The 141,954-nt window shown below is 39.7% G+C and overlaps 10 protein-coding genes across 13 annotated transcripts; 6 read left to right on the top strand and 4 right to left on the bottom strand.

Annotated features, from left to right (window-relative positions):
* The first annotated feature begins 14,666 nt into the window (after positions 1-14,666).
* Positions 14,667-17,283, top strand: LOC134625543 (uncharacterized). 2 transcript variants are annotated; one of them, XM_063470783.1, is made up of 4 exons: positions 14,667-14,816; positions 15,131-15,239; positions 15,523-15,631; positions 16,633-17,283. In XM_063470783.1, the coding sequence occupies exons 3-4, from the start codon at positions 15,528-15,530 to the stop codon at positions 17,060-17,062; spliced, it is 534 nt and encodes a 177-aa protein (XP_063326853.1). In that variant the 5' UTR covers positions 14,667-14,816; positions 15,131-15,239; positions 15,523-15,527; the 3' UTR covers positions 17,063-17,283. The 2 variants fall into 2 exon arrangements, with proteins under 2 accessions (XP_063326853.1, XP_063326854.1); XM_063470784.1 differs by having other exon boundaries at positions 15,047-15,239.
* Positions 17,284-17,970: 687 nt separating this feature from the next.
* On the top strand, positions 17,971-19,208 carry apnl (actinoporin-like protein). Its single transcript, XM_063470782.1, has 3 exons — positions 17,971-18,020; positions 18,489-18,619; positions 18,728-19,208. The coding sequence occupies exons 2-3, from the start codon at positions 18,516-18,518 to the stop codon at positions 19,182-19,184; spliced, it is 561 nt and encodes a 186-aa protein (XP_063326852.1). The 5' UTR covers positions 17,971-18,020; positions 18,489-18,515; the 3' UTR covers positions 19,185-19,208.
* Positions 19,209-27,812: 8,604 nt separating this feature from the next.
* On the bottom strand, positions 27,813-32,309 carry ramp2 (receptor (G protein-coupled) activity modifying protein 2). 2 transcript variants are annotated; one of them, XM_063470780.1, is made up of 6 exons: positions 32,142-32,309; positions 31,513-31,575; positions 31,391-31,423; positions 29,565-29,582; positions 29,268-29,397; positions 27,813-29,179 (listed from the first exon to the last, which is right to left on the bottom strand). In XM_063470780.1, exons 1-6 carry the CDS (start codon positions 32,200-32,202, stop codon positions 28,930-28,932), a joined length of 555 nt encoding a protein of 184 aa, XP_063326850.1. In that variant the 5' UTR covers positions 32,203-32,309; the 3' UTR covers positions 27,813-28,929. The 2 variants fall into 2 exon arrangements, with proteins under 2 accessions (XP_063326850.1, XP_063326851.1); XM_063470781.1 differs by lacking the exons at positions 31,391-31,423; positions 31,513-31,575; positions 32,142-32,309 and adding an exon at positions 29,814-30,633.
* Positions 32,310-34,946: 2,637 nt separating this feature from the next.
* On the top strand, positions 34,947-47,085 carry ezh1 (enhancer of zeste 1 polycomb repressive complex 2 subunit). Of its 2 annotated transcripts, none has more exons than XM_063472230.1 (20): positions 34,947-35,171; positions 36,324-36,499; positions 36,774-36,899; positions 37,578-37,700; positions 38,038-38,155; positions 38,653-38,883; positions 39,466-39,568; positions 39,863-40,026; positions 40,211-40,302; positions 40,415-40,577; positions 41,581-41,765; positions 43,168-43,259; positions 43,387-43,415; positions 43,520-43,645; positions 44,747-44,925; positions 45,013-45,108; positions 45,203-45,284; positions 45,375-45,455; positions 45,554-45,638; positions 45,726-47,085. In XM_063472230.1, the coding sequence occupies exons 2-20, from the start codon at positions 36,326-36,328 to the stop codon at positions 45,784-45,786; spliced, it is 2,310 nt and encodes a 769-aa protein (XP_063328300.1). In that variant the 5' UTR covers positions 34,947-35,171; positions 36,324-36,325; the 3' UTR covers positions 45,787-47,085. The 2 variants fall into 2 exon arrangements, with proteins under 2 accessions (XP_063328300.1, XP_063328299.1); XM_063472229.1 differs by having other exon boundaries at positions 34,947-35,421.
* An 88-nt stretch (positions 47,086-47,173) lies between these two features.
* On the bottom strand, positions 47,174-67,282 carry cntnap1 (contactin associated protein 1). The gene is made up of 24 exons (XM_063472228.1): positions 66,333-67,282; positions 62,184-62,285; positions 61,473-61,666; positions 61,040-61,193; positions 60,559-60,762; positions 60,138-60,322; positions 59,892-60,041; positions 59,456-59,717; positions 58,724-58,873; positions 58,452-58,626; positions 57,988-58,094; positions 57,751-57,873; positions 57,174-57,377; positions 56,908-57,064; positions 56,708-56,835; positions 56,430-56,603; positions 56,108-56,326; positions 55,762-56,001; positions 55,430-55,669; positions 55,141-55,268; positions 54,612-54,705; positions 54,266-54,496; positions 54,127-54,171; positions 47,174-50,553 (listed from the first exon to the last, which is right to left on the bottom strand). The coding sequence occupies exons 1-24, from the start codon at positions 66,391-66,393 to the stop codon at positions 50,354-50,356; spliced, it is 3,927 nt and encodes a 1,308-aa protein (XP_063328298.1). The 5' UTR covers positions 66,394-67,282; the 3' UTR covers positions 47,174-50,353.
* A 10,115-nt stretch (positions 67,283-77,397) lies between these two features.
* Positions 77,398-114,354, top strand: plekhh3 (pleckstrin homology, MyTH4 and FERM domain containing H3). Its single transcript, XM_063472227.1, has 13 exons — positions 77,398-78,005; positions 84,339-84,394; positions 96,689-96,783; positions 100,712-100,894; positions 102,323-102,480; positions 104,981-105,104; positions 105,835-106,132; positions 108,129-108,336; positions 108,547-108,674; positions 109,301-109,421; positions 109,872-110,360; positions 110,484-110,675; positions 112,203-114,354. The coding sequence occupies exons 1-13, from the start codon at positions 77,871-77,873 to the stop codon at positions 112,371-112,373; spliced, it is 2,358 nt and encodes a 785-aa protein (XP_063328297.1). The 5' UTR covers positions 77,398-77,870; the 3' UTR covers positions 112,374-114,354.
* Positions 114,355-114,609: 255 nt separating this feature from the next.
* tubg1 (tubulin, gamma 1) lies at positions 114,610-122,598 on the bottom strand. The gene is made up of 11 exons (XM_063472226.2): positions 122,374-122,598; positions 121,913-122,025; positions 121,474-121,641; positions 121,289-121,357; positions 119,989-120,068; positions 119,773-119,899; positions 117,747-117,833; positions 117,032-117,181; positions 116,791-116,943; positions 116,539-116,700; positions 114,610-116,002 (listed from the first exon to the last, which is right to left on the bottom strand). Exons 1-11 carry the CDS (start codon positions 122,420-122,422, stop codon positions 115,805-115,807), a joined length of 1,356 nt encoding a protein of 451 aa, XP_063328296.1. The 5' UTR covers positions 122,423-122,598; the 3' UTR covers positions 114,610-115,804.
* A 1,178-nt stretch (positions 122,599-123,776) lies between these two features.
* On the top strand, positions 123,777-131,692 carry retreg3 (reticulophagy regulator family member 3). The gene is made up of 10 exons (XM_063472225.1): positions 123,777-123,891; positions 124,121-124,397; positions 125,832-125,938; positions 126,310-126,340; positions 126,444-126,570; positions 127,434-127,518; positions 127,995-128,132; positions 128,472-128,551; positions 129,204-129,336; positions 129,424-131,692. The coding sequence occupies exons 2-10, from the start codon at positions 124,150-124,152 to the stop codon at positions 129,969-129,971; spliced, it is 1,497 nt and encodes a 498-aa protein (XP_063328295.1). The 5' UTR covers positions 123,777-123,891; positions 124,121-124,149; the 3' UTR covers positions 129,972-131,692.
* Positions 131,693-133,236: 1,544 nt separating this feature from the next.
* psmc3ip (PSMC3 interacting protein) lies at positions 133,237-136,260 on the top strand. The gene is made up of 8 exons (XM_063472224.1): positions 133,237-133,343; positions 133,711-133,811; positions 133,907-133,996; positions 134,074-134,185; positions 134,388-134,533; positions 135,143-135,196; positions 135,355-135,414; positions 135,497-136,260. Exons 1-8 carry the CDS (start codon positions 133,325-133,327, stop codon positions 135,551-135,553), a joined length of 639 nt encoding a protein of 212 aa, XP_063328294.1. The 5' UTR covers positions 133,237-133,324; the 3' UTR covers positions 135,554-136,260.
* Positions 135,985-141,604, bottom strand: mlx (MAX dimerization protein MLX). The gene is made up of 8 exons (XM_063472223.1): positions 141,534-141,604; positions 140,562-140,601; positions 140,332-140,421; positions 139,334-139,443; positions 139,152-139,254; positions 138,598-138,697; positions 138,064-138,265; positions 135,985-137,967 (listed from the first exon to the last, which is right to left on the bottom strand). Exons 1-8 carry the CDS (start codon positions 141,570-141,572, stop codon positions 137,911-137,913), a joined length of 741 nt encoding a protein of 246 aa, XP_063328293.1. The 5' UTR covers positions 141,573-141,604; the 3' UTR covers positions 135,985-137,910.
* Between the last annotated feature and the right edge of the window lie 350 nt (positions 141,605-141,954).

The raw sequence follows: 141,954 nt of genomic DNA, 5'->3' as shown, positions 1-141,954 counted from the left end.
CACAGCCATGACAGGTCAGACAATATAAGAATTTAAAAGTTTGTATAGCATAGGTACAGCAAGTTTGAAGTTTTATATCAAAGTGTCCTTTAAAATTAATCTTTCTGTTATGGTTCCACTATGGAACTCACTTCCTTCTTTTGCATGAATATTGCAACAAAACTGCTTTGAGTGTGTCTTTCTTCATGGTAGGATGAGCACAGAAAGCATGTATAGCCAGGGCCACACTGTAAAAGGAAAGGAAAAAATCCATAAAAACAGTAATATATCAGCAGCTGGGTTATAAGAAAATGGCATAAAGTAATGGGAATTTATCATCACAAAAAGTGAAGACTACCAATGTAGTTTTTATGTTAAATAAAAGGTATTTACATATGTAACACAAATGAAATTACAAATGTTAAAACACTGTTCTAATATCAGTACTCGGGGTTAAAATTGCTTTTAAGTTCTTGTTCTTTTATTCTGTATTTAATGTAATAAAACCCACAGAAAAATCTAAATACAGTATAATGTCATAGTTATTACATTACACTGTTATTTACAGGTCTTATTAAGTACATATTGACTGATCAGATATGATTCCACATAAAACAATGGCATATTTAATGGACATGAACACTAAAAGAGTTGCACTTAATGAATTATTAGCTTTACTTTGTATAATAATGTCATAATAGTGCTGCAATTACACATGACTATATTTAATGTAGCTGTATTTGTCCTTAAAAACAATTGCTTTTAAATCACTATATATATATATATATATATATATAGAGAGAGAGAGAGAGAGAGAGAGAGAGAGAGAGAGAGAGAGAGAGAGAGAGATGAACAGTGCAGTTGGAATAATGGAAACTGCACATTTAAAGATTTAAACATCTAAAGACTCATTGCACATTGTTCTCGCTTTCCCTTGACAACATGTTGGTGTGAGTTTTATTATGAAGCCTGGTGTTTCACTTTCTCAGGCTCTCACCTCTGTGATGAAACTGATATTTTAAGGTCTGCCATCTGCACAGGTGCCAAAACAGCCTGGGAGTTCTACTGGATGTCTATGGATCAAGCTCCTATTCCCGAGGTCCCTTCTGCTAGGAGGATGGCCCGTCATAGACATTCTTTCTCTCTCTCTCTCTCTCTCTCTTTCCCTCTCACACACACAAACACTTAATGATTTTTCTGAAGTGAACAAAACAATTAAGTAAAGCCTCCAGCATCAAAGTCCTTCAGTTAAAGCTCAGAAGCCTGTAGGGAGGTTTAGTGGAGACTAAAAACAATCAAAGAAATCAAAAGGTAAGTGAGTAAAAAGGCACTCCATGTTTATTCTCTAGCCTCAAGCACCACTGTAGAGGTTACCTCTGAGGGATCTCATCATGTTCTTTGAACACCTTTGTTCTACAACACAAGCACAAGCTGTGAATAAAGGATAAAGATCTGTGCAACTTCTAGCCATATCTATCTTGCACTTAATTTATCTGCCTTGCACCAAAAGTTTTGTAGGCCACATTTGGATTTTGATGTCCCTTTTTTCTCTTTTTCCAAGCTATTAGTTCATAGTAAAATCTTAACTTAGTTGTAAGAATTACAATTACAAAAATATTTTTGTTAATAAGAGAAATATTTTTAAAAATATAAACTAATTCTAGTGCTTTGTAAGAACTTATGTTGGCACATTGCAATGTTTTTCTAATCCCAGCGTAACAGTCATCTCAATGCTCAGCAACAACATTTGGTTTGAATTTGCTTGTCAATATCTATCACTCACTAATAACTGCAGCAGCCTCTCTCTATTTGGTAAGCAGTATGCTTAGATTTTGTTGCAGCAATACTAAATGAAAGACATCTGATCGTATAGGTAACAGCAGAATCTGAAGATATTGGCAGTTAATGAGATGGAACTACAAATAAGAAGTTCCTCATCATCTGGGAGCCCAGCCAGTTTACTTCTGGTCCTAATTCAAATAGCTTGTTTTATGGCTGTTTCTCAGGCACAAGCATTTTCCCGCTATGCAGCTTTTTCACTTCGCTCACCATGATGCAATGGTGTTATCCCGACTATTTCAAGAAGAAATGCACACAAGACAAAATAAACTCAGCCATTGCCTGAGCACCCTGTTGATGGAAGGTTTAAAATACTACAACAACACACATCTAATTCGACCACATACCAAGCTATTTATGACATTTCGGGACTATAATTTTTGATATCCCAGCCATCTGTCTGCTTGCAAATTTGACACTGCGGTGTGCCTGGCAATTGCATGTTCTTGGTGGCTAAGATTAAGCACTTGTTTTTTTTATTTAAATTGGTATTATTTTAAAACTTGTTACAGTAGTTAAAATGTGTAAGAGATTTACATTTGCCATTTGTGAAACAACAGAAAATGTCTGTTTAAAATCATGGTAGAAGTAATTGTGTAGGGGGAAAGGGTAATTTAAAGTAAAAATAAATGAATAAATATTTAAAGTTGATTTAACTGACTAACTATATGTATATGTATATATATATATATATATATATATATATATATATATATATATATATATATATATATATATATATATATATATATATATATATATATATATATATATATATATATATATATGTATATGTGTATATGTATATATATATATATATATATATATATATATATATATACAAACACACACACACATAGCAAAAGACAACCAGTGATAAATTATCACAAAAGAGAACACTGCACAGAAAACATCAGATTTTGTACAGAAAAACAATATTCTCAATAATATTCTCAATTGCAGTAGAAGAAAACAGCAATACAATAAAGGCAGGTTACAGCTGGCCCACCAAACATAATAATGAAATATCCAATTTGAGCTCAGATTTGAGGGAAATCTGCTTATTAATTTTTTGGCTTATGCTTTTATATGTGATAATCTTTTCTGGACATCATACAGAATTCACAAAAGTCTAGTCATTTCAAAACAAACAAAAACACATGGCTAATAAACCTCCAACATGCAATTATTTTTTGTTTTTGTTGTTGCTGTCTTTTCTCATAATGCAAGTCTGGTTTGCTACTTGCCAGCAGTTCTTGGACTGAACTATTATATTTTTAGTCTCTAGGAAAAAAATCTGTTAAAATTTCTGTATTCTCTGACCATATGGAAATTTATTTCTGTTACCATTATAAACTGGGGCAATATAGTAAAATACAATTGGAGCTAGAGAACCACATGATTATTGTTAACTGGGAACACTGATGAATGAGTTGCTCTGACTCAATAACTGGTTCTGATGTATTTAATACCACGTGTCATTTATTTTAGTTTTTAAAACAGAAATAAATGACCTTTCCTTCTGCAATGCACCTAAGCATAGACCCTGTGGGTCTATGTCATATTTATACCAAAAGAAATTGTTTTCATCTCTTCTTAATTGCAAATCTAAAAGCTTAATCCTGTCCATCGTTGGATGGGTCACAGGTCAAACTGGAAATAACAACTTTTCCTGTGTGCACAGCACGTGCCTTGGACTGCTGCTGACCCCATTTTAGAGCAAAACAAGACCTGCCGATCTCTGTATATGCAGCATGTTTGCAGTATTTGTGACATTTTGGGAAGCAAGCCAAAGCAGGAAGAGTTAGACTGAATGCTAAAATTGCTAACTTATAATAAAGGATTGCTTACAGCCAGAACATGCAGATGTGTGGACATACCTGACAACAAAGCCCCTCTTCTGACAGTCTGAGCTTCAATGTGGTGACAGTGTTTTTAAACAGAACTGTGTGCAACTGTACACAGAGATTACAAGTTCTTAAATCTTAATTTGGATTGGCTCTGGTCATCCTTATCCTGATGTGTACATGCTCTGTAAGAAGAGTTCAGGGTGTCTATACCAATGACACCCTTTAACTTTATGGTTTATTCCACCAGTTTGTGTCCCTATACTAATGTCCAATAATGTGCTGATGTTGATATACGGATTAGTTATCATTTAATGTTAATAAATGACAAACTGATTAATCATCAAAATAATGTTTACTGTACCACTGAGAACACTACACAGGGGGCATCTAGGCAAACCCCAAGCCAGCCAAAAGATACAATCTCTCCAGGATGTCAAGCGTCTGTTCTGTCTGCAGGTCCCAGAAACGACATCTGAGATCTCTGTCCAGAAGACTGCAGTCCTAGGAGTAAATATATAGAGAGAGATGTTATAGTATTAAAATGACACATCTGATTCAAATATTAAAATTTGGCCAAAAACAATACTAATTTTGTACCTTAAACAATTACAACTATTAAAAAATCCTTCATTTAGATAGGGAGTCTATGCTTCAGTCTCTCAGTGACAAATGACCTTGGCTCAGAAACAGTGTAGTAGAGATAGACCCACTCGCTTTATCAAAGCCACAAAAGGGAAAGGGTTAAGAGAAATAACCATGGAAACACTGAGAAAAAGCCATCCATTGCTTTTTGCCCTTTTAAATTGTCAAGTAATGATTTAGGATAAGGTAGGGTACTGGACACATTCTCTTACAGCTAGGTCCTATCACCTCAGGAAGAGGCAAAATAAGACAGCTGGGAATTGGGAGATGAACGCAGAGGAGGGGTTGTGGGCAGAGTGTGGGAATACAAGGGGAAAAAAAATAAATCCATATCTGTGCCTGGATGCATCTGTCCAGCCTGTCACTCTGAATTCATCGTCAGTCAAAAGCAAAATGTCACACCTTTCATCTGTTCACCCCGAGCTGTGGACTTTTAATTGCTTGGGTAGAACATAGTGAGATCGAAGTGAGGCAGCAGCGGGGATGAGAGCGAGGTTTACCAGGAGCAGGAGGGCCAGGTGAGGGGCTATGGCAGCTAGCAACAAGACAAGAAAGCAATAAAACTGATAAATGATGCCAAGACACACAGATACTGAGACCCACCACCACCACCCGCTCTTCTCTCACAGCAGCCCTTCTCACAAGCACACCTCTTCAGTACCAGCTGCACCTATAACACCAACTACCCACCCTAACACCCACCATCCCTCCGTCTCCTCTAGAGAACTGGACAGCTCTTATTGAGCACTCGTCTGTTTACAGATCAACGCTTCCCATCGGGTTTTGGATCAATAGGATTATATTTCTTATAAAGCAGGATGGAACAGAGGAAGGTGGGGGTGGCAGGAAGGACGGCACAGGGTTGTGGGCATATGAGTGAAAGGGAAAGGCTCAAGCTGTCAGAGATACTGCATGAGCACAGCTTGTAGATGCAGTGGCAGAGCCACAATTTGGGGAAATAGTAGGGTTTAGGGGCGAATGGAGGTGGGTAGGGAGGGGGGTTACTGAAGAAAAGCCAATACCTACAGATGGGATAGCGGATGGGGAGCTTATTGATCTCCTGTCTGTCTTTTCTTCAGAAGATCAGTGGCAAACAGAGGCCCTGGTGTTTATCATTTAGTCAATGCATGGATGAGGACACTCTGCCTGAGGATATGGAAATGGATGGCAAACTTTACAATACGGCATGCATTTGTGATGCAGATGTTTTCCCAAAATGTCTTTGAAAGATAATATGAGTGCACAGGGTGAAGGTCAAGGTGGTTTACTTCTTTTCAGAAACAGCAACAGCATTTAGTATTCATGTTTATTAAGTAGAAGAATGTAGCAGAATGCTCAGTAAGGAAAACACATTTGTTTTCATTTTTGTCTTTTGATATGCTTTTTTTTGGGGGGGGGGGGGTTGCTGGGCTTCTCTGAGTGGTTTGTGATTGTAATGAGTATCTCTTTGTGTTGTTCATGGTGTATGTTTCTGTGTGTATGTCTATCAGTATTGAAATCTATTCATGGGTGAGTGTAAGTACATAAAGCATGCTCTCAAGCTAAAACTAAATCAAGCCGAATGTTTAATTTCCAAGAAGACAATTGATACATGGGTCAAATGTAGAGATTTGAATGCCAAAATGAGATGGAAAGAGGTTTTTTGAACAATGAATGATGAATATGGTGAATATATTTACATATTTTGAGTGATCAAATGCTGGAGTTTCAAACGTTTAAGATTACTCAAGTGCTATTTTGGTAAATGCATTAAATTTTGCACGGAGCTTTCGGATGGAAAGTGAGATACAGAGAAACGAAGCTCTTAATTACTGGCAGCTCCCCAGAACCAGTTTAGTTCTTGCCTGGGTTTTAGTCATTTTGATGTATATTGTCTAAACCTGCTTCTGAGCTGTGTTTTCACTTCCTTGTCCCCAAAAGGTGACACAAATGTATTCCTATTCCACACAGTGCTATTGATTTTTCTTAGGTGGGGGAATTAATCCGTGCTGAGCGCAAATCATCTTTGAAGCTGGCATTTATTCCCACTCTCACCTCCTGTGCAACACCCTGGATGTGTTTTATCGCGTGGTAATTTGCGCGGGTTGATGCACTGGCATGCTCTGTCAACTTAAAGCCCTGATCTTCAGTCTTGCCCTCTTGAAAACACACACCAGCCTACATAAACATGCGTACTTACTCTCATGCATGCACAAACACTAACACACATACAGATTAATGTCAAGGTCTTTCCTATTTAGAATTCTAAAACATTATACATGCAGATTAAAACCACATTTCCTCATGCAACTACTCTGCTGTGGGATGTTCTGTGGGCCTGTCCCTTTTATTTCCTCCCCTCTCTCAAAGTGGCACCAAATGTAATCCTCCTTAATGGATGTGTAATATTTACACTTATACCATAATCGCTTAAACATTCATTTACAGGGCCATATTTGGTTGTTCGTGGCCCTGACAGCCTATTCATCAAAAAGTAAATGTGCAGAACCTCGCGCCCCCTGCAGCAATCAATCAATATGCTCTTCTCCCGGCTACCATCAGTGCAGATACGTCTCAGGCCAAAATTAATCACTGTGAAGTTTGCATAATCCCCCTCCAGTTCCCCTCAAGCCATTACCTCACGTTTGAGAACCTTTACCTTTGAAGACCATTTTGATGACTGAAGGGATTAATCAGAATCTCCCATTCTCAAAACGGATGAAATTGTAAGAGTTTATGCAGTGAATGACATGATATATAAAAAGGGGGCATTTATATTCAGCGATTGAATCTGTAGCTTAACTGATTGTCTGAAGTTTCATTCTGAGAAAGTATGCATGTTTTACATCACAAAGGTCTCAGCTTCCTCTTTTGAATTATGGAAATTGGGAAATGACTGAAAAGTATTCTGATTTTTATAAATGTCTCTTCTTCAGATTGCCTGCTGGTACAAAATATTTGCACAGAAAAACAAGGACAAATAATTTGATGTTTCTGTTTCCTTGTTTTGAATGTCATGAGAATCTTACAAAAGATTGCTTTTTTTTACCTTCTTTTTTAATTTTTAGGCAACCTCTACAACAAAAATGTTTGATCTCGAAATGAGAGTTAAACTATCACCATGTTGTCAACACAATAAATATATGACCTTACAACATTTAATTCTGCTCCTACATGAAACAAAGCACTAAATATAAATCTTTTGTTGACGACTGTTTAAAAATCTGACTGCTTCAAAATAGTGTACAAGATGAATAACCCGCAGAAAAACTATTTCATGGATTCTGACCCAGTTTAATCACACAGCTTTAGCCTGATTAGCCAGATGACAAATAGGTGGCAGCAGAAATGATATCAGGTTAACACCAACAACAAAATAATTGTATAGTACCATATGACTTTACTTACAAAATGCCAAAAAAGGAAATCTCCTATAACTCTACCTGTATAGTGCAGGGGTCTATATACCAAGGCTGTATCCATTACCCTGTATGTTAATCTCTCTAATTGATGCTATATAATGTAAGATATAATGCTGTATCTTACAAAACATCAAGAAATACAGAGACCTCAGGTTAAACCATCTTTAAATTCCTCTATAACTCTGTGTATTGTCTGTTTGGCAACTCCAAATGCAAAGACATAGAGATGATGAGAAAGTCTGTAAATATACATGTGCAACACAATACAAAAAAGAACAATTACACAGTTATTGATGGTCATATATTCTCATATATGCCTAATTTACACAATATTGATGTTTAAATGGATATCAAAAATCCATGGATACCATGACACCTCGAAAGCGGATACTAAGCATTTATTAATGAACTTGTCAACAGCAGTAATACTTATAGAAATTAATATCTTTTATAACCGCTTCTGGATGAGGGTGTTTACAGCCTTCAAATGATAATCCACTCCCTATAAATGATAACACAGGCGCTAAAAGTAAAGTGTATTTTAACTATTACTGATAAATATCCAGATCACACAATATTACAAAATTTAATGGTGACTGAGTATGTTATGTTTGCCTCAGACCTGAAACAACAGTATGATTTAATGCAGCATTTCCCAAAATAAACACTGCGGTGATTTGCCCTTTTCATTTTGGTCCCATCTGGTGCTGTATGTTTACATAGATTTGTAGAATCAGAGTTTGTCGTCTCATTTGAGCTCTCAAAAAATCTTTAATGTCCTCTCCGGTTTGTGTCTTCAAAAAGATAACTTTATGCAAATTCATGAGAAATAATTACATATCAGTAGAAGATATAAGAAGTATATGTATATGTATTTGAACAGTATATTAATTTCCTCTCTTACATTGCAGACAGTGATGTGGTTTCATATTAGCACACTTAAAGTGATACATAAATATAAGAAATGTGAGGAGCAAAAAAAAGTGACAGCACGTGGGCTGAAAGTGATTCATTAAAGAGGAAAACACTTTTTTATACATGTGGTAGCTTAGGGTGGACACTGTTTTATAAAGTGAGTGGTCCTTAAAGTGGCAATAAGCACTTCATCAAGCAAACAGTTATCATCAGTTATAACAGCAGACATAAAGAGATTAAGACAGAACCAAATTGTTCCCTGAAGAGGGAGAAATGTCACTAATGTTACACATCATTAGAGCTGCAAAGTATAGGCTGTGCTGAATAAGGGGATGGAATGTGAATATGCTCATAACTCATAAGACATTAGTGTTTAACTGAAGCAAAACTGGTCATATTTTGTTACTTTTCAGTTACTACATAAAACATTTAAATCTTCTATATAATGAATGATAACAATAAATCATGGACAATGCTTTGTTTCTCAATGATCAAAGAGCAAGAATGTAAGCACCCTTGCATGTTGCAGTTTTACACCGATACTCAAATCTACAGTCACACAAATCTAAAATTGGTCTGGCACACCTGCCAGTCCCAGCAGCAGAGGAGCAATTTACAATGATTTTTGTTTTCACACATCCTAAGTGGCCAATTCTGCATCCCAGAGCTCAATAATGTTGATATCACATTTGGAAGTGGAAGAGTGATTCTGGGAAGAGGTCAGGACAAAACCAGACATCAAGCAAGGCGTAGCTTTGAGTCTGAAAATGGACATAAAACACACAGTCGTGTTTTAGAAGGAAAATTAGGTGACATATACTTTACTTTACTTATTAGACTCTCCTGACACAGGTGACTGAAGAAGTCTGTCCTTCTGCTAATTTTAAGGGTTTCCTCATTGTTCTAATCAGTCATGAAAATTTCTGGCAATTGCACCTGATCAGAAGACTAATATCACATAATACATTAGGAAGCCTGTGAAAGTTTCACATCTGTACACAGAATATTACATTCACAATTTTTTTTTATTAATGATATATTGATGTTGTCATAGAAACAGTTGTTCAACCACATCCCTGCCCCTGTGCATTCATTTTACTGTATACTAAATTCTCATCTTGTTTTAGACTAGTCCGCACATGCCCACCCGGCTGATTTCCTGACTCGGTTGGCAGACGTCAGACGTTCACCACCTGGGTGATGTTCATTCCTGAGGATTATGTTACAAAATCCTTGAACCTATGTGGCAACCGATTTGTTGTTGATATTGCATCTTGCATATACTGACTATATTGTTGCTGCTGACTGCTTAACACTTCTGACAAAACTACGATTGAGTCAAAACTTAATTTAGCCAAGGACCATTTGCTTGAGCTGAAAAAAAAAAAAAACTAAACAAACAAACAAAAAAACATCAATGGGGAAGTGCCAAGAACTTCAGTTACTTAATTGGCCATTTAAGGTTGGCTACAAAAGCAAATCAACCCTACGGAATTAGCCACTGTGACGTCAATATACCAATATATCATTGTGTTAGGATACTGCATGTTTGTTACCATATATGGATGAAGGGTACTGTGCTAATTTATCACCTAATGCTAACAAGCTTGGTTAGCAACCTGTATTCATAAAGTCATCTCATCATCACTTGCTAAGTAACTGACTAATAAAACACTAGATTTTAATTCACCAAAAGTGGAGTACAAATTTCTTGGTCTATATCACACAGGAAGTTGTAACATTAGTCAGCTAATCCATTAAACATCTTCCAAAAGGCGCCAACAGCACACACGGTGAAGAGCATCAGTGTAATGGCTCAGAGTAGCACAGATGACTACTAGCAGACGCTGATGGACTCCAGCTGCCTGTGTCAGGACACCTGTCAATTAATGAGGCCACACTGCTAACGCACCTCCAAGTTGATGAGTTATAAAATAAAAATTAACATCACACTAAACATAATTATGATCAAGAGGGAAACTATCAAGCATCACTTTTTTTGTAAACCATTTTTTCTACCATGCTGTTAATATGTATTTTAATACGATAAAATTAGGCATTGTAACATGTGCTTCTTCTGGAATTAACTCCCTTTTCAATCCTCAAGTGGCCATTAGAGGATCTGCACTTCTGCTAGTCCGTGGAGCCTTAATTTTTTCAGCCTCAGGGGTTGCCCTTTGCTCAATCCACATAGACTTGTAAATTGAAATTACTAATTTAGAAAAAAAATTTTAAAAAAAATTAAAAACCTAACAGAATTAAAAGTTCTAATGCAAAATAAATCATCTATTTCTGGATGCTGGAGGTATGAGTGTAACTGCTTTGGCTGGCCTATGTGGCAAAGAGCTTTGCTTTCCCTGTGCCTATCCAAGAGTTTTATGTTGTTGCATCATCAGTCAGCAGATATGTGCGTCTAAACAATGTACCTTTACAGCTTATGAGGCAACTTGCTAACAAGCTGATAAGTTAGCACGCCACCCTCTCATGCAGACATAGCAACGTCTTCTTCATCTTCTTTTTAAATGCCAGGCATATCTGGTAAGTCTTGCAGTCAGAATCAGCATCTGAATGGACTGTTGTGCCAAACAAATTTAATTTTCCAAGATGAGCTATATGGTCTCTCTATAGGCTCCTCTTGTTGGTATTTTTATTTTTATTTAATTTTCTTGTCTTTATTTATTTATCCATATCGTTTATTATTTACAAGTCCATGCTTAATATGGCAATAGTAAACAAAAAGGGAATGAAAACAAGTGAAAAGATGCATAAAACAAGCAGCACTTGACATGGTAACTTCCGGCTCTAAAACAAACTTAACAGGACAGTGGCCAAAATCAGAATTAAGAATAAAACCCAATGTGTGATATCGCAGCGGCTACAGCTTTGTTTTCTAGTTATGACCCTAACACGTTGTACACAGATGCAGAGCATTTTGAGAAAACACATATAAACATGGAAATTACAGCAAAACTTGTACACCATTTTCAGTTTGAATGTACCCCAGCTGTCAAAAGACATGAGTCAGTCTTTGTTTGTCATACGGAGGTCTAAAATGATTACATTTACATTGCAGTTGAAATGTTCTTGTCATCTCTGACTCACAAATTGTTGCACTTTTGACCCAAATAAAGGGCTGGGGAACAGGAAATTGTTGCAGCCTGTTGCCTCCTTTGTGCCATGCACTTCACTCAGTTTGCCTCATAAACACTAAATAAGTACAAAATAGAGCAGTTATGCGACAGGAACTGATGCTTTTGAATAGACTTTGTACTTACCTCAGTTTACTTGACGTTTTCCAAATACTGCATTGTACACTAGTACAATAAGGAAGCAAAAGTGGAGCTACTTGGTATAACTAGTGCCACAATACTCAATTATCATTATTGTAATGTATTTACCTTACAATATAAACCACCCTGAGGCAACTGTTGTGATTTGGTTTGATTTGGGGCTATATAAAAAAAAGTTAAATTGAGCTGAATTAGAACTCTAACAGTCCCAGACTTTTCAACAATTCATGATGTCATCTGATGCTTTTTTTGTGTCGTTATTTTTTAATTGTGTATTTTATTTTATTATAATGTATTTTCTTTATTGCCGGGTTCAGCACTTTCGTCAGTGGTTTTCTGTTGGCTTAGCTTGGCACCTATTAAAATCACATAAAAAACTGAAAGTCACTTTTTGTTATGACCCCTGCTTTATTTGATACAAGTCCATAAATATTGTGATATTGTTTGTGTGGCCGACCTATTCCTATTTTACTCTTCCAGCTTCCCACTGTAGTTGTTGCTGATTGTAGAGGTGTAGCTACCGTACTACTAAGGTATGTAATTTCAACAAGGTGTTGATTGTGGCACAACCTTTACCGCTGTACATGATTGTGTTTTATAGCTCAGCTATTTTCAGAGCACTAAAATCTTCACTGGTGACAACATGCTGACATAACATTTCACTTTACATTTTAATCAAGGCTGAATGGTAGAAGAGTAAACAAGCGCAGTGATGGACACATAATGTTCAGGAGGACCTATTAAATGTTGTATTTGTTCAGTGTCTGCTGAGATTTTTGGATAATGATGGCTTCTGCTGTTATCTATCATCCTCCAAAATAAATGATTAATAGGGTCAGTCCACTGACAGTCACTTTTCCAACATAAAACAGCGTGAAGAAGGAACGTAAGGGATGGACAAAAACATGTGTGGCGCAAGGCTGAGAGACTGCAGCCACTATAATCAAATACGGCTTCGTCTTCAGCGTACATTTATCTTTGTCATCATAAGACTTTCAAAGTCTCAACAACTCACGACTACTGATGTTCTGCCTTTTGTCACATCCCCAATTGCCTTTTATTAACCATTCTCCGAAAGATAACTCGGTGTGTTTAAATTTTACAGACCTGCTCTGGATGTGATCTAAAATAGGTCATAATACAGGATAAAAGATCTCTGCCTTTAGCCTCAAAAGTGCAGCTGAAAAGAGACAGTACTTGGGGCTATGTATTTACTTATATGTATTTACTTATTACTGGGATTTTCCTGTACAATCATTTCTAGGATTTACAGAGAATGATGCAAAAAAAAGATAGAGAGCGAGTAAATATCCAGTGAGCAGCAATTCTCTGGGTGAAAATGCCTTGTTGATGAAAGAGGTCAGAGGAGAAAAGCCAGTCAGTTTTTTACCTGATGGGAAGATAATGCCACACAAATAACCACTCTTTACAACCAAGGTAAGCCGAAGTCTATCTCTGAATGCACAAAACACCAAATTTTGGGCTGCAGCACTTCTGTCAGCTAAGAACAGGAAACTGAGGGTACAGTTTGCAAGAGTTCATCAAATTTGGAGAGTGGATGATTGGAAAAAAGATATCTAGGCTGATGAGTTTCAATCGCTGCTGCAGCATTTGGATGGCAGGGGCAGGGTTTTGTGCAAACAACAAGAATGAACGCATAAAAGCCATTATCCCTTATAACAGCCATTCAGACTGGTGGTAGCAGTGTGGAGGATATTTTAAGTCCCAAGTGAGCATTATTTAAATGCCGCAGCCTATCTGAAACCAGTATTGTTGCTGACCATGTCCATCATTTTATTACTAAATATGCCTAAAATACAACAAAGTGTAACAAATGAAGAGGCCAATAAATGCATACTCCTAATAAGTGCATACTCCTTCCTAAAACAACAGTCAAGATCAAATGTTTCATCTAAAACATTGAAACTGGCCTGAGGGTGGCAGCAGAGGAGAGGTCACAGAAGAGTGTTTCCCATGTATCGTGGTCATTTCATAATAAATCTGCCATGTGACAATATATTACTTTAATTTGGATGAATTTGAGTTTATTTGTTATTCTAGTGTCCAGTGTGGAAACTTCAAACATGTTACACTGTGATTGGTTATATAAACTCATTAATATTGTATTCTCTTAGATTTTTAGAATTGTAAGGTATATAATATGACCACTGTTTCTTTCTTATTTTCTTTTCACTGCTGTTGTCATGGGACATTGAAGGATATGCTAAATATATTAATGTTTGTCAGCGATTTTCTGCCACGGACACTGGCTAATCATCAGAAAGCAAACATTAACTTGAAGAGTGTGTGTAGTGCAAATGTATTTTTGCAAATGCATGTTTGGTGCCATCTGGTGACTTCAAGCACAGGAGCTGAAGCATTTAAATCAAGGGCCGGGCATCTGATAAATGGAACAGAACAGCTGCCATATTACTTGAGCTGCTTGGTGGAGTAATGAACACACCGCAAAACAAACTTATTCTGGAAGATCCCCGTGCCTTGTGAACTTATGGAAAAATATAACACTGTACTGTATTGTGTTGTGTTGTTACATAATGCAGTGTTTTTGCTAGTTACTGTACTGGAAAGAAGGAATTAACTCCTCCTCTATTCCACAGTCTGGATGGGAATTTAGTGAAACGAGCTGAAAAAGTGTGTAAAAACTGCTAATGATGTTTGGAGGTTCCCAAAGGAATGTGTCACGAGTCATCACTTGCGAAAACAAGCAGCCAGTTGAGTAATTCCCAGTGACTGTAGCGTCAGTCTAAGCAAGACGGAACATGAAAATATTCCGTAAGCTTTGAATAGTTTTACTAAATTCATTTTTTGGGATGGAAATGGACTCATAAAAGATGGGAAAGACTAGAAATTCTAAAATACAGATTTTTTCACTAAATCTAGTAAGTATTGACATAGCTATAGAAAATAACATGTGAGATAAATTTTAAACTGCAGAGGAGTAATTTTGTACGATTTTGCTAAAATATGTTGCATAATAACAACCTTATTGGAATAAAATAGATATTTTGATGCTAACCATGCAGTAAAAAATTTGTACAGTAAAGTTTTTAACCATTCCCCTGAGTAAAAGTAGAGATTACTGCTAAATCTTGTGATCATGTAATATTAGGTGCTTGCTTCTTTGTGAGATATGATTTCTCACAATGGATGGGGTACTTTTATTTCACGATGGACATGCCTGTGCTTGTGTTAGCACAAGCACTGTGGAGGTGTAATCACACAAGGGAGACGCTCTCTGCAAGACCTGAGAAAAAGAAGTTGACGCTGCTGTCTGGCACAACGCACGTATTTTTCTCTAAAAGGTACCTAATTATGCTTACTTATAATAGGACTAGAACTTATTTCTGTCTTGGATGTCATCTGTAAAAACAACATTTCTCTTGTTCTCGTATACTTAAGGTATACTCGTTTTCAAACACGCCTACATCATGTTAAGTTAATTCTTATGAGAATGTTATATTTGAGGAGAGCTATAAACCAGCTTTTTGGAGGTAATTAATCTTTTCAGCAATTAAATGTGTTGCTGCTAGCTGGTGAACTGTCAGTGGGTATTGTTCTAAGCTTTCAATCCTGCTTCTCTTGCAGTCAAGATGCCAGAAACAGCTGAGGCTGTGTCAGCCACTCTCACCACCAACAGAAACTGCACTATAGAAATAACCAATGTCAGCGGTAGCTACTGCCTCATTAACCCCAAGTAAGTCTACAAATGTCTTTGTCAGTTTAACACTTGTAAAACTGATTAATTGAGAAAATAAATGGATAGCATTTAGGGCCAGACCTGAATGGCTGAATGTTTACTTCATAAAATATAAATCAATGAATGACATTGCAGAAAAACATTGTGATGAACAATGGAAATTTCACAACATTATACATTAAGTTCACAAAAACGCTGCTTCTAAGCTCATAAAAGCAACAACAAGTGACATGTATTTATCCAGCAATTCATAATTAGGTTTGGCTTCCTAGTGTTTGTGAATCACTGTTATTAAAAAAAAGGATAACTAAGTTACATATAGGTAATTATTATTTTCTTTTGCATAACAGCCATGTATAATTTGGGGGTCACCACAATCTCCATCATGTGTTCTTTCTAATAATTCATAATCCTAAATTTCATAAGGAGAGCTCAATGGCACTGCAAGCAAAATGCAGTGCACCATCTATTATAACATTAATAAAATATTAGTTTTATATAGCCACCTACTGTATTTCTCAACGATGTAATATGAATTTTCCCACTTCCAACCAAAAAAAGGAGAAAAAAATTAATAAAACACAGCAACAAAATAAATATAAACAATTCATGTCTATTGGAATCTGTGCCATCCTTCTACATTTATCTAGCTGTGGGAAGACAGGCCATATTTTGGATGGCTGGTTTTCATGTGTGACATTACTTTGCTGAGAACATCCACCTATCCATCATGCAGTGACACACACTGCCTCATTGCACATCGCATGCAGGTACACTCACTGTTGCTTAGAAGTCCACAGTAGTACTCCCAGTCACACTCCATCCATCAGCATAAGATGTTTCACCCTGGAAAGCCCAACACTCAAAAAGTAAATTGACAATCTCCACAAAAGTTACAAAAGTGTGTTTTTTTCATCAAAAGTACGAGAAGTGTGACATAAAAGTTGTTAACTGATTAGTAGTGACGGTAAGGATTTATCTCTTGCTCTAATGTGTAGGGTGTACATGAAAAGTGGCTTCTGTCAACACCCGCCCCAGCCCACGATTCGTACCACCAAGACAGAAGTGTGCTCCTTCACCAAGGATGACAACACTGCCACGGGTGCCGTCGGCATTCTAACCTACGATTTGTTGCATATGCAGAGCCGGGTTTGCTCCGAGCGCATGGCTATCATGTTCTCTGTGCCTTTTGACCACAACCTGTATAAGAACCAGCTGGCCATAGGTGTGTTTGAGCAATCCCGTGCTTGTGACAAACAGCTGTATGACCAGATGTATGATGGGAAGGATCTCAGCAACTTCACCCGCTCTGAGGCAAATGGCTGTGGGCTGGAGTACAAGGCAACATATGTTGATCTGAGGGCCACAATGTCTACAGTTGGAAAAGCCATGGTTAAACTGGAGCTCTATGATAAAATGGGTCATTAGTGTGCAGTCTACTGGTGTTCTGCTTTTCTGTGTTTTCTTGTTTTTGTAGTCGCAGAAAAATAAACTTCATTTGATTTGACGACTCTTGTCATCCTAAAAAAACATTTAGGAGAAGAGGAAGACTGATTTTGCTGTCATCTGTATTTTGTGTCTGCTGAAAGATATCAATATCTGACAGCCACCTCATTGATTCTCCATTAGCTTAGCTCTTGGGCTCATGTACACTGAATACTCTATTTTCGTTTATTATGGTAATAAAGCATTCAGACCCAATGCTTGTGCTACTTTGAGTGGGATATGTTTTCATTCATATGCTTTCATTATTACTGATGAACTGTAATCATTTTTTAATCTCTTATCTGGATCCGTCCAATTCTAATGAGCAACAACAGATGGAAAATCTGCATAGATGTTTTTTTAATTTCTGCGAAAACAATATTGTTCTTCCTTCGCTGTTAGACTCTCCATCTTGCTTGATTGTGTGGTATTTGGAATGCAAGAGTTTCAGCAAGATACTAAGCAAAGTATCGCTCCAGAAATGTCTGTCCAAACTTGTTTGATTTGCTTTTTTCACTGTTTCACAATACAAGAGAAATGACAGTCCCAAACCACATTCATGTCTTGTTATAATAGGCTTGAAGGGCTCACCTCAGTGGTTGGGATCCAACGGGAAATTGTTGGAAACTGTTCAACTTAGCTACAGACTAGGGTGTGGCTGTTTCATCCCACAGGGGGAAAACAGTAATATTTGTTCTCATAGTCTTCTTTTCGTGTGGGTCATGTGTTTGGAAAGAGGGTGTGCTATCCTGTGTTTAAGCAGGGTTGTACTTCCATTGGGAGGGTTTTCTGAGTGATTAATACATCCTTGGGGAAAAAAAGAAGAAAAAGAAAAAAAGGAAAACCAACTAGCAACTTTTACTGTTTTTGGACTTCAAGTACTAACAGCACTTCTCAGCAGGTAAGTCACTTCATTTAGGGAAAATACATTTAGAACAATGGCTCTCCTAGCTCTTATAATTTGTAAGATATATAAAAGTTTGATGAGGCTTTTGTTTGATTTCTTTAATGTATCTGCTGATAAAATGAGTGATCATGTTCTTTCATTTTCACTCTAACTTTATTACTGTGTAGTACTAATTATAAAGTACTGTCACTGGAGTGGTACACTGTTAAAATACTGCAGCAATTCTCTGTTCTCTTGTAAAATCTCATTAGCCTGTGAAATACACTATTTTTACGCAGTGACAGTCGATATGTGCTTTTGAAGGTCAGTGTAATGATGTTAGAGTACATCATCAGAGACGAGGTTAAACCTGAGTTCTATATTGTTATAAGTTTATTCCTATGATTCTCACTGCAGTTAGGAGGAAATAAACATCCAGGTTACAGGTATGAGCTGGTTGACATTTAAATTATTTTTTATTAGATCAACAGAGCTCGCAGCCACTGCAACATGACAGAGACAGCTGAAGCTGTAGCTGCTGACGTGAGCAGCAAGAGAAGTGTGACCATCGAAATATCAAATCTCACTAACAGCTACTGTCTTATTAACCCCAGGTAAGCCCAGCCTGTGTTGGAGTTGTGACTTTTCGGGCTTATATGAAATACATAGAAGACCAAAAAAAAAAAATGTTGAATGCATTTTTCTATTTGTGTACTAATTAGGGTATACCTTGAGAATGGGGAGGCATACAACCCACCGCAACCTACAGTGCGCCCTCTAAAGACAGAGGTTTGCACATTCACCAAGTCCAGCAGCAAAGCAACAGGAGCTGTTGGTGTACTGACCTATGACCTTTTCGAGAGGTCACAGAATGACTTCGCTGAGACTGTGGCTCTAATGTTCTCCGTCCCCTGGGACTACAACCTGTACAAGAACTGGTTTGCAGTGGGCATCTATAAAAGGGGCCGTAACTGTGACAAGGATTTGTACAAAGAAATGTACTACGAGAAGAATCAGCATGAACATGGGTTTGTCAGGGAGGAAGCCACTGGGTCAGGAATCAATTACATGGGTAACCGCCTAGATATCAGGGCCACTATGTGTCCTCTAGGCAAAGCTATCATGAAGGTAGAGGTGTGGGATAAGCTTCTTACACCCATGGGCCAGCAGGCATATTAAAGAGCCCCTTGATACCAGTATTTTTGTCATGTTTCCTGACAGCAGAATTCATTCTCTGCCTTCTGCTTCTTCCTGGTAGACTGTTTCTAATACAGCAGGCATGCATGATTTAACAGATGTATTGTTGCTGACATGTGTCTGTATACCTGGATATTACCCTTCAGTAAATCTGCTTAAGATATGAATTTAGTTTGTTTATAAATTCACCCCCCACCCTCCCAGCCCCCCATCACACACACACACACACACACACACACACACACACACACACACACACACGCACACACACACACTGTATAATCACAGCTTCTCTCTGTTTCAATAGCATTCAGTTTTAAAATGGAATCTTTAGAAATGGAAATCAAAGGATGACTCACCGGAGGATGAGGGCATATAGCTTAATGAAATACGCTGAAAGCTTGTCTGTATTTACCTTGACACTGTAGTCTGAGGAATAAAATAAACCTTTTTTTCTGAAGCTATTTGTGTATGACTGTCTGTTGACTGAGTTTAGAAGATGCAAAGGGTTTAAAAAATGAGATTTCCAAAGCATGCGCCATGTGCTGTGTATTTATAAAGGCTTCATAAGGATCAATCTGAAGTGGAATTGATATAGACAAAAACAAAGGGTCCTGTTTCTTTTTGGGTGTCCCCTCCCCCCCATGGCTGAATTCTACTTCATCAAAGTCTTGGTATCACTTGAAAAACAATTGTATTGTTTATGAAATCTTTACTATTGTAATAGCTATTAGCTATGTTACGGCTAAATTACAAAATTTGCTGTAAAATCAAAGCATTCAATCTCTCTATAAACATGCAACACAAGTCTGCGTTACTGGTTAGCCAAAAGATCATTCAGTTTGCATGCCAAAGTATCCTTGGGATGGATACTGTATGACTGGGTGAATGAGACATGTTAAGTGCTTTGAATGGTCAAGTAGAGTAGAAAAGCGCTATTTTAGAACCAGTCCATTTACTGTTAATTTGCAATAATAACTTGTAATGTAAGCTCATTACTTAATCTTTATGAAGCAGTAAACCTGAGATAACTACACCTGCTTTCTTGTGATTATCATCTTGTCAAGTTGGATAAGATTTGGGTGAAGACCCTATGTTTGTAACTCGTGATACTTACTAAAAGCTTATAACTATTTAATTGGGTAGAAATTACCATCTTGACGTGTAATGTCGTCATCAGATTTTATTTTCCAGTAATGGCACAGCCAATTCTTTGAAGAGACAGTCATTAACCTTAGGGAAATATGAGCTTGTCACAAAGAAGGCACAATATCTCCTCTTAATTCACATTTTATATGAGGTTATTATAGGTTCTGCTTATTCCGTCTACAATCTCAATACTGCCTTCCTGATTCTGTTTTTCCATTAGATTTATGGTGGTTTTGCAGTATTAACTGTTCAAACCACAAAGAAGCTCAGATCAAAGGTTCTGCACTCTGTCACCTTTGCATTTGCATAAAAGCCAAACATAGAAAAGAGGCATAACCTCGGCATGTTTAAGCACAATCCCTGAAGCACTGTTGAGTGACACTGGAGAAATGAAACAGTCCCTATAAACAGATGGGAACACTAACAAGAAACTTTTAGGTGTTTTTTTGGGTTTTAACTTAAGGACAAATGCCTGCACATTCCTTTCAAATTTTCCTCTTCAATCTCTCCTTAGTATTTACTATACCTGTGCACACAAGTACACATTCATTATTTGCATCATACTGTTTACTGTGTGTGTTTGTGTAAGTGTGCTCCAGTATTTGCATCTACATTAGTATGTACAGTATGTGTTTGCACCCTTTTGTGGTGAGCATCTCTTAGTCTGGGTACGCACCTGCGCCTGCAGATATTTCATATCAAATGCATTCTTTTGTGCATTCTTTTGTGCATTATGTGATTTGTATTTTGAAGTGAAAAAAATCTTTCAAGAACAGTGCAGGATTAGACTGCACAGAATTTTTTTTCTAGGTAGATAAATATAAGAGGCTCAGCATTTGAGGACTGAAACAGATGCTAAACACGAGGGAATCTGACTACTTTTCTGATAAAACCTTCTGTTCCAATCCTTCCCGGATGTTAAGAGGCAAGGGAAGTGAATAAAGCATGAGATGAGCAAAGTCAACATGTCTTTTTATGAGACATATATCAGCTGATCACACTCAAACGACTGCAAGGTTCTAGTTACAAACACTACAGGAAGTTGAGAAAAAAAATTTTTTTTAAAGCACACAGCAACTCAAATAAAACTGGAAAATGTGGGAAAATGTAAAAACTGTTATTTATTTGCCATTTTTGCAAGCATTTTTACTTTTTCTGTGTTATTATATCACAAATAATAATTATTGAATTCATTTCTGGCACTACTAATATAGTGGCTACATTTTCAGCAATTTTCACTTTATTTTTAGAAAAAGAAAAAAGGCACATGAAGATTTGGAAAGGGGTGTCTTCCTTTCCATAATCCCCACCTGTTATTTCCTGTGTCTATTTAACATATTTTTTGATAATTCATTCTTAATATTAAATTTCAGCTTCCAATTTATTTTGTTTTACAGTGATTCTAATCGCCTACAGTGTTTAAGAAATATATTTGTCAATCTGGCCGTGCAAAAGGAATTTCAATGATCTAACGTTTGACCGTGGGCCGATACCTCTGTGTAAAAATCACCCAGGTTATAATCAGCTGCATAAAAGATATTATTGCCCCTCAAAATAAACAGGCTGCTACTTAAAAAGGTTAGTCTGTCAGCATCGTCAACAACAGAATAAGCTCTCAAAGACTGCCATCTAGAGGCCTCCTACGTATATTATCTCACACAATTACTTGCTCTAAGCATTTTAGAGACAGCTGGGGAAAAATATTTAGGTAAAAACCTTTCCTAAACTCTACAGTTTGTATACGACATTCATAATATAATATGTCACATGAATAGCTATTTCAAATTCTTGGTTTTAAGAGGTAACGCTGGCTTTGTGTCCTTCAGAAGCTGATTACTCCGTGTCTCCTTCTCCTACCACCAGCTACAAACATGTCTTGACATCCAGCAGTGTCTGGTACACTTTGATAGTTTGCTGTGCATCTGACCTGATGTGTGTGTCAGGCTGGTACCCAACACCTGCAGCCCCAACTCTGGAGCTCAGTTTCAGGCTTCAGTCTCAGTCAGGTTCAGTCTCTGTAAGAGTGGGGGGGAAAGGGGGAAGGTTGACTTGCTTGCTTGTGCTTGTTTGTTTTGTTTTCTAAGATTTATGCGGTTTATATTTCACAAACTCTTAATAATTTCTTTAAGCTGATACATGAAGGTCAAATGTCATGTTATTTCTGGCAGGCTTTGGGAACTGTCATACCATTTTAGTTTGTTATTTTTGAATCTCTCAGCATGTAGAGTGACACAGATGTGTATCATGTAACAATACGAAGAAAAACACTTAGGTGTTCCCTATTTTCAGAAGTTTTACATTAACAAAATCATTCTTGATGCTTTGATTCCTCTAAATATTGTTAATCTTGTAAAAAAGGATAGCGATTTGAATTTGAAACGTTCAGCATTTTTTTTATTAACACTAAGCATATTCATTTAAACTTGACTTTATCCTGTCAGTCGACCTACTTTCCTTTGTAAACCTTTAAGAAAATAAAATTCCAATGTGATAACCCCTACATAAAATTGCTCCATAAAGTAGCTAGAATTGATATTTTTATGCAAAAATAGTTAAGAAAGGATATTTGTAGTGATGACCTCACAGAAAAAAAATAGTTAAAATAAGTGAAACCAGGCTTTCCATCACACTGAAGCATTCCCATGACTCCCAGCTCATTATTGGTTATCCTGCTTGAACACTTGGTTTTTTGTTTGTTTGTTTTGCTCAGAATTGGTGCTTTTATTAGTGTCTTTTTGCTCACAATATCCAGCTGTTTTGAATAAAAAGCACACTCATTGTTTCTGCCCAGGGCAAATTGGCAATTAAAGTAGCAGGTTTAGTGAATAATGTTGCTCAGTATATGCTGGATGCAACAAAGAAGGAGTTTTCTCAAAAGTTTGCAATATCAGCGAAAAAAATAATTTTTGTGTTTACAGTTCATATATATATAATTTATCAAGTTCTCTTGCTTTTTCAGGGATAAATGTCTCAGGTTCCTCATCTAACTGTTGATCCGCAGGCTGCTGCAGGCCTTGCTCCTTTTCATCATCACTGGAGAACTGATGTTTCTGGCTCTTTTCATTTTCATTTTCAGCTGGCAGTGAAACAAGGTTATCCATGCTTCATATTTCTTTGAGTTTATTCTGACTGATCTAGCAGCCGTTTTCATGTCAAACCTAGCTGAATGTACAGTCATCTGCTTCCAGCATGGTGTCAGCCAGCTGAAGGGTCAGCTCTGACACAGCAGTACCAGCTGCCTGGCTCTCACACAACAAAGTAATTACTCATGTCACACTGAATGACTCGCATCAGTGGGTGCAATCTTTAATTTTCATCAAATCTGGACAAACTCCAGTGTGTATGTGTGGCAATAATCTAGCAAGTGGGAAACAAAAAAAAAAACATGTGTCATGCAGAAAAAGTTTATTAGGCATCAGGACATCTATAAATCAAATTAAATATCACTAATTCATCAAGAACCTGATATAGGCTGACTTAAGATTCTCCCTTTCATCAGTCATACATGAATCCCCAGTCACACTACCAAGGGCATATATGAAAGCCTGCAGCAGTTGATAGATGCCCTAACATGCCCCCATTCCAACCACACTGCCAGATCACTGGGGTATTGCAGTCATGGGTTCCCATAGTGAGATGATCCAGAAGCACCTAACAAAGAGCCAAAACTTAACACCTGCAACCAGGTGCACAGCTGAGGCTCACTGGTCCCTCCTGCTGAGAGAGGGGGGGCAGTGTATCTTTTTTTGCTCTAAAAAGTTTATTTCAGAAATACATATTGGTGTGTTCATGGCTTTTCTATTAGAATCAGTTTATAAAATGAGTTTAACTAGAAACTAATTCCAAAACAATGTTAGGTTTGATAAAAAGGCTGTTTACATTTTATGCTCTGTAAAATCTAAATGAAGTCAGAATGTAATTATTTGAAAATATCTTAAAACAAGAGTTCATTCACAATGGAACACAGAAAACTTGGTTTAAACTGGGAGATTTTACAAAATCATTAAAAAATATTAGCTAATTTTTCATTTAAGTACAGGAACATGTTTAGAGAAAGTTGAAACAATGGCAAGAAGTTCTGGGAAAGTAAATGGTACTAAAAAGAATCAGCTGGAGGAACATCTTGCAGCTAATTAGGTGAATTGGAAACATGCGACTAACATGACTGGGTATAAAAAGAGCATTTTAGAGAGGAAGAATTTCTCAGAAGTAAAGATGGGTAGATATGTATAGTAATTTCTGAATGTATAGGGGTGGAATTACTAGCTTAAACATCTGGAAAGACACCTTCAGTCCTGAAAGATATATACAGGTTTTAGATTAACATATGTTCCCATCCCATTTAGGGATTTCAGTGCAATTCAGGTCATTTTAAAAATTTGGTGACTTGGCACTATAGTGCCAAATCACAACAACAGTTGTCTCAAGGCAGTATATGCTGCATTCTGTATCAACTAAAGGCTTTTCAAAGAGCTTTTAGAACTCCCTGATAATAATGAATTGCAACAAGCCAGCCTAGAAGTAATAAATGCATAAACTAGGTTTTCAGAATCACTCAGGGATAGGATATTTCTATTTTTAGACATTTTGCACAAAATGCAAGAAGGCAGTCCTTCTACATATTTGTTTAATTTGCATATTTAAGAACATATCCTAGAGCTAAGGTAATGTCATACAGAGCAGGTATCTGGTTAGACACCATATTTCTAAGATTTCTAAGGTCAAGTTTTATTTGAATTTAGAAGCAGAAATTAGATGTCACCCAGGTCTTTTGTCTTGTTGTTGTGTGTTTCCTCTGGCTTCATGGATGGATAAAGCTGGGTATCATCTGCATAGCAATGAATATGTATGCTGTGTCTTCTAATAGTACTGCCGAGGAAAGTATAATATAAATAGAATTGGTCCCTGCACAGAACCCTGTGGAACTCCATAATTAACCTTAGTGTGTGAACAAGACTCCTCATGCACATTAACAAATTAGAGTCTATTTGATACATATGATTCAAACCACTACAACTACGATTTCTGCAGTAAAATATTGTGATCGATTGTATCAAACTGCACTGAGGTCTAGCACGACAAGCATAGAGATGACTCCACTATCATAAGAAGAGTATTCATAACCTTACTAATGCTGTCTGAAACTCTTCAAATTAACCAATCCTCTGCAGATTAGTTAGCTGTTTCACAACTACTCTTTAAATAATTTTAGAAACAAAAGGAAAGTTAGAGATGAGCCTATTAGCTAAGACAGTTAGGTCAAGTGATTCTTTTTAAGTGTAAACTCGTTGAAAAATCAAAATGAGCTAATATGTTTCTTAAAATATTGCAATCAAATCATTTCATTTTTTAACTTAAATTTTTCAAGTCAAAACAGGGTCCCTATGAAAATGCATTTGGATCAGCCGATTTATACTGAGCATATTGTCTAATAGTACTGTGGTATATCTAAGAGGTTGGAGAAGAAACTATTGGCCTCATACACTTTAAATGCTTTATGCTTTAAATGATTCCTGTTGAAATGATACTTCACAGTGCTACTACAAACCAATCCCAGATCCCTCAGAGAACATGTGTTGTTGATACATATTTAATATGTACATGTCTCTAAAAATAGAAAGATTCAGAAGTATGTCACTATTTTTCTTTGTTTTATTTAAGGTTTGGGTTTTTTGTATTGTGAGCGTGATGGGAAGCATCTCCCTCACTAAAGTGAAACACCCACAATGTCTTACAGGAAGTTTTGATTTTGTTATGCTTTTGTTTTGAAGTCCATTAACCACTCTCTTTCTTTTTTGAGGTCAACTTCCTGAAGGTCTGATTCATGGAGTGCACACACGATTACGGCCTAATGATGCTCACCTGAAAGGAGTTCTCCAATTATCCACTGCTAGTGGGTTAAACCATCAGATGAGAGCTGAGGGTGGGATTGGGCTGAATCTTCAGTTTGGTTTGATGTAGTTAGTTTGTGTATTATTTAGCTGGGGTATGTTTGTATTCAGATATATGTGAGGTGTGTTAAAATAACTGCAGTATTCACAGTATTTCATGTTTTTTGTAGCTGGACTGTGTCGGGGGAAATCTTTTAAATTTTATTGGTGGTGGTATGACCTGCACCTCTTTAAGGAGGGGGTTTCTGAGCAGCTGTGTTGTTCATCTTTAGATGTGTCACTGGTGAAAGTGTTAAACCTCTGTATGTGTAAAAGAAATATATTCAGAGCTCTGAGAAACGACTGAAGGCTCATGTAATTGTTTTTTCCCCCATTTGGTCTCCTTCACATTACCTTGCGACCACTACATATATCTATTTATTTATATTGTTTGACTTGTTTTTGGTATTTTTATTACTGTTTTAAGCCACTAAATAGCAGCTTCATGCCCAATGATATTGATCATTTGGCAGGTGGTGCCTTTAGTGCACTTGTATGTAGTTTCACACACTTAATTGTGCCCATTTGCCAAAACATGCTGTTCCAGAAACGCAGAAACATGGGATTAAAAACCCAACAGTGGGTTAACAGAGCCAAATACTGTCAGGCCTTGCATTGCTGTGATTGTAGAGATGACACAGTGGGTGATCCCGAAAATGCAATATTCTTACAAAAACAATTTCCAAACTTGTTCCTTTCCTTTTTATTTTAAATGTTAAAAACAGGAATATAAAGAAAGATTATTAACAGGCTCCACTGTGTACAGGACTTTTGTGCTTAAGTATTTTCATGAAAAAAATCAGTGTTTTTTTTTTTTTCCTTGCTTTGTTTTTTCATGTGTTTTGTTTTGGTGTTCAAAATTTACATGTTTATGTCTGCTTGTCAGTTTTTAATAAAACCACCAGAGGGCAAAATTTCTTTCCTGAAACATTTTAAAGCTCATGTACAGCTATTGACCCTTTGTGTATAGAATGTATGTTAATATTTTGCGATTGATAAAACATGACTGATGTTGATTGCAGAGTCTCATCTTGCGCAATGGCACCAGAAAATGCATTTCCTGGCTGTAACTATAAGAAGTAACACAAAGTTGGATGAGATCAGAAGGGGGTGGGGAGGGTGAGAATGACCCGACATCTAGAGAGGAAGAAGGTCACTAAACACATTTTCCCACCCAGTCCTGCCAAACACACACACATAGACACACACACAAATACAGGCCCACCCTGTAGTGTTTTGTGTGCCAGATGAGGGCGTGATACATGACTGTTGTCACTACTTCCTTCACTACCTCAGCACTTGAAGAGCATAGCAACTGCACTGCAATATACTGATCACTACAGAGACAGTTAAACACTGCCTAGAGCAAAAAGCAAGACCATCTGCCCTACACACAAGGGAAAAGGGTGTTTAATCAAATAGCTGCAAAGGTGAAAGGGTAATTTTACAAGAATGGTACTGCAACTCTGTTAATATATCATGAGCTGGACTTAATTCAAGCTTGTTCCATCACAATAATTTACAAGTCATAGTAAGCATACAACTGTAGATTTATTGGTTTAAAATATAAAAAATAAAAATGCATACAGTTCATGGCATGAGAGCAGGCAGGATGTACTTTCACGAAGTCCACGAAGTCCTGACAATAGCAGAAATACATCAGAGTATATAAATACACATTTTTGTACTAAATCTGAAAGCACTTATAGTGGCTTTATTGTCATTCAGGGCAAAAGATAAGATTTTTATCTTTTTGTCATTGTTCAGTGTTTATCACAATTCTGTGCAGGCAACTTAAAATGTCTTTTGTCTGGAGGGAGATACGCTTTTCTTTTAACCAACTTCTCGTCACATGAGTATGACGATTACTTACAGTTAATAAAAACAGACCTCGACTCTTTGAACACTTTGTGTGCTGTGACTTGAATAACTAGATCCATGCATATGGTTAACTTCTTGTTCTCCCTACACATACACACTACAGACTGTTTAGGACCTTTGTCAAAGATCAGATATGAACATCTTTCTCCTTTTCAGAATTAAAAATCATTTAGCTTCTAAATGCTGTCTTCATAAATATATTTTATATTTTTAGGCTCAAAGTTTAAACAGCAAAAAAACTACAAAACATTGCCTATGAATGCAAAAGCAGCTCAGTAATAAACTTTACCTTGTCTTTTATCAGCCCAAGTCTCTTGCATAAAACAGAGTGTCAATACAAATTTTGTTTCTACTTTTACAAGCTCCGGAGCTTTCGTCAGGCTAATCACGAATATTGGGTTCTCCAGTATAAATGAAATATTGTGAGCAAACAAGAGATGACCAATGCTTCAAGCAACGGCCAAATCTAGTGTCAAGTGGTTTAAAACAAAACCTTTTTGTCACAGTAAATGAGATACAGTATAGTACAGAACATAGTTTTTGACAGTGTTTGTCTGCGTTAAGAAGTATGTCACCTAAGAGAAACAGTTGTGATGCCACAGAACATTATCTCTGAGATAGTGCCAACTATGTCTATGTGGCTAATTTAAGTTGTGAAGTGCAAAAGATCTAAAGATTCAGTCTCTGGTGAGATGAAAGTGTATAAGCAGTCTGTAAACAAGGTTAGGGGAGAAGAGAGAACATAGCTGAGCAGAGATTCTAGGTTATCAGGAGTTGCCATCCCCATTTTTGGTCTTAAGTACCACCAGGCTAACCATGACAGGGATCAGGCAGATGGGCGTGATGACCAAAGCAAACATGATGGCAGGTGGTGGGTCACTTAGCTCATCTGTGGGACAATCCTTGAAAAAACTGGAATGAATGTCCAAAAAGGTCTGTTCCACCACACGGTTGGGCCACGGGATGAGGTATAAGTCACATATTTGTTCTGTACACATGCTTAGGTTGCTGTACCAACTGAATAGAAGGAGAACATGAAAAGTAAATTAGAAATTGTCATTTAAACAAAAAACATTCATTTTAAATATAAATGCACCCTACTTACCTGTTTACCTTACTCCAAACGCACCAGTCAGTTCTGTTCAGTGATGCCATTGCAAGCTTAAAACTTTGCACACAGTAAACAGCAAACATGTCGGAGAGGCAGCCCATTCCGTCTGACTCAACTTCACAAACTACAGAGCAGAAGACAAGAATCAACAACAACAAAAAAGGGAAAAAAGGGAAAAAGAAAGTGGCTTTAAAAATGAGTTGTACATAAAACAACTTCTGCAAGACTCCCATTATCAAATTATATATGAAGATATACGATTATGTATGTTTATAAGGTTATGCCACCTACCAAACTGTCCAGTGGCATCTGAAAAAGAAGAAAAAACACTTTTTAGCTTAAAAACATGTACATGAAGCAGTAAGTCTCTCCAAATCTGCCATGCAAGCCCTTCCTAATTCAGTTCATTAAAAAACGCATCTGTCCAAGCAAATCGGAGTACCATGGGAATTTTTAGTCTACTTTAGATAATGAATTCTTTCCACATCTCTAGCACAGAGGCAGGCACTTTCATATATAAAAGGGAGACCACACACTCACCGGAGAGAAAGGAGAGGAATAACCCTATGAAACCAAGTGCTCCCTTCATGTCAGAAAAAATGAATAAAGGTGTGTTTTCCCCAGCGTATAACCATGTATAAAAAACCAAAACTTCTTAGACTTCGTACAGCGAGGCATAACAGGAAACACGACAGGATGGAAGAGAAGCAGTGCAATCTTCGGTTACCAGATGTCCAAACAATGTTACCCGCGGTTACCAGATGTTCTTCGAAGATCTGTCTGATGGCCCTGCGCCTTGGCAGCGGCTCTCCCCCTCTCTAACACACATTTCTTTAAAATTTTCTTCCGCTTTTAAAGGGGTGGAGGCAACAAAGATTGTCCTCTCCATTCTCCCAAATAAAAGGGAGCACACCCAAGCTGGGGCTGGACTCACATCTGAAAACCCTTTACTCTTTAACTCTTGTTCTGCTTTTTAGTCTCAGTTTCTCACAGTCGAAGGCCTGGCCAGCTCACAGCATGTGATTTATTTGCCTTTTGGGCTGCCTCTGCCAAATAGGAAACATAAGTAAACATTTAGGACTTAGCGTTTCGGGGTGGATGTAATCATGACTCTGCAGGGTGTGCTCTGCAGACAGCCATGATTTCATATTTAGGTTAATTTGACCAAACCTGGAAAGAGTTGTTTGTCAGAGTTGACCAGCTGTTTAAAGGGCCAACTATCGTTACGCATGCATGCTAGTAGGAAAACATTCTGTAATTAATGCTACAAGTACGGGAAATCTTGCTCGTGTGTGTGATACATCTGGAAGATAGTTTCTCATTGTCCCTACTCACCACTTTAAAAAAAAATTGTGTGCAAGAGAGGTGCTTTCACTGATTGAATTAAAAATGAAATCTATGGTTTAGGGTTTCTCACAACCAGCTTGTTAATTTATGACACTAAATCCATATGTTCAGCCTCTCACAACATCTGTTTGCCAAGCAACCTTTTGATTTAGTAGTGACATCAGGAAATGTGTTCTTTTTTTTTCTTTTTTTTCCAGCGGGTGGGGGGCTCAGAGTTGAGAGCGCTGGCAGGGGGAGGAGGGGGACAGTCGGGGGATGGAGGAAAAAAGGAAAAAAAAGGAAGGCACAGGATGAGGAACAGTGAAAGGGGCGCTGCTCCAATGTTCTAGTTGTTTCACAACTCAGAGTTCATGCGTTGATCACAGACGTTGCGTGGGGTGAATGACGAACAAATTTAGGAAGTCGAGCCAGGTGGGGGCTCGTGGTGAGGTTTCAGTTAACCTCCAACCCCAAACCATTACGGGCCTCATGTCCACTGACGTTGACCCCTCACTGGTAGAGACCTCCCCAGGAGTTTGTCTTGGATTCTCATGGTAATACACACAAGGACAAATCTTGGCAGAAAAAAGGATCCCTGAGTTCTGCTTTTCTGGTTTGTCAGTTCCAGACCAGGCAAATAAGTTTAGAAATGTAATCCAAAGCAATTCCTCAGTGGACACAATTACATAAACCCTATTTGGAACTGTAAAACTACAAAATCTAGGACATATAGACATAGTTGTATAGCCGTCAGTCTATAATAAAGTGATAGAGAAAATGTATGCACTTACTAAGAGTCATCATCCTGTCTGTTGAGTTAAACTCTGCAAAGAAGGGGTATCAGTTAGTCAGCGGTCATGCATGAATTTTGTTTCTTCCTTGGTTTGTTGCTTATTTCTGTAAATGTACTTACCTACTGTTACTGTCGGATGCACAGTCACCTTTTCTTCACTTTGACCTACCACTGCTGTGCTTGCTGTAATAAGAGGAATAAAATAAAGACCTGAACATTGGAATAAAACTGTCGATTTAAAACACCACAATATTTTATACATGTAAATAATCTTCTACATGTAGTTTGCAGACCTGTGTGGGGCAGTAAAGGAAATAACATGCCCTGGTGAATGAACAAATGAGTGCATCCTCCCTTTGTCTAGCACTTTTCTAAGGAAATCTTAACTCAAAAGCTCATCCCATGTGATCACGGTCCTATTGTGTGAAATAAATAAGTAATTGACTGAAATATTTTATTTATTAAAGACTCATGACAACTGCATTTTTTTTAAAAATGCAACGAGAAAAACGAAAAAAAACCTGATCTAAGAAAAATCAGTTGTCTCAGGCTGATCACAATTACTCTATGACCCTTAATCCAAACTGTTTCAGTGTAAAACTCAGTCATGGGATTAACTAAACTCCTTACTAAAATCTACTAATTACTAAAGGTTTTCTTTGAATTCTTATTGAGAGGTGAGTTCATGGAAAAGTTAAAAGATTAAGTCAGAATAATAAAAATTAGGATAGAATAAAGCCTTTACTTACCCCAGATGAAAAAAGGCATAAAAACTCTGAAATACATAACTAAGAATCTGGTGAGTGTCATTTTGCCTAATGTTCTTCTCCTCTTCCCTGATGGGTAAGAATTACATATCTCAACCTTTTGCAGGAAGGCTGTGTAAAGCAACAGGAAGCCCTCATTTCCTAGTAGGGGCGGACTCACCAAATGGGGCAAAGAGCCTCTGATAAAGTTAGGACTATTGCGGCCCATTGGTGCAGCACTATCAATCTCTCTCTCTTCATCTATTTCCTTAGTTTGTCCCACCCTCTGTTTTCAGGGGCCACACTTTGTCCTGTTTTTCTCTTCCCCACTTTCTGCCTCTTTATTTATCATTGCAAGCAGAATTTTATTGCAAACATGGTTTCTAGCTGCAGCAGTTTCTGATCAAATGCAAGCTATGTTAGACTGACAGGATACATGCTGCTGACAAGTTGCTTTTCATGTTTTGCATAAATAAAGATTTAGAGAAGTAAACGTTTTAAGTAAAGTATTTTTAGGAGAAACACACAGGGTTGCAAATCACAAAGAAGAGATACTTTTTTAGCTTATTGTTCAGAAATATCAGACAAAGTTTTAATGAATCTACAGTTAATCTACATTTTTTAGGTTATGGATTCATATTTCATTGCTGTGGAGCAACTGACTAACCGTGGGTAAAGAATATCTATCTATCTATCTCAATAAACCTCTGTGGTAAAGAGAGGTGGCTGGAATATCCAGTATGAAACTGATGCGCGTCACTGAGGGATGAGTACTCTTTTTCAGCTGCTAGGCTTGGAAGAAATCCAAGTAGCTCAGGCCAAAATTGCTTCCACATTTCATTTCAGTTAAAAGAGGCCACTGTTTTACATGTAATGGGCTGAACTTTAAAAATCCAGCATATAGAAGCTTAAATATTGAACTTGGAGTGTGAGTGAAGTGGAGCATGAAGCATATTTGAAATGTAAGTAAACATTTACTTTGACACGTGTTTTACGAAAATGAATGCTTCTACAGTCACTCACTATTTCAAATGGCTTTCGAAGTCTCTGTTTTATTAGCTACTTTGTAAATCTTTTCATCTTCAAGGCTTTGTCACAGATCATAAAGCCTGCAGCATATCTGAAGAAACGTATCCCAAATAGAGATGCCAAGATCAACACGCGCAGTTTACATGATACAGAATTAAAAACTTCCTGCTGATAACAGTGTCCTAGGCTCATCTTCCTCTGTGTGTTTGCTTTTGTTTGACAGTTTAGTATCAACATGGCAGTGGCTACTTCAAATATCACTGTGGATATGGCAAACAAACTGTACTATCTGAGATACTTTTTGCTCACTGAATACATAAATCATAAGCAGGCATGCGTGCCACAAACAGCACAGCCAGGGAACAGAGGGGATCAACAACAACAGCAATCAGAGAGAAACACAACGGGTCTGTTAAGGCGATATAAAGTTTCATTTCTCTTAATCCTACTTTGATGTGTACATATGAGTTCATGTGGCGTCCTTCCATTAAAAAAACAGCTTAACAGCACCATCTTGTGTCTTGCAGATGAATAATTACTGCGTCTGCTTTTGGGGATTTTTTTTGTAATATCTTACAAATAATAAACTATAAAATGAAATAAATGGGAGCTATAAATAAAATACCCTGAGAGTAAATATTTTTAAATACATCCTTTGTATTTTACTTTTTTCTTTGTATTATATCCTGAGGGGATATGTTAAAATTCCTCCCGTGGAGAGCACACACAACATCGAACATATTTATCAAAGCAGTACTTTCAAGGACTTTTATTTATAGCAAACCATACTGCCTGCACTTTCAGCTTCTTATTTGGCATTAAGTACACACACTATTTATCCACACCACGTTTTATATTTGATTGAACGTAAATATTTGGATCTATTTAAAGTGACTGTAGCAGATTAACTGATTATCTCTTATTTTAAATTCATACACAAGTCAGAATCACTGCCTCCATAGTAATGTGACTATCGGTAATTTATCGTAATTACTTATAGTGTTAGGTGTTAGCAGTTAGCTTGTGTACATTAAATCAAACCAAGCCAGAAAATCGCATGAGATTAGCTATTACCACGTGAACCCTACGTCCGGTTTATGTGTGATGTGTTAAATTAAACATTTCCCTTCGAAAGGGGTGTGACGTTTGGCTACTTACAATTACATATGCAAAGATTTAAACCAATCTGCGTCATACAGAGTTTAATATATTTCTCTGTAAATTCAAGTCATTATGCTTTCTCATATCGCTGCTCGTCAAATCAAAGTCCATCGAAAACATCATTCGATTGTGTTTTCAGCTTGCTTGAGCTCTGTATAGTGGGTTTTACGTGGGTTAAGTGACAGCATCAGTGGCGTGAATACCTTCATCCAACCCTCTATCTTTGCGTGTCGGGCTCTCCCTGGAGGAGAAGAGCTGAACAGCAGCTGAATTGTTTTCCATTTGACCCCAGTACATTGGAATGTCCGGAAACTGTATTCCAGTGTCCAAGTATTTATTATTTTTAATTCGTAGGCTAGACAGTTACTTCAGCTCTGTGGGCAGACTGAATTAATGCATCCATTTTCAGGTTCTGTGAGAAGTTTATTTTGCGTTGATTTTTTTTTTGTGTATATATATATATATATATATATATAATTAAATACCCGATACTCCTATAAAATTACGTGTATTCATAATGTGTATTTAGGCCATTTTATTCTTTTGCTCCTATAGAGTACAGCTGTATTTAAGATTATGTGATTGCACTTGCTCTACTATCAAAGCCCACAGAGTGATCTGCCTTCACGCATTTAGATGGCGATCTAGCACTCCGGACAGTTGCATCAGTTCCTGTGTATGCGTGTAAATGGCTGTGCTGCGGCTGCTGCACGCTACTTTTTATTCCCAGGACGCAGAATAGTAATAAATCCTCCTCTGCTTGGAAAGGCTGTGATCATAATATAGACGTCACCCTCCTGCTCGAGTTGGATCAACCAAGCCAAGTGCGCAGTTATTTGTAAGGTACAACAACAACAACCTCCAGCACCATGCCCATGGATAGAGATTTCTCAGAGATCCCCTCGCTGCGCGGAGATGATAACTGCGTCAGAGCCATAGCAAACACAGCCTTGAATTGCTCCGGATCTCTCTACTAAAAAAAAAAAAAAGCTAAAAAAAAACGAGAGAGAGAGAGAGAGAGAAAACAGAAAGGGACTTGGTCGCGTTGCGGGCTGTTGTCGCAACAAATAGGACACGAGACGTGGATTTAAAGGTATTTAATAACTGCGACACTGGATGTAGAGATCTTGACGTGCACACCCGAGCGCTAGTGTAACGTGCCGTCATTGTGCTGTTCGGTCGCACGTCTTTAGAGTGTTCTACATTTAAATGGGTACTGTGTAGCTCTCTTGGCACGGGGCTGCACTTACAGGACGTCGCGGACTTCATAGCTTCATGTGTCTGAAACGTGTGCACGTCTCGTAGCCCCCAAAAATCAAGTGCAGCAGTTTCCCCGAGCTCAGTTTTACCTTTGTATTTATTTTTAATTCCGTTTGAGTTCAGACGGGGAAGTTGATGTTCAGCGTGGCGATTATGAAACACAGAAAAACTGTACTACGCACTTTTCTATTCTGCTTTTCTGAAGTGGCACGCCCACTCCTGTGCAATGTGGATGCCCCGTGCTATTAAATTCATGTGCTGTATTCATAGATGCGCACACTGTCGCGCTGTATGCGCATAATTCAGTCAATTTCCCCCAAGATTTTTAAATAGAGCAGAAGCAGTCTACCAGAAAAAGCCCCGTAAAGCACTCGAGGAGGCTTTTTTTTTTTTTTTTTTTTGCATTAGACGTCGGTTTTGTTTTGCTAACAGATGGGGGCACTCTTTCAGAGAGACCATCGGCGAGGGTGAATGGGGAAATGTAACGGGGTTGTGAGAAACAGAGGGCGATAGTAAGCCCATTAGTACTATAATAAGGTAACTGAAATGGACTGCAGGCATATTACATCAAAACTACTGCCTATAATACATTTAATGTAATTAGTGAAAGTAGTTACTGTGGCAGAAAACATGAAAACAAGCCTAAGTTTACAAAAGTAACTTGTCTGAATATGAAAGTGGAATGTTTTGAAGTTTGGCCTGTTTGTCATATGCTTTCCTTTTATTTTTAAACAGTCATGGAGGAAAGTGCCGCAGCAGCCCCTGGCACTGGTGTTGCCCCATCACTTCCAAGACCTCAGTCTTCCTCCTTTATCCCTTCTCGCAGCATGCTGGAGTGGAGACGGAGGGTCAAGTCTGAGTATATGCGCCTTCGCCAGGTCAAACGCCTTAAAAAAGCAGAAGAGGTCAAAGTGAGTCACATTGACGTCACACAAGTTAAATTCAGATGTTCAGTTTTGTTTTTTTTTCAGGGTCTGTGAATGAAGATAAGGTTGTAGCTAAATTTGGCACAAGACATCTTTTCTCTTGTGCAATCAGGGTTTTGTGCAATGGTCTCTACCAAATAAAGAGCAAAGCTTAATTTGCACGTGTGACACTGGTGTGTCTTTTGTATGCAGTTCTCAATGCGTATGTTATATTAATAGTGTGTATGTCTTGGTCCTTTTTTCTCTTTTTTTTTTCTAGACCCTTTTCATGTCTAACAGGCAAAAGATTGAGCAACAGACAAATATCCTAAACACAGAATGGTCCAAGCTCCGGATTCAGTCCATCCCTCTGTCAACCTCTAATGGGGGTCTGGCCACAAAAAAGGTGGGTGGGTGGTCTGTCAGAGAGAGATGGAGAAATTATGGGGCGCTGATCTAGCTTTAGTTGAGCAGGCAACCCTTATGCTGTAATGCAGTGTCCAGGGTTTGAAACCGCTCATTCCCTTCTGTCAGCTTTCTTGTCTTCTCTCCACTGTCCTATCAAAATAAAGGCTAAAAGCCCCCCAAAATATACAAAAAAGAGAGCGATGGAGACTGTTAAGACAATGGCAGGACACATGATTTGCACTATTATCTGAACCTTGCGGTACGTCTTCTTATTCCTGTCCAAGATGCTCTGGCTAAGCTAGAAGTTCAATATATTTTTATAATGTGAATGTGTTGTGAGGAAATCCCTTCTTGAACATCATGTTGAGATCTCCTCACCCCTCCCAATCTTCTATACTGATTCCCAACTGGATGGGAAAGAGAAGTGTGGTAGAAGTGGATCGCATGACAGTCTAACAGTCTGCGGCCCTGTGGGAGCTTATAATACATACAGCCTGATGGTATAACCACATCTTTCTCCTCCCGCATGCTGTCATGGTCGGCTGTATTGTGTTAACTGGTTTTATTCCCCCTGCTCAGAGTTAAGCAGCAAGTGTGTAGTTATAAAACGGCCAAGTGCTGCAGCATATTGTTCTAGGATCTGGTGATTCTTAGGCCACCTCTGGTTATCTTACAGGTGTGTACAGTGGAGTTTGGCTTCCCAGGATTCAAAGCTCAAGCCATTGCCATGAGGCCACTGTCAACAGTAGCTGGAATCCCCTTTATGTACTCCTGGTCCCCTCTGCAGCACAACTTTATGGTATAAATAAAACACAATTGTCATTGATACAGTTACAGTGTCATATCACCCTTAGAGCACGCTGAATATAATGTGTTACTAATTCATCTGATTCTAGTTATGAGTTAAATGGAAACTGATAATGTTCTGCTATTTTCTTATTAAATTCTCTTTTCATGGAACCTTTAGGGCAGCTGAATAAACTCAGGAACATATGTTATCGAGCTATAACATAAATAAATAAATTTAAGAATAAATTTCTGCTAACAAGTGTAATTGTATATTGCTTTTACAGTTTTGGTCCCTCTGAAGCATCTGCAGTTAGAGACTTGTTTTAACCAAAGTTTGTATGTTCTAGGTGGAGGATGAAACGTTCCTCCACAACATCCCTTACATGGGCGATGAAGTGCTGGAGCAAGACGAGGCTTTCCTGGAAGAACTCATTGACAACTATGACGGTGTTCATGGTGACAGAGGTTCGTGTTGAATATTATATGTCCCTGCAAACAAGAGACAAATTAAAGGAAATGCAGCATCAAGTGTCTTAGTAAGGTAATGGGTCACCTCGTACCAACAGAACAGCTTCAGTGCATATTGTCAGTGATTTTCTTTGAAAATCTTTGAAACTCTGCTGGTGGAATTGGATGTAATTCTTCAAATTCTTCAATTCTTTCCTCTGATTGTTTTTGATGATTGGGGTGGGGAGTACTGTCTAATATGTTGGTCCAAAAATCTCCAGTAGGTGTTAAGTTGAAATTTGGCGATTTTAAGATTTGCATCCTTTTCGTACTTCACTAATCAAACAATTCAGTGGATAGGATAAAAGGGATAGCATAGAACAACTGAATTTTGATTTTCAATGATCCTGCTCTTTTTAAAACCAAATAGACTTTTTGCCGTCTTAATAAAAAAGTCAAGAATCACACATTTAATTGGTGATAACTGTCGGTATGACATCTCGATTGTGTTCCAGAGGGAGGGTTCATCAGTGATGAGATATTTAAAGAGTTAGTGGATGCCCTGAGCCAGTATTCTGACCACGAGGAGGACGAAGAAGAGGAGGCCTCAGCAGGAACTGTTGGGGACATGACAGGGAAGAAGGAAGAAGAGAGGGTGATGAGGAGGAGCTCAGTGGAGGGCTCAGAAGAGAATAAAGCTGGATCTGTAGCGTTTGTCAGGAGGAAGAGGAGAAGCACTACTGAGGGTGAGTCTTCAGCTTGGCGCATTTGTGTTTTCAGATGATGAGAACAAGAAAAGTACAGGCTCATGCTGTTCATGTCATTGCACTGTACACCTGCCACAAGGTCGCCCTGCCACAGCAGCTCTTGAGCTGACATTGTTTGCTTTAAAGCTGCCTCTGTGTCCCTACTGTGTGTGAGTGAACCCATTTGTCCATGACACTGATATGGCCCAGCTCTAATTACAGAACTGAATGACCTCGTGCACTGAGCTTTATGGAAAACTAGGCTATATACACACTGCCAACACTTAGTGACAGTTCACTTGAAGCACACCTGGGCACACTGTCATTTAGAGACTGATTCACAAATACATGTGTAGAAGATGGGAACGTGAGTCAAAGATAATGGTAAAAGAGATGTACAGTGTTCTTATTACATCATTTTTTCTCTTTTTTCATGTTTTTTTTTTTTTACCAAGTGACCTTGAGAATGGAAAGAACTTTACCATTGCAACAGAACATATTGCATAACCTTTGTTTGTGAGTTTGTATCAAAACCTGATGTCTGGACAAACCTGGGTGATTCACATCACATGTCTCCCACAGTGAAGGACATGTCCAGCAGCAAGAAGATCCCCAATGATAAGATATTTACAGCGATCGCCTCAATGTTCCCCTACAAAGGCACCACAGAGGAGCTGAAGGAAAAGTAAGAAAAGTGTAGTCTATCCGGGGATCTGTACGCACAATGCCGGGCAGTCTGTTGCTTAGTGTTCACCATGGAGACGAAAGCTGTCAGGGAGGAAAGTAATAATAGTCGCTCCCTGTCAGGCTCTCCGACTCAAAGGGGTAGTTACATCAGCATCTGAAAGAGCTGTGCTCAGGAAAAAAAAAAAATCTTCATCTTTGTCCGGCACTGTTTCACCAAGTTAAATGAGCGTATCAATAGTGTGGCACAAAAAAGTGACATATCCCGCTGAAACTTTTCATATGTCCTCCACAGGTACAAGGACCTCTTGGAGCCGCCAAGTCCAGTGAAGCTACCCCCTCTCTGCACCCCAAACCTAGACGGACCTTTTGCAAAGTCTGTGCAGAGAGAGCAGTCGTTACACTCCTTCCACACACTCTTCTGCAGACGCTGCTTCAAATACGACTGTTTCCTCCACCGTAATAGCTTCTTATATATTCTTTCAAAGTTTGAAATGTATATATTAAGATTATAGTATTCCTTCTGAGTTTTGAGGGTAATATATTTATTATTTGTGAGTCTTTTGTTTTTTCCATGAAGCTGCTACTAATAACCACATAATGAAAAATGGGGGTCAAAACATTTTTCTTTCTGTTGATGAAGCTTTTCATGCTACACCCAATGTTTACAAGAGGAAGAATAAGGAGATCCGCATGGAGACTGAACCATGTGGTGTAGACTGCTTTCTGTTACAGGTATGCCCACAGTTGTTTAACTGATGCATTCATGCATTCTCTACACATTAGAACTCCCTATGTTTTCCTCCTGATCATATTTTAAATGTTCTACGTCTTTTCTCTTGTGAAGAAAGGGGCTAAAGAGTTTGTGGATCAGAATATGTTACGGTCACAGAAGTCTCGGAGGCGACGGAGGCAGCCCCGTCCCACCAGTTCCAGCTGTCCTGGACCATCTGGCTCTGCTGAAGAACCCAAGGAGGGTGACAGTGACCATGAAACCACCTCCTCCTCAGGTGGGGCACTTTCTCAAAATGTCACTTACTCTTGAATGAATGAATGAATTTAAAAAAAAAACAGTTCATGTGTTCTTCTTTCTGGTAGCAAAAGGCTTTCTTCATTATGAGTTCATGCAGTATAGATAGTGTATATATTTTAATTGGTTTCTGAGATCCACCCCCCAGAAGGCTGTCCACCCTGACTAACCCTCTTAAGGAAAATGAAATTTGGCTAGAGATGACAGCTTTCAAGCCACATCCTCTCTCCTTTCCTCCCCTCTTCAATCTCCTCATAGTATCAGCTCTTTCTTGCCAAGAAAAATAAACTAGCCATTAGTTTTGCATGCTTCAGCCTCAACATAAACACATTGTTCCCTCTCCACCTCACTACTTTTACTGCACTATATTCTTTCACATTTCTACTGATTTCTTCATGCAGAGAGCAAGAGGAAGGAAATAAGCGCACACACCCCTGGCTGTTTTTCTTTCTCTTATTCACTCTCAGGTTGTTGCTGATTTCTATCAGTTCCTTACCAGAAGCCTGTGTTAGTTTTGGAAACTCCTGGTACTCAGCCAGTGACTCAGCAGAGTCTCCCACATGTGTTGGGATAATGTGGAAAAAGCAGATTGTTGAGCAGATTAATAAAGACACTCAGCGCCGGAGCATGTGGCCACAGTAATGCTCCATGCAGTCTGTTGCCTGGCAACATGCGCTGTCTTGAATTGTGGATGCACGAGCATCATTGTTGGATATCCAAAACCCCAATCAAAACTCACAGTCCCCTTTGTGTCCATTTATATACAAAGACGGCTTCTAGAAACAGCAGCTTTTATGTTTGTGCAAGGTTAGAGCACCTTTTATTGCATGATTGCGGATAAAAGCTGTCACAAACTTTGCCAAGACCAAGTAATTTAAAAAGTGCTTGCTTGTTCAGATACGTGTTGAGTTAAAAAAAAATGTGACAAAATGCTTTCCAGCTAAATCCCCAAAATATGTTTGTGTGTCTGTGTATAAAAAAAGAGGGGAATTCACGGTGCCAGACTCCCACCAAGCTGCGTCCAGGAGATGATGACGGGGAGCAGCAGGCGTGCTGTGTCGTCCAGTGGAGTGGAGCAGAGGAGTCGCTTTTCAGGGTGCTACACGGCACATACTTCAACAACTTCTGCTCTATTGCTCGCCTCATCGGTACAAAGAACTGCAAGGAGGTAAAACATACAGGCACATGACAGTTCTCTAGTTTCAGAATGATTCTGTGTTCACTTGTTTTGGTTTGAAAGTTGGTGTTAAAACTACTAAATATTAGTCACCGCTAATAATTGCACTTTATTTCAGCTTTATCCTCATTCTGTGTCTAGATAGGATAGCTACATTAACCACAGTGTAATTAGATTTCAAACTATGTAGTTGAGAGTTTATAACATGTTTTGCCTGTAGCAGCAAATGTAGCCTGGAGACATGAAGCCTCAAGCAGAAGTGAGGAGCAGTGCACAGAGATTTCTTGCTAACTCTATGCCTTTGATTTCCTTTTCAAACTTGTCTTTAGAGCAGCTTGACTCAACTGACATCATTTTATACATTTTGCACAGCCCCATCATAAATCACAAATAGCTTTGTTAAACAGTTTCAGTCATATGAACCAATACACCAGTAAACATACATTAAAATGTAGCTTGCTTTATAATGACAGTACAGATGCTTTCATAAGAAAATGCAAGGAAGTAAAACAGTTCTTAACCTCTTTGTAGACTACAAAACAAAAAAGAAAAAGAGAATCTCAGTTGTGCCTCAGTTGTGCCTGATTACCTCTCACATCTGTTGTTTACTAACTATACTAACTATGAAATGTGTTTTTTGTAGTCTATGAACTCAACTAAAACTCTCTAAAACTGATTCATAGTTGTTTTGAAATAAAGTACAAACCATACTTGCGCTGCTGATTTCTGTTGCGTCAGTCCAAGTATAATAACGTGCATCCGGTGCTTGTGGTTTTATGGTGTGGATAATTGGACTGACTACAGAGAGAATTGCATATGGCACCATAAAGAGGAATGCCAACCAGATGTGACGTCTCTAATTTTCCCTTATGACGCAGTTGTTCAGACATTCCCAGCTTCCCTTGGGCTGTGCATGAGAGTGCTCTGTTGGAAACATTTTGCTACTTTAAAAAATTAGATTTCAAAAGTTGTTATACTTGTGCATTTATTTAAAAAGCGTCACCCTTGATATCCAACCCTTGTATCCCCTCTTGTTCCATGGCCAAACAAGTCTGTATTGGGCTGTCATGGCCCTGCTAATTTTCTGACTGCCCCACCCACCCACAGCTTCTCTGGGGGGAAATGCTGAAACCAGCTGCATTATGTATGTGTACATCCCAGGAAAGAGGCCAAAACTGGGTTTTAGCAGCCAGAAGTGGTTGAGCATGTTTTCACACAGATGCATGTGAATGTCTGGTCTCTGCAGTCGAGTTTTATATAAGCAGCTTGTTTTGAAACTTGGGTGCCTTCGTTACTTTGCACAAAAATAATTGCAGAATGTCTTCATATTTGTTTGCTTGCACGCTGAACTTGCAAGATGATATGTCGTCCACGTCATTGTCATTTCCCAAAGGTCTATGAGTTTGCAGTGAAAGAGGTTCTGATCCATCGTGTTCCTTTGGAAGATGGAGGCATCTCCCCTCAAAAGAAGAAAAGGAAGCATAGGCAAGAACTCAACTGTTATTATATTTTCTCTGACTTATTGTTTCATCTTCCGGAATAGGTGTGAAAGAAATTTGAGCTTTTAGCAAAGAGGAATAAAGCTCTCTAATGTATTTAATGGATATTACAGGTTGTGGGCAAAGATTCAGCTTAAGAAAGGTATGTGTAACTAAAAAAAGACATGGTTTTTACTTCATTAAGCCTTCTGACATACAACACAGCTTACTGTTCCAGTCTGAGGGCTTTGTCCTCTGTTGTTCCAGATAACTCATCCAATCAGGTGTACAACTATCAGCCATGTGACCACCCCGACCACCCATGTGACAGCTCCTGCCCATGTGTAATGACCCAAAATTTTTGTGAGAAGTTCTGCCAATGTGAGCATGAGTGTAAGTGTTAACTTTTTTATTCATTTCATCACAATTTGTGGCTTAATTCTACCAAAAACACAATAGCCTGCTTGACCATGCGATGCGCAAAGAAGATTGTTTGTTATAATCACATTTTCCACTGAGAAGCCGTTTGCCAGGCCACAATAGAACAGGGCAGCAGAATGTAAAACGATTCTGCAGTAGTCTGGCAGCGGTCAGAGGAGAAATTGTCCTCTGGCAGGGATAGGTGGGTGTCTGCTTCACAGAGAGCTGCATTCACAATGAGCTATTTGCTGCAGCAGCAATGCCCCAGAACTGTGTTTTCTTAAATGGCCACATGGTGGAGAAATGCTTTTTCTGTATGATGCCCTCTGGAGAGTTGATAATAAAGAGAGAGGATAAGATTAAGCAAACATTTTTTTCTGTGGTCTCGGAAGAGGAGTTTTTTCTGCTTGATTTGTTCATCTGTGCTGGTTTAGTCACCTTTTCTCCTCCCATCTCCTGATTACCTCGCCTTTTCCCGTAGCAGCAAAGAGCTGGGGCCAAACAGGAAGCAGGCCCTAGTTCCACATGTGCGTGCTCTAAAAACTTGGAGTGAAATCAAAGGGATGTGACAGGCTCTGTGCTTGATATATAACATAGTCTCCTGCGTCAGTATGAGTCAAATAGCTCGAGCTAAACGGCGCTTGATGATACAGAGGTATAAAATCCACTCGTGGTGGGAATGGGAAGTGATAGGCTGCCTTGAGCAGCCTTAGTATGGACAGTTTTTTTCCAAGCATAGGCTATTGGAAAGACATTTCCGTTATTCTTGCTTGAGCCTTCCATTCATCTGCCCTGAGGGTGTTATGTTACACGCCTCAAAATTGTATTTCAGCATGTCTGCCAGCAGAGGTCTCTGATTGATGAACCTCTCAGCATTACTCAACCTCTGAGCTCCTCTTCTGTAACTGTATTTCGAAATTCAGTTTTTTGTTTTTTGTTGTGGTTTTTTTAATCATAATGATATTTCTTCACATAATGTATTATATTTCTGGATTGCTGCTAACTTTATTTTTCTTTATGAAACATGTCAGCAATTCCCCTTTCAAAGCAGCTCTGTGTCTAAATGTTTTCTAGGCCAAAACCGCTTCCCAGGCTGCAGGTGTAAGACTCAGTGCAACACTAAACAATGTCCCTGCTACCTGGCTGTAAGAGAATGTGACCCAGATCTTTGCATGACATGCGGTGCCGCAGACCACTGGGACAGTAAAGTAGTCTCCTGCAAGAACTGTAGCATCCAGAGAGGCCTGAAAAAGGTACACTGGAAGATGTGGCTGTTTAAAAATTTTAAAGAGTGAAATTTAGTGGTATTAAATAACTCAAATATCATATGGTGTTTTTAGCACCTGCTTTTGGCTCCCTCTGATGTTGCTGGGTGGGGCACGTTCATCAAAGAGCCTGTTCAGAAGAATGAATTCATCTCTGAATACTGCGGAGAGGCAAGTCTGTGCAGTTTAGTCGATTTTATTTTCAAATACATCATTCATGCTGCGTGCTTACAGTGTTATTTTTCCTATATGTGTGCATAAGCAGCTGATCTCTCAGGATGAAGCAGACCGACGTGGAAGGATTTACGACAAATACATGTCTAGCTTCCTTTTCAACTTGAACAATGGCACGTATTCCCCACAACGTAAAATTATAAGCCAGGCGTACCACTGCAGTGTATTAAAAAACCCATAACATACTCGGTTTCTCTTTTTAGACTTTGTTGTGGATGCCACACGAAAGGGGAACAAAATCCGCTTTGCAAATCATTCAGTTAATCCCAACTGCTATGCTAAAGGTCAGTAAAGGGGGGGTGGGGTCACTTTGCTTTACTATATGAATTCAGCAGCTTTATAAGAGTTATGTTGTCTGATGTTATATTCCCTGCCCTTGCAGTGGTGATGGTAAATGGAGACCACCGTATTGGAATATTTGCCAAACGAGCTATCCTTCAAGGAGAGGAGCTCTTCTTTGATTACAGGTAGAGTTGAAGGCCCCTTTGTAATCTCCAGCTTCAAGAGATAATGTATACAAACTCACGCTCTTCATACTGTGTTTCCTCACACAGATACAGCCAAGCCGATGCCCTCAAATATGTGGGAATAGAGAGGGAGGTAGACTTGTCTTAGCTTCATCGGCTGCCTACCTTCAGAACTGGTCCTTAACTCCTCAGCCACCTACTAATGCTTCTTTCCCCGTCTGCAGCATCACATTTAGCTGACAAATTTCTATCAGCAGTCACCGTCTCTGCCCTCTCTGCTGCACTTCCAAAAATAGAAAGCCCCTCCCTGCTGTTTGCAGGTGCTCATGCACCACAAACACTGTACCACCTCCTTCAGTGACAGCCATTAGCTCTCCTCCTCATCTGCTCAGACCCATCCGCCTACCTGTAAAACTGTATCAACCAAGCTTAAACTATTTAAAGTGGAAATACTATTAATCCCTATCACTTACTGTACCGAGAGCATCTCACATTTTTTATTCCATCTCGTCAAAGCAAACAAAGCCGAAATAACCCATAGCAAAGTGTGTAACTCTCAGCAGTTTTGTTACTGTACTTATTGACTGGCTTTTCTTTGAGAATTCAGTATGTAATGCAATTTTTTACAGTGTATGTAATGATGGTAAATGAAATGCATGTGACAAACCATCCATTAAACATGTTAGATGCAACATTAGCTTTGGACAGATACTGTTGTTCACGTGCAGTCATGCAGTATTGTAGTATGAGGTTAAGCTGTCGCTGTTTTACAGAGAAACTTGATCAGGTTGCGCAACTCAATGCGCTCCCCTGTGAATTTTCTCTGCAGCTAGCAACGTCATCCATCTTTATGGTAAAATAAGTTATTGTGCATTTATATCACTGTTCTGCAAAAATAGGCAACCAGACGAGAAACCGACTGACTGAATGTAACCTGTAGATGATGGTGAAGAGATCTCATTCCGCTTTTCATTTTAAACATTATCCTATTATTGGTACTCAGACTGGCATGCATATGTCAAGCATTTATCTTTGTGTTTACATCAGCCCGATACTCTCGCATTTTGCCAGGAAAGTAAGTCACAGAGTAGATGTTTCCTTTGCAAATTAAATAAGTGCCAAATGATTCCAGGAAGAAAAGTGCTGAAACAACATGGCTGTGTTGCGTAACAAAGCTGTGTTAAAGGTAACCTTTAGAAGTTTATGACCATGGAAAAAGCAAATTTGTTAGTGTTTGACCAAATACTAAGGCCCCCCACATGTGAATGTAAATTATCCTTTTTCATTTGTTTTTCTTTATTTTTTTATGTCCACACTTGCTGTTTGGTCTGTTCTTCATTTATAAAACATTAAAAGCCCACTTTGAAATGAGATCTTTCTCAATAGAGATGAACAAAATGGAGTTTAATGCTGTGTACAGTGTATGCCTATAAAAATAAAAGTTTAACTTTATACATTAAAGATGCCACCCTAGTCCTCATCTGTGCTAAATGCTCACTGCATTGAAAGCTCAAACAACACATTGATTTCCTTCAAGCTTCATTTATTGAGTTTGACTTTGCCTTGCTTTACACAGTTATGGTCATTTACAGTGAAACTATTACAAAACAACCTCGAGCAGAGAGAACAGAAAAATAATCTACACTTCAAGGTGATCAAAACATAACTGTAATCTTCATTTCTAGAATTTGTTCCAGAAGGATTTAGTTTGATGTTGCAGAGAAATCTAACCTGCCTACTCTTCATATGATTTCAGACATGATATCACTGTTCACAGGGTGTCTGCAGATTTTTAAGGCTTTTATAGACACTAAAATCTCTAAGTGCTAACAGAACACAATACACACAAATCACAATTCTTTTATTAAGCCTAATTTAAGCCCCTTTGAATCTGCTTTTTTTAATCCTGTAAATTCTGGCATTAATCTAAGCTTCAACTCATTAAACAATGCTCGGAAAGTTTGACATTTTAAATCGTCAGCACATACCCTGTCTTAGATAACATCCAGCTGGCTGACTCCCTCTACTGGACGTTTAACCTACCCATTTCTTTTCCTCCATTACGAGGCTGCAGGATGGTCCCTTCAGGATAAGGTCATGTGATGCCTGTGCAGATAGGAGCCATACTGAACACTGTCTCACTGTACTACTGTTGGTGCACTACAATAAGTGAGCTGAATAGTTGGCATGAGTGCACGTTTGTCATTATTTTAACATCTGGTTGTATCTTGGTGGGAAAAATGTAAATACACAAACATTAAAACATCAGACCACACAAACACACGCTCCAGGGACCACATATGAATTAATTAGTGAGGTGCAATAATGTGACACTGCTAATGCTGAATGCTTACAGTCCATTTACCAACGAATACAGTGAGATATATACATTTATATGATAAAGAAGTTGACTCTTTGCTAAAAGGCAACAAAGCACATTTGACCCAAGTTTGTTAATGTGGCGATTGTCCAAATAACAAAAACATAAATCATTCTTCGATCATCACAAACCATCAGTTTCACTCTGTTTGCTCAATTTTCACTCTCATTCGTGTTATTAAAGTACATTCTGAAAAATAGAGCCTGTATTTGCCAGTTTTGGCCAAATCTGTACATGTTCATACATTATTAGCAAGTCGTGCCTTTACAGTAATTGCAGTTTTTACATCTACTGTACATTCTTTCACTGTACAATTTCGCACAGTCCTGTCCATCTGTAACGGAAGAAAAACCAACAATGTTGAGTTTTGGAGGTGTATTAGTGCTACAGAGAACAAGTACTGTACTTTCTTTATCCTGAGCATTCTAAAAAGCTACAATGAATAGTTTTACTTTCAGTACTAAGCAGTCTACAATAAAAACAGAGCAGGTCTTCAGTGTAGTGTCTGCTCATACATTACACAGTCTGAGGATATACATTCAAACCATTCCGTTTGACTGTAGCTTTTCTTGTACAAACTGAAGGAATTTTAAAAACAAGTCACTTGACACATTATTCATATAGTTACGTATACACTCATTGCATCCTACTTGCTATTGTGCATTAGCAAATTAAACTGAGGCATTAACATTATTGTTGGCTGGAAGAAGCTAATATTATTGCATGTTACTGCAAAGTGCGCTCATGCTCTACATATGCATAGCTGATATGTTGCAAATGTGTTACTTTTTTCATTGTTTTCCACATACACGATAGTGCTTTAGTGTACACAAGGAGCTGCAGTGAGTGATGATAGCCCTAAGCTTTGGTTGCACCACAGATCAAATGATATTTCATCTTGCCAGAGATGAAAATTTCATGTGACTGTAGAATTTTCCACTTTTTCACTGAAAGCAGCTAAACAAGCAGCAGCAGCAGTGATGACTTTGTGGTCAGCTACTGCACTACAATATAATGAAAAATATTTTAGCAATATGAGCTAAAAGAAAAAGATTAGCATTTACATTTTTGTGGTCCTCTGTACATATGTTATTGTGTGTGTGTGTGTGTGTGTGTGTGTGTGTGTGTATGTGCATGTGTGTTTATATGTATGCTTCCCATATGGCCATAGCAGCTTTTCCCTGAAATTTGTTTTCACTGAAAAAGAAAGGATTGTGGAAGGATGTATACTCTTTTTGTTCTGACACTCTGAGACGTTAGAGACTCAAACGTCTGTAGCACCAACCTATTGGCAGATTGATCATAATATGCAACCAGAAATAAGATCTAGTCACTCTGTCCCTGGCAAGCTTCATCACTTGAACTTTTTTTGTTTTTATTCTGCAGTACACCAACAGTCTGTTAGTTCCTACAGCCAGAGGTACTGTATCTTCAGACCATCACATTCTCATGTCCAAAGCCCCCATGGTTGAGAATGTGTTTTGAATCTGAGCATACTGTAATCGGCAAAGCTGCTTTCTACTGACACTGTATATGTAATGCAATGTTATAGGCTTCAATACAACAAACATAAGCATATGTACCTTTTAGAATCTATACGTATCATCTCAAAGCTCATCATCACAAAGCTCCATGCTTATCAGTGTATTCCTTTTCGGTTGATGCTTCTTTTCTTCTTTTTTTTTATCCATGAACACCAGCTTTGTGTGTTGATTTTCCTTGCACTGTTTTAGTTCACCTCTTCAGATGCTCTCACTGTTTAAAATCGAAATGGATTATGCACTATGGTGTCGATAGTGGTTCCAGAAGAGATTGTCAGCAAAAGGTATATTTTAGATGGCATAAATCTATACAGTAGGTTATTGGTAGTTTTCATCGGTCTTACAAATGGCTCAGAAAAAAAATTCACTCAATTAAAGCCTAAACACTTAAATCTGATGTTCTAATTAAACATCCTTTCCCACAGTGTCTAAACTAATCCCAATCTGAATAAGCTATTATGGGTACTTCAGATCAAGCTTGCTCAGATGAGGCACTTCAGTATTTCACCCTGCAATACAGTGTGAGACTTGTTGGCTACTCATGCAACACGGGGCTTGATTTGAACTTTGAACCCAGCAAAACTAGACTTACCAAAATACATACTATGTAGAGCACCAGGCATCATATCCAAATCAACTGGGCAAAGGAACAGAAACCAAAATGTAAATTAAAAAAATCAGGAAACAAAAAGAATAGAAAACTTAATATAGGTATCTGTGGTTTTGTAGATGCTAATTCCCACACTCCAAACCCCACTCAAAACCCCAACCACTGTCCAAGAGGTTCTCTGATGCTAGTCGCTCCTGAACTCCTCTTCAATTTCTGGAAGCTTCTTTTTTTCTCTCCTCAGAGTCTCGGTGAGGGGTCTGGAGCTACTGGGGGACTCCAGGTTTTTAGGTTCATTGGTATGGTAACTGCCCTTCTGCTGATAGGCATACACATAGATGCTGTACAGGCCTCCAAAGAGCAGCAGCAGTGCCAGGATCACAATAACTGAAGGACAAGAATAGGAGTCAGGCATTATCCACAAGACCTGGAAGAAAAAGCTGCTCCAAGAAATACTGATGACAAGCAAGTGTTGCTTGACACAAAGATAGGTACAACTTCCTTATCTTAACAAGACAAACTGTTGGAATAAATGAATTTAGGTCTCATATCGCCTATGATGACATAACACACTTTCTTTCTGCTGTGCCAGAAGTCTGTGATCTAATTCTGTAACATCTTAAGTGTGATGTTTACATTCTGCGCATGTGTGGTTTTTTGGTCTCTCTGAATAAGAAATCACTGCTCACGCTACTGATTTAATTAGTTAGTGTGATTTACTGTGAAAGGTCATCAAAACATACAGAAAGACAAAAATATAGGGGGTTATCTGATTGTTGGGTTTTCTCTGTTCTGTTTGTATCATTTGGGGGTTTTTACTTTACAATATAAACTGCCTTGAGGCAACTGTTGTTGTGATTTTGTGCTATATAAATTGAATTGAATCAATTTGAGTTGAACTGAATTGAATTAATAACTATACAAATACTATGTTGATTTTATTTTAAAAGGTTAATAGCAAGCCCAGTTAAAGGTTTGGAATATTAAATAACCTGGTAAATGATTTTGATTTATAAATACTGAATGCACTCTCACTGGAATTAGACCTGCCTTTCGAGACATTCTTTTCTGGGTTTTATCTCTTCTTCCTCTTTTTTCGCCTGTTCCTTTTAGGGGACACAATGGATCATTTGCCTCCATCTAACCCGATCACCAGCATCTTCTCCCACTATAACTCTCTGCATTTCCTCCTTTTCTACATCCAAAAATCTTTTTCTGTGGTCTTCTTTTTTTCTTCCTACCTGACAGCTCCATGTTTAACATACTTTGTTCAGCATATACACTCTTCTGCACATGTCCAAATGATCTCAGCCTTGCCTTTCTCACTTTTATCTCCAAATTGACCTGTCCCTCCTGTCTTTTTGTTATTGCTGCACTATACATGATAGCAGATTGCACTATCATCTTACCAACCTTCCTTTTCACTCTTGTCACAAATCTCACCTGACACTTGCCTCTACCCACTCCACCTGGCCTGCACACTCTTCTTCACCTCTCTTGCCTTCCTTTCATTCTCATTTTTCCTCTGTCTTGCCTCTGCTGACTTTCATTTCTCTGCAGAGCATACCTCCATCTCTATAGACTCTTTTAGGCCTGCTCCCTACTCTCAAATACAAATCACAGTATCATCTGCAAACATTCATGGAGGCTCCTGCTTGACCTCATCTGTCAGCCTGTCCATCACTATTGTAAACAACAAGGGGCTCAGCGCTGATCCCTGAGCTAATCCCACCCCCAACTTGAACCCATCTGTCACTCCTACCGCACACCTCACCACTGTCTCACTGTCCTCATGCATGTCCTGCAACACCCTCACATACTTCTCTGTCACTCCTGACTTCATCCCTACACACTTCTGTCATCTGAATAACCACTCTTCATCCTCTCCATACACTTTCTCCTCTCTTCCTCCTCAGTAATCCTTTGTTGGATTTGATATATTTAAAATATGATCTGAAACTGAAAATCTGAAAATATGATCTGCACTCTCTGAAGCATGGTCTTAGTAAGCCAGAGGACATTTTCAGATAGCTAGAGGAATTTTCTGAAGATTGGAGTGACCTGATAAGCACTTTGTCCTTAGTTCCCAAGCAGCTGCATTTAGAATTTGCTAAATGAATATGGACTTTGAAGATGGACTTTCTCTAATCCAGCTGTAGCAAAGAGATAAATGAGTTTTTGCATCAGATTGAAATGACATCAACTATAACTTCAAGATGAAAGACCATATTACAAACATGGTTTTTCATCTTAAAAGAGAGTGCTTGTAAGTATTCAGAGATCAGCTGTACATGAGCTTGAAGAACAACCACATTTAATATTTGACAATTCAGTAAGTGCAATCATGGCATTAAATTGCCTGTAGGTGTGTGGAGGTTTTTTGTCACTCAGAGTGTTCGCCGTGTAATGAAATGGCAAAACATCAACAGTGTTTGCCAGCCTTTCTGCCAATAAAATGTTCTCAGCGCCTTAGGCTCATAAACACAGCAAATGGTTACAGAGAATGGTCTGTGAAGTATAAAAAAAGATAACTTCTGATGTTCTACAGTATTTCTATGTGTCTTGGAAAGATATAGAAGGGTAGAAAATGGAAGAAAAATCAACATAAAGTGTCCTAAAATGGTGTTGAATTCTTTCACTAAAACTTCATTGTACGTTTACCTCAGTCTAAAATGAGGAAGACCGTCCTTCCACAAGATGTATGTTGTTCTGATTGCAGTGACTATTCCCTCAAAGAGTAAAAGGGGAATCTAAATCAGGCTGACTAAATATCCCCCAGAGCATAACAGAGCCACTGGATCATTCACTGTAGAGCTCGAGCATTCAGGTCTTATTATCTCTGTGAACGTTTTTTTCTGTCAGTAGAGATTAGCATTTTATTTCATTGGTAATATTAAAACAGGAGGTGTAATTTCTGAGTCATAACCATTTTATCTATGACAATATATCAGACAGAGAAGATGTCTGATATCTGGGAGGGACCTTTGTCAGCATAGCCGAATGTTGCATTAATCTTTAATGACATGCTGATGTCCAGTATTAGCATAATATCTCAGAAGCAAAATGATTTATTAAGCTAAAGCATCTATCAATGATGAGCAGTAAGCTGGGACCATGCAGACTAAATATAGCTGATCCGGTAAAGGTCTCAGACAGGGATGGAGCAGGGAGTCTCTGTGCTGCAGTTTAATCCTGAGACTCCAGCCTCTCCTGCTCATCAGGGGGACCTGCTCTAATTTTTTTTTTCATCTGTGATACTATGCTGCAGGCTGCTCATCTGCTCTCAGTGCATGTCCTCCACGTCCATGTTCTCATTATAATATTCATGTTGATTATATAACAAATACCTAGCTTATATCTCTGTGTTGCAAGTACGGTCCAACACTCATGGCTATTAATTATATATATATAGATATATATATATATATATATATATATATATATATATATATATACATATATATATATATATATATATATATATATATATATATATATACATATATATATATATATATATATATATATATATATATATATATATATCAAATAACTCATACATTGCACTAATTTTCCTTATTTAATCAGTATACCTGAATGCACTCAAATATAGTCAACACTATCTTTTGGTATGACTGAAATGCTTGAAAAATAGTTATTTACTTTACTGTAATTATGTTCTATGTTTTGTTTTTCCACATATAATAAAATTCAGCCTTCAGAAAGAATCAACCACTGAAAAGCTCCTGTCAGACTCTGACAACTCTGCTCTAATTTTGGATTAGAGGATTTTAGGAAAAACTAAGAGAGAATTTGAAACAGCATTTGTGCCATCTGGGGCACGGGAAAAAGAGTAAAACAGAAATGAAGGACATGAGTGGTGCTTTAGATTAAATGAAATAAACTACTAAATGTCACATTACACGTTTTGTACAACTTCAAGATAAAAATGATTCTTACCTGTTATCCAAAATAGACCTAGGTCATCATGGATATAAATATACTCTGTAAGAGAGACAGATGCACAGTTCAGGAAATGAACAAAAAACAATAATGCCTTTATTTCATGAGAATTACACTATGAAAAATAAACTTCTACCTATTCCAGTAAACCAGGGGTCGGCCTCCCACGGTACATAACCGAGGACAGGAGGGAAGGCACCACAATTAGACTCAGAGACATAGCCGTGCGTCTGTACTGGAGGATCTGTTTCGTTTGGACGGAACAGGGTCTTCAGAGGTGCATAGACATTATATCTGACCCCAGATATGCAGCCTATGAAGCCTGGAGCATTATGCCTCTGGATTTCGTAGTCAATGTCGCCAACCTCTGAAGGAAATGATACAGCAATTAAACATGAGATCAGGATCTGATTAAACAAAAAATAAAATAAAATTCATGCAGCAAGATGTTATTAATGAAAAATAGTTAATAAGCCTTTTACCCATCACTCTGCCCATGAACATGGACTTTGGAGAGTCAAACCTGGCATCTTCCACTAAGGTTATCTTTTCCACTATAGGCTCCATGTAATCCACCTATGGATAGACAAACATTTGTTTTTACACCTCAAGGGGACATTGCAGAATAAAAAGACACCATTACATGCCTATAGTACGACCAGCATCAATGATTATAAACAGTTAACCAGCTACAGATAGAGCACTTCCAAATAAAAAGCACTATTTTTGAAGACATTCTCTGAGGTGACATATGAAAGTAATAAATGTGAGGCTACCAACCTGGCTTTTATCAAAGGTAAAGATTCCAGCCTTTTTACCTGACCCCAAATCTAATCCCCAAATGTAAAACTATTACTTGAACATTTGTGTAGATCACTGTTCTTATAATTTGTAGGAAAATTCTGCTTCTCTTGGGGAAGTTCAGTGAGTTGATCTGTGAAAATGATTTCACAGAAGGTAATCTAAACCACAGATCACATTGTACACAGTGGGAGCAATGAGAGCTTGAACCTGGGTTTTGATGGTTCTGTTGTGTCTGGTTATGTTCACATAGTGAGGGAATCCATCTGCCAGGTTTCTGTGAGTCAGCTGGTACTTGTGTGTTATGACTCCCAGCTTATACCTCAGATCTACACTACCTGAGGGGAGAGGCAAGAGAGTAAATCAATAGCATACAGTACTGTTTTGCTGAATAACTCTAACAAGTGAATAAAATCACTACGCTGTCCTAAAAATGAGATTATGCGCAAAGTTACGACTTTCCCATTCTCAACAAGTATTGTTTCTTAGTTTTCCATACCATCAGTCTTGAGGACGACAGCGATGTAGTCCTGGACGAAGGAGCTTATGTAGAGCAACACGGCTGGTGTGTGAACAGTGCTAAAACTGAACTCTATGTCATCTGCTGTATCGTTGTAGCCGAGACTGAAATTGTCGTAGTGCGGGTCAATCCAGTTGGCCCACGCTGCTTCATCTGATACTGGCTTCTTTCGTATGTTGTACTTCATCCATGATCCAATCTCAAAATAAGCTCCGATATCTTAGAAAAAAAATTATTAGATTTCAGTCTGCATTTCATTACATTTACCAGGTTTAAGGTGTTTAACTTTTGTTGTGCTGAACATAACTTACCTTTATGGCAGTAGAAACCATCAAAGGCTGTATTGTTACAGTCACAAGTATAGGAAGCGTATCCCTCGATACACTGCCCGCTGTTCCGACATGGTATGGTAGCATTAAGACACTGCCCAGTACAGTTCCTCCTTATGCCCTGTTCTTCGTTTACTTTCCCTTCTAAATCGAGAGGCACGCCATTCATCCGCAACCCTCGAAGGCAGCCCAAGAAAGGTCTCAAGGTACGGTTGGCTGAACCTGTGACAAAGAATACTTGTATCAGTGGCTAGAGGACACATTAAATTGATTTAATTTGTGTTGTTTTTATATTTTGAAATTTCCAAGTGCACCTCAGGAAACCTACCTACAATGAGAGGATGTGTGAACTTCATGGTGATAAAAGTCTGAGGTGGGAAGCGTTTGACTGCCCATGGCTGATAATCTACCTTAATCCGAGCCAACTTCACGTTAAGCTCGGCCTGAACGAAATGCCACTCGTTGTCATTAAGTGGCACAGGAGAGTGTAGGGTCGCATTAAGGATGCCATCGCCAACCATAAATACAAATGCAAGATCCTGGGTGGCTGGAAGAAAAGAAAAGATACAATTAACAAAATACTTTTATAAAATGTACAGTTCTAATAGGATAAACTTGAGAATTTCCTTCTAACAGATGAACCCACTCACTATTGAGCTCTATTCTTATAAAGTTTCTAAGATGATCATCAGAGTTCTCCAGGAAGACACAATGGTCACGATAGGTTTTGAAGTGGAAAGAGATGTCAACAGTTGTTCCAGGCCTGAAGGTGGGGAATGTTATGTAAGTGGGCTTTGTGAAGGCTATGGTGTTCCAGATGTTTCCTGTGGAAAACATTGAAATAAATTTGGAGAAAAACAACTCAGAACCCCTTGATACACTAGAGATGAGCATATGTGTTAGCGAAAGCCATAATATTTAATCTCACTGTCGCCATGGCAGCGGAGTGGCCCAACTGTGAAATGTGCTTCTGAGCCGGTCCTGTTGGTGTCCCCGACCACCACCCTCCTCACAGGCAGATGGTCTCTAAAGTCCAAGTAGCCTTTGTCCGAGTACCTGAAAAGCCACAAAGAAAATGATTAATGTCAAAGTTACAAGGTAAACACGTTCAGTGTGTTCTTCTCTCACCATTGTCTATAGTCAGCGTCGCAGTTGCACTGAAACTTGGGGTCGACGCAGGTTTGATTGACAGCACAGCCGCATTTTTTGACTTCTCTGAATGTCCCACCCCAATAATAATGGCTCTGATTGTTGCGACCAATCCAGTAAGTGAAAGGCCTTCCATCTATTTTGAAAAAGAAATTGAATCTGTGTTTGAAACATGAATTCATTTTCAATATTTTCTTGCTTATTGATCATCTGCACGCTATTAAAATCTGTCTCATCCTACTTACTGGGGGTATTGAGGAGACGGGACTTATAGCATGAGTAGTCTATCCACTGTTCACAGTACATGGAGGTGTTTGCAAGAGCAGTGACTTCATCCCAGGAGGCATTCCAGTAGTTGACATCTCCTATATATGGCTTGTCGATTGAACTCCCAATCACCTTAGTACCTTCTACTCGATCACTCAGTATCACTGTCCAAGCTTTATATGCTGCAAAAAGGTTTGATAGATGTAAGTCAAATCAGAAAAGGATCAAAGAGAATAATGGGGGAAAAGTAAGGAACATGATGAAACACTAAAAAGAAATTTACTATATAATAATATCTTCCTCTATAATAATATGGAGGAAGCAGAGGATGAAAAGTTTTACAAGACAGATGCAAAGAGAGCAACAGCTGGATCTCTCTTGTTATATAAACCCTTTTTTTAATTTCCCTTGAAACTTCAGTGCACATTTCTCATTACCCTCACATAATAGCATGACTTTTTTTTTCTCCCTCTTTTCGCAACCTACAGATAAAACATCAAACACTGAACACAGTGCTGCTGCAGCCATGCGTTATTAGCAACAATGACTACTTACATTTCATTTTGCAGTACACTTCAAATGGTTTCAATGGCCCACTGAGATCAGGATCGATGGTGTAGTTTCCAGACCAATACTTGCCACTGAGTCGGTAGGCCTCACATGATTCTTTATAAACCGCTGTTTGGGGAAATAATGGAGCAATTTATTATAATAAGGAGTATAAATAACACAAGCAAGGTGTCATTTATTTAAGAAAGTGTTGGCGTTTTGCAATTATCAGCTAGCACTTACACATGTGACACACTTCTCCTTTATAGCCTGTATTCTCACACAGGCAGATGAAGTCATCCCAGGACTGGATGCATCTACCTTCGTGCTCGCATGGATTTGGAGTACATCTGCATACAAAAGAGATTATTATACTAAGTTTTTGGTTATTGCAAAAGTGAGCGACTTACATAAATAACCTATGTTTTTTTCACCATCCTATTCTCCTTTTGTGATATTTTTGTCCCGCCAAGTTCCTTTAGACAGAGTTTATGAGGTCAAGTTACTTTTAAAAACCAGACACACCAAACCAATTATGTCTGATAGCAATGTGGGGCCACGTAGTCCACAAACATGGGTTATTAATAAATATGATAAATGATTCAGTATGACATACACTAATAACTCATTATTGCAGTGCTGTATTAGTATCTTTTTAATTAAACTGAATCAGTCAGGTTTCCTGAATGACTAATAGTGTGTTTCACCTGTCAGTGATCCCACAGGTGCCCAACAGCAGCTCAGCATATCTTCCCCACTGTCGCATCAGAATAATGTCAATATCGAGCTGTTCGTTGTCTATGAAGATATGCTGCATGCAGCCATGGAAGCGATTCAGCTTGGTTTCACATTTCCTGACTGTGTTATTAGTTTTTGGACAACCTAAATGGAGGAAAGCAAATTTTGTAAGATTTGATGAGCACAGATTTGATCTATGTGATCTTTTTGTTGTTAGCAGTTATCTGAGAAATCGACTCACCTCCAAAAAAGTAGCGGTCGCCTGTCCGAATAGTGAAAGGGTTGGTGATCTTTAGTGGTGAGCCCTCCTCCTCATCAATAGTGAGAGTTAGCAGGTTGTCTCTGGCTGCCAAATCCACTGAATGCCAATAACCATCGTTTAGTCTGTATCCTGTGGAACAAGACGAAGCCCTTTGTGATGCCGTCATGTTATGTTATCAGTACAGATATGTACAGTTGTTTTTGTACATATTATCAGTACAAAAATCACGTGCATAATGCTAACCATTCTTTCAGTTGTTAGGTAAAGGTTGCCATGAATTGTCCAGTTAGAGTTTAGGGGCAGAAAATATTTAAACGTGGAGAAACTAAAATTTTATAGTATGTCTCTGTTATGGAGCTTTCCTGACCCTCCATGCATTTACGTCCATAAGATCTTAGACAATGATACTGTTTTGTGATTTTGCCTGTGTATACCACCACTGTGGATTTCAAACAATCAAAATGTGATTTATTAATAATCTTATTTTAACAAAGTTGCAAAAAGTTGATTCTGTTCATCTGGACATAATGTTTTCAGTGGAAGAAACGTTTCGTCACTCATCCAATGGACTGCTTCAGTCTCAGCTGACTGCAGGTTTCCCCACCCTTATAAAGAGTAAATTTGCATATTGACTGAAACTAGCACCACTGGCGAGCAATGGGCTGTGAGGTCTGTTTCTTGATCATTAATATGTGTCTGAGAAAAGCCTACCAGCAGCAAACTGAATTTTCTTCTTGCCAGGCTGGAATATAGTGACATTGATCTGTCCCTCGCTCAGACCCAGCTCAAGAGCACCCAGATCATCAGCAAAACGTGTGAACATCAGGAGCCCTGTGTAGTCCCATGAGCGGAACTTGAACTTGACAAACATGCGGGGCCTCCTGAAGAACCCTGGCACCTGCAGGTAGTTGTTGGGCCCAGCGAAGGTCATTGGTTTCAGCAAAATGTCACGGCAGGTAAAATGCATCTTTTTCTAGATGGAGAGAGAAAATCGACCTCATTAGCCACGCTGAAATGAATGACAGTGCTTGTGAGTCCACTATGAACATAAAACAGACAAATTTGGGTGAAGCTGCAAATTATGAAGGCAATTACCCAAAATGGTGAAGTTGCTATATAATGGATTAGAGTTATCGTAGAGCCTTACCCTTCTTGGTATATGGATGTCGGGATCTTCTCTCTTGGCCTTGTCGATGACATTGATGCCATTGATGAAGACGTTTTCCATACAGCCCGCAAAATTTGGTGTGGAAGGGAGGTGAGGCATGTTTTGCTCTATTACTCCTCCTACATAGATCTAAGCATCGGGTATTAAGACAGTCAGATACCCAGAGCATTGTCCTACATTCACTAATATTTCTGCAGTTAAAGGAGAATATATTCCAGACAGTACCTGTTTATCGAGATCCAGATGAGTAAATTCTCCATTACATATTGCTGTCACTGTCTGACTGTCCACTGTGAGGTTCACCTGTCGACCATAACGTTTGATTGTGACATAGTGCCAGTGGAGATTATCAAGAAGGCTGCCAGCGGTCAGTGTAGTCCGTCCATTAACTTTGTGTACATTACTGCTTCCTGAAAAACCAAGAGCAAACACAGCATGGAAGGAACTGAATAAAAATGTTCAAAGCATGTAAAGATATTTGGCATAACTGAAAGACCTAACTCAACAACCTAACCAGCAATACCAAGGTCCCTACCGTGACAATTCGGCTTTGTTTCAGGTTATCTCTGAGATGGATGTTACTGTTACAAAGTTTTTAGTTCCTGGTTACAATAAATGTAAAACAATTTTTTAATGCTGGTTGTACCAAGACTGATGTGCAGGTAAAGCCGGCCTTTCTTCAGCTCCAGGGTAAAGAGGTCTCCCTGAATCCCTTCACTGTGCAAAAGAAGGCCATCCTGCTCCAGAGTCTTGAAGTTTATGGCAATGTGGTCCTGCAGCGTACGGGACTTTTTTTCAGGATACTTGTAGACCACTGAGTCATCTCCATTGTACTGTAGCACATAGGAATCTGCAACAAAATTTCAACCTGATTCAGTTTAAAACAGTAATGTGGCAAGTATGCTACATGGCTCATGTCCTTGAGCTCCTTGAAATTGTTTGGCACTTTAGCTTGCGTAATGCATTCAAACAACTGAAGAGTACTGAGAGTAGTCGCTTATGAAAGAATATGGAACTAGTATAGCACATTTGGCATGTTTTAAAAATATAGTTAAGAGCTATGGTTAACTGCTGGATGTCAGTCAGAATCAGGAAATCCATGTAGAGCATCCTTCAGTCATTTTTACCATAAGGGCAGCCAAACAGCTCCAGTCTCACACCAATCTTCCCTCCATTCTCTGTGTTCCATGCCAGAGGCAGCAGACGAATATGTTTAGCAGTAAAGGCGTAATGGAAGACATTCCTCTTCACCTGATAATAATTCCAGTTACCAGGCAGCGTCTGCAAACAGATGAGACAGGAGAAGAGTGGAGAGTTATTGAGCCACTGCTATGGTGTTAAAGCCTTATTAAGAGGCGATGATGAATTGATGATGAGATTAGCTTTGTCAGTGATAATATTCTGTGCTGTCTTTGTTTTTCAGCCTGTGGCAATGAATATAATGGAACACCCACTGAATCCAAAATCTGCCATAGAGATTACATTTGACTAGTTAATCCTCGACTCATCCCTTTTATGGCTTTCATCCCACCACGGCCATTAGGGCCCAGTGACACCTACAGAGTTGCCTCCTTTCATGATGTACGGTGTCCAGGAGTCTGGTCGATCTCCGTAGAGCAGAGTGTATTTGGTGACCCAGTCATATGAGTTGAAGGTCCCCTGAGTGGCAACTGCCACCAGTCTGTACTTCCTGCCCAAGTCTATCTGCAACCATGGCTGTCTGTCCCTTGGGGAAGGGGACCAGCCACTGCTGCCTGAGGGCATGAAAACGAAAGATTTGATCAAATTTGGCAAGAATCAAATAACTGGAAATACAACTGTGACCTTACAGAGCTAACCTTAAATCTTACTGAAATGATTACACAGTATGTAATGTACTGCTACTACTCATCAAACTGTGTTTGAAATACCTGCATCATAGCTGGTAAACACTCTATTTTACCTGCCAGTTGTTAACTTTGTTAAAAAATAGCTTCCTTTGCTAAAAGTAGGTTCAATCAAATTAAAAAATAATAAAACATGATTTTATGTTTTTGTAGCAGGATTTGTTTTAATAAATTATATCATATTCTCTTCATTTCCATTGAAAGTATTGTCACTTTAAGATAGAGTCCCTCACTTTATGGCTTATAGATAGTGGATCTGAATGGAAGAGAGGATTCAATTTACCTTAGTACCTTTATTGGTACTACGGTGAATTTGTGCTGCAAATCAGGTCTCAAATATAACTAGCATAAAGTTAAGGACTGGCTCTACATTACAAGAACTTACCATATAGTTTGGCAAAATTGGCAGAGTACAGAAAGTTATATCTGGAAGAGGCCAGGAAGGAGGACGCATACAGCCCGGAGATGAGTGGATCGGTACATTCTCCTGCAGTGAAAACAGGGACAACACCAACGTCAGAAGGTGTTTTAAAAAGGTGCTTTTTATAACAATGCACCATTCGAAATGAATAACAAGAGCAGGCACTCCTGCACAGCTAGATAAGAAAACACCACTTGGAGATTAATTAGCAGTTACGGCATTCTCTGGGGGACACATTTACTCGGATCAATTAAATTAAATTCAAAGCAAAGCACTAATACCTTTAGTATTGTTTTGTTGTTTGTTTTTTTGCAGATTAAAATAAACACATATTAACTATAATAATAATAATAATAATAATAATACATTTACAATATAATATCAGTTTTCATTGTTATGCTGATGACACCCAGCTCTACATTTCCTCCAAACCTAATTCATCCCTTCTGTCTTATGGAGATGAGATCATGGTTCTCCTCCAATTTTCTCAAACTTAACAGAAATTAAACAGATCCTTATCTATGTGATCTGCTTCATATTACCACTGCTTCCCGCTCTCTCAAATTTTCATCTGCCATTCATCTTGTTGGTCCTTCTGCTTGTCTTATCACTACGGGGAACAGAGCTTTCAGTCGCTCTGCTCCTCGGCTCTGGAACTCATTTCCTCCTGTCATAAGAAATATAGATTCCCTTACCTTATTTAAGTCACAGCTCAATACAGATCTGACTTTTTTTTGTGTTTTAATGTATTTTAATCTACTGTTTTATTGATATTTTTCTTTTCTTTGTAAGGTGACCTTGTGTTTTAGAAAGGCATCCTCAAATAAAATGTATTATTATATATATATATATAATATATAAAGAGAGAGAGAGAACGAGCGCTGTCATGCTGCTTTGCTATTGTACATGTGGTTATGAGGCTAATGGGGCCATCACGCATCTGCTCAGACTTGCTCCCTGCTTGAGGGCTGTTAAAAGTGACCATAATTCTACCTAATCTTGCTTCTGTCGTGGCTGGGGATAAATGGCTGATGCCCTCACCTCCAGCTGTAAAAGAAACAGTTTCTCATTTTACGTGCCAAAATATGCTCCTTGAGACTCTTAAGACATTTAAAATAGATAAACCAAAATCCTGGAGGGATATTATTTTTTCAATGAAAGACAAAGCAGGTGCATCAATAAATAAATAAAATGTTTCAATCTTGCTTGTGTATAACTATTACTGAAATGGAAGAAGCTCCAATCTGACCTTCCACCAGTGTCAGTATAATCCTCTCTTAAATGTTGGGAGTTGTTTACTACTAAACAGGAGTTTTAATCATTGTTTTACATTCGTGGAGGTCATGGAGTACAGAAGAAGGCATGGTAACCAGCAGCTAAGGACAAGGCATGTTAGCAGAGTTAGTATACTGACTGCAAATGGAGCTAGATGAGGACAAGTGGAGCACAGTCTGAAATTTTAAACAACTTTAATGAGTTCTGTCCACATCTCTCCAAGGGCATGCTGCACATTCAGAGAGAGGAAATGTGCTGAGCAAGGGAAATATGACCTTGACTTTCTGATTCAGCTTCTTCTCTAATGGCTTTCTCTCTCTTTGTGATACAGAAATGCCTGCTATTCTGCAGATGATCAATAACAGATCTCTGCTGCATTACTTTACTGCTGTGCTCTAAAGCCATTTCAAGTGAACCACACCCTCAAATGTCCAGTCCCACAAAAAATACATATACTTTGAGGTTTTGAGATGCAATCACATAAGTAAAGCTCCTTTGCTACTAGTAGCTTGAGTAATTACTTCTTGAACTTCTTCAGTTACTAGTAAATGAAATGGTGTTTGACTTTAACAGCTTCATCTTAGACTGCATCACGGTAACCTAGGTCACACAGCTCCTCCTTTCTATGAAAAGCATGTCACGCACTCCGCACCCAGACCTATTCACTGTCTCACTTCCTTTCCCTCATTTTGATACCACTTTCTTTATCTCCACCCCAACTCTAAAAACCCTCCAATCTTCCGTGCTTTCACTGTATCCCATTACTCTTGCTCATCATCATCATCGCATAATCTTCTCTGCCTTCTCTGCCTGTCTCTTCCCTATTGGGCGTTGTCATGCTGCAGCAGTTAGAGCGTACCTGAAGCCTGTGTACCCTGCTACTTGTGATTTTGCACCCCCTCCCGTCTGTGCACCACACGGGGTAGTCTATTTCTCCGTTTATCATTAAGAGGCTGTGGAGAACAGTGTAGCTGTGTAGAGCTCTAGCACCACTCATGCTGAAATATCACTCTGCCGCTAGTGTGGGTAGGCCTGTCTGGGCTGACACATCGTTTTTGCCGGTTACATACAGTATGCAGAGGCACCTCCTTTGACTGACGCTGCTCTGTGATGCATGGCTGCTGACGATTCGCTCAGCAACCCTGTCTGAGTGAAGACATCCACTGAATGCGGGCATCTCCAAACATACCAAAACATACTGCAACAAAGCAGTACATAAGAGTGGCCGAAATATAACATGTTCTGCAAGAGAGGTTTTGCTAAATTATTCATATTTGGGCAGACATCACAGTGGGTGGTGCCTGACTACCAAGGACCAAAACTACAAACACTACAGAATATCAGAGTTCTGCTGAGACTTAAAGTTAAATCTAAATGACTATTATAGCTTCTTTAGATATCAATTCCCCTCTCATGAACCAAAGAATTAGTTCCTTGTTATTCAGACTATAAACTTTAGATTTATTTACATGTATTCCACCTTCTTATTCCTCACACACACACATACACACACACTCTCACTTCAGAGAGTGAGTTTCAGCCTCACCCCAGGATGATTTAGAGTGCTCTGAGATCTAAGGCTCCATTTTATTCTGGCACAGCTCCACTGTGCATGTCACCACAGCAGACCGGAGGGCCCACATTAAACTATCAACAGAACTTTTGTAGATAAAGCACAGAGACATCAACTTATTGATTGGCAATCAGCAAACTAATGCACTTGACAAACTGGTTTCTCTGTTCACCTTCTGCAGTCAGCGTGGCTCACAGAGAAACATTTATTTATTTATTTTTTTCAAAATAAAAAAAAATTGTTCCTGTATAGCAAAGTTATAATTTCTCATAAGGAGAAATCTCTGAATTTCACATTCCAAAGTGACAGGAAGTCATAACTTAGTCCATCCTCCATCCTTCTTACCTAAACTAATGAGCCAGTTTCTGGAAGTATGCGTTTAAGAAGCAGTGAAGACCCTCTGAGGTCATCTTGACAGTGACATCACACATAACGCTTATCAGTATGCATTCAAGCTTTGGTGAATGGGTCTAGGTGGGTGTTTACCCTTACCCAATTTTAGCCCCAAACATATCCCCACAAACGTATTCCCGATTCTCTCACCTGCAAGACAACTGAAGCACTTCAGTAGTCTTATAGCAGATGTTAATTTCCCAGCAAGCTAAAAGCGAGATGCAGCGCTTTCTGGGCAGCTCATGGACACCTAGGTTTCCCAAAAAAAAGTGCTGCAGTGGGCTGGTCCCGGTCAGGACGCTGAGCCCTGCTCTCTCAAACGTTGCTATTAAAAATCGCTCAACCGATTTTCGCCAACAAGAAGATACACTGTGTGTGTATATTATTATATTTGAATCAACATAGACAGCACTACGCTTTTAAAATAAAATAGAGTTGAGCCCGCACGCTGCAGAAACTTGCGTGCAGGCTGGGAGAAAGCACTGCAATGCAGACAGTCCAGTGCAAAGGGGGATCGCCGTGCGCACCTTATGCAGGACCGACGTGGTTTGCTTCAACACTTTTCGTGCTTTGAAATGTTCAGTAGCCAAAAACAAGCCGTGAAAATGAAATCGTGTCCGTTTAACACAATGCCCGGTTTCGTCGCAGCGTGCGTTGCCCTTCAAACATCCCAACATCTCAGGCTACATTTTGCCCTCCAGTGGTATTTTTCACTCATCAGGTTATCGCGTGTTAGAATGCAACTTTTTCGTCAGCGTATGATCCGACACTAAACAGTCTGCAGATAATGCATGTATATACACCCTGAAATATTTTTAATCATATTCTAGCAAGCGACAGTAGATGAATAATTGCTGTTTCACAAGACTTACGTGATGAGCAATGTTGAAACCCCCAAAACAAGAGGCATATGCTCAGTGTTTTGCAAGTCATCCTTCACTTAGGACACGTTTATCCACATATGCTATGTTAATTAGATCGTAGATTGTTCTGCAGCATCCTCTCACCCCCCTTTAGCCCAACTTTAACTCGCGCGGCTCCAACTCCTCTTCCCGGGATCTCGGGCAGCCTCTACCGGGGCGGGGACGCGCATCGGTTGCTGGTGCTGATGCTGCGCTTCGCCGAGAGCGCGCACTTTTCTATTATATCCTTTTAATGGTTTTATTTACATGACCGTAATGGAATGCAATAGCTCCTGTATGGTGGCAATCAACATGCTTTTCAGTTTTCTGCATAAGCGGTGCGCTTGCAGGCAGTTCAGACAGGATTCAGATGGGTCCCGTACGCAGGAGCCTGGATTTTCAAATGCAGAAGAAATATGATAGGCGGAGAAAAAGAACCAAAAAAACTTTTAAAGTCCGCAGCTGTCAGGCGTTCTCCACAGCAACTAAGAATACAGTGTTTTCAGTCCCCAAATCAATATTGTGAAGCTGGTCAAAGTGATCAGTTTTCAATCAGTTTTCGATTAAATATCAATGTTCTGAATATTCATTCCTTTTTTCTTTTCCTTTATATTTCATATCATCCTTTGGCACTGTTTTCATGGCTTCCACTTGTCCGGTTGTGCCCCGTGTTTTCGAGGGTTTGGTTAAGAACGCTTTCTCTCCAGGAACGCAGACGTGAACTTCTTCCAAAAATAAGATGACGCTCAGTAATATCCTTTACCAGCAGCAGAACCGCAGAGTAGGCTATGACAATCACATCTGACCAGTAGGCTGCACTGTTCTGCTTGATGCTTGTGTGACCCTTGTCCAGATATTTAGTCGTGCAAGTGCAACCCTCACAACAGAACAGGTTATAGCCTAAGGATGCCAGTTGTGGCTGAACTCAGATACATCCCTGGAGACTCACATGCACAATGGAGTGGGGGCGGGGTGAGACTGATGCGGAGGAGAGGGATTTATGGCGATGGGTGGCACACTGACCACAAAAAAAAGGGGGGGGGGGAGGCTTTGGGATTAAGAATTGGGTTTATGGGACGGCAGTGCGTCAGTGATGATGTGAGATTGAATGCCTTCATCGTGGGATTTACGTGTTTTCAATCAAATCAGATTGTCTGTTTGTAAGCTGCAACTATTTTCACTCCCGAAATACCGTAAAAGTACAGAATTATATCTGCAGGGAGAAGACAATGGCAAGCAGGAGAAAATGACACGGGAGAGTAAAATAGGACATCAAATCAGCACCAGAAAGTGGCTCCAAATAGTCTCCAGGCCTTGCATATGGATTTGTCTAACTGATAAGAGACAGAAAGCAAAGGATTTGATGGGTAATTTATCTCAGTCACAGTAGAAATTTCTTGTTTTCCCCCTACTGCCACTAATATTAAACTGAGGTTTTAAAGTAGTGGAGTGTACAATAATCAGTAATATTTTACAGATGTACTTGTTTCCGGTAATATGTCATTTGCCCTTAATATTGAGAGGAAAATAAAGAGTTTAACACCCTCATACAGCTTGGATAATTTATAGTTCAGTACACTGTAATTTATGGTAAGGCAGCAAGCAAACAGGATTACTTAATTTCAACAGGCATTATTTTAGCCATAATGTGGAGCATGCAGTAGATGCATGCAGCACATCTGAACCTAGCTTATAGATATGGCTGGCTGGAGGCCATCTCATTCTCTAATTACCTTTTATATTTGACCTTATAGTGACTTTAGAGAGCTGATGATAGCCTGATGCATCTGGCTGAGGTTAAACAGTTCATCTGGATAAAACAACTCAATGTCAAAAGTGATAAACGATTAATATGACCAGTTAGTGGTGGACTTTCCAGATAATATGTGTGAGGGTTTTGTGGAGGGGGTGTTGTGATTCTCAATGGTTCTCAATGGTCACGATTTAAAAAAAACCTATTAAAATATTTTAAATATTTGTTTATAATGCTCTTAATTAATCCATAATAGGGAAAAACTCTACTTCACTTTACATTTAGTTGTTACCCCAAGTAATATACATTACAACTCAGGTAACAGAAAGAGAAACTTACTTAATTAACGTGTTTTTTAATGTGCTCATGTACAGCATTTTTGCAGGATAGGTACAGGAGCAGTTACACAAGAGTAACAGCAAAACTGCACAATTCACCACTAGATGTCAGATATGGCTCATACTTGGATCGCTGCTTCTCACAGTACAGTGGGTCTGCTCACATTACAACACTTGAGCAGCAGTTTTGCTGGTTGCCATCCAACTATCTCACACAATCTGTTCATTTTAACTCTGTTTTGCAGGCCTTTCGAAACATTTCATGTTGTCAAAAATGTTCAAACCTTTAATATAAATTCTAAATGTATAAAAGAGGGAGCTTTCATTTTCTAAAATTAACCTGGCACACCTCAAACCATACACAAACAATTATTTATAATAAAGAAGTAAGAAGGTATTTCCATAATCGTGTATACATCAGTCTCACGCTGTTTTCTCTTTTCCCCCATTCAACCTGAATCACAAAAAATTCTCTGTTTTTAAAAAACACACACATGCAAAAACAAACTGACAGGTGGAGAACTATGATGGTCTTGTTTCTCACAAAGCCCTGGATTTTAAAAGAACGTTTTGTGCTTTGGGATCACATTTTACTGTGGTCTGCACCCATTAGCACAATGTGTATTTTCCATAGGGGTGCCACTCCAGAATAAAAAGGACGTGCTATAAGGGTACGAGCGCAAAGGCACGCTTCAGAATTTCTCACAAATACAATTACACTGTCGAGCCCATAGCCAAGGGCATATAAACACACATTTACGCATAAACAAGGGTCATGCCTAGATGTTTCCAAGAGATAATTTTGCTGACCTGTTACCATGGAATAACACTGTCATGAGGATGGATGGAAGGATCTGGAAAGGTTTCTATGGTAAGTGCTGTCTTTATTTATGTGTAGCTGATATGTTAACGCAAAACAGATGTAAATAATGCTGATGGTGTCTGGTTTTCAAATGTTTGCCAGAAACCTGATAATTCAGCAAGACAGTCAGACACTGATGAGACAGGTGTTTATTTTTATCCCAAACTATGGGAACCTGGTGTCCCTCCATACTGGTGGTTAAAGGGCTGTAAACAGAGCAATTAAAACAGCTTCCTTTCAGGTGTCCATACACTAGTGTGACCTCCTGCTGGTGAGGGCCAATCCCAGCTAAAAGTGAGCCCAGCGGGGGATTTGCAAACTGGTACAGGGGTCCTGGAGGCTCTCCCCCAGTGTTAGCTCAAGACAGCTGCCACAACCTCTTTAACCACTCACACCAAAAGTGGATGCACCAGCTCAATTTACAAAAGTAGAAGCAACAGGAAGCACTTAGTGTGTCTTTGTCCAAAGTAACAGAGCCCATCATTTAGTCTTTGCAAAGCTCAAAAAATAGATGGTTTTTTTTGTTTGTTTTTTAATCTGTGCAAGCACCTCAGTTCACAGAAAAATTCAGTTTTTGAGAGTTTGTGTAGAGGCTATGTGTGCGTTCTGGGAGAATATAATTGACTTGCAACTTGATTTTGCTAAGAAAAAAATCTGTCAAAGGGTCAGCAAAGAAAACTTGTGATTCTCTTTTCTAAGGATTAGAAAAAGTAAAACAGTAATTAGTGAGCTCCAATGGTGCTGGTGAGTAGATGTGGCTGCTTTTGGACAGAATCTGACTAGTGCATTCCTCCATGTTTATAGTTTTAATGCTGTATAAGGAATAATGTGGTCATGGAATCATGAGAGTGGTATAGATTCTGTTGAAATTTCAACAAGCAAAATGTGTTACACAACACTTTTATGCCCTGTGTTTGAAGTATTTGAAGTATTTATTCAGTATTTATTTTTTCATGCTACCTGCTATCACCAGCAACACTTCAGACACAAGCTGTGTCCTGTCAAAGATTCAATGTCAGGTGTTTCCAGGTCAACCCAGCATGCACCGTGTACTATACTTAGCTAGGCTGATAGGACCCATGTAGAACCCTAAGCACTGCAGTTCCACACTTGATCAACATTTACATTACCCCTTTAAAATCCAATTCTCCTATTGTTTTGTTTTGTTTTGTTTTTTCTTTTTACATATATTTTCTATTTATAGGTCTTGTAACCTTTCTGTCTTACTACAGTATCTGTATTGCTTAGCAAATACCGTATAAAAGACATAGCACTTAAAGATTAGAGTACATGTGGTTTATATTCTGTTTTAATGTACTTTTATCGCTTCACTTTGAAAGAAGAAAAGGACTGATGCCAAGGGACAACATCTGTTACGCTCCGTGAACCGTTTTTACACAAATAGTGACCTATATTTGTGAATACACACACCTGCACATGTCTTCAAATTTGATTTAAAGACAGACGAGACAGGTTGGTATAAACACAATGACAAGTCCACAAAGACAACAGTGCAGGCTCCTGCATTGGGTTTAAATACCATGAGCAGCTGTGGCCTGAGTTACATGGAGTCGAGACACTTTTGTTTCTGATGTTTGCTGCCAACACGGCACACACACGCAGACGTTCACATATAGGCACATGTATAGCCTCAATGAGTGATACACACTCCTTGGCTGTATTTCCCTCACGAAGCAAACAAGCCGCAGTATTTAGTCTGCCTCCCAGTTTGTTTGCCCACTGTCTTTTTTTCCTGTGTTGCACTGCCTCAGGCTTTGTTTAATCTGAAACTGTCTGTAGTAAATGACAGTTGCAGCTGGAAGGATGATGAGTGAGGATGAAAAGGGTTTATGCCAAGTCACAACATATAAAGGTGGTCAGGTTGGCTAACCAACAATGTTTCTGTGCTTGTGTTTAAAAAGTGGCAACTGAATGCTTCTCTCTTTGGCTAAAAAAGACACCGGAAAATACTCCAGTAATTGCAATAGCGCAATTGCTAATTCTCAAGGCCTGTTTTTCTTCAACGTTCTGCTGAACCCTCTCTACAATACACTTTGCTATGCATGCACACACTCTTTAAATATCTGACTAGACATGCAAAGTGTGTCCTTCCCTTCCACAGCTCAGCTCTGTAGAACTGAGCTCCAGTAAAGTACCTTTGGCAGTGAGGTTACAGAACAACTTGTCCCCTCAATGCTGGGCCCCACTCCACTCACAGCTTCTAGGTGGGGTGGGGGCTAGGGCATCTGATGGGCAGCCAAAGCAAGGGAGGGCTATTTCTTGCAATGTAGTGTATAAAGTAGCCTATTTAATACTAAAACCTTAATCACTGGGGGAAAAAAGACTGAAATATCCTACCACTTAGGATCATAGACTACACTGCTTCCTGTTAAGAAACATCATTAGTTATGAGAGATCATTAGTTATGAATATAAATGAATGCTAATGATGAACTTGAGTGAACGAGCCTAGCCAGAGGCCAGGCCCATTGGGACTTTGTGGTATACAGTGTGTGTTTGTGGTAGGGGGAGGTGCAGAAATAAAATACAGCCCTGGTCCTCCTCGCAGGGTTCACCCTCTCTACCCATGAATGTTACTCTTGGAGGTCATGGCACCTAGCAACAGCTTGGCTCAAGCCCTGAAGGAAACACGAGACAACACATGGAGGGACGCTCGTGTGTTGTCTCAAGCACACACAGTTTATTTAGTAAGGCACAGATCCTTAAATGCAAACAGATTAATCAAACTTTGTTACGATACAGCAGTGGGTTCAGGTGAGTGCAATATGTGGTGATGTGTGGGCTAATGCTGCCAGACTAAGGAAAGAAAGAACCAGTAGGCTGTTAATTAGCATCCCAACTAATGCAAACAAGTTGTAAACTCACGTATTTACCTTAAGGCCAGGTTAAATTTTTGCGTTTTACCCTCTTCTTTGCCCCTCTGCTTTAAACTGAAATATAGAAATGTCTCAAATCCCTTACCTTGTTCTTTTTCAGGTGAGCCTATGAATCGCAGACCTCCACTCTTTGTAGCATCATCGTATATTTGATTTCCTCCTAATATAATTCAATACCCATTTATTGAAACTTTTAGCTTCTGAGAGATCCTGTTTACAGAAGTGTGGAAAATCCCAAAATCACAGGAGTGTGTAATTATTTTCTTCTGCAAAAACATCCAGATACATACTGACAAACAGGACCAAAGGAATTGAAGTTTACTCAGTTGCTCTGTGAAGGGCCACTGCTCAGACTGAGGGAAAGCAGTGGGCACTTTTTCCATATTCAGTAATTATACTGCTTGTACTTGTAAGAGCTGCTCTCAAGGCTGATCTCTAAACACAGGAAGCAAGAGCAAGCCCTTGCACAGATGCACAGGACTGGACTCTTTTACAAACAGCAGATTGTTTCCAGTGATTCTGCAAATCCTTATGACACGTCTATGGTGACTACCAACCAACCCATTCTTAAAATGCAGAGTAATTTTTGTATTATTTCCATCAAATAAGTGTTAGAATATGCATACATGTGCCTCTGTGCCAAAGCACATCTTTTTTGCAAATGTATATGCTTAAGAACAAGCAGAAATTCAAGTTTGCACAGACACCACTAATGCAACGCAGGTTCAGATTTTGGCAATGTGTCATCTATTTTGCATTCAGCATACTTTCACACAGTCGGCATCCAAAAATAGCTGAAGGACTCTGGTTCTCTGCCCAGCCTTCCTAACTGTCAATATGTTATCTTCTCCCTCACTCTAACACTCACAGTGTTTAACCTGCTGTATCATTGACTTCCAGACACCAAAAATTTATAATAAATTATATCAATTTGGATAGTCCCGAGTACGGGATGATAAAGGTTTTAGAAAAACTACGGAAAAAATAGAGGACCGAGGGAGAGTGTGATTGTCCTGTATGATTAAATTGTTAACAGCAAGTAAGAAGATATGTTCCGCAACACTATTTGAGGATTCTTATCGTTTTTTTACCTCTTCTTTGATGTAAAAATACCAGATTCTATGAGGGCATATCTCTGCTTGTTTGTATTGTCAGATGTTGTGTCTATTCTTCAAGCCCGAGTCTCAGTTGCCCTGGCTGTTTATCTACTCCAGTTGACTATTGATTTTTATCAGTCTCCCATCTTTCTCTATGCCTCTTTGATTCCAGTACATCCCCTCCTCGTTTGTTTTTTGATGACAGTTAGTGATAACCACATTTCTGCTATCATGTCTGCTCCTATTTACATTTTCACCAAAGCGGAGGAATGCATGCTTTTCAAATATAATTACTAAGTACAGTAAAGTCTGAAGAATTTAAACAGTGAATCAGCAATGTTACAGTTAAAAGCATTCATTTATCTGCTGGAATGAATAATGGTGTCAATATATCTAAATACCTAGATTGAAATCTTTCTAAAAACTAGTTGACAGAAGCTGCTGTATTAAAAAGACACTTTAATAGACTGTGATGTTTCTTGCACATTTTCCGTACTTGGTACTTGCGACACATGCTTCAGGTATAGAATATCACTCTGTCTCTTAAAACATGAGAATCATTGTTGCGAAACTATATCCATCCATTGCACAAGTTTTGCTGTCAGTTAATGCATTGACAGGTTGAACCGGTGCACAGTAATCTTGAGTGCTGAGGGTCACTGTAACGAAGCCAGGAAAGAAAGGGAAACGGGGAGGGGTTAACTGGGGCGAGAGGGTCAGAAGTTGAAGCCAGGAATGTTTTCTCTAGCCTGGCCTGTCACTGATACGATCCTGTACACCATGCAGTCCCCAGGAACAGATGTACCCACAGCCAGGGTTAGAAACACTTCCTTACCTGTGGCATCCATAACACTGTTAAACACTATCTCTGAAGTACTGTAGAACAGGAAAGGGTAAGAAGATACTTGACATGGCATGGGCTTGAGCCCAGGTGTGCACCTAAGAATCCCACTGTCTCTCTTGTTTAATATTTGATGCATAATTTGGTTAACAAATCTTTTAACAAGGCCCCCTGTGACTGGATGTTCTGCAGTTAAAACCAGATCCTCGGGTATGCCAGGTATTCTAGTGACTTTATTATTCATTTTTTAGTTCTCGTCCATCTATATTTTCACTCATTTTTTGTACATAAACAACTTTTCTGTCACAAGTAATCTCATGCACTGCTGGATATTTCACAGTTTGAAGTTGAGGTCAACCGGCCCAGGGCTTTACAGAAGCCTATCCCATTACATGGGCTAACAGCCATCAAACAGCAGTCCTCTGTCCTCTAACCTGCAGCCTAAACTTTTGGTCACCCTAAGCACACAGGACTGGTGTCAAAGGGGTTGGTGCCACAGCAGGATGAGGGTTAAGTTCAATGCTGAATACAGCAGGGAGGAAATCCTGTCTGAGTCACGAGCCAGGGCCACAGAGGGTCCGTTCCGATCCTAAATCCTTAAGTGGAGGCTGTCAGATAAACTTTGACCTTGGACCTGACTTTTGAACAGAAGGTGCAATTTACCAGATACGGAGTAGCTTTCATATACAGATATAGAGCTTCTTACTGGTGCCTAGAGACCCCTTTGAATGTTCAAATTAAACCTCAAAAGCAGAAAGCTCTTGAAACATATCAAAAGATTTTATCAATCATCACTCAGAGAAGAAAAAAAAAACATAACAACCACCCAAATGTGAATCATGCAGGGAGCTTTTTGGCAGGCCAGACTTCACATCTCTTTCTGTTGACAATCAATTTGTTTCACCAACATATGAGTCTGGCTGTGATGCGGGCTGCAGTGAAACAGGATCCTGCAGGCAGACACTCAAAGGGGAAAGAGTGAGAGACAGAGAGAAGGAAAGAAAAGAGAGAGAGGCAGAAAGAGAAGGGAACAGCACTCTGCTCTGCTCTGTCTCTTGATGTGTGTGATTTGTGTCTACTCTACGTCTCAGTTGGAAACCCCATATGCCAATTTCAACAAATGGTGTTGTGAGAAGTTGGAGGCAGGAAGTGTGTGTGTGTGTGTGTGTGTGTGTGTGTGTGTGTGTGTGTGTGTGTGTGTGTGTGTGTGTGTGTGTGTGTGTGTATCTTGGGGATGGGGGTAGTGATTATGGGGGTGGGGTTGAAGGGTGGAGGACTGAAAAGAAAAGACTGAAGAGAAGTAAAAGAGAAATGTCCCTTCATGTTACCTGCAAGAAATCCAGATTCACACAGTGCTTTAAGAGCAATATCACATTTTACTTGTTGTTACAGAGACACAAGGAAATACTGCAGCTCCACCACATCTAGCAGCTGCATTCCATCATATTTTCAGATTTCAATGACTACCCTGTTACTCCAGGTTCACACTTTCCTCTCCTCTGCCATCTTGAGGCCAGCCAGCTTGGCTTCCTTTCAAACTGGGAGCCCTACCAAATCATCTGCCCTACTCCTGATCTGGTTCCTCAACCCGACACACTGTATCAGGTTATCTTGTGTCTATCCAAGTATGAGTGCGTGAGTGTGTGAGTGCATATATGCATACGTGCTAATAGAGAATCGTGTGTCGTCTCTTGGAAGGGGGAAAAGAGAGGAGGAGGAGGTGGATGGAGACAGTGAAAGATACTGAAAGACTGGGATAAAGTTTGTATGACACAGAATAGAACTTTTCAGATTGCTGCTTTTGTACCAAATAAATTAAAAAAATGATTCCAGATCATATTTGGGTTAGGTTTTTTACTGATATTTGAAAAAATTATGCTGTAATACCTTTAGTCTTTCTTTTTACTTCAGCTCTCTCAGAAACCATACACGGAGGGAGGGTTTTTCTCTTTTTTTCACTTTACTAGCGTGGGCTGAGAGAGAGGGCTCTAAAAATAAAACATATGTTCCTCCAGGTCTGTGGGAGCAGAGGCCCCCAAGCATATTGTTTTGGGATATGGGGGAGGACAGGGAGGATCTGGCCTTGAGAGAGATACTAAGAGAAAAGCTATGGCTTTCAGGAAAAGAAACATTCTCTTCTGTGTACTAATATATGCTATCTTTTTTTGCAGTTTGTCAAAACAAAACATACTTAAAATGAAACTAGTTTTTGACAGACGGAGATTGGGTAAAGAGGTGGCTAGGCTTACAGTCCATAATGCTAAGGTGAAAATGTGATCCCATAAGCCTTCTTATTGATTTTTCAAAGCCCCAAGGGAGAATGCAGAGTGCAGAGGTTAAAAGTATCTGAAGTGGTGATGTTCCTTTGTGCTCACAGTGCAAAAATGACCCTTAGTTTGTATGTACTGCATTTGAGAACTGAATTAAAGAAGTATACCTATTGAGCCGATGTGGGTGAACCAGCTGCTGGGAGCTCTACTTGGTGAGGAATGAGTTAAAGCCAAAAGTGTGTGGGGGAAGTCTACACTGAGCAGCAAAGGGGAAATGAAGGCATATTAACGGAGAAATAGCCATGAGTGCTGAGGGGGCTGGATCTGTCACGTGTCTAGTTTTAGCACCAGTGCTCCTGCCTCCTACTGCTGCAGTTTTGTGGATTTTAGTAATGTATAGTATAGAGAGCAATGTAAAGAGAGTGTGAAAGATTCCTAATTATACAAACATGACACTAACATAATGTAGCGTAACACTAGCAAGTCTGTGAAGAATTTTGTCATGATTTTAGCATATTACTATTTTGTAAAATGTCATCTTAAAATACACTTAACGGTCATTTAGAAGTGTATTATTAAGATACCTATGATTTTGTGTCCTTATTCAATATATTCACAGACTAAACTGGCTGCTGAGACATAATGAGTGTCTGTATAAATACTACAAATACTACATCAGAGAGATTTATGAGCGGTTAAAGACACTATCCCTACAAGTGAGTACTAGAGAGTCAATATTAGAATATTATAATACATCATGTTGATTCTGGATGATTTGGTTACTGTCATCTACCACAGGACATGTGACGCTGTGGATGATGTTTGCTTTGAGAGGCGTGCACCGTGGGCGTGGTATCCCGGGGAGTGTCTGTGTCCAGCCAATAGGCGCAGTAGAGCTGAAGTCGATGGGCGTGGTCTAATTTCCCACACGGTCCTGTCCAAGCAGCAGCACGCTTTTGTTCAAACTCGGGACTGAGACAGCGCTGAGGTACACTTCCAGGTTACTCGCTAAATGTGAGCAAAAAATGCTGATCTCAATAGCGGTGCTCCTGCCAGGGTTACTCACACTGGTGTTTTTCACTTAAAGTACCAGGTTGGGATACTAACTTTGAGTTTTGTTGCGCCTCGGTTTTGTGAAGTCTAAAGCAGGGGCAGCAGGGTATTGCGAATGAAGCAGCTGGAGCTCTGAAAGCGGTGGATTTTCCTTTAACCGCATCTTTGTGTTGGAGAACGATTGCTGTCATGTACACTTACTAGACATTTAATATTCCTTTACATAAAGGAAGAAAATAAGCTTATGCTTTCCATCACCCTCCTCGCTGGATATCTATGGAGAGGATTTGCTGTATGCGCTCACGCAGCTTTTGGAGTTACTTACGGTCGAGACGACACCGTGAATGTTAAATTTACCGACCTGGATAGAAGAAGACGACACACTTAACCTGATTTGAATGCCTTTGCAAGGAGTTTGCTGGTTTCTGTGCTGCAGGCAGGGCTTCAGTTTGCTCGGACGGGACTATGGGGAGAAAGAGGAGGAAGAATCTTTTGAATTGCGCAACAAGGAGGACTTGACTCCCAATGGACGGGTAAAAACTTACCACCTGCACTAGAACAGCTTCAGAGCACCAATAAATTAATAGCATGTTTTTTAATGAATGCCCACACTACATTTAAAATATCAGTATTGGTTTTAAAAACTGCTCAGTTCATCCTACACTGGAAATTCAACGAAAAGAATGAACCCTGAAGTTAGTTCAGTGTTTGAAAATGATTTCACTTGGAAAACTACTGTTCTGTGCACAAGTCTTGAGTCACCCTTTACTTTAGCGTAGGTGCAACGGTTCATTTGTACAAACATACATGCAGTATACAAGGCAGAGACAGACTGTAAATCTAACAAGCTTAAAAGTCAATATTTGGTATGATCAGTTTCCTTCTTTAAAGCAGTCTGAACACTCTCAGCCAAGCTTTCTTGTAATTTCTTGAAGTAGTTCTCAGGAATAATTCCCTTCTTCTTAAAGGTCTTTGGCTTTGTTCTCTGTCAAGATTATCCCACACCACTAATGTTGAGGTCTGGGCTCTGGGGAGGCCAATCCAAGGCAGACTGTGTTCCGTATATGCTTTAACTCCATTGGTAGTGTGTTTGAGATAATTCTCATGCTGAGAAATGAGGTCAGTTGCCAAGTAAACACTTTCCTGATGGTATTACATGGTGGAACAAAATATGTTCGTACTTTTCTGTAGTTGTGAGTCCATCAGTTTTGATAAGAGCCACAAACCATGACAGAGCGTCCACCGTGTTTTGCTTTAGGCATTCACTGTACCTCTCTCCTGGCCTTTTCCATATGTGCTGGTGAATCCAACATTTCAAATTTAGATTCATCACTCCATGAGACCTGTTTGAGTCTAGTTTTTGTCATTTGGCCTTTTGTCCTGCTTTCCTTTTGCTAAAATGGCTTCATGGCAGCCACCCTTCCTCTGAAATCATTTCCGATGACAAATTTGGTGAACAGTAGATCTATCAACCAAGGGTCCTGATGCTTTTCTCTGGTCCTGTGTCAGATCTTTGCTGTTTTTTGGGGGGGGGTTTCTTTAGGCTTTTGGCCTCTACTTGTCAAGTTTTTCTTGCATGCTGTACAGGACAAAATGGCCATTCCCATTTTGGCTAACAGCTCTTTGGGAATCACCTTGTTGGTGCAAAATACTTTTTTATGCCTGTCAAATGGGCATCTTTGGCTGAAAATGAGCACATACAAGGACTGGACTGAAAATGACTGAAAAAGCAGCCAATGTCCAAATAAAAGTTTGAAAGACATTAAGAACTATTACTAAAGACCACTTAGAAATTACCAAGAGGGTCTGGCTTCTTGTGAGCAAAATATTAATAAATTAGACTTTTGCACAGTACTGTACATATAGGTTGGAAATTCAGGGTATGATAAAGAATTTATCATCCTCCCGTTTATGGCATTATGTCCAGTGAAGTGGTGAGCTACAGTGTTCGCGTGCGAGTTTAGATACATGTTCACTGTTAAACTTGTTGTCTGTTCAATACAAGCCTTTAAAACTGATGCATGACACAGAATCTACTGATCCTTAGTTTAACGTTTAGGTTTGTGTGGTCTTTGAGGCCTGGGCAACATTGAGCAATCCCACATGCATGCACTCTCTGATGTAACTTGTCGAACTCGGTGTTGAACTGATCCTGTGTATTTGGCCTCCCATTTGCTCAGTGGCAAATAAGACTGTGGCCTTGTATTCTCTGTAATGTTAGTCATCTGATCAGCCACAGAGAGTTCAGCATTGTCCACCCACTTGTAAGGGGGCATTGTTGCCTTGCATTAAGGTAGGCTCTTTCTGTACAACCCCACATGCAGCTCTTAATGTAAAGTGTCCCAGAAAAAAAAATGCTCTCAAATATTTGTTAGGATTTTGTGCCTTTCCAAACACCAGCTCTTTTTTTTTAATCATATTTTTAGACTTTGACTTCAGTGCACACTAAATAACATTATGTGCTGGTTGAAATTATAGGCACAGCTATTTTGTGCTTCTGAGATAAACTTTACACCAACACTAAGCCTTTGCAAATGAAAGTAATACCACCTGGAGCCATTACTTGCAAATCCTGCTTATCTGTTTATTGCCCCCTTTGTGTTTTTGCAGCCAGCCAGTTATACACTACAGCAATTTGCATGTAAACGATGGAAACAGATAAGTTTTATACAGTTATTGGCTCAACAGAAATCTAACAGTTCCAAAAACCACCAGATAAGAGCAACATCTGTTACTCAGCATTATCCGAAGAGGTGTTGGTGTGTAGCACACACTATCTTGGTCATAATGTACCATCTGTTCTACCATTGGTGGTCAGAGGAACCCAACTGTGCTTCATATTTGCAATCAATACAAGATCACAGTTGCATGTCCCAGTGGAGATGGCTGATGGCCTTCTAAAGTGAGACACCGAGATCCTTTTTCCTCTAACTTTCCCGGATTCCCTCATTAAAATGCAACCTATGATCCATGTGCATAATTGTGCTCCTCTGGTGGCTTTGGTTTAATGTTTATTGAATTATAGATTTTTCAGAGAAGCTTAATTGAGACTTGAATCCTGGCCTTTTTTAAAAATATAAAGATGACCAAAGTGCCATTATTTGACTGACAAAAAGGAACCAAGTGAAGTCGTTGAATCTAGTTTTTATTATAAGAATCCGATATGACTTATATAAGCTAATACATAACTGATAGTAACAGGGACAGCTGATTTAGCAAAATTATGATTACAACTAAGTTGTTGCATTTTTGTTTTTCATTTTTGAGAGCTGAACCAAGCCTACTGAACTCCTATAGTAATCAGAGAAGATAAAGGGCTTATTTAATGGCAGATAGACTAACAGTCTTGTTCAAATGATGAACTGAATACAAGACTATCCCAATAATGAAATGATACAGTGACATTTTAAAAGGTCAGCTCAAATTTGCAATTTACGCAAGAATAATTGTTTAAAAACAGCTTTTATTATTTCTGGCAGTTTAAAACTCTGAAGCTCATAATGCTGCTTTGTCTTTAGAGCTACTGTATCCCCAACATTGATGTTACATCACCGATTAGAGTCTTGGCTCTATTGATTTCTGCTCATAAATATTTATGAATATGAAAGGCGTGACCTGAGTCATAAAGTATTTGCCTGTCTGTATTAATCTGGGTGATGTATTTTCTTTTGAGGGGCGTTTTGTCTTAATCTATCATGTGGTTAGGCATGTTCAGTTTATCACATTACTTGTAAATGGAAGGAATCAAATAATTGACTGTTGTAATTCACAGTAACAATTGGCAGTAAAGCATTATTTTGGTCTTAGAGATCCTTCGCCTAATAATAAATCCCCATCATGCGATGGAGTTATTTATTGACGCTTCCAGGCGCTTGATCCATTTGAGCAAATCATGTTATCTCTTATTTTGTGCCACTCTGATTGTGACAGTTGTAATTCTGTTATCAATATCTTAAGCTGAGCCAATAATTAGGAACACAGCTGAAACTACTCCAATCTCACATCAGCTGGTCAATCTTAACTGTGTTACAGTCCCCAGAGTAGATCCAATTGATACTGTTTGGTTTTCCATAATTTCTACCAAGGGGGTGAGGTCAGTTGAAGGGTTGGTCTATAATGACTTCTAGGAAAGCCATCTGGGCTGTGTTTGATTATTAACCATCATTAACCATCCTCAAGACATCCAAAATCATGAGCTCCTGCATTGTTTTACAAAATGCTGCCAGAAGACGCCATGATGTGTAGAAACTGAAGTACCAAAGCCATAGATGACACACTCTTCCTTGCCAGGACTTTTCTTACTGACGTTGGGATCATGAGTCAGTGCCGATGCTTATGTAGGCTTGGCCCTTGAGAGCACAGGGCTATGTCAAAACCTTTTCTCTTCATGTTTACAGTCCCCATTCAAAGAAACTGCTCTTTAACAGCTGCCCAAACAGTCACACCAGGCTGAATGCCTCCAGTGTAGGAATACTTGGGCACTAATTTTAGGGCAGGATATCCGTCATTCTCTTTTCTTTCCATGTTTCCACTAAAACCATTATTCAGTATTTATGTAATATGTATGCAGTTTTACCAATAAACTACCACCACAGAGGTTTAGGCCCAGGCAGTTGTAAGTGTGGACTGGAGTACCGCAGTGCATCCTGTTGCTCGGAACAAACAGACACAGTCCTGCTTTGCTGAGAGCAGGTCCTATTAGCCATCCCTGCTGCCCTCTGCTTTCAGAGGTGTCACGGTACGCTGGTTTATATTTGGTTTCCGCTGCGTCTCTGCCTCACCACCTCGAGGCCACACATCTGGTCTTCAGGCCGACACTGGCTGAGCCCAAGCATTTTCTCATGGTTACTCAGCCTCCCAGGAGAGCTGAAGGGAGAGAGAAAGAGAAGGAGAGAATAAACTGGGAAAAGCGAGAGCGGAAGTCAGCCACGGAACGAACACATCACGGCATCTTTCCCTATTTCTCTTCAAGCTCTGCTCTAGTCTGGAATGATTCATACCCTGCCGTCCACAAAGAGAGATCTTTTGCCAGGGCTCTACATCGCACGCTATCCTTGTTCCTCACCCCACAGCCCATTAACTCTATTGGAAAGCATTTTTTTTCAGTAAATTGTAAAGACTTGTGTTCAGTGACTCAGACTATTTTGACTGTGCCTACCTGTCTTATTAGTTTACTGATTGTTTGATTAGTTGATATTATTAAATTATTGCTTTTATGTCACTGATTTTTATTAAGGGTTTTCTGTCATTGATGTCTGTCTAGATTTTTTTTATTAGGCCTGTTGGCTTGGCTAAATGATTTACCATACACACACTGTCTGTTCATTTGTTCACGTCAGTCTGGTTTGACATTTACAGTACTTCCCTCTGAGTTAAACATTAATGAGATCTCATTATCCAAACTGTAATCTTTTCCTTATTTGCGTATGGGTCCGTCTCCCTTAAAAATATAACATAGATTCCAAGCTAGCCTATAAATTTGCAGTTCATGTTTTCTTTGTTATTTTTGAACCATCTAAAAAGAAGCCTAGACTGTTTTGTGGGGCAATGGTTATACTTAGGATAGTTTGCCCTGTAGTAAAGTGTGGTGTGTGAACTGTGAGGAGCCCAGAACTGACCTGGATAGTGTTTCAGGTAGGCCAACACCCCTGAGTTGGGTCAGGGCAGCCACAGGAGCTGGCTCAAGGCTGTGGTTCACAGAGACAACAAGTCAGGCCACAGGGACACACAGTGCTGCTCTGCACACCAGGGAATCTGTCCAAATTGCACACAGGCAAGCTGTCCTATGGGGTTTTCCAAGGTCAGGTTGGGAATCTAGGGGCCGGAGCACTGTGAAAGGAAACATCCTCTTCCATCTTCTGCTTCACAGGGGAGTCCTGGAATGAAAAGTTCATTGTTTCACCCATGAAATTTGATTTTACATGTCTGCCAGTGGTAGGCTCATTTTAGTCAGTAGAGGAACTAATTCCAATTTCCACACAAAACTAATGTCCAAGAAGGTGTTTATGTGATTTTTAAATGAATAGCTGGCTTGCAGTTTAATATCCATCCTTCTATCCATTCTCTTCTGTTTTTCCTTATCAAGGCTATCAGCCTATCCCAGTTTCAGTTTAATATTTAAGTAAATAATTAATCTGTTCATCAGATGATTATTGGGGCACAATAAATTTTACTAGGTGAAGTGCAGTTAATCAGGAAAACCTTGGGTCTTATTTAAGGCTTCATCTCTATCATAATCACTGCTATTGTTTGATTTTGTTTTCTGTCAATAACATAACCATAAAGACTTTGTCTTTACACTTATGTGTTTATCTTTAGTGTAAAGACTCTGAAAGGCACTTTCTCAATGCAAGCTGTTATAATTAAGTCTAAAGGGTCTCTTTGTCTTTCTTGCTGTTTTTTTCCCTCAAACTCTCACAACTTATAGCATTCAACTCGCAGATAGAAACGATAAATACAATTGTTCTGGCTGTCCATGCATTCTCAAAAACTGATGTTATTTTTAGGTTAATCTTCTTAGAGAAACGAATGGAGAAAAAAAATCACTCTGGTTTGCGAATGTTGGGGTGCACTCAGCTTAAGCATGAAAAATTCCTCTTTTCCCATCACTTATATTAAATTAGCCTGTTTTGCATGCCATATTTCTCCCATCAAGTTTACTCCTTGCAAGTAAAAGCCAAGCATTACAGGAATAGTGCAGCTATGTGCTGAGGCTTGCCAGGAACAACTGCATGCCCTATTGTAACATGGCTCCTGAAGGCAAAGCATTGAAGGATCACTTCAAACTGTGGCCTATTTCTGAAGCTAAAGCAATGTCTGTGGTGCATGATTGTCGATTTACCCTTTTCTCTCTTTTCTGTTGACAGACTCCAGCTGAGGTGATTGTTTCTCAGCCATCTTGCACAGCCAATGGAACAAATGGGTAAGGAGCTACAGAAGCCAATTTCACACTTGAACTTTGGTCAATTTTGGGAGATTTGGATCTGGACATTGTCCAGCATTGTCTGATTTTTGTCCTTTTTCACATGTAGCCAATAGCAAGAGATTGTACATGTCAGCTGCATTATCTGTAGTGGAAATGGTCCATTTCCAATACAGCGTATATAGCTTCTGGGAAGAGCATGCCGGAGACGGGGCATGTGACACCCAATCTCTCACTATGAATTCTCCAGAAAATTATATGCTCTATTATCACATGGGTTTGACTGGGCATTACATAGAACTGGCAGGGTAAAGTCCATTTTATGTCCAATTCGATTTGTTCCCCCATTCAGCTCGACTTGGTTGCAGGCTACAGTGCAAACGACAAGGGAAGTAGTAGTTCCGTCTTTTACTTGTATACTTCCTCTGAGCGCCGGGGATTTCTGTATATATCCGCAGGCGCATGTGTTAATACTTGATTTCTTTCAGTTCCTCTTCAGTATCTCATGGTGTTCTCATGTGTGCATGCAAGTGGTACAGAGTCATATGCATACTGACAGATGATCTGATATTTGGGATATGTGGTGATATTTGATTTCTTTTAGGTGAAATTAGTTTTCAGTCTTTCAAACTGGTTGAGCTTTACCATTAAGAAGTTAACCTGGCTGTTATTTGGGGTTTTATTTGCCAATAATTTTCCATGTGAAAATTTAAAAGATGTCTGATGGAGGTTTTTGACATGTTTAAATTTCCAAACAATTGATTTTCATTGATAAATTGGGTGCATTCAAATAATGGGAACATTGAGGAAAACCATACATTTATTACACCCCCAACCTCCAGAGGCATTAATAGGTTGAATTTGTCTTATTTAAATTTTGGAAATCTAGGTCATCGAGTCTCCCTTGCTATTGTAGTGTGCCCTGTCATTCGGCTAAGATATAAAGAGGTGTCTAAGGCCCTCAGAGGGGAAAAAAAGAGATTATGGCTGCCTATGAACCCAGCATTATTCATTGTATCATAAGAGAAAAAGTGGGCTGAATTTTAAACAACTTGCAATTAGTCAGGAACAGACTTCACCAGATAATTAGCTGAAGAACAGACTATTTGTTGCAAACACACATATACTATTGATGTCACAGTAAATGTTTTTACAATTAGACAAATATAGAACACATTGGAACTATGTTCAAGACGTGTCTTTTCTGAATAGGCAAAACCTACAGTTTGTTAATGATTATATTCTGAAGACCAGGCCTTTTGCACAGACAAATCAAAGACTGGGTTGCTTGGCCACAGTGATGCTGGTTGATGTGCTATGTTTGGACCTGGGCAGCCTGCATTCACTAATTATGAACTATGACTCCTGCATCATATCAAAGGGTACTTGAAGATAATGTGTGGCCAGCAGTCTTAGACAGATAAAACTTTAACTGGACCTTTCAACAGGTTTTCATCCTCCCTGCAAATCCACTGAAGGATGGCTCAATAAGCCCGTTCAAATTCCTGATTGGAATCCCCTTCAGATCTTGTGTGGGGTTTTGAGTAGAAAAAAAATAGTGGTAAGTGCTAAGGATCGTACCACTGAATGAAGCGCAATCAAGATTTTTAGCAAGCCTACACCAGAGTGAGTCATTATGAAAAATGCATACAAGAAGCTAATTATTTTTGCTAAAGGGAGCAATACTAGTTTCTGTGGCTTCCTGTATTTACTTTTTCCACAAAAGACAAGTAATTATTTTTCAATTGGATTGGCTTGATCTTATTTAAAGATATTGCTTCAAAAGGGATGAGATGTTTGCTTATCTGCATATGTGAATGGCAGAAGATTTCCTTGGGATGTACTTACTTTTATTACATGGTTATATGTTAATCTTCATCTTAGATGACTTTAACCAATCACCCTTTCAATATCAGGGCATCTTACTGTAAATGAGATTCAAATGGCCATGTGGATTACAAGTTAATGCAAATGAGAGTCAAAGGTGATTCATGGAGGGCTTGATCCAGACTATTAGTGCATGGCTGTGATCTCAGACAGTGATGTAGCTAGGCTCTGCTTCTCTCTATCGCTGGCATCGTGCCCTTATCACCACCCCGTTCTCCCTTCCACAATCGCAACTGTACATCTGCCGACTCACAGGCAATGAATCACAAAGCTTGACTTGTAGGCCTATCGCCCATCACAAATGAACAGACGAGGATCTGCAGAAACTCTCAACAAGAATAGAGCTGTCCCAGGAAGTGGTTATGTGAGATGAAATATTTTGCTGTAGTCATACGTGACATGGTGTCTTTTGAGGCTTGAGGGGGGAAAATAGGAAGGAAAGAAGTAAGGACTGGGTGACTCAGTCCTGCCTCAACAGCACTCCTAAAAGAGGTGTGGCTCGGGTGCATGTGCGTGTGTGTGTGCATGTATGTCATTTCTGCACTGTTGTGGTGGAGGCCTTAGTCCGCATGGCATGATTAACTACTAGTTTGAAGAGAGTGTGTGTTTGCCTGGCTGTAATCATCACAGTAAGTGCAAAGATTAGAGAGCATAGCGCTTGCTCATTACCTGGCCAATGAATGGACACACCCAGAAGTTCAGCTGTACGGAAGGAATGCCATGTTAGGCTCTGATAAGCCAGAACTTCGCTATTTTAACAAATTGAGTCATATCAATTCATCTTAATTGTTGCATAAGAGGAGGCGCAAGCTCTGGTTTACATCGGACTTTGACCAAACTATTGAATTGCATTGTGCACAAGGAAATGTTAATCTAAACAATTAGATGGAATAAAGATGTGACTGTGATTAATTAGGGGATTTTTTTGCTAGCATGGCTATACTCTGCTAATTAGCCGTTCTACAAGCCTGATGCATTAGCTGATTTCAGGGGGTCTCACAGAATCCATGCCTGCAACTTCCTAACATATTTCCTCAAAATTAATTGGACAAACTAACACAATTTGAAATAAAGTAACTGAAGACTATAAGCCGAGTAATTGTTTATGTGTTGTCCTTCCTTTAAGATGATCTGCTAGGCCTTCACTGCAGCCACCTTTGGTTGCTGCTTGTTTATTGGTCTCTGCGTTCAATTTTGCATTTAATAACTGAAAAGCAGTTACTAAATACAAAACGGGTTGATCAGATGACTGCATCATGAAAGAATATCCTTCTTTTTGCCTTTAGAAACTCTTTGGTTGCTTTTGCCGTATGCTTCGGGTCTTTATCCACCTACACTGTGAAGTGCTGTTTGATGAGTCTTGAAGCATATGTGTGAATTTGAGCAGAGTATACCAATGTGGACTTCAGAAATCATCCTGCTACTTGTATCAGCACCAATCGAATATTTAAAGATGGCCTCCTTCAATTGTATTTATATATCTTAATCAATCTCAATCATCAAGAAATCCCAGAAAGATGATTGCGTTCATCTGGACGCAGCGTTTCCAGTGAGAGAAATGTTTTTGCATTCATCCAAGCAACTTCTTTAGCCTCAGCTGACTGCAAGTTTCCCCAACCTTATAAAAAGTCCATTTGCACAATGACCAAAACCAGCATCATTGCCTAACAATGGACCATGTGCTCAGTTTCAGGATCATTAATATGCAAATTGTCCTGACCGCTGAAGAAAATGTGTCCACGCCGAGGATCGGGGTCCCCAACACAAACAGGAGGATTACTGTGAATTATGCATCAGTGAAACCAAACAACCTTAGCTACCTTGTCAGGCCAAGACTCCACAGTCTATTTACACTTACAGACCAGTGGCCACTCTTGAAATGATGAGGATGTACACATCCTGGACAGGGAGGAATGATGGTTTGAGCAGGGAGTCAAGGAGGGCATTTATGTGAAAAGAGAACGGCCATCTCTGGACAGAGGAGGGGGCCTAAGGGTAAATCCTTAACCATATTACAATGCTGTGATTGCAGCCATTTCTCATTTGGTAGTAGTCATGATAATTTGCATATTAACAATTGTGAAACTGACCTCACGACACATTGGTAAGGCCCCAGTTGTTACTTTGCGTGCTGCCAGTAACTTCTTCAAAAGCAACTTCTATTTCTGCTCATTGTTAAACCTGCAGTTATAGTTAAGACTGCAGAGGTCACCTGGATGGGTAACAAAGTTCCTCTTGAGGTCTTGTGAATGGATCCCAAGTAAAAGTCGATTACTTGGAATCAACTCTAGATCTTTCATCTGCTTCATTTGTCATCGAATTACAAGAAAACGGATCGAACCTGGTTATGAAACTACTTATCACTCAACTGTCCAGTTGCTTTTGAAACTTTAAAAATGGGAGACTGTATAAAAAAGGGCTGTAATTCCTAACCAGTTAATGCAATACTTTTGTTAATCTCTTCAAGTTAAAGTTGAAAATTTCCCAAAACCTACTTGGGTGGTGTGGAGACACAAAATTACTTAAAAATGTTTAATTGTCCAAACATGGGTCTTCAGGCAGATGACACGAGGCACTCCCTGTCGGTGTTTCGGTCAGTAGGAAGTGCCACCCAGCTTACTCCCTCCTTGCTGTTCTCATGCTGAAATCCATCTTACATTGTCACTATTTTTTTGTTTTGTTTTTGAAATCTTCCCTTTCCTCACTCTCAAGTTCCTTCTCATAGCTGAAGCAGGGGAGAGTACAGACTGTTCTAAAAAGAAAGTGGACACTTGAAGACTTTTCTGTGTTCTATCTGTTCTGGAATTAGCTTCTCCTCTTCTTCGTTGACAGCTCTCTGAAGTAGTCAGAAGCTTGAAGTTTTTGCCACTAGATAACTAAAAGAGAACAGTATTAAGGAATGTATTTCATGTGTGTAAATTTATGTACGTGCATGACAGAGGGTGTGTATGCATAACACAAGTGAGTGTTTGCGTGAAGCTTAGGAGTGGGCCCCCAGTAATTGCCTGTCTGGATGTCTGTCGTCCTGTCTGTCAACCATCCAACCATCACAATCTGGACTTGTTTACAACATCAACAAATATGGAAAGTTTTAATCCGCATTACTAAGTTTCACAAGTAGAATGGCTTTATTCAAACTAAAGAGTCACTTACTCTCTATCATAAAATGCCTTGCTGACAACACTTCTTCAGTCACAAACTCAGACTTCCTGTCCCTCCTACTCAGGTCTCATAACATGACTTTGTTTTCCCTCTCCCCTCTGCCTAGTCCAGAGCTTCTTGGCAGTGGTCTTGAGAAAACAGTGTATTTTTAGCTGGGAGGTCATATAGGCCCAGTCTTAATCACCACATTCCCATTTTCCCACCAGCCCAGTTTCAGCCAGAAGCCCATGCAGTCAGCCTATGCACTCTATGGAGAAGGGAATAGAGACAGGGAAGAGAAATAGATGGATTTCTACAGGAAGAATGATTATTAAGCCTCTGATATGAGCATGATTTTAATAAACTTTGGTTTATTTTACTTGGTGCTTTTTCTAAATGCCTTTCTGGGCACATCCTGAGCTATTTATCCATCAGACAACTCTCCCAAGTATTCCTGTGACTAATCAATGCAATGGTCATTTTTGCAACCGTGCATGTTCTTTTGGGTTACAAGGAATGTTTCATTTCACTGCGGTCATGCAAGCCCGAGAGCAAGGACAGTGGCTCTTTAGCTTTAATTAATGTCTCAGCAGTGTGATTAGATCCTGGACTGAAATCAATTACTCATTGCCACAGAAACTAAAACCAGGCAGACAGACACTAACTAATTTATTCACTGTGCTGCTCACACTGCTGGATTTAAGTGTGTCATGGTCATTGTACAGATTTCCTATACGTTGGCTGCTTTAAAAAAAAAAGACCAGTGAAAAATTCATGCACAACTTTGGGAATCCTTTTCAAAATTTCTCTTTAGAGAAAAGTTAGAGAAGTGACATTTAGTTAATTTGTTTAATCTTTAGACTTTTATAATATTATCCTGTTTAATTTTTTTTTAAATGATGGTTACCTTTTTATCTCCATCTCTGTTCTCCATCTCAGTTAGAGATTAGAAAGGTAATCTTGGTTTAAAAAATTCTACAAATGTCCATCTCCATATCTGTACACACTGAATATTCACATAGCAGCAAGTTTTTAAGAGTATTTTGTCTTTTAAGCATTCTTACTTCCTTTAAAATGCATCTACTTCTATAAGATGGATCATCTTGCATGCATGCTGCTTTCAGGTGTATCTGGAGATTTTGTGGCATTTAGGGGCAATGGCAAAAGCTTGAACTTGTGTCTCTTCAGGTAGTCTATTGTTTAGTTTGAAATATGTTTAGGATCATTTTTATCACCAGCTTTTAAAAAAATTGCAGGACATCCTTTCTTCCGGGATTTGCTGGTATTTAAATGAATCTAATATTCGCTCCAGCAGTAAAATATTCCCTAAGCTCAGTGTTGTGCAAGGTCACACTTTGCAAGAGCTAGCTCAAAGTTCAGTTCACACAGATTAAATTGAAGTAGTTCACATTTCTCATACCAGCAAGCTGTATTGTTGTTCACAGAGCATCATGTGCAGTTCACGCACTCAACTGCACTCCTTTGCTCTAAGGAACACTCACATCATGTTCTTCAGTTGAAAGAACCATTTATTTGGGCCAGGGATCACTGAAAATATTTGTGTTCAAAGGCGTACTCTTCTTAGTAGGTATGCAAACTTTATAGTCACAGTACCGATACATTATATGGATAAAACCTACACAAGGCCAAGGCTTGCATGCCTCGTAGAAGCAGCTGGGCCACGGAACTTTGTAATGGGAAGCTCCCGACACACAGTTTTTGTGCTGTTGTTAAGAGCTGCGCAGTTATTGAGTCACCAGAGCATTGGCAACTTTGACACACTATGCACCTCAGTACTCCGCAACCTCACTCTGTAACTTTACATGATCTGCCACTTAGTGCCCGAGTTGCTGCGGTTCCTAAAACACTTCTGCTTTGCAAATACCACTTAAAGTTGATTGTGTAATACATTGGAGGAAATAAATTGCATGAACTAACATCCTATTAAAGTACTGTGCTCGGATTCTTTGAGCTTTGTAGAATGGTCCATTCTTTCACAAATGTTTATAAAGGCAGACTCAATTTTTTGTTTGTTTTTTATAACTGTGGAAATAGGACTGGAAAAAAAAAACTGAATCAAAGATTAAGAGGTGTGGCCCACTTTTGTCCATAGTATACCTTTGCTTTGGATATCTGCTGATACAAGTACAACTCCGATAGCACTTCTTCATTTATAGACTGTTAGAGACCAGCAATCTCCCTCTATGTGTCACTCTCTTTCCAAGGTATGCAAGTCTTGACCTAAACATTAATTTCCAAACTTTGTAAAAGAAAATAGAAGAAATAAAAATATTGAAATATATAAATGTACTAAATTGCTTTTGGGACAAAGATAAGCAGCAATCTATAAAATAAAAAAAAGTGTATTATTCTCTAGTTTATTTTCAGTTGTCCGGCTTAGTGTGGGACTCCTTGTGAGTCTTTTCTGTGGTTTACTGTCATTAATGGTCTAGTTTAATTTCTAGTTTTTCTCTGCCTCCTCTCAGTTTCACTGGGTGTGTGTCTGGCACACACTCCACTGAAGTTCAGTAAACGTTCAATCATTGTCAGCTTACTTCATCACTATTTGCTGTTAAGTCACAAACTGTTGCAAACACACAAAGAAAATCTCTTGGGATATCAAATTACTGACCCTTTGCTGTTAGCTACCTCCCTGCTGCGTTAGCTGTACAACTAGCATTAAAGTGCGAAGACATGCGGTATGGCGTGATGTGGCGTCGTAAACACAGAACAAAATAGAATAGAATGGAACTGAATAGACCATATACCATCACAGATACGTGACCTATCTCTTTAAATGAGTACTGGACCAAAATCTAATTTAAAAATATTGGACTGGTGGCTTGTTAGCACATTCATGCAGAGCACCGTTCATTCTACCGTGCATGTTTCTTTTCAGGAAATAATTCACTTTTTTGTTGTTAGGAACCAAAACTGTATTTCTACTGATGACTTATGCATGAGGATAATTTTTGTGTTGGTGCCACTGCACTTCAAAACAGTGCACCACTTCTCCAGACTGTTAAATATTCCTCACGTCCTTTGGCAGTCAAACCGGGGTTTTCCTTTTTCTAGCAATGAGCAGTTTTCTCAGAAGGTTATTTGGTCTTCCAGACTTCAACTTGACTATTCCTGGCATTGCTATTCCTATATTACATTTATATATTATTAACTAAGAAAAAGGTTACCAAAAACGATTTGCTATCATGCCGTAGCTCTTCTCCTTCAAGGGTATCAGTTACTTTAATTCAAAGTGTGGTTGGGGCAACTTTTGATATTTTATAAACCTCTGAAATTTGCCTTAAGTGACCTATCTATACCATGATTGTGGAAAACTAAAATCAAAACCCAAATTAGGGTATGAGATCATATAAAGCAGAGCACATAATCATATATGGACAAGATTAGCAGGTAATGAAGTTGCTGGGAGGAAGCTAAATTCTCATATGGCACTGACTTTACCTGCTTTGGCTGATTAGATATCTTCCTATTGCCTTTGTGGGTGTGTACACACCCCTGGCTGATTGACATGTTCTTGCCTCTCCTTTTAGTCTTGTTGCACCTGTAAGGGTGAGACATTTGAGACAACATTCAAGTTTGTCTTTCTATTTAGTGCATGGAATTTGGTGACCTCATTACTAATTACTACTCAATCTCCACCCAGCTAAAGAAGGTAGACAAATTCAACTGTATACACCTACATGAGTGTTCAAGACCTTTTTGTTATTATGGGTATGACATAAATGGTATTGGCATAAGTCATCTTGCTAAACCTTTATAATTTCTTGACATTTATTTACCCCCTGAGATTTTCAGGCCCTCCAAATAATCATTTGTGAGGCAAAAGAAGTTACAGTGTTGGTATTATTGGTACGATGTGGCAATTTTCACCCTATTAGACTCTAAAGCATGGTGTCCTTGATACTACCAATAAAAAAACGTAAAATGGAAACACATTTCCAAATTGAGGTGAAATGAGTTCTGCATTAGTTCAAGCTATATTGTACTCTTAATCTTTTTCTTCCTCTTTTCTTTGGTATGTTCTTCTCTATTATTTTGTTCCCATTTGTCAAATACTTTACAAATAATTTGCTGCTTGTAACCACATTGACTCCTGAACTGTGTATTGCCGTTGCTGTTGTGGGGATTAGGAACAAAATTTGCTACATTGAAAGATTTGGAATAGGGCAAACACAAATTGTTACATAGCCCAGTATTTAAGGCCTCATTGGCTTTACATCACGCAGGCAATATCTTCTGTACAGAGGACATTACTGCTGATGCAACTACACAGGTTGTTAAAATGTGCTTTGTATTCGCTGTGGAGTCAGATATCTGTGGTTGTATGATAATAGGGAAATATGTCCCTTCCTCTCACAAATCAGGTCTCTTTTTTCTGAGCCTTATTTTCATAACTTCTCCCTCTTCCACTTCATGGGACAGCCAACAGTTTTTATTTTCTAGTCGAAACTGACCTGTGTGATGTGGGTCTTTTTCTTTTTTGCTTTCTTTACTTTTCCCTCCTACGTTACGTGCGCTGCCATATTGGTTTTAAAAGCAATACTGCCGTACAATGTGTTTTGTCTGAGATTGCAAATGATTATAAAAAAAAAACTGAAAAAAAAATGTCTTGCCTTCTAGGAGAGGACAAATGAGAGAGAGGTGCGGTCTGTAGAGGTGTGGTCTGTAGATCTGCGTTAGCTCTATTCGTCGTGGTGTCTAATCCCCATGTTAAATTGCTTCCTGCACTCAGGAAGTTGCCTGCCACCCCACCGTCACGGCCTGCTGCTGCAACCTCTGGGAATGTGGGGGGTGGTAGTATGGGGGTGAGGGGGTTGGACTGGGGTTGTACTGTAGGGATGCTGGACAGCTGTGGAGATCCAAAACTCCCACATCAACTTTACTTAGACAATTGCCCCATTTGTTACACCATAGATTGCCATGAAGAAATAGCACTTTTACCCAGTTTATGTATACAAAGACAAAATGGAACGTCCACATGTGTCTGTACCTACAGTGGCAAAATCCCAGAGTAATAAATCTGTTGAAGCAATTTTTTTTATACCTCCAACATGTGGTCAGTGGACAATGATGGTTATTCTCTGATATAGGCTACAGTGGGGTTTTTTTTTCATATCTTATAATGTAATTCTTCTTGAGTTAGAAAAAATGTTAGCTACAAAAACAGCTTGTTATATTGAAATAACAGCAGTAATAATACTATACCACTGTGGTCTGCAGCCACAGTCAATGATGGATAGATTTTGATGTTAGAGTGGGTTTTTGGACAATAGTGGCCCTGCTTATAAATCATTTATTTTGAAAGTCGGGCTTTCAGTGACGCTAAAGTTCAAAACTTTGGACAGAAACCTGGCCTCCTACCTGAGTTTCTGTCCTCTTTTAATGTCCCCTCTTTCTCTACATGGCCTTGTAGCAGTGACTTTTGGCTTGTCTGGTATTTCAGGTTCATTGTGGAGGATAACACCATTAGGGGTCAGACATAAAATTTATGAATGTGCTTGAAGTGTAGCAAAATGGCCATATTTCCCAAAACAATGCACACAAGAGCCAAGTTTTCTAAGATGGATAACCATTAGACATGACCCGAATGTCACTTGTACTCAATTCTCTGAAACACCTCTCTCAAATCCTGCTTTTCTTTAGAGGAGCTATTTAGAATTTCAGACTTAATATTCGTGTATACTAAACTGATATTTATAAACAGAAACAATAGTACAGTGTTGTCCAGAACATTAGCATGCCCAGTGTGTACGTCAGGCTACGCACTCCTCTCATAGTTGTTCTATAGATCCTTTTCCCATCCTGTTTGGGCTGCTTTGTCTGCGTGAATGTCTCTGTTATGTAGAGGGAGTTAACAACCTCAAAAAAAGAGATGTCACATTTCTGTGTTTATTTTAATACATTTAAATGGGGTCTGTAGATGGACGGGGTGATAGAGATCCCCATAGGCTGCTGCTGTGGCAGGCGAGCAGGCTTAGTTTTATAGCATGGCTGAGTATAATGTGACAGCCTGTCTCTCTTTCGTTCTCTCTCTTCTGCCTTCTGATTATGCGTCATACCAATTTATACACACATATGGAAAAAATGGCCTGCTAGAGTTTCACGGTGTCTGGACATTAGCTTAAATTAGAGATGCCAGTTAGTTAGAATCAGCCACTGCAAATAAACATCATAAAGATAACATATGCATAAGAGACAGCATTTCAGAAATCCTTTGACCTTATCTCGAATCTCCCCTGTGATCAGTGATCAGGTCAAAGGACAGAAATTGGCAGCTGCTGTAATCTGAGCCAGTGCAGATAAAGGTATATTCTGACCCACTGATTATTGCTGCCTTCAATGGGGAGGAACCTTTCTGAATTATCAGATCAATAATGACATAAATCAGCTAGCAAATGCATAGGTAAATAGATGAGAGATAACCCTGGGAGGGAAGGAGGGAGGGCTTGATTTCATTTCCTGAGTGGTAATCCCGGGAGGAAGAAGAGGTGGAGAGGACAGGAAGGAAGGAGCGCTTCGTCACTTGTACCTAACATGCTAGTTAGATCCAGGAAATAGAGAAAACAAACGAGTAATTAGGTAAATAAATGACAAGAGATAAAACGTCTAAACAATGTAATAGAATTGAAATGGGCCTTGGCCAGAGATAACAAGTCTGAAGTTGTCCACAGCATTGCTGACCAGATGCAGAACAGTCAGTGTGTGTGGAAACGGCTGCAGACTTGATTGTGGGGCATTAAAGGGCGAACAAGAAAACAGCAGATTTAATGATGTTTTTGATGTTTATGCTTTAAACTATCTAAGGCGGCGACCTCTTGAACCTTCTGCTTTCCTGTGACCAGCATGAGCTGGCTGGCTGGGAGTCGGGCCGGCGTCGCTCTGTCACATTTATTTTCAGTCGCCCCTTTGGCTCGCCGGCCAAAGTGATAAAAGAGAGACGAGCTGTCCACAGTGGCGTGGTATGTATGAGTGTGTGTTTGCGGGCTTGCGTGCTCCTAGGGAGGGAAAGTGGGAAAACGCTAGAGGACAGATATTCGTGGCACCTCTTTGAGTGTGATCCCCCTCCCCACCTAAGAGTATCAGAGAGGCTCAACGCTGGCAAAGAGTCACATAGGGGCGGGGGGTCACAGCCAACTGTGTGTCTCTGAGCCAATTAACTGTCTAATGGGAGGGAGTAGTCAGGGGAAGACTTGAGTTGAGAGGGAAGCAGAGTTATTTACATTCTCTTTCTCCTCTTCCACTTAGCCACACTGTCTCGGAGTCTTCTGAAGAGATGAAAAGCCTGATCATTGACAAGAATAAGATGGGACAGGAGGAAGAACCTGAACTCTTGGTAAAAGGTGAGCCTGACACACACAACTAACATAGCACCACCGTTTCTCTTATCCTCCTTAAATAAATGCATCTACCTGCTATAATCAGATATTCATTATGCTGACATCATTACTAATTAAGTAGTCTTCAGACAGGAAAATTATTTTTTAAAATGCCAGTCATCAGTTTACTATTTAACAGAAATACTTAACTTTTTAGCATTTTTCTAGCAATGCAAATTGTATCTGGACAGTTGTTTGGCCAAATTGGGGGGGGGGGATGAGCTATTTTAAGACTTCCCCTTGGCATTTTAAAATTTTTCATGTAATATTTACTATTATTTATTATTTTACCTAACATGAAGAACAATCACTAACAAAGTGAAAAATCTGTTGTTGTAGTTTTGTTTTCCAGTTTATTCACAAACTCCCTGCAGGGCTTAGTCAGTGCTCTTCATGTCTTTTTGTATGGTATATATTTCATCAGGCTAATTGCCTCCTGTCACAGCTCCATACTGTGCTGTTGCCCTGTAGCCAACCCCTCTCTTACCACATGTGGCGCACAGCTGCCCCCACCCTCCCCTCTGTATGTATTAATGCAAAGACAGCTACTGGCATCAGGAGCTCTATCTTGCATGTCTGATGCTTTTGAGGAATGATCTCATAGGATATTTCTGTGCTATTTATTTTTTCCTTTTTTTTTTTTTTCGTTCGGCCTGCTGCTGACAGGGAGCAGTAAAATGCCAGTGCTTAGATATGTTACGTCCTGTTGGGAATGGCGACAGTCAGATTGCCTAATTCTGACAGCAGTTACCATGCACCCTTGGCTATGGCCTCCTCCCTTACTGCTGTCCCCACTGTTTCACTGTTAGAAGAGTTTCCCTGTGAAACTGAGGACGGCTACAGTCTGTGGGCAAATTTCATTTAACATTTCAGCTCTTGCACCACATAGCAATCCTTCACTACACTTCACTAGGCACCACTATTACAGCCAACAGCAGGCAACCTCAGGGTGTTAGATAATTCTCTCTGTATACTGCACAAGAATATGTTTTGAAGGATGCCTCCATTAGGACTTTCTCTTTTTTTTTCTCCCTTTTTTTTGTAGGGCATCCCGAGGCTACACGGGCCGAATGTTGCCCCAGTATCTAAAGTAGGCCAACAACATTACAGATATAGACTGACAAGTGCTGACAGACAGAGATGTTGACATTGGTTTATTGATATACCTTTGTTGATTTAAAGTTAAAGTTGTTCCTCATGTGATGCAGTTTCTCATGCTGCAGTCGTCTACGGCTGAATCTGTCTGGTGCTTTATGATTCAAAGCAGGGGAAAGGTTTAGCTTTACATTTTTTTATCTGTTTCACACAAAAGTAGTTCAATGCCAGTTTGTAACGTATTATTTTCCTGAAATGCTGCTCTGCTTCCGGAGATGGTTTTTATGAAATGACGGCAAGCACAACACTGCGACCCATTTTCTCAGACATATGTATTTTTATCATGGAGTTCAATGTTCAGTATATTGAACAAACTTTCAGCGGTGAGAGCAGCAGGAGGCTTGCAGTAAAAAAGATGGAAATACACAGAGAGAGAGTGTTTTCTCAATCTGTGTTTGAGGGGGCAGGGCACTGAAGGGTCAAGGGTCACAAATGAAACAAATTAAGGGCGAGCTGTGGCCCCCAGGGGAGGCATTAGCTGGCTACAGAGATGAGATCCAGATGGAAGATCATCGGTGGGCTATACATGGGGTCTGGAGACTCTAGCTTTATCTCTGTCCTTTTCACATCAATTCTTATTGCATTGTTTAAAGTTGCAATATTAAGTGCAGCCTATGTGGTGTATATCCCATGCCTGCGACAGAGCTGCGGGGCGTGCAGGCATGCCTGTGTCTTGTTTTTGACCCAGCCAGCTTGTCTGCCTCCTGTCCTGCGTGTCGTCCCAGCTTTCTTTGTGATTTTTATTTATCCATTTCACATTGGGTTTCGATGCTGACCCTCTCTGATGTGGTGTTAAGTACATCCTGGGTTTTCACTTTGGGCTATATTTGAGGCTTGGTTATGGTAGGTTCAAAATCCCCTCTTATGTCATATTGAGGCCCGAACCTGTACCCCGTCCTTTCTTTCTTTCTTTCTTTCTTTCTTTCTTTCTTTCTTTCTTTCTTTCTTTCTTTCTTTCTTTCTTTCTTTCTTTCTTTCTTTCTTTCTTTCTTTCTTTCTTTCTTTCTTTCTTTCTTTCTTTTTTTCTTTTTTCTTTTTTTTTATTTGAAGCAGGAGCAAGGCAACAGTTTCTCTGTACTTCCTGGGTAAACCACATTTAAGCGAGGTTAAAAAGAGGGAGAGAAGAGAAATTTGGGGCAGATGAAAGTAAATGAGAAGAGAATGAGAGCAAGAGGAAGAAAGATGCAAGCAAAATTATCTCTGGGTGACAGGTGACACACAGCTCGCTGACCAGAGAGGAAGTTGTGATGCTGGGGAGGCGTTATTACAGTTTCACAGGGTTAGAGGCTGAAGATATATTGCCTAATTCTTTCTTCTAAACCAATTTCAAGAATGCATATGCAAGCCATATGCATTGTCATGCACAGGCACCCCATGTACGGCTGACTGCCACTGCATATAGTCCTACACAACCCAGTATCAGTCAAGGTGGCCAGAAGTAATTTAGTTTATTTATCTGCTCAGAAATAAAATACTTATCAGGAACAATTTGCACAATTTAGTTTATTTATCTGCTCAGACATGAAATGCTTATGTACTTATGTAATTATTCCTTATTAGGAACAATTTGTACACAACTGGGGAGGCAGAAGAGATTTGGGATCAGTAGATCTGGGCTGTTGCAGTTTTCCCAGTCCTCAGAACTTTAGGAACACAAGATTCTTTTATTACAGAGAGAGAGACCTGACAAAATTAGCAGACAAGCCTAAAAACTAGCTGCCTCATTCTCTTTGTGTCTCTCTCTGTCTCTGTCTCCTTATCTGATTCTGTCAGCCTCAAAAGTGGCAGTTATGGTGGCTTTGTGCTGCCTTTAATGCCTATGCTATTATCTGGCCATATTTTTAGCCACTAGTATTTATTCCAGCAAAACTTTTACTCATAGATTTCTGCGATCTTTAGCGACAGTTACACCCCTTGGAGATTATTCTTTGTGAAGACAGGGTGTAGCAGCATTTATAGCCCTACGACCTGCCCCCAAAAATCTTTCAAGGGAAATGCTTGCCTTAGTGTGAAAGTCCCATACTTATGAAAGAACGTTGCAGAGCATTGTTCCATTTTGAGAATTTACAACTTGCTTGGTGGTAGCAAAGATTTCTCATAGGGGACACAATCTAATGGTTTTTTTCTTTTTGTTTTTAAAGTCATGTGAAACTACTGCTAGAGATTGCTCTAATAAAAAGGAGGTATTTATTCTTTACTGAAAAAAATAAAATAAAATAAACAGGACAAGAAGCTGCAGGCTCGCTTGCTTGAAAATTTGAAAACATCACATTTCAAGATTAATTTTCTTTTGCTGGACTAATCAGTTTAAAAAATCATTTACTGCAGCTGAACTGGCATGTGATCTTTCATTTCAGGGTTAAGTTGTAACATAATCCCTGTGTATATCCTTTTTCAAGCCACAGCAGACAACTTCAAGCCCCCATTCCTTGTATCTCTTTTGCAAAGATTGGGTTGTTTCTTATTATTCTTGTGTAAATGCAATAATAAGGACTGAGTTTGCACAGTTACTCAGGTTTTCCACCCTGTCAGCTAGCTGTGAAAAGTCACCAGTAGCTACCAGTGAAAACAAAAGCACTATTATCGTTCTGCCTTGATTAGAGGTGGCCAGTCTTTGCACCCATGATGTCATTATTCTGTAGCCACTAAAATGTGCAATATACTTACTATATTTTACTATATATTTACTTCATATTGATAAGTAAAAGCCATAAATATGCATTCTGCTTGTTTAAAGGTTGGTTGTTACGGGAGGTGCGTGGCAACTGGATCAAGCAGCGTCGATACTGGTTTGTACTGACCCAAGACTCTCTTGACTACTACACCGGACCAGAGAAAGGTGCCCGGAGACTAGGCACATTGGTCCTCACAAACCTCTGCTCTGTCATCTGGCCAGACAAGCAGACATACAAGGAGACAGGTGAGCAAGACACACTTATATACCTAACCATATGCAGATGGGATGAGGCATAGCTGACTCACACTCATGCAGGCTTTCCTGTAATCTCTGTAGAGTCCAGTTAGTTCTTTGTGTTAATTCCCTTTGTGGTATAGTGATCATAGGCATTATTTTAAAACTTCCCAGTAAATTGTTGGGTCTTTCAATATGAAAGTGGTGACTTGTGGCTAGCTTTCCCCTTCCCATGAGTACTGTAATTCTTAGTAAGTTTGGGAAGCCCCGGCTTTGTTTGGTCAGAAATGCGGGTCAAGGTTGGCCTACAAGTGTCTCATTCGCGTAACCAGCAAGGCAATCTCTTGGATGCAGGAAACAAATGACAAAGATTTATAAAAAGAGTTGCTTTTGAAAAGACACAGGGATGACTTGTGTTTTTTCAAATCTGTATTCCTCAGATACCCTTTATCTATGTTTGCCTCTCTGTGAATGGAGATTATGCCCTGCTAACTTTACCAAACCGCTTAAAATGCCAAAACCATAGTGCAAACCCAAACATAGTTCTAACTCAATTGGCCAGGGGACTTTTCTGGACAGAAGAGGACTTTCAACAGCGACTTTGTCACAGGCTCTCGGCTGTTTCACTGCTGAGTAGATCTGTGTTCCTCTTAAGCAGGGAAATTTGTCACAAAAGAGTTGCAAGAAATCTTTACTTCCTCTGTATTTTCTGGCTGTTGCCATAAAATAGGAGTTCATTTTAAGGGCTCTGTTTTTGGTCTCATAGACTCTTGAAAGCAGTGGCTAATGTTATATCTGAACATATTCAAATTGGTCAGTGGCAATAGTGCAGTGTAATGATTTGAGTAGTAAAACTTTTTCATTTTGGGGTTATACTTGACTAAGAACTTTAAACAAAGAAGGATGTGGTGCCAAGTCACGTAGCAGGAAAGCCTGATAATAGCCATGGGGCTACAGATCAAGCTAGGCTGCCTGGGGTATGTCTAATACTTCCTCTGCAGAAGGAGAAAATGTTCCTCTTTTTTAACTTTTATTGTGTTACCCGAAATGAAACTCACTAAGGGCTTTAGGACTCGTGTCCTAAGACATCTGCAGAATATCTACTCTTGTTTGGTTTTGGTGTGGTCTGAGGTTTTTTTTCTCAGGTTGACCTTTGATCATCAGTGAAGCTGAGTGAGTAAAGGAGAGAGAGTCTGTATAGAAGATGTGCAGGAATCAGTTTATTGTCTCACATGTAGGAAACTGGATCAGGCCTAAATCCATGCTGTTTACTTAAAAAAAAACAAAAAAACATTCCACACATGTGTGGAAAAGTGTCAGGCCAGATAAGGTGCAGTTTAAATTACTAACTATGAATTATTACCATTACATGTCATAAGATTTGCAATGGTTTTTAAATGTGTATTGCTTTATTATTATTATTGGGGTTTTTTTCAGGTTACTGGAGCATTACAGTTTATGGTCGGAAACATTGCTATAGGCTGTACACCAAGCACTTCAATGAGGCTGTGCACTGGGCTTGTGCCATCCAGAAAATCATTGATAGTAAATCACCCGTGGAAACGCCAACACAGCTCCTGATTCGAGACATTGAGGTGGGCCACGCAACGCAGACACACAAACATACGCAGGGTTGCTGCCAAACTACCTATGATTACAGCCACCAAACACAAGCGGCCATCAGGCTACATAATGCTCCACACCCCCTGCCCCGTTACCATGGAAACCACACGACCACATTGCACCAGGGAGTCCAAAGTTTATTCTGCTTGCCTTTCTCTTTTGAGTGACCTCATTTCATTCTGTCACACAGGGACAGGAAATAATACCAGACCTGTAGTTGAAAGGTCATTCCAAGATAAAGGTATTTCCAGCTATTTGAATATTTAGAAAAACAGGATTTGTGGCTTTTGAAAGATACCTTAGTTTGTGCAGGAAGTGTGTTTACAATGGATCGTCATATTTTAATGCACGGTTTGCTAGAGAACACATTGTGCTGGAATGTCATTGAGCAGAGAGACGACTCGTCTTGCATCAGTCTGCCTCTTGGGTGTAGAGAAGGGCAGTTCTGGCAGAGGAGATGGAGGAGGGCTCTGCATGAAGCAGCAGGACGAGATAAGCAGTCCTTTGCCTGGCCTCCTCTCTCAGTAATCTCCCAACGAGAGTCTCTAATCTCAAAGAAAGTGGTTAGTCTGCTCCCTCTACCCTCATCTGGTTTGCCAAAAGGGGTCAAGCTTTTATTTTGTAGGAATAAAGGGATCTGCTTTTCATTTATTGCTTTGACAGCCACTCATCCTTCCAACTAAAAACTTTTTCTTAGTCTCTTGCTTTCTCTCTCTCTCTCACTCACCTTTATACATAGGCACTTTTCCTCAACTGGACAAAGTATTCTCTCTCTAAAGTGTGAGGTCATGACTGGAACTGTAAAAATCCAGAGAGACTAAACAGAGGCGGCTTTGTGTGAACAGGACTGCTTGCTTATCTTTAAAGTATAGAATCAGGTTACAGACACAGAAGGGCGAAAGCCTGGCAGTTTTAGCAATGGATCTATAGCCAGAAGTCATATTTGAAAGAGATTAGGTGAAATGTTTTATTTAAACTGTGACTTTATCAGTGCTTAGATCATAAACACATCCATGCTCTTAACCATTGTCATCCAGTTCAGGGTCACAGGTGGCTGGAGCCTAGCCAAACTGTCACAGGGTGAGAGGCAAGGTATATCCTGGCCATGTCACCAGCCTACCATGTAGAGACAGGAAGCCAATTTAGAATCACCAGTCAACCTAACATTTGCATGTCTTTGTGACTGTGGGAAGCTAGAGTATCTAGAGAGACAGTCCACTCAGAAAAGTCTAAGGCTGCAGGGGCATTTGAGCTCCTTATTAGCTAAATTTATAATTGAAAAAGCATCTTGACACAACCGTTGTTGTGATTTGGTGCTATATAAATAAAATTTAATTTATTTGAATGAGGCATAAAACACAAGCAGCCCAATAATATGTTAGACAGACCTTTTAGAACCTTACCTTGATAACTGTCCATGAAAACAAAAAGTGGGAAACCCTGTTTATTTTGTCTTTTCTTTTACCAAACTCTTTAGTCGTGCTCGGTATATGAATACTCCAAAGTAGTGTAGCATGCTTGGTGTATTCTGGAATATCAAACCTTTTCCCAACCTGGCAATGAGGTTGACAGAGACCAGAAGAAAAAAACAATCGTGCTTTAGACCAGCTTGTTATTGCAAAGCATTTCTTTGTAATATAAATAAGATGAACAGATTTTGTTGCTGTTGTACAGGCTAGCTGTTTGCCCCTGTTTCCAGTCCTTCATAATTACCATGCGAGCGCTATCATTCTTCTCGTCTAGCTTTTGGCAAGACGGCTAATAAGCGTATTTCCCAAAATGTCAAACTATTGCATGTGGCAGTGGATGACCAAATGGAACAAAAACAATCTCTGGCCCTGGATCAGTGGATGAATGTCATCTGGGATGTTGAGTTGCTGCATCCCACTGCACGTGGTCCATAGAGCAACATGTCATTCCCATAGTTCAAACAGACAAGCTTGTCACCAGTGTGCACCAAGCATTTCAGTGGAATGTGTCAACTTTGCCCCACTAAGGAGGGAGAAAGCTGACTTGTCTCATAGCCAGAGAGAAAGGGAGGCACGATCGGGGAAGTTGCAGAGTCAGGAGAGAGCCAGAGCAGTGGCAACGTTACTAATGAGCAACAGGTGCTAGTGGGCAGTAGCATGGAAGCCATCTGTACTGCTGGAAGGTATCTATCCACATACCCAGTAAAAGGCACAAACACACGCACACCAAACTCATTGACACCAGTGCATAAAATATAACGTGTCAGTCATGCTAGTGTGGTTTGCTGGGTCATCACTTGACCTTCCTGCTGCTTAAAAGATGCCAGAGCTGGATTGTGACCCCGGTCAAATCGACCTCAGTCACCCTTCATAGGCAAACACACAGTCACGCACTCACAGAGTGTTTTCAGGCTGGCTTCGTGCTTGTTGACTGCACATGAACGTTTATTTTCAAATGTGTTTGTTTATTATAGATTGGTTTTGTTTTACTTGTGTGTTTTAGGAGAATAAGTTCAACCCTGAGGTAGTGGAACACATCTACCAGCACAACCCCATCCTGAAGTACACCCAGGGACCCTTATATGCTCCTCTGCTGCCTTTCCCCTATGGCAGTCTGGAGCACACATGTAAGTGCTTAAGATTTTTACACTGCCATAGCTATATGTATGTGAAAGTACCGGTTAAAAACAATAGCATGATTAGCAATTTTTTTTTAGCACTGTTTGAGTAAGTGTCAACTGGCTGAATTTACCTTCAAGCTCTTACGAAAGAGATAACTAGTGCACATGGCCACTCGGTGTGTGTGCAAAGCTGGCAGCTGTTTTCTGTAATTGCAGTGTGGCTAAGTGGAAAGAAACTGTTTTAAAAACTGTGATTGCTCTGCAGTTTGATTTGCTTAGCGGAAGAATAAAGCTCAATGCAACGCAGATTGCGTTTCATTTTGCTTACGTATGCTTCCTTGCGTGCACTCTCCTCCTGTGACCCTGAAATCGCTCTTTCTTCCACCCTAATGGACAATCTTCCAATCACTTAAATGCACTGGGAGGAATCTACCGTGGGAGCTTAGTGTGAAAATACATGCCTGCAGCTCTCTCTTTCTTTCTCTCTCACGCACATCCTCTCTGTGAGTTCAGGGAACACACTTTGTTTTATTAAGCTAAAAAAATCATGATATGATGATAAAACTGATGAGATGCTAATGTAATAGGTTGCTATATTACAATACTTTACATGATTAAATGTTATACCATTCCTTTAAGATATCTGCAAGGTTCAAATGTCTAGAAAAGGGGTGGGGGAGGAAGAATATGTCCTGACAAAAACTTTTGACACACTGTTCTTTGTTTATCTCTCCAGACCACAGTGGGAAAGGCTACGGCTCGGTGCGTGAGGAGGCCGTGAAGCTGTTCAACTGCCTGCAGCAGCTGGAATCAGCAAGGGAGCCGGTTCCAATCATCCAGGGTGTGCTACAGACCTGCCTGGACCTGCGGCCTCTCCGCGATGAGGTCTACTGCCAGCTAGTGAAGCAGACCAGCTACACGCCTTCCCCAAACACTGCAGCGCATCTCCGTTACTGGCAGCTTCTCACCTGTATGAGCTGCACTTTCCTTCCTGGGCCAATTGTGCTCAAATACCTGCGATTCCACCTCAAAAGGTGAGATGCACACAAAGGATGCCTGACAGTTGAAGGGTTGCTACGATTGAGCCAAGACTAAAATCTAATGCTGCTTGCTGGGAAGTCAGGTGCAGCGATTGTATTTACCTTGCAGTATTTCATTACAGTACTATTGTAATGAAATACTATTTAGCTCAAGTAAAGCAGTTCTCACAAGTGACCGCTTCAAGATTGTTGTTTTGCTTTTGCAACAGCCTTCAGACAGGATTTTTTTCACATTCAATTAAGCACACAGAAATGCTCCTAACTTGAGAAAGCTGCTCACCTCGTCATCTCTTACTTAGAAGTGGAAAACTTTCTTGCTTTTTCTGGCTCTGATTTCTCCAACTGGGAAACGTGGCTTGTGGAAGTAAGGTGGAAAACACTACAGCGTATCCACCCATGTTGACAGTTTGAGGTAACAGACTGCAGTTGTAGGTTAATAGAAAAGTTGCATTAAGTTGTTTATATAGTCATGCAAATTGTTTTACATGAGTGTTTCAGCAGTACGATGCCCTCAATCCCATATGAGACATCAGACCTGGAGTACACTGTAGGTGATAGACAAGGGTATAAGAGAGGAATGGCTTGACCTAGGAAATAAAGGTGAACCACTGTTGCGTGGTAGCAGCGAAACGCGGGGTCTAGACATCGGACAAAAAGCAGGCGCCAGCATCCCTAAACACTTGTTTAGATATAGTAGCATGATATGCCTTCACATTGTTAGCATGCTTCCCTAGACAGATCCAGTTTTCAAGGGCTGGATTTACAGGTCTGAATTAGCCCTTCTGTCAAGAATGCTAATCTAAGTTATTAGAAGCACTAATCTCCTGCTCTTGATTTTCTGTCTAATGCCATGCCATGAAACCACTACAATTTTCTATCTATATTTCTGTACTGGGAATCGCCCTCTGGCTAATGGAACAGTTGCATGCAACGGCAATTCATAACAACTCTGTGGAACTCGCTGGCTGTGTTTTGATACGTCTTGCTGTCACTCTCACGCACTCTCTCACTGTTTGGACCACTGCTGAGGCTGCAGCTGGGCAGAGCTAAGACTAGAGCTGGGCATTAGGCCCAGAAACCATCCTCCACTCCCCCAGTGCCCTGAGAAACCCCCAGGGAATGTCTGCTGTCAGACAGATTAGGCCAAAAGAAAGAAAGCAAGGGAGAAGGAGAGGGAGAGAAAGCAGGAAATGGTACAAAGACACAAAGAAAGGAGAGTATAGGAAATCTCACACAGATCAGTGGGACATTCGTAGTTATGTTTCAGCCACCTTTATGAGACAGCAAGATGTTAAAGTGAATAAGCTCGTTTTCCTCTATCTGCCCTTGTTTTTGCGTATTTTGGGACGAGTACTGGGGTGTAATTGTTTCCTTCCTATTTGTCCCCCCCTGTGTTTACAAAGGGCTTAGCTAATCACTCAGTCAGGTTGTATTTCACACCTTTCACACTCGCAAACCTCAGCCTCCCGCTAGATTGGTTTGTCTGCTGCTTTTTTTTTGTCCCCTCCTTTAAAACAACAGCACACAGACATACACTCACCTTCCACTCCTGGACACTCCATTGGGAGGAAGGAGGGGGTCACTCTGGTTCACAGGAGCGGAAACGCCTTTTCCTGTTTCGTGCACTACCCAAAGTCAAACATGTTTTCTTTGCCATTTTCCTTTTCTTTGAAGGATTGAGGGATGTTGAGTCTTTTAAGTTCCTAACAGCTAAAGTGAGAACATTTGTCATTCTTCGCCTCATTGACTTTCTAGCACTGCCAGCCCAAACAAAATAAAAACTTAGTTGAATCAAAGGGGTGACGCAAAGTCCATAATCATGGCGTAACACCTAACAGATTTTGAGTCGCAGGCATTAGTAAATTCTCTCTTTTATGCGCTTAATATTTTCATCTTTATGACAAATTGCTTTCACAAGTGCATGCACGCACGCACACAGACAAGCACTCACAGCAGTATCACTTTCTCACACATTTAATCTGTCTTGCAGAATCCAGAGCCAAAGTCCTGAGTCTGAAATGGATAACTATGCGTCATTCATCAGTGAGGCTCTGGAGAAGACAAAGTGTCGGGAGTGCGTGCCATCTTGGGAGGAGATCCAGATGCTGATGAACCGACAGGAGATGCTGTGCACCGTGCACTATCCAGGCCCTGGATCCTGCCAGCTCTACATCAGCTCACACACTACTGCCAATGAGGTTTGGAAGCATTTCCCTGTATTCTACTTGGCAGCACAACTTTTCTGAGCTGGCTTCAGAGTCTTTCAGCTACTCACTAGTTCCAATTCAAAATTTCACAGTGCAATCAAGAGCCTAGTAAAATGCTCCCTCTTCTGCCTTCACCCTTGAAGCCCAATAACTTGTGAGTCCATCTGTCTTTTCAATCCGCTTCTCCTTCCTCCTCACCAGGTGGTTCGAAGGATGCAAGAGAAGCTCGGCCTACAAGAGAGCAAAAATACATTTGCACTATATGAGCAGAATGCACTGTGGGAGCAGCCAGTCACAGGAAGCGCTCTGGTCGCAGACATCCTAACCAGGTTTGAAAAAGTGACTGTCAGTCTTTACCCTGGAAGATAGAACAAACAAAAAAGTCAGTCATAATAAAACCAAGCAGACGTGCTATCAAAACATTGTGGCAAAAAGCCTGTTTGTCACTCTATAGACGAGTATGGACAGAGCAGCACACTGTTTATTTATCTCCTCCCTAGTCCAAGTGCTGTGCTGAATGTTAACGAGTGTCCTTGATATCTGGTGACCTTGTCTGTTCTTGTTGGTCAAACATGACACTATGCTGGGAAACTAGATTTGTCTCTATGTCTGTCAGCAGTGCCAGCCAGGTGCTAGTCAAGGTAAAGATGATGTCATTTAATTGTACAAGGCAATAGTCTCAAAACGAAAACAATGAGCCAATTGGAAAAAAGGGCGCTATGCTTTATTTTTTTTTCTTTTTAAACAGGCATGGGTGTGTCTGTCCTCTCAATGTTGAGTGACAGGGTAAACATGAAACTGTCGGGTTACTAAACAACGGTATTACACAGCAGGGAAGCAATAGCTTGTAACATATTAACAGAAGGCTTAAGATTCTTTGATTGTCATATGTGTCTTTAGTGTATCTTTTTTTTCTTGACCCAGATTTAACTCTTTCTGTCCCTCTCTTGTGCAGCTTCTCTACTAAAGAGTCGGAGTCTAAATCCCAGTGGAAACTGTGTTTCAAGCTCTACTGCCTGTTGGATGCAGACAGCATATCAGTGGACAGCATAGAGTATTTATTCCTCTTTGAGCAGGTAATGGAGTGGAACATGAGCCTTCTCTTTTCACTATTCCTTTGTTGTGAGTGACCAGTGATGGTGTTGATGATGGCATCTAATTTATTGTCATGCAGTGATTCATCACTTGTGTTGTTGGGGGTTTTTTTGTTGAATCTTTTATGCTTTTACTAAACAATCTGCAATCACAGCCTGTAATTTCCCACTGGCTGTAAGTGTTATAAAATGGACTGCATAAAAAACATGACTAAGAGCACTGGCTGGAGTGCAGAGGGGGCAAAAGGCAGCCAGCATTGGCTTCATTATAATTTTTTCCTGGGGAATTCTATAAAAGAGTTACGGAATGAAATAAAACAAGGTGGGGTAGAAAGGATGGATGAGGGGACTTGAAGTTATTACTGACGACCTTTACCTTCTTTGTGTTTGGTTCTCTTTCTCTCTGTCCTGGTTTTGACCTTTGCGCCGCAGTGCCATGAGATGGTCGTGCGTGGTCAGCTACCAGCCTGTGAAGAGGACCTGCAAGCATTAGCTGCCCTGAGGCTTCAGAGCCTAATGGGTGACTTCAGCACACATGCCCCCTGCCCGCCTCTGGATGAGCTTTTTCCAGGTCATATGCTTGAAACTCGGGTTCTCATGTCAATTTCTGCACCACAAGATGTGCCTCCTTGTCAGGTAGCTGCTCAGGGCTGTCCCACGACGCAGCGCTTCCACACAGGACTCATTGCAGGGACTCTGTGGAGCCACACAGCTACAGCAGTGCACAAGCAAAAGGTTGAGCAGGACATGCGTCTGCGGACCCGCCTGAAGGAGGAGGCAGCGGCTGTCATGACGTCCATCTTGGAGCGTTGGAAAGGTTTGGCCGGCTACAGCCGCAGGGACAGTATGGCCGCCTACCTCACAATTGCACGCCAGTGGTCCGGCTTTGGATGCACTCTTTATGAAGTGGACTTTTATATTGTGAGTATTCTGTGCTTATGCTTTAGTTTTAGTATCACTCTTAAATATTTTTCTTCCTCAAAGCTCAAGAGCCACTTGGATCCTGCAGTCTCTTGACATTTGCACGCTTCTTTCTGCCTGCAGAGTTCAACGGGGAGTTTTTCCCAGAAGTTATGGCTGGGTGTAGCTGCTACATCTGTATCCTTGTATAAGCAGGGAGAATCAGAGGCCCTGGAGTCCTTTCCTTATGGCCAGATCTGTTCTTATGGTGTATCTGACAGCAACACCTTCAAGATTACAGCTGGGGACCGGGATCTGCTCTTTGAAACCACCAAGGTATAAACAGGGTGCAGAATTGTTTAGTTTAAGGGGGAAAATGCCATTCTTAGTTTAAAATTTGTCATTTGTGTGATTTATTTAGATAGTAAAGGGTTTTATTTTAGCTTTTCTGGATCTTGGTCTGTGAAGAAAGAGTTATAAAGAATGAAATTAGAGCCACACCTTTGGATGACTTATTGAAACATGAGCTGGGTAGCAGCAAATAAACTTTCAAAGTAAAATATTAAAAAGCATTACAATGTCCTAAACTGAGCTAGCTCTGACTTTGCCCTGTAAAACCAACAGTTAGTCCACAGGGTTAGCATCTCTGACAGTATGTGTCACCCAAGTATAATGGCTCACCTCCCAGGATGACACATACAGGGTGAGGCTGAAGGTGACTGGAAGGAAAATATTAATTGAAGCTGGTTCTGCTCTGACCTTAAACATAATGTGTCTCAGCTGTAGGCAGGATTCAGTTTATGTATAGTGCAGAGCCAAGTGGCCTTATCACTGCAGTTTTCTGCAGAGTAAGAGAAAGACGCACAGTGTCTGCCCATGATACCCCCTTCCCTCCACCTCTTTGACCCACTTTAAAAACCCTCATTAATTTGGTCTAAATAGAGAGCACACAACCTGCCCATATTCCCCAACAGATGGTAACCACCAAAAGTCTCACTTCCTGGCATTTAATAGCATGGGGGTAAGTTTTATTGCAGTGGTTAGATTAAAATATTAGGCAAAACATTTCTCAGAAACATAGATGTGCTTTTTTCTTCTCCCCCCCCCCCCCCCCCCCCCCCCCCCATCAAGAACAAATCATGCCTTTCATTGGGCCGCTTTGCTTGCATCTTCCCACACACAACACAAAAGCTCTCTGTGATCTCTCTTGAGGCACAAAAGTGACTTTATTTATTTATTGGACACACAGGCAAATTGAAGTACGGTTCAGAAAGACTTCTACTTTATGAACTTAAAGCCTCATATCCTTTTGACATAAAAGTGGAAGGTTTTCAGCCGATGGGCAGAGGAGGGGAAAAAAGGAAAGACCAGATTTGCAGGGGGTGATTATGATTAGGCCTGGAGTTGAATGTAAGATTAGCAGCTGATTCCAGGGTTATAGTTGAAATTGAAAAGCAGGTTGAAACTCAGGGACTTGTTTTATGCACAGACTATGTTTAGCCAAGAATCAGCAGGACTAGAGTAAGGGTAATTATTGCTTCTGGTGGTTTGGTGGTTATGTCCTCTGAGGTCTGTGTAATGGAGAGACACATGAAGAAATGAACTCCTCCACAGTACCCTCCCTTAGTTTTTCTGCAACAGCTGCTGAACAGTGTGGTGTATGTCAAAGTGAAGAACTATCCAGACACAGTTAAGAGATGTGTATGTCCCTTAAATCTGCCAAACATCACGCTTTACTTCTGGAGGATCTAGTTTTTCTGGCAGCTGAATGACATCATCTTTACCCGCCCTCCTGTGACAGTGCCAGACAGACACTGAGACTGCCACCAATTTGACCTCTCTCTCTCCCTCTCTCCATCACAGCTGACTGAGATCATGCAGCTGATGAATGCTTATTTCAGTGCCATCCATCGCCAACGAGGAAAAGGGGAAGATGCAGACATCACCATAGCAGACAGCACAGAGGTGGGCTTCCGTCACCTCCGATCAGCGCCGACACCCACACTCCTAGAGCTGCCCTCGCACCCTGTTTGAGAGGGACCCATACCCGGACACTCACTCCCCAACCCCTCAGCCAACTCCTCCGTGTGGCCCCCTGTGAGGCCTAGTCCCAGGCCCAGTCCTCAAGACACTGTGCCTCCTCCGCTGGGAATGGCACAGCAGCCAAAACAAAGAGAGAGCTGTTTTCATTCCCCATCTTTGAAAATAAACCCTCGCTGAGCTTTCCAGCTGAAGGAGCTGGCCAATGTAGGAGAGAGGGGGGTTGGGGAGAGGATGAGAAGGCAAGGGTTTCTGTTTTGCAAGTGAAGCCAGAAACCCACAGAAACCAATACGGCTGCTGATGATGTGTCAAACACCCTCCCCCCACCCAGTCCTGTCATGCAATCTACTAGGTTACCCTAAATGGCAGTATGTCCCACTCCTCCCTCACCCCACCCTTCAAGACAATGTGAGTAGTTAGGGATACACAGCAGCTGAGAGCTGAGACTTACGGCAACAATAAGCTGTGGTACCCCCTTCATAAAGGTATGGCTTAGAATAAAGACACTACTTTGTCCTCTTTCTTTCATGAAGAGTGCCATATGTGCGCTGCCTTTCGTAGAAGGCAGCGATCCCTCACGCACTGCTGGCATAGTGCTGAGAATATTCAGTGACACAGACATCTCCCCTGTCTTTGCTGCTCTCCGTCTCTGCCACACACATAGAAACCCGCTCACTCTCACATCCCTTTATGCTGAAATGTTCATCAGAGACATTCAGTTTTCACAAGGTCCCGGCTGAGCTTGCATTACCTAGAACTGTTGATGCAGTGAGCCATGTGAACTTGGAACTGGAAACAGATGTTGAACTCTATAGTTGAGTCATGTCGGCTGCCACTGCTATAAAACCCCTTACCTATGTGCGCTATTTGATCGAGAAATCAGAAAAGCCCTGTCATTTTCTTCATGACACATTCAGGATCCGGATTAACTGTTTCTTTTTTCACAGAAACCAAAGGATTTTGGAGTCCTTTCCACAGTGTCCCTACCAAATGCTCTGATTCGTCCTTTGTTGTGCTGCTTGTCTTGACTTTAATCCTTGAACTGAAATTTGGTTAACACTTGACTGATTAGGTAATTTTGCTTATGTTGACAAATATCCTAATGCAGCTGTAGTCTGCTGAAAAAAAGGTGCTTTTATGTTATACATATATATAAATATAAAAATCTCAGCCCCAGTCAGCAATGTGGATCATCGAACAGTGCCCCTACTTTAAAGAAACACTTTTCTAATCAGGCCACAGATGCTGTCGTAGTATTATTTATGCCAACGTTGCATTTTGTTTTAACTCTCCTTTTATGTCTTAATTTCAGACCCATGCATATATTCATTTGAAGTTTGCTTTAACTGATCAGAGCCATAGATGCTCCCTAAAGCAGCTCTTATGTGTAAATCTCATGTAGCTCCTCCTTTGTGTTCACTGGTTATTCTGAAGCCAAAGTTTCACCAAGTCGTGGGTTTGAGCACGGACCAAAGATGTGCGTATTTTAATAAGCTTTTACAAGAAGAAATTAACCAAATGCGGACAGATTCCCTAATTTATATGCAACTATTTCCACTTGTATTAACATTTTCCTGCTGTACACTTCTTTTTAGTGTAGTATTTACAATGTAGGAATTTAAGACAGTAGATGCTTTGTAAAGATAATAGTCCAGTACTGTCTGCTACACTGCCCCATGCAATATAACCAGCCTAATTTTCATTTTTTTCTCACCATGGAAGGCCTTGACAAGTCATTGCACAGTCTGCCCTGTATCCTGCTCAGAAGCAGGTCTTTGCTTTTTCTACTGCAGCTGCAGGCAGCTCCAAGCTGTATGAAAAGGAAAGAAGAAATAGAAAAATCAAACTACACGTTTTTGCTTTGTATTACGCTTGTTTGTATGTTGCATGGTACCTTTCTATTTGTGTATAGTTAATTGCACTATTGTTTGTTTTGAAACTAACTTGAGAGTGCAATAAAAAAAACTATAAATACTGTATGTAATTAATAAAAAAAATAAATTTTACCATATTGTCTTTGGTGCTGTTATTCAGCCTCATCTATCCTATTTTGAGAAATGTACGTATGTGGTGCCCAGACTTAAGATAAGATAAGATAAGCTTTATTAGTCCCACACGTGGGAAATTTGTTTTGTCACAGCAGGAAGTGGACAGTGCAAAAGTTATGAAGGACAATTAGAATAAAATAAAATAAGAATAAATACAGTACACAACTGTACAGAATAGAATAAAAATAGAATACTATATACAGTAGAATGTGTGAAGCATTAGTGAAGCATTAGGACTATTGTCTTCCTGTAGTTTTGAGCTAACTCAGCTGTGCTGTTAGTGCCAACGCTTTTTTACTGGTTTATAAGAATAGCTGGTTGAACAAGTAATGCCAACTGTCTTTGTTGCCCTGTGGTTATGCGCTGTTTAATTAGTCGCATGAACAAACATCAGGAGCACAGCTCCATTCCATTCTCATACAACCGACCAGGTGTGTCGTCAGATAACATCGGAGACATTTCAAGTAAGAATTAAAATAATAGAAAATGTTTTTATTCAGTTTAAAACAGGTCCAACAGGCAAGCGAAATGTATCAGTATATTCACTTTTAGACAACACAGGGGAAGCCAGTGAATCAAGAATATTTACAGGCATAGCGATGAAGTGTTTAAATGAGATATATCCTTGTACTGTGTTCAACTGCACAAACTAATTTTCTTTAGCGGACAAATGCTGTTAAAATGTCAATGCTGTTTTTATGGCAGGTATTTCAACACCATTTATGGCTCCAATCCAACTTCAACTTGACATTCTTGTTGGTCATGTACTGTGATAACAAATGAGCACTGTGTATCAGCAGCAGACAGATGGTACAGCGCACCACATTAACCAGCATGCTACTGCTTTCTGTCAGTTCCATCTATATGCAAGGACATCTCTCTGCCTACCAAGTGCACAAAAACTAAAGTACTGTACTTTGTATAAAAATAGACGAAAACAAGGCAAAATGTTGATTTAGACTGAGGATAACTGTAAATAACATTGCTGCAAGAGATAAACAATAGAAATACAGAAACGGGTATATACATTTACAGATGTTTTGGAGACACCAGCTGTTGATGCTTTGTACAGGATTTTCTATAATTAGTGCTCTTTTATTTCACAGAGCTGTTAAGGTTGATAACACTTCATATAAACTGGGGGTTCAGAATCTCCAGGATGTGATGCATTTACTTTTTCTGGTTAATAGTCATGAAAGTCTCTAATTTGGAGACACAAACACTATGTTATTACATGTTAAAGCAAGCCAATAAATATAGTTTTTATCCAGAAAAGCAGTTATAGCCAAATAACTATTCTGTGATATCTGTATGAAAGAAAACTATTTTTGGAGGGTGTCCAGAAGCGAGAATTAAGTATAAAACACAAAGTCTGTTCACTGTTCTTGCGTGCCCCAGGAAATATAGTCAGGCCTTGTTGCTGCGCTGTACTCGTCTACCAGCTGTTGGACAACTTCCCTCGAGTTGTCCAGCTCATCAAAGTTGTCCTTGAATATGTCCTCTTTGCGGAACTGCTCCAGGAAGGCCTCGCGCTTACGCAGTTTGTCGTACTGCCTGCATGTCCGCTCAAACAACTGCGGGACAGCAAAAAAGAAAGAAAGTGACATCAATGCTAACATCCCAAAGTGAGAAAAGTTTCAGGTTCTTTTTCAGATTTCTTTAAAACAGTCACACTTTCTGTTTTGTTTCTTCGCCTTGGTGTTACGGGAAAGAAAAATGAAGTCTATTGCATGACTGAAACTTCTGTGTAACACTAATTTCCCCTTGCTTAAATTTGGGACCTACATTCATGAGAAAACAAAGCACAGCAATATAACCACCAGTAAAGGCTTTTTAAATCACCTTAGATTAAGTAATATAATGAAATGACATGGCTATAGTTTCTTTTAGTTTTATAACTTGTTTTAAACCAGTAAAAAGATTATGTAGTTTTGAGGAAATGTCTTGTTTGGCAGCATGATAATCCAAAACCTAATTTTTCCTGGAATTCCCCATGAAATGCTGCTTGGGCAGCTCACTGCATATCCTCAACTATGAACAAGGACAGATTAAGGTCTCCACTACATAGCTACACACTGGAACTGAACATAACTTTCCAATATGCACTTACAGAGGAGATACTTGTGTGGTTGGCCATCATCAGGCCGCTGACTCGGTGAGCTGAGGGCAGGTACGGGGACTTTCTGGACAGAGCCACCTGGATGCTGGCAGGACCCCAGGGAATAAAACTGGCAAGTTTACGTTCCCGGATCCTCTGGAGGCTTTTATGCACCTAGAGTCAGTTCACATATGTTTAAATACAGTCCTAACATAATTATGTTGGATCAGTTCAACACCTCAGACACCAGATGTTCAATTGTACCTGTGTTGGGTCGACCTCCCCCTGGATAATGTTGAGGATGGCGATGTAGCAGTGGCTAGGCTGCCTCTCTCTTCCTGTGGACACCATCACATTCTTGGGTTGTAGGAGTCTCCTCATCACGTCCAGCACTGTGGTTTTCCTCACACTAGCAACCTGAGACACAGCAGGGTGATTGATTTCAAACGCAACACCATCGGGATTATTTTCTAATTTCACACGCATCACAAGGGACGCAACTCACCGACTGGTCAGTAGTGAGAGGTGTGTATCCAGTCATAAGGAAGTGGAGACGGGGTGTGGGGATGAGAGATGCAATCAGGCCAATAAGGTCATTGTTCATATAGCCTGGGTAGCGCAGAGTGGTTGTGCTTGCAGACATAATGGTGGAAACCTGCATGTATGAATGTTAAAGCAGACACTGACCAGTTAAGCTCCTTTGAAATGTTGTTATTTCTGCACTATATGCTCAATAACTGTGTTTAAAAGACAGATACTTTATTGATAGAACAACTAAAATTATTGATCAGCTCTAGTGAAAACACAAATTTTTCATCTTCCCACAAAATAATAAAAATATATTAAAAAACGACAATCACACACCCAAATGTAAATCAAACCCTAAGCTTTTCTTTTCTTTTCTTTCTCTTTATTTGCCACTTGGCCCTAAAAAGGTGTAGCTCAAGTCAAGCACTTTAAACTGTTTGGAAAGTGAAGCTAAGTGTGGTTCTTTTCAAGAAATCTGAAATCCATTTTAAAGTTCAACTAACTTGTCAAACTAGTTTGTGCATCTTGTAATTTCGGCATTGGGCGCCACGTCTCGCGCAGTCTGTCTCAACATTTGTCTTTGTTCAAATACAACAAGGAAGACTGCAAACTACACCTATAACTAAGACCTGCTGACTGACAAACAAAAAGAGAGGCAGAGGCTCTAACACAGTGTTATATCACTCACTCACCAGCTGATTGATCTGGGAGAATGAGGGGTTCTGGATATGCAGCCTGTCGGTGGCAATCCGATTTAGAGCGGTGTTATCCAAAACCACCTGACGCACAGTTCACATACAAAGGGCAATGATTAGACAAATGAAGAGGAAAAACAAAGGAGAGGGAAAAGCTCTCCAGCAAAACAGCATAGTGAAAGTCAATACACCACTACAATGTTAAAGAAAGGGTGAGAGGATATCGCAGTAATGATGCAGTAAAGGAACCTCTTAAGAAGCAATACAGTGTGCTGTTGTTAGAGGAGTTGAATATAAAAGACACACTGTACAGTCTCAACAGGGGGACCAATTCTTGGGCAGATTCTATTAGCTCTCCGGCTAATTTAATCAACATGGGGGCCTTATGCAAGACCCTGGAGGAAGTAGGTATTAAAGGGGAAACACCATTAGACTGTCAGAGCATCTCAGACTAATACAATCACCAATTCAGGACTTAGATTTAATAAGTTCGATATTAGATAGGATTTGTTAGGGCTCAAGGCTGGCACTCCAGTTTGCTTCTTTATTAGCCTGCTAGACAAGTAGTGAAGAAGTAGATCTTCAACAAAGGAAAAGATAAGAGTTAGACAGTCTCTATCTGTCAGTAGCGTCATAAAACAAGATTGTGCAATTCAAAATATAAACAAAATGCCATAAAAAGGATCCATCAAAGGCACCGTCAGCAATTAAGCTGTAGTGCTTAAAGCCAAGTGTCGCGTAATTTCACTTTAAAAGACAAATTACAACAGAGTAGTCAAATTGGGGGGAAAATATTTAACAGTTTTTGTATCTGTGTTATAATGTCACACTGAAAAGTTAAAATTAACATACCGTAAAACAGACCTTAAAGAAACCTTTTCAGTGAAGTATGGGTTCCTTATAAAAGGAGATAGCTACAGTAGTATACAGACTTTAAGTACTCACTGGCCACTTTATTAGGTATACCATGCTTGTACTGTGTTAGACTCACTTTGGCCTTCAGAACCACCTTAACACAGATTCAACAAGGTGCTGGACACACTCCGCAGAGATTTTGGTCCATATTGACATGATAGTGTCTCACAACTGCCGCAGGTTTGGCCTGGCCATTCTTCCTCTGACTGCTGACAAGGCATTTTCGGAGAACTGACGCTCACTGGATATTTTCTGTTTCTGTTTTTTTGGGCCCATTCTCTGTAAACCCTAGACATCGTTGTGTGGGAAAAAACCCAGCAGGTCAGCAGTTTCTGAAATACTCAGATCAGCCCATCTGGAACCAACAACCATGCCGCATTCAAAATCACCTTTCTTCCCCATTCTAATTCCCAGTTTGAACTTCATCAAGTCATGTTAACCTCTTAGGACCTGCCGTCCACATATGTGGACATCACATTTTGCGTTATTTAGACCAAAATACTCAATTTTGCTCTACATGGGCCTGATATCCACTTACGATGACATTATACTGCTACTGTTCTATCAAAATTTTAAATGAATATCCTCATTTGTGGCTCTCATTTTTCTTAAAAACAAAAATAAGGTAAAAAAAAAATCTGGAAATTCTTTGTTTTTACATTCATCGGGCCCCAATATGCCCAAATATCAAAGAGAAATTAAAAATGCATGTCGTAGAAGAGTTCGGGTCTTAGGAGGTTAATAAAGTCTAGATGCACAACATGCATTGGGTTGCTGCCATGTGATTGGATTTTTAGATGTCTGCATAAACAGGAAACTAAACAGCTGTACCCAATAAAGTGGCCAGTAAGCACATGTTAAGACATCTCATCTCAACATGTTAAATTTTATTTTCCCATTTAAGCTCAGTGGAATAGCTGAACAATTTGGTTTATTTTAACTTTATTTTGCATGGCATGGTTATAGGGTTTCCAAAAATGCTGATTCCTATATCCCTATGCCATCTTGTGAGATTATTTATGTCATGGGTGTGTAATGATGCCAAGAAAGCAATGGGATTAATTAGTATCCTTTCTTTTTTTCCCTTTTTTTAAATGCTGCTGCTCACCACGCAGTCTGCATTCTGAGTGAGTCTCTTCAACGTCAGCAGTGAGTTGTATGGCTGAACAACCACATCACTCATCTCATCCTGGTTTGGGAAGACTGAGTAAGTCTGTACCAGCTTCTTTGGGTACCTGTGGGACAGAAATTATATATTATTTGCTCGTACTATACTGCAAGAAAAAGAAATACAAGGGATCAAGTCGAGTATGTGCATGCGGACCTGTCATTGAGCCTCTCCAGGAGATAGGATCCAAGCCCCGAGCCTGTCCCCCCAGCAATCGAGTGACACAGGACAAATCCCTGCAAAGACAAAGGATCACTCAATACCTTCAATTTCAAGCTACAGCGTGCGCCACACATGTGCGAACCTTACTGTGAACTCTTCTGAAGCAGAACGTTAAATGTGCCTGTGGGTGTGCAAATGCCTCTTTTCCTCTGCAGTTATATAAATGGGAACGCAGCCCCACCTCACAAATAGGCTCCCTCACCCCCCAAGACAGCCCAGTAATACCTGCCTTCTTCACTCGCCCAGCTATTATCACCAGACATACTGCACGCCACACCCTGCCAACATACACATGCCCACAGCAGCTCGGCCCACCTTCCTATCCAATGCACACACGAGTGCACACACTAAATAATAATGTGGGGTCATAATGTGAATGAGTTACAGAAATTGCAGACCTTCGAAAGGAAATGCGACTGTTATTTTATGGGAGGCTGGCAGCTGAAGAAAGTTCACCCAAAAAAAAAGGACGCTAAGAATAATAGTGAGGCATGGCTAGGGTTGTGCTGGTTTTAAGATGACAGGCTCTGGCACCATTTTAGCATGCCGTTTCTATCAAGTCATTCATTTCTACATGCATTTTACCACAACAAAAACAAAACGCAAGCCTTAAAGACTGAGAGAAATCATGCCTGAGTAAAATCCACCACTCCATAACAGTATTCAGACAACGAATGGGTTTACTCAGTCTAGACTGAGCTTCACCTCCAAAAAGTCACTGAAAAGAAACACAAATCAACCCCAGAGACACCAAAACTGCTCACGTGACCACAAAGAAAGACGAAATGATCGCAAAATGACAACAAAGAGACACTGAGACACCAACTGCTCCACTACAAAGAGACACAAAATGACCACAGAGCGACACAAAATGATGACAGACATTACCAGTTAACCAGATCACAAAGAGACAAATGGAGCTGCAGCATGACCACAAAACTACAAAGAAACACAATACAAGCTACAAGGTGTAAGTATATCCATATCAGACAGGAAATCCCTGTAATTTCAACAGGTTCAAAAGTAATCCCCTCACATTAACAACAAATACCTGACACTTTAATGCATGAATAAGGTTTAGGCTACAGTTTCAAGCTGCTCTTAAAAAATTTAATATTTCTACACACATCCATATCAATTTACTCTTAAATCAATTTTTAAAATTCCACACTGCCACAGCCTCAATCGTCCCAGCCCTCTGGGATAGTCAGTATGTGATAAAAGATAAACTTGCCTCCAAACTGTCGCTGCCATCTGCCTCTCTGTCAATAATGTCGAAGATGTCTTCTTGAATTTTTTTTCCCTAGAGGTGGAGAATCCAGAGCAGATTTTAGATGTGTTATTATTTTTTTTTATTGAGATTAATGGGGTAAGGGTAAAAAAACAAAAAGAAAAAAGTAGGTTATATCAGGTGATCACCTGTGCATAGCCACTAGCCCAGTTGTTCCCGGCACCCCCACCATGCTCAGACAGGTAGATGTTCTCTGGGTTGTACAGGTTTGCATATGGTGAGTTAAGGATGGAGTGGATCACGCGGGGCTCTAAGTCGAGGAGAACTGCACGCGGGATGTAGTGCTCATCGTCAGCCTTTGGGGTTGACCAAGGGGGTCAAAAACAAGCGGTTAGATGAAAACACTGCAGTGTTGAGCTTGTCGTCTCCCTGCAGGAGCTTGGTTCTTACAGTTTACGATACAAGCATGCCACCTAGTCGCAAATAATATGATTGCACTTCAGCTGCATAGAAGCATCATCACACTGGAGACGTTGTACACTCTGCGGTGCAGAAAATGTAGGCTGATTGTAACACATAGCAAGAGAGACTATGTGCTATGAAGCAGAATACTTCTGCTCCACTTACCTGATAGAAGAATACATCCTTTCTGTCGGTCCCTTCTGTAGCAAACTCCTCAACAATCCCCTCTGGACTGATGCCATGCTCAGCACACAGCTGCTTCCAAAACTCAAATCCGACTGAGTAACAGGGAGGAGGCACAAGTAAACAAAACATGTTCATTTTGACTACTCAAACTGGTACAACTTTACTCTAAATGCACGGATGCCCGTTACCATAAAATGCATATCATAAAGGCACCTGATGGTAATCACACAATAACATTATGTTTATAGACACTATTAGTCAATAGGTAAGCTAGGATACAAGGTCGTTGTTTTTGTTATATTTAAAGTTAGCTCGACTTATTATTAGCAGTTAGCTACTGTCGTTACACAGCAGAATACATGACAATCTGATGACATCTCGCACAGCTAACAATAAAAAAGCTGTAGCGGTTTCAACGCTATCAACGTCTTTGCACGTACTTTGGTTTCCGCACTGTCCGAGCTGAAGCGTTATGATTTCCCGCGGCATGTTCCGTCTTCAGTCGCCCCTTATTTAGCTAGCTCTTGTAGTCTGCCTGCTAGCTAAATAATAGAAGAAAATAGCCACTGCTTTCACACCGCTTCACCTCTGCCCGCTCCTTCCCGCTTGGTCCTGCGGTGACGCTTCAAGCAGACTTCTTCTACTGTTGGTTAGCGAGTCGCAAGGCGACTCTAAACGTGTGCTGCCACCGTTCGTGTCGGAGTGTGTAGTGCTGTAAGGAACCGTAAAATATGCCTTACATCATCTGTCAACCTGTCCATCACCAATGCAAGCAAAAAGGGGCTCAGAGACACTCAAACACCCCAGCTTGCTTTGTTGCTTGGTCTACACAATCCAACTCTTTCTGACCGTCTCTATACTTCTCATTCAAGACTCTGAAAGCAAACATCGCATCTGTATTGTTCTTTCTCATTTTGAAGCCAGACTGCTGCTTCCTGATCATCACCTTTATTCAATTTCTCTTTCCCATAGCTTCATTGTATGGCTTATCAGCTTTTCGCCTAAGTAGAGCTTTGAATATTATCCCTTGTTCTTGAAAATGTATACCAACACACTTCTTCTCCATTCCTCAGGTATTATCCCTCTCTCCAAGATTATGTTAAACAATCTGGTTAAAAAATTCCACTCTCATAGACATCTCCATACCTCCACACTTATGTAATCTTGGCCAACTGCCTCTCCACTCTTCATCCCCTTCATCCTCTTCATAGCTACTTCCTCCTTACTAATCCTCTGCCCTTCCTGATTCACTAACTGTCCTCCATCTCTCCCCCTCTGTTATTTTCGTTATTCATCAGCTCTTCAATGTACTCAGCACACTCTTTAGTACAGCTTCCATCTGTAATCACTCTAACCTGCTGCACATCCTTTCATTATAAACATTATATAATAATAATAATAATAATAATAATAATGTTCCCCTTGTTTGTATTCATCAATGTCAACATAGAATGTGACCACAAGGGGACAGTGTAGACACGTTTTAAAATGCTCAACTGTAAGCCCACTGTCTATGAGATAAATTACAGTAGCTAAATAAACTTTCAGGTATACAGTTAAATTTAGATTATTTAGACAGGGAAGTAAAGTTCTTTTCATAACAAGGCATTTTCATTAATAGGTCGTAAGTAATGAATTGTACGAGATGATATTTTTAATAGGCTTAAAATCATGATGAATAAAGAGGGAAGAAGTGGGTGGTTGTGGACAGCTTAATCGAAAATGGGTTAGGTTTTTGGTGTGGAAAATTACAGTCGCAATAGCTCTTTAATTTTCAACTTTGCCGACGAAGTGCTTCAAAATAAGCAAAGATGTTCCTACTGCACCTGAATGCCTCATGACGCAGGGCCAAAATGGATTGTGATTGGGCCGCTGACGGCTCAGAAAAACAGGTAACGCCATATTGTAAGTTCTCCGAATCGAGCGCCGCATTTCTGCAAAAAAAAAATGACAAAATAGTAAGTGTTAGCTGCTTTTGAAACGTTTATCCATTTGCTTTGATAAAATATTTTATTTTAATATAGTCAAATGTGTGTTGTTAGACCATAATAAAGTGCTTTGGCTGGCGTCATTTGCTTTTAGCTTAAAAATCCGTTAGCATAAATGTTAGTGGAGCGGCGCTGTGCTGTGGCGCTCCTTATGAAGCTGTTTACATGGTTCCACTTAGCTTAAGTCTTTATTTTACAGGCTTACTTTGTCAGGAGTAGGACGCTAAGATGACTCACACTGGAACAATGCAAGGGGCAGATGTGGGGGATTGCTCTGCTAATCAGAGCGCTGATATCTGCCTTCGAAGTCGTTCATTCTCTAGCGAAAGAGATGGCCAAGTACGAGCTGTCAAAGCTGCTCTCCAGTCCAGGCTGGGGCCCTATGAGCCTGTCCTGACCTACCTGCAGTCTGTCCTGGTCTGGGAAAAACCCTTTCATTGTGTCCTTCTCTACATTATGATCAACGTTGTGTTCTGGTAAGTTTTAGCTTGTGTTAGTTTGTGAGTTATGTTTCCTCAGTGTCTCTGTGTTACAGTTGCCGACATGCAGACAACACCAAGAGGCAAGACAGCGTGACTGGAAGCAGATGGTTCTTATACACAATGCAAATATTTTGCCTGTCAGTTCAAGATACAGCAGCTGGCTGAGTGGCGGTACTATTTTTATGCACACTCTGCAGGGACTTTTCACTCAACTTTTATGCTCTCCAAACTGTTGCTTTTAATCTTGAAATCAGTGTAATGCTGTGGATTATCTCTACCAATTTTACCAGTGAGCCTGTAGAGGTCAAATCTACAGTTAGTGTCATGGGGCTAAGGGGGGAAGTTGTTTCACTATATGAATATGTAAGTATGTTTGAGTGTTTCACTGGGCCAAATTTTGGCCTACTTAGTTGATCTGGGTATTGCTAGATGTACAGGAAGGATCATTGACCTGACACATGGAAAGAAAGCCTGACTGGTGGGCATGTTTGCAGAGTTCTGGCATTCAGCCTGAATTTGATTAGACCACCAAGCGTTTCAGAACGTTTGCACTGCATCTGCTTTACTTTTGCTTCAGCGCACACGTAATGGTGCAGGCCATTTTCAGCCCAGAGTGATGCAGCCGTAACCCCAAAGTGGCTGAAAGTTAGACATTAACAAGGGCAGCCACTCTCACAGTAGGACAGGGTTGTCCTGATTTTCAACATACAGGTGGCGAATGACAAACTCGTGAAACCACGAGCTGCATTTTCAGTGCTGAGCACTTGTTGTTTTCTCATTTTTCGGTGACCCAACTTTCCATAAACATTTTCACATTGCTTTTGTTACTGTCACTTCTAATTACAGCATTAACCCAAATACTGACACCCCTTGTTCTGCCAGCAAATTCTTTGTTAGGTTAATCTCTAACCGGTGATTGGCAGAATCCTGCAGCATTGTTGTTCCCATTACATTTTGGAGTCTTGTGATCTGAAAATGGAGCAGCAGTTGGGATTTAGTTAGGGTTGTGTGCAAGACAGAAAGATGGAAAAAAACCTGAAACCTTATGTATAGTTGGACCACATTTTTTACAATATGAACATCTGTTAGTCTGTTGGATTAATATCATCTAAATGTTTATTGATATAATTGATATTACAGTAGTGTGTGGAGTTAAAAATTTAAAAAAACAAAAAAACAAAACAGTCAAATACTCTACTCACTGCCAACCTTCTTGTTAAAAATAAATTTGTGTAAGACACCAGAGGGTGGGCTTTCTTTCTTATTCTTACTTTGACAATAATAAATGGAATTTGCTCAGACCGTCTTGCGGTTTAATTAATTTTGCATTAACTTTTTAATTACATTGCTCTGTGATTGTTTATGCCTGGGAAAGCAAGAAATAGATGCACTGTGTTCATGTGTTTTCTGTGGTTTATCCCCTGCCAGGTTCTTCGCTCTGACCTCACTCCGCCTGATATTCCTGTTGGCATCTGGCATGGTTGTACTCGTCTGTCTAGATACCTGGAGAAATAAGATCTGGCCAGAGATTAGAGGTGCTAAATTTTGTCTCAATGCGGTCTTTGTATATTTAAGAGAATACAACATGTTCTGCATTTTCCTTTTTTTCCGCTTCTGGAATGTCTTAGATTGTGCAAAATGCAGTAAATTCAATCCCTAATGTACTGTGGCTGCAGCAAATGTACTTTTGTTCCTAGAATAAATATCACATCAGTCAGCAGCCTTGCACTCCGGACTTTGAAAGTGATCTGTATTAGTCATGAAACGGTTCATCTTTGGCAGTGGTTTTTAAAATCCCGAAGACACTGTAGATGAAAGCCAAGCAAATGTCTAAATAATGTATACATAATGTTACACAGTGATATTTAATGTCTCTTAAAGTGATGAATGTTCTCTCCCTCTACAGTCAGAAAGCTGGATGAATCAGAAAATGAGAGGTTTGTAGCCACAGTTGTTTTTTATTATGTTTTTTTATTCTCATATCGCAGCATTAGTTGAATAATAAGAAGTTGAAGTTTAAATGATTGTGTCCCTGTCTAGCTGGGGTCTGGTGCATCCTGGCACCCTCAGTGTGCCTGAATTGTGCCACCATATTGCTGAGGCCTGGGTCAGTGGAGTGGTTCTCAAATCCAGTATTGTGCAGTACAAGCGTCAAAATCCTGGCACAGTGAGGGCTACACACAATAACACAATGACTTCATTCTGTATCACAACACCTATTGTATGATTTTTAAGTTATCCCTGTTTGATTTACCTATTATCCTTTTCTAACTTTTTTCCCTTCACTGGTTTATTAACTCGGTCACACTAGAGGAAAAATAGGCGGTTGACCAATGATTGCACAGAAATTTTTCACATTCGATGAGCAACTTGTACCAAGTGGTTGAGCATGCAACCTTTGAACATTCAACCATCAACCTCTGGGAGACCATTTTTTAATCACAAGGCGACCTGTTGGGAGGCAACACCCAGTCACAGTCCAAGTTGGACTTACTGCAGTCGCTCAGACAGATTGGCAGAGGCTTGAAGAAAATTGATGTCTAATTTGTAAACACAAACAGTTGGAGTCGGTCTGTAATGATGGACACAACTTATATGTGACGAGTATCTTTGCAATAGATCGTTCTAGTCCGCTGGTTGTTTTCTTGTTGTATTCCTGTATAACATCAGAGTTACTGAGCAGCTATCTTTGTCCAGTTAAATCACAGTTATTGCCATTTTATCATTGTTTTAAAGTAACTTTAAAGACTGCAACTGACTGTGATTTGTCATTGTCCTGCTCGCCATCTTTAAAGTTACCATTTCGAAGAGATTCCACATGTTCATTGCATGGGGTTGGAATACTTTTGGTTGTGATATGGTCTCCAACTACTGTTTTCCCTAGTGTGACTGTAGCTGTGGATAAATGCACCATGGGCAACACAAGATGGTGTTGTTGACTATTTTCTGTTTGTGTGTGTGTTTTTTGTTTGTTTGCTTGTTTTTTGTTTGTTTGTTTTTGTTTTTGTTTTTCCGGCTCTTCTGTGACAGTTTTGCATCCTGACCTGTGGAGTGTTCAGCTGTTTGGCTATCATTGGACGCTACATTCCTGGATTAGTGCTCTCCTACTCTGCTTGTGAGTCCGAGCAGTTTATCCAGTTCTAATTAAAAATCCATGCCTCTTCGCAGAACTATGTTTGGCAGAGAAACTCTGCCTGACTAGTCTAATTAAAAGTGCATGGGTGGTGAAACCAGATCTGTGGGGGCTCAGTACCGGGGCCTGATCTGTGAGGTGATTAAAATGTGGATGAGGCAGACCAGGCAGGAGTGAAAGAGCCAGGCAGAAAGCTAAGGAGGTCAGACAGAGACCAAGCTAATCTCCTAACCTTCAACCAGTAGGCTGCAAAGCTGGGCAAGGAGGACGTCTGACGTCTGAAACAATCCAAACATCAGCTTGTACTCTACATGTTAACCCTCTATTCCCTGTGCCTCAGTTTTTCTTTATCACAAAAAAAAAGTCAACAGGCTATCTTTTTGTAGTGAAATACTGCACTTTAATAGAAATGTCCCTCTTCTCTATCTTAACTAGTATTCTCTCTGCCCCTCCTCTAGTGTTAGCTACTCTCCTGACTCCTCTGGCAGCCTATCACAAGGTTTTCCAGCATCTTGGCATCAGGCTGGAGCCAGTCCTGCAGCGGCTGGACTTCAGCGTTCGTGGATACATGATGTCAAAGCCCATTGATAATCAGTGTAAGTTGTAAACCAAATTGTATCGTGTATATTTGTACTAGAATTGGCAGCTAACAAATCAGCTGGATTTTATGTAAATTTATTCTTTTGAGATGAAACTGTTGTTAAGACAATTTCCACTCCAGTAAATGAGACCAAAGTGCAAATATCAGAGTAGAGATAGTGATGTAAAGTATTTTTTTTCTTTGTTTGTTGATTAATCTGTTAATCACTTCTAATTTTACAAACCATTTTAGCATTTCTAGAACTGGTTGTCCTGCACACTGTGTATTTAACTACTACAGTTAAAATAAGCTGGACTCAGTAATTATTTGTTGTCTTGGTCACTCCACTCTGCAGTCCTACGAAGACCTCTACATGGTGCAGCCTCGGGTGAAGCCAGTGACAGTGAGGAGGAGTTGGCCGCTTTTTGCCCAACAGTAAGGCTGTTGCTGTTTCACTTCTAAAGCTCTTAATATTTTAATCAAACTGTTACTCACTATGCCTGCCTTTCTATTGTTTAAAGTCGGGGACATCATACCTGAAATTTGTCTTCAAATATAGTTTTTGTTTTGTTCATATTGTGATCTAGTAATTATGTCAACATACACAAAATGCTTCCTAAAAGTAAACTTTTATATTTAAAGTGTTCATAATGAGTAATGTGAATTTGTGAAAAAATGTTAGTCTTTAAAATTCTATAAATTAAAATTTAAAGTCTGTCCACGTTTTTTTTTTTCTTTAAGTGAACATGAGTTGTTGTTAGTCAACAGTGTTGGTTACAAGGTTATAAAATGAAACGAAAGATGAAACATTCATTGCACCTATTGCTTTTTCAGCACACGGTTAGCTACAGCAGCACGTCAGCACCATTTCCTGTTGTGGTTAGGAACGTCACAAAATGTACCTGTTTATTTTTGTCTTAATGTGTGTTTGTGGCAAAGCCTGCAGACGGTAAAAGGATGAGAAACAAGCAGAGAGTCAAACTAAGAATGTTTCTCTGTTTATGTCAGAGTCGGAGTTACCAGCTTGACTGCCATCTTAAAAAAATGCACCACAGCACAACCTAAATCATTTCATTTTGTCTCCTAGTTTGATGATGCTGTTGTTGCGAAGGAGCTTGCACTGACCGACTCCGAGCATTCTGATGCTGAGGTTTCTTATACTGACAATGGAACATTTAACCTGTCACGTGGCCAGACCCCACTGACTGAAGGCTCTGAGGGTATGTATGCAAGAAAGACGGATTTCTTACCTCCATTTCCTGGTTAGTTCATGCTTCTGATCTTCTCCCTGTCTGTAATCCGGCCAGATTTTGACAGGCATAGTGATGCTGAAGAATCCTTTGCACAGGACCTCCCAGACTTCCCCTCCATAAACCCTGATGCTACTCTGATGGATGATGATGATGACACGAGCATTGGACTGCCTAGCCTGGGTCTGTCTGGGCTAGCTAGTCACCGGGCTTCAGTGCTGGATGTGGAATCTCATCTTGACTCAGACCAAGAGGATCTAGATGCTGAACTTTCTCTCAGCAGCCTGCCACCTGCCTCTAATATCACTGGAGACTTGGCTGGAGTCATTGCCAGCAACATGATCCAGGCAGCAATAGCCGGGGCACTGCAACCTCGGCCTCCTGCTGCCCAACGCAGAGAAGGTCCCCCCAGGGCCGGGGCCCACCGAAGCTACCGCAAGCAGTCCAGCTCTGAGCTAGACACGGACTTGGATGGAGAAGACTTTGAAATGCTGGATCAGTCTGAACTAAACCAGCTGGATCCCTTCGGTGAAGGTGCAGGTTCTAGACGGGGAGAGAGCCAGGGGTCTAACTTTTTGTCTAGCCTGCTTGGTAAACCACAGTAAGGTGTGTGTGTCTGTGTGTGCACAGCTTGAATGCGTGTTGATAAAGTATGAGAATGTGTGCGGGAGATGATTTCAGGTTCCAGCACCCCTGCTCTTGATTAGCATCAGTTTATCACTGTGAAGTATTTCATATTTTCTATCTTTTCAGACTCTCTTTGCTGTAGTTTGAAAACTTGATCATCCAGAAAAATTTTACTTCGTAGGCTGAGCAATAGGTAACACAATAACATACATAAAACACATTCAAACATTAAATAAACCAGCATTATTGAGCCTTTTTGCAGTCTTGTAACTTTACACACCCCTCAGTTACAAGGTACAAGTACTTGTTGACTTCAAATGAAAGCCAGAGGCCATCAGATCTTTTCTACACCGAGGTCTAGACATACAGGGCTATTAACACAGGACCAAATGTGACATTCCTCTTGGTTGAGCTGAGCCATGTTTTAGTACTGATATTGTGCAACAGCCTTTTATATAAAAGCTTATTTAGGCATTGCAGTATTTGGAAGTATGAGCCCTTCAATAAGTAGTAGCTCATGTTCATGTTGGTACTCAGCTGTCTTTAACACGATCTGATGGAAGAGGATTAATTTGATGGTGCACCATCGAATTCATTTAGAGAATAATTTAGACAGTTTAAACACTTGACAGCAGTTGTGTATTTAGATAGTGATTATGTTCTTCAATGAAGGTGAATGATATCTGGATAAGGTTCAGCATATTTTCTATTGTCATTTTCTCTTGACTAACATTAACGCATTTAAAGTTTATTTTGTCACAATAGTCTTATGTGGCCCAGAGTAGCTCTGATTGTTACATTTGTGTTAATAAATTTGTTCCTCACAGTAGAACATGCTTCTTTTTCGCGTGTGAGTAATTTCTGAATTTTTTTTCCCCCCCATTTTCCTGCCCTTTAATATGGCTCAATTACCTTGTGTGCATGTTAAATACCTGGAATGAGCCCTCGGGTTTGTTTGCGATTCAGTTTTTTGTTTGTTTTTGTTTTGTTTTTTTTAAAGAAAAAAATTAAAATAGTCTCTTTATGTCTTACCACTCTTGTATTCTATCTGGTTGACCTTCAAACTGACCTTTTTTTTTTTTTTTTTAAAGAGAGAAAATTATATTCTCAAGGCTCTTTTACAATCTTAATAGGCGACCTTGTTTACATCAAGTTTGGATAGGAAGTTAACCTCATATCTTTTTTAAGTGTTATTTTATAGTGGCTTTTGCTGGTCAGCCTGATTTCCTATACATGGACAAACCATGTCTGTATAGCGTTTTAGAGTGGAAATGGCACTTGAAATTTCCATGAGCCACAAGTGAGATTTACTGAAATGCACATATGAAAAGTTAAAATGCTGGTTGTTTAATAGAGGAAAAAAACATCACTGTTTTCAATTGTGTTATTTTGAGAAGAAAATCATAGCTGCAATTTTAGCACAGTATGGGAAAAAAATCTGCTGGATTCAGAATTTAAATAGAACAATGTAAACTGATGGGAAATTGCAGAAAATAAATATTACTAAATTAGTTGGACTTGGTTTGACCATATCAGTTAACAAGAATGTTTCTGTAGGCTGTTCTATGAGAAGTCCTCATCATGAGGGATATGTAGGCTGTTTGTAATGTGATGTGCATAGTAGTGCATTTCCTTCTGTGTAACTGGTTTTGATATGTTTTGATGTGCAAATCATATTAAATAAAATGTTTGCAATTAACTGTCTCTCTGTTTATCAAAGGCAATTCAGATGTACTTCATTTAATACCGAAAAGCTCTGAAACAACTAGAAAACCAGTCACGGCCTAATTTGACATTTGTGTTTTTTTCCGTTTTAGATGGATCATCATAGCTGTAGACTTTAAAGAGCTGCAAGGGAATTTGATTTCTCTAAAGCAGTCTTTGGATAATAAAAACATTTTGTGTCACATTTGGTCACATGTCAAAGGTGTCCTGTTGGCCATTTAAAGTACAGTTAACTCATTGCCATTGTGGTCATAAAGTGATAGACATGGTAACCAACAATACACAGGCTGGCATTTAAACAGTGCTCAGTATTAACCCTAGAACACTTTTGCTGGGTGATTTTCACCCGAGCAAATACATGTACATGATTTCTCTCTCCTGCAGCTTTTAGCACGTCGAGGAGACTGCCTTTACCAGGGAAGTCTCAAATGTCCCAGGAATGGGTGGACCAAAGACCAGCTTTCCAGTGTCGTCATTTTTTTGTTTAGGAATTTTTTTTGTTCTTGAATTCCTAATTTTTCTGTTTTGGAGCATTATTTTAGGGTCCCCCCCATGACACGTTTGTTTTCATTTTGTTAAACATGGCACAGTTGAAAATAAAAGAAGACCACAGTAGTTTGTCATGTTGTCATATTTTGATGACATACTTTTTGTTGGTCTTATTATATAATGGGTAAAAATCACCTGGCAGTAGTGATTGTTACTATTTATAGCGATAGTGTTCTAGGGTTAAGTAGCCCAAACTGTGCCTAGAAAATATGCCACACACGATTTCACCACCAGCACCAACATTTGTTTTAATGTTTAGATCAAATTCTGACCCTACCATCTGAATGTTACAGCAGAAATTGAGACCCACCAGACCAGGCAATGTTTTTCTAACGTTTTAATTTTGATGAGATACCCAGTAAGATTTTCTTCTGTAGCCCATCTTTCTTCAAAGTTCAACATTTAGAGATGCTCTTCTGCATATCTTGTTTATTGCACCCTGGTCATTCTCCTTCTGACATTAATGAGACATTTTCACCCAGAGAACTGCGGCAACTCTTTTCTGATCATTCTCTGTAAACCCAAAAATATGGTTGTGAGGGAAAATTCCTGTAGGTCAGCAGTGTCTAAGTCATCCAAATCTCCTTTTTTCCCTCATTGTGATGCTTTGTTTGAACGTCAGCAGGTCATCTCCACCATGTCCACATGTCTTTATGTATGAGTTGCTACCATGTGATTAGCTGAATAAATATTTGCGTTCGGGAACAGGTGTACCTAATGAAGTGGCCGGTTAGGTATATCTTGTTTTGGACTTTGAATTGACTGCTTCTGAGAACAGCCAAATTAAAAGAGGTGTCACTCTCCTTTTTTCGGGATATCGCTAACGACGTGAAATGAAGAAGGAGATAAATAATATAAGTAAAAGAGCCATTGAGATACTTTCAACCTGTCGTACTTAATAACTTTTGGGGCAGAATTAACAGAGGGGCGCTCAAACGCGAAGGCAGAAGACGGATTTTGTGCTGGTGTGATGCATCTTTTAGCATGAACGATCTTTTCCGTGACGTGCGTTTTGCGCGAAACTCGGATCTGGAAAGCTAAAGTGGAGTAGTTGGAAATGAGTAAAAAAGATAACGGTAGGTTAAAAGTTTATATTCCAGGCTATAACAAGTTAGATGGCTTGCCAGTCGCCTGCACTGAGCGAACGACGATTGTTAAAAGTCACAGATAAAAGGAAACGTTTAGCCAAACGGCTACAAGCTAGCGTTAGCTGAGACGACCGTGTTTTTATTCTTCTTCCACTTTTCCAAACGATATACTTGTTTTAAGGAGGGAAATCATATTTATATTAAAATAGGTTAGGATGATAATTATGGCCAGAGAAAAGGCACTACTAGATATTAACATAACCATGAAAATCTACTTCTAGTATAAGTTAAGTGTAATGTTATGGTAAGTTTAGATAAACGTTAAACGAGCTGATTGTCTTGCTGTCATTCACAGGGGCGGCCCTAATCCTTGCCTACCTAAATGAGAAGAACCGGCCCTATAGCGCTCAGGATGTCTTCTCAAATTTACAAAAGCAACATGGGCTGGGAAAAACGGTGAGTTTAACACTTCAATGAGACAATTAGATGCCTAAAATTAACCTGTTTTTCATAGCCTACAAGTAAGTGTTTTTACACATTTCTTCCAACAGGCAGTGGTCAAAGCCATGGAGCTGCTGGCCCTGGAAGGCAAGATAAAGGAGAAAATATATGGCAAGCAAAAGATTTATTTTGCTGACCAGGTTAGTCTGTTTGTCTGGAATATTATGCACATATAATTTCCAGTAAAGTAACTGAAATAACTCAACCTGTCCCACAGGCTCAGTTCAAAGATGTGAACGATGCAGACCTGAAGGCAATGGACCATCAGATCTCAGAGCTCAGTGGAGAGGTGCAATCCCTTACCCAGAGCTGCAGGCAGCTAGATGCAGGTGAAATTTTCTGCTAATCACTGACACTATCTTCTCAGAGTTTGCACACTGTTAAGCCACAAGATGTGGCTGTTTGATACAGTAAACGGTTTACGATGAGGCTTGTCCCCACTTCTCTTTTCTCTACACGTCTTGTTTTTGTTCTACTGCATATGTTTGAAAGGGGATGTTCTGTAAATTTGTGTAAAATCTGTGATGACAGAATTGAAGGAGCTAAACAGCTCCCTTACAACAGAGGAAATGGTGTCAGAGATCCAGGAGCTAAAAGCAGAGTGTTCTGGATACAGAGCCCGACTGGAGAAGATAAAGTCAGCCTCAAATCACATCACGCCAGAAGAGAAGGACAAGGTGAGGAATCCACCAGGGATCTGTCCTATGGCCTCTGATTTATAAATGCTGTGAAAAAGTATTTCCCCCCTTACCGACTTCTTTTTTTTTTTGTTGCATATTTGTCATATTCACACGTTTCAGTTCATTTTAAATTAAGCTATGTCATCGCACCATTTGCAAATGAATCTCCATCTCACTGTCCCTTCTCCCTCTTTGAGTACCATGGTCTACAGCCTTCAGTTGTCCTGCATGTGCTGCATTCACATCATCTAGTAGAGCCTCTCAGGGTACTTCACGTAGTCTTGGTAACGGAGGATCCAGGTTTCAAGCTTGCCATGATCTCTTGCACTCAACAATCCTTCTAGCGCACTTGGGGCTTGGTACCCAATCTCGGGTGGGGGTGATAATGATATCTCCCCCCCCCGACCTGTCGTCCTGGCTCCCCCTTGCCGTAGCATTTTTTGTACCTCATCAATCTCTATCTGTGAGAGCGTTCAGTCTTCCGAATGTTGGACCTGCAATGTGGATGTTGGGTATCGAACTTGCCACTCCTGCTCCAAAGGTGTGTAACCTTACCACTACGCTATCCAGCTGCTCATATATATTATTATTATTTTTAATTTGCAGGTTTATAAAGAACGAGATCTCTACGTTAAAGAGTGGAAAAAGAGGAAGAGACTGGTAATCTATTTCACTTAAGTTCCTTTTTGTATTCATAGCTCATATGTTTCGTATTGCATGCCATGTATTTAAAAAGTGCAGTACAATCCCTTTCATTAGTGTGAGTGAAACTGCATATGGATATGTTATTAAAGTGTTTGGCACCTTGTTTGTGTTAGGCTTCAGACATGATAAATGCAATCCTCGAGGGTTATCCAAAGAGCAAAAAGGAGTTCCTGGTGAGTTTAAGACACTAAAAAATCCTTTTTAAGAATAAAATAAAGTTCTTGCTATTACCTGCAATATTCTGCTTCCTCACAGGAAGAAGTTGGAGTGGAGACTGATGAGGACTGTAAAGTAGTTCTTCCAAATACTTGAACAAGAAAGTTCTTTTACAGTCACCTTGCCACTAATCTAAGCAAATGGATTACACAGGAAAGCAATCTGAAGCCCAGAGAATACTTTATTTATGGCCCCTTTTTTTTGAATAAATAGTTCAACTTTAATAAATGCTTTAATTGAAAAAAAAGTTCATAACTGAAAGTATGTTTTTATAAAAAAAAACTGCTTTGTTGCTTGTGAAACTCTTAACACTTTCATACAATTGACAACACAGTCATGCTCTTCACCTCAAAGGCAACGCTGGTTTAAATTTTCCCTTTTAAAGCGATTTAACCAATCCTGAGCTTTCCAGTGAAAATGTCAAGGCTTTATTTAAATGTTTAAACTCTATACATTCTGTTATTCTTGTTCAACTCCATCTTGCTTTTATTTTCTGAAAGCATAAATTAAAATGTGTAATGTATATATCTATATTTTAATTACAGTTGTACTGTTTTCTGCTTATTAAATGTTCAAGACCATGAATTCTGATGCTGAAGCGCCACAATTGTTTTAGTTCTTGTGAAGCATAAATAAAATAAGTTTCATTAGCTGCACAGTTGGGAACCACTGCCTAGCTTTATGATTTTTCCTGTTATTGTTATGCACAGATGCTTCATTTCCACATAATTTGGATGACAAAAAAAACCCCTCAGTGGCCACTTTATTAGGCAAACCTATGAAATTGAATACAATCAAATACATAGTGTTCTCTCAGAGGTACAGATTTAAAACCGATTTTAAATATTCAACCTCCTTGGATTGTAAATTAAAAACGTCAACATTCAACACCAAAGCAAACTACAACACTAACAGAGCTGTACATTAATGCATAGATTACACCCATTTGCTGGTGTACATTTAAAGAAGGAAAAAAACTTTATAAAGCAGAATTTAAGGCTCAGATTTCAGACTGGATTTTACAGGGGGGGGGGGGTAACTAAAAGTGGCCACTGAGTGTACATGGCTTGTATGACAGAATTATTAATACACACGAAAAACAACAACTTAAGACAGTTAAAACAAACAAACAAAAAAAAACAATTTCCATGAATACAGCTAACACAGGAAAGGATGTTTATAGAAACAACAAAAAACCATCATTAAAATGAGCTGTCGCCTACTTGAAATTCACTCATTATAATTCAGCACACAGCAGCTGTAAATTTCAACACTTCTCTCAGCATGAAGCAGGGACAGTTTTTGGTGAAAAAAAAAGCAGGTTCTGGCTAATACACAGCATTGCATGAACTGCATCTTAGCCACTGAGAACCACTGATAACAAAAGTAAACAATGTTCATTCTGTTGGAATTGGACCAACTGAAGCTGAAATTTTAAGCTTTTGATTAAAGGAAAATCTGAAAGTTGCAGAAAGATCATCACACACATTGTTTCATAGTGTGATGTAGCTCAATTATGAGACAGAATACTCATTACTTTTCCTGCCATTGAAGCCAAATTGAATTGAAATACACCAACTATAAAATGTTAAATGGCACACTGTAAAGAGATTTAAATTTATACATACAATAATTTGACATTTCAGCACTTTGTCAGCTTGTCACAGCTCCATTTATGTACATCTCAAAATGTGTTGGATTACAAGCAAAATCCCAGTGATAAATTGTTGAGACCTCATATAGCATTTTCCTGATAACACACTTAGCAATGATTGTTACTCTGCAGTAGTTTCCATTATCTGCTACAGCTGAGGAGTGGCTCAGTGTTCATCCACTGAAGCTGAAAGAGCTCCTTTGGTTTAGCATTAAGCTACAAAGTTATGCTTGATGTGACAGAGGGGAACGCGTTGGCTCATGAGTTCCCTTCCCCCCCTTTTCTCTCTGTTGATTATTTTAAAAGGCACCATAAACTTTACCATCAGTTCACTCAATCTGTAAGAAGAGTTCTCGCTATTACGATCTAATCTCCCCTCATGTTTTTTATCTCAGTGTGGGCAACTATGGCTACTGCAGATGGTGATTACCATTAGTTAAACACAATATTTTGCCTGCCTGACACATTGAAAACTGCACTTTCAGTGACTTCTGTACTGCTGGGTTCCCAAATCAAATAATCAGAAGATCCTGAAATACACTCAGTTAAACATGTATGTACATTTCAAAGCTTAAAGTGATTTGCATTAAACTTCTATCTGCTCATTCCAATGCCACCTTACACCTCTGCCACATGTGATGAGGTAATCAAATTGCAGCCAGGGAGTCACTGATGAGTCAAAGTGAGTGTAAATACTGTGGCATAGCTTGAGGCTGATCAACATTTTTTTTTCTACTCTTAGAGGCCAGAGTAAGCTCAAAAAGTCAATTTTTGGGAGTTAACCAGAGGCCAGGTGCAGTCAGTAAAGCTGACTGTTGAGCTGCCGCAGCACTCCAACAACAAACTCCCGCAGCGTCTAGGAAAGAACGTAAGCAGAAAACAAACTATAAATATCTCAACATAAACACAAAATAATAAAGTTCTCATGGGCTTCTTTAAACATACTCCTTACCTGTGGCTTGCAGTGCTCCTCAATCCAACTGAAAACACAGGCCGAAAGTTCTTGGAAGCTGCTCACTGAAACAGAGTTGCTGAAAGATTGAAACAGGGAGTCCATGATGCTCTGAAAGATGTTGAACTTGACCTGGTCCGACACCTGATCCTCTCCCTGCTGTGGGTTGTTCTGGTGAGCCTTCACTATGTGCTCATAGTTCCTATTAAAACATTTAAAAAAAAAAGGGGGGGGGGGGGGGGGGTGTTAATATAATTTCATAAACAATGAATTTGAGTCATTCTTTTGAGAACATGGATAAAAGCACACATCAATGCATTCCCTACTACTATATAGTTTTCTTTCTTTGCCCCAGACCAGCATTCTTTTTACAATCTGTCTTTCCATCGGTCTGGATGGAGAAAAGATGTGACTTGCACACAGTTCAGGTATGTTGAGAGGATTTAGGGAAGTCTCAGATTGCCAAAAAAAGAAGACCTGTGAAGTACACAATGTGGAAAAAGCAGTTTGGCTTATGAATTTTAAACGACTCACGTTTTCATAATCTTAAGCGCCATCACTTCTTTTCTCAGGACAGAAACTTCCTCCTCTTGCTTCTTCTTTTCTTTGTGAAGGAAATGGATGTAGTCAATTGCTAAAGAAAAAACCAAAAAAAAAAAAAAAAACCAACAACAACCAAGAAATCGTCAGTCGGGGATTTCTGCCTTATACACAAGTTTTAGGTACACTGTTGAAAGTTAACCTTTACACTGAGCGTGTTGGTACTGTTACTTCCCCTTTTGTTGGGTAAAGGAGCCCCTGCAAGACAGGAAATATCTGTTCTTCCTTGAACTTAGTCTATCATCTGTTTTTATTGTTAAATGTGGCCAAGTGAACTGTAACTGTGAAAAGCTAGCACCATACACAACAAGTTCAGTACAAAGCACCCTATTGTTTTCCATAGCACATAAACATAAACTAGGATAGAAACTAGGATAGAAAATTGCTCTTTTTCTTATCTCCAACTAAATCTGAAGTCAAGGTTACTCAGCAGAGGCAGTCCAAGTTTGTCCAAGTGTTAACAAAGGTTATGTTTGACCACATCTTACTTTTTTGCAGAATAGTAGCCTTGCTGATCTTCTGTGCTCCCACCGCAAATTCAGACTGCTGCTGGCAGGTTGGAACGATTGACTGGAGGTCATCATATCCTTTCTAATGTTAAAAGAGAGCAACTAGTAACTACTGAAAAAAGTTCAAGCAAATCTCCAACTTTCAAGATGTGTGTCCTTACTTTAATAGCATCTCTACGCTTCTGCTCAGCTTGTGTGTGTGCTTGTCTCCGACGATCTTTATACGAGTCCTTATATGATGTTTCATGCCTGTAGTCGCTGTCTTCATCATCTATGTGGGAATAGATTAATACTCATTAATGAACAAATAAAAATCTGAACCATGACATTAGCAGTGTTTTTGTTAGCCAACTTACAAAATGCTGAGGTAGCTATTTTTAAAAAGTTGATCAAATTAATTCACAACTGTACAGGATTATTAACCCTGGAGTCATTCCTGTGTTGGCACTCATTTCACACATATAGGCAACCTCATTGTTTTTCATCAGTATGAATTACTGTGATGCACTTAATTTACAAAGTAAATTATTATTTAACATCTCATAAAACCCTCAAAGAATTTAAGAAAATATCATAAAATACGAAACACACGTTTCCATAATTAAACATGGAATGATACAGGAAATATTTTCTACCTCACACAGCAATCTCTGTGTTTGGGAAGTAAGAAAATTTTATGTATAAAGCAGTCACAAAACATTGTACAGCAAAATAGAGTAAAATAAATATGAAAATTAACTGCTGTAATAGCAATACAAAAAATATTTAGATCTTTATTTATATTTATTCAAACTGTGTTTTTGTTTTTTAAGACATATTTATGGGCCATGTTTAATGTTTTGTTACTGTAACACATACATTTTCTAACTTCTGGAATAAATAAAAATAAAAGCTTTAGAGCTAAGCCTAATATATATTTTTTATTAATTACAAGAGAGATTTTTCCTTTTGTACAAATCATGGAGAAATATAAGCAAAGCTGTCTCTATGTCTCATTGTATTTCGCTTTTACACTAAATAAACAAAAATGAAACTTTTTTTTTTAAATATCTGACTGGCTCAGGCTACAACAACCAAACAAGTAAACAATTAACCTACACTACAATTACATTACTAGTATCAAACTATCACATAAATATACAACATTCAAACCCAGTACCTGTATTTGGCACTGAAGAGGCACTTGTTGAGCCGATACTGTTGGCCCGGGACACTACAGTACCCTTTCTGATTGCTTCAGAAATATAACCTAGACAACAAGACAGCAGTGATCAAACATATCACAACAAAATCAAAACATATTTTGATATACATCTATAATCGGTATCATGTGAGAGATCAGATTACACTGGTGATGAAGTACAACACAAGAACTGACTGAATACTCACTGTTGTCAAAGCCACCATCGCTGAAAGCACCATCGGATGTCTGCCGAGCCATCACGAGAGAGCAGAAGATAGAAAAAGGCAAAAAAAAAAAAATAATAATAAGAGGCTGTGAAGCTAATGACAAGGGAAAACGCTGTGCTGCCCTACATTTGTTTGACAAAAGAGCAATAGCCAGCCAGTTAAGCCCCCACTGAGCATTGCCCTGATTCGTCCAGTTCAGGAAAACAGGTGGGTAAAAAGCTGTAGAAAATAAGAGCCTTCATCACAGAACTATTGTTTGATGTAGGGCACAGCTGTCTAATTTGTGGTTTCCAAAGTCTCAAAAGCTCAGGAGGGGGGAAAATGAATATATGTTAAGTTTAAACAATACATGTTTACTTAGGTACTGTAAAATTACTATTCCCGATTTATTTTAGAGACATATTTTTTAAAATGGGGGCCCTGAACACATGTTAATTATTATTAATTATTTATTTTCTTTATTTTATTTCCACAGACTCCATATTAAGGAGTCGGTGGAACGAAGACAATTTCAATTTCTGTGGTCTGGTAATTAATTATATATAGTATAAAACAGGTGCCTATCAGACAAGGTAATGTGAGCTTCACAAATACTGATGCTGCACTATAGATTTGCAAGAAACAAGCAGCTACTCTGACCTTTTTTCTTTTATTTAACTTTGCGTGTGTAGGTAGGTGAAGACATGTTGTATACACCATAGGGGGAACAATGGCTGATTTGTTTACATAAGTAGGCAATTGGCTAGCTAACCAATACAGCTTTCTAACGTTATCAAAACCTCGGAAGCTAACGTTAGTTAGCCGCGGAGCTAACAAACCGTGTACTCGCTACACTTTACTAAAGCTTCAACTTTAAGACAGCACAGCTTTTGCCATTTACCAGTGCTGCCATACGCCTAACACATGAGTCATTTGAAACCAAAAAAGAGGTTTCTGATAGCAGTTACTCACTTTCCACTGGTCCTCTGGAGATGTTGTCGGGTCCGTCATTTTGGAATGCGACGAATTTCTTCTTCTGTGCACCATGGTAGTGAATTGTATCTGTTCTTGAAAACGCCACCCCATGGTTTGGAAGTAATACTGCAGTGACTGACCGCATAAAATGTAGGTTTTATGTCACAGAAAGACTGTATTGAAAAGAAAAGAAAAACCAAACAAACAGAAGGCGTACATAGTAAGAGAGGAAAACTAAATTTTTTTTATCAGTTCTTTGTCTCTTAAACACTTAAATAAATTTGCTTTCTTTCAACTGCTGTCTAATCTTGTTCATCATGGCCAGTGAAAATCTTAGCATCTTCAACTCTGCCACCTCCAGGTCTGCGTATCTCTTTTTTTAGTGATGACATTTCCTAACTATACACCATCTCATTCT

Source organism: Pelmatolapia mariae, linkage group LG4, assembly GCF_036321145.2.
Source record: "Pelmatolapia mariae isolate MD_Pm_ZW linkage group LG4, Pm_UMD_F_2, whole genome shotgun sequence".
Lineage (NCBI taxonomy): Eukaryota > Metazoa > Chordata > Actinopteri > Cichliformes > Cichlidae > Pelmatolapia > Pelmatolapia mariae.
This window is presented reverse-complemented; position numbering and strand designations above follow the sequence as displayed.

Excerpts from the sequence above, each read along its gene's own strand:
- LOC134625543 (XM_063470783.1), top strand. The coding sequence starts at position 15,528 with ATGCCAGAAACAGCTGAGGCTGTGTCAGCCACTCTCACCACCAACAGA. Across the intron at positions 15,632-16,632 it reads TACTGCCTCATTAACCCCAA|GGTGTACATGAAAAGTGGCT; the intron begins GTAAGTCTACAA and ends TCTAATGTGTAG.
- apnl (XM_063470782.1), top strand. The coding sequence starts at position 18,516 with ATGACAGAGACAGCTGAAGCTGTAGCTGCTGACGTGAGCAGCAAGAGA. Across the intron at positions 18,620-18,727 it reads TACTGTCTTATTAACCCCAG|GGTATACCTTGAGAATGGGG; the intron begins GTAAGCCCAGCC and ends TGTACTAATTAG.
- ramp2 (XM_063470780.1), bottom strand. The coding sequence starts at position 32,202 with ATGACACTCACCAGATTCTTAGTTATGTATTTCAGAGTTTTTATGCCT. Across the intron at positions 31,576-32,141 it reads TATGCCTTTTTTCATCTGGG|CAAGCACAGCAGTGGTAGGT; the intron begins GTAAGTAAAGGC and ends CTCTTATTACAG. Across the intron at positions 31,424-31,512 it reads GCATCCGACAGTAACAGTAG|AGTTTAACTCAACAGACAGG; the intron begins GTAAGTACATTT and ends CCTTCTTTGCAG.
- ezh1 (XM_063472230.1), top strand. The coding sequence starts at position 36,326 with ATGGAGGAAAGTGCCGCAGCAGCCCCTGGCACTGGTGTTGCCCCATCA. Across the intron at positions 36,500-36,773 it reads AAAAAGCAGAAGAGGTCAAA|ACCCTTTTCATGTCTAACAG; the intron begins GTGAGTCACATT and ends TTTTTTTTCTAG. Across the intron at positions 36,900-37,577 it reads GGGGTCTGGCCACAAAAAAG|GTGTGTACAGTGGAGTTTGG; the intron begins GTGGGTGGGTGG and ends GTTATCTTACAG.
- cntnap1 (XM_063472228.1), bottom strand. The coding sequence starts at position 66,393 with ATGACTTGCAAAACACTGAGCATATGCCTCTTGTTTTGGGGGTTTCAA. Across the intron at positions 61,194-61,472 it reads TCATGAAAGGAGGCAACTCT|ACGCTGCCTGGTAACTGGAA; the intron begins GTAGGTGTCACT and ends ATCTGTTTGCAG. Across the intron at positions 56,002-56,107 it reads CACACATCCTCTCATTGTAG|GTTCAGCCAACCGTACCTTG; the intron begins GTAGGTTTCCTG and ends TCTTTGTCACAG.
- plekhh3 (XM_063472227.1), top strand. The coding sequence starts at position 77,871 with ATGCCTTTGCAAGGAGTTTGCTGGTTTCTGTGCTGCAGGCAGGGCTTC. Across the intron at positions 84,395-96,688 it reads ACAGCCAATGGAACAAATGG|CCACACTGTCTCGGAGTCTT; the intron begins GTAAGGAGCTAC and ends TCTTCCACTTAG. Across the intron at positions 106,133-108,128 it reads CTGCGATTCCACCTCAAAAG|AATCCAGAGCCAAAGTCCTG; the intron begins GTGAGATGCACA and ends TCTGTCTTGCAG.
- tubg1 (XM_063472226.2), bottom strand. The coding sequence starts at position 122,422 with ATGCCGCGGGAAATCATAACGCTTCAGCTCGGACAGTGCGGAAACCAA. Across the intron at positions 122,026-122,373 it reads CGGACAGTGCGGAAACCAAA|TCGGATTTGAGTTTTGGAAG; the intron begins GTACGTGCAAAG and ends CCTGTTACTCAG. Across the intron at positions 116,944-117,031 it reads CTCTCACTACTGACCAGTCG|GTTGCTAGTGTGAGGAAAAC; the intron begins GTGAGTTGCGTC and ends GCTGTGTCTCAG.
- retreg3 (XM_063472225.1), top strand. The coding sequence starts at position 124,150 with ATGACTCACACTGGAACAATGCAAGGGGCAGATGTGGGGGATTGCTCT. Across the intron at positions 126,341-126,443 it reads GATGAATCAGAAAATGAGAG|CTGGGGTCTGGTGCATCCTG; the intron begins GTTTGTAGCCAC and ends GTCCCTGTCTAG. Across the intron at positions 128,552-129,203 it reads TGGCCGCTTTTTGCCCAACA|TTTGATGATGCTGTTGTTGC; the intron begins GTAAGGCTGTTG and ends TTTGTCTCCTAG.
- psmc3ip (XM_063472224.1), top strand. Across the intron at positions 133,997-134,073 it reads AGATTTATTTTGCTGACCAG|GCTCAGTTCAAAGATGTGAA; the intron begins GTTAGTCTGTTT and ends CCTGTCCCACAG. Across the intron at positions 134,186-134,387 it reads CTGCAGGCAGCTAGATGCAG|AATTGAAGGAGCTAAACAGC; the intron begins GTGAAATTTTCT and ends CTGTGATGACAG.
- mlx (XM_063472223.1), bottom strand. The coding sequence starts at position 141,572 with ATGACGGACCCGACAACATCTCCAGAGGACCAGTGGAAA. Across the intron at positions 140,422-140,561 it reads CGATGGTGGCTTTGACAACA|GTTATATTTCTGAAGCAATC; the intron begins GTGAGTATTCAG and ends CTTGTTGTCTAG. Across the intron at positions 138,266-138,597 it reads GCGCTTAAGATTATGAAAAC|GAACTATGAGCACATAGTGA; the intron begins GTGAGTCGTTTA and ends ATGTTTTAATAG.